The 142,470-nt window shown below is 44.7% G+C and overlaps 8 protein-coding genes across 40 annotated transcripts in view; 3 read left to right on the forward strand and 5 right to left on the reverse strand.

The window, feature by feature from the left end:
• The first annotated feature begins 15,989 nt into the window (after positions 1–15,989).
• On the forward strand, positions 15,990–19,092 carry LOC114894207 (olfactory receptor 1F12-like). Its single transcript, XM_029220698.1, is given in 2 exon segments — positions 15,990–18,020; positions 18,022–19,092. Coding segments are annotated over 2 exon segments (846 nt in total). The 5' UTR covers positions 15,990–17,507; the 3' UTR covers positions 18,355–19,092.
• A 518-nt stretch (positions 19,093–19,610) lies between these two features.
• ZSCAN25 (zinc finger and SCAN domain containing 25) lies at positions 19,611–52,740 on the reverse strand. Of its 17 annotated transcripts, none has more exons than XR_003793153.1 (11): positions 52,690–52,734; positions 38,453–38,577; positions 36,720–37,136; positions 35,371–35,572; positions 34,668–34,759; positions 33,195–33,321; positions 27,432–28,966; positions 26,045–26,942; positions 20,435–23,692; positions 20,235–20,304; positions 19,611–19,995 (listed from the first exon to the last, which is right to left on the reverse strand). XR_003793153.1 is itself a non-coding variant. In XM_029220673.1 (7 exons), exons 3-7 carry the CDS (start codon positions 37,104–37,106, stop codon positions 28,134–28,136), a joined length of 1,641 nt encoding a protein of 546 aa, XP_029076506.1. In that variant the 5' UTR covers positions 37,107–37,136; positions 38,453–38,577; positions 52,690–52,734; the 3' UTR covers positions 25,118–28,133. The 17 variants fall into 17 exon arrangements, 3 of the variants coding, with proteins under 3 accessions (XP_029076506.1, XP_029076507.1, XP_029076508.1); XR_003793156.1 differs by having other exon boundaries at positions 26,045–26,588; positions 26,775–28,966; XR_003793157.1 differs by having other exon boundaries at positions 26,045–26,236; positions 26,472–28,966.
• Positions 45,937–75,343, reverse strand: TMEM225B (transmembrane protein 225B). The gene is given in 9 exon segments (XM_029220697.1): positions 45,937–46,231; positions 46,233–46,329; positions 52,690–52,827; positions 53,594–53,740; positions 54,659–54,869; positions 57,128–57,205; positions 58,573–58,744; positions 74,917–75,078; positions 75,318–75,343. Coding segments are annotated over 7 exon segments (858 nt in total). The 5' UTR covers positions 58,687–58,744; positions 74,917–75,078; positions 75,318–75,343; the 3' UTR covers positions 45,937–46,158.
• Positions 63,946–75,073, reverse strand: LOC114894204 (zinc finger protein 239-like). Its single transcript, XM_029220696.1, has 2 exons — positions 74,917–75,073; positions 63,946–66,196 (listed from the first exon to the last, which is right to left on the reverse strand). Exons 1-2 carry the CDS (start codon positions 74,990–74,992, stop codon positions 65,265–65,267), a joined length of 1,008 nt encoding a protein of 335 aa, XP_029076529.1. The 5' UTR covers positions 74,993–75,073; the 3' UTR covers positions 63,946–65,264.
• A 721-nt stretch (positions 75,344–76,064) lies between the features above and the next one.
• On the reverse strand, positions 76,065–92,031 carry ZNF655 (zinc finger protein 655). 8 transcript variants are annotated; one of them, XM_029220680.1, is made up of 5 exons: positions 91,928–92,031; positions 90,808–90,970; positions 89,503–89,588; positions 88,984–89,110; positions 85,864–87,990 (listed from the first exon to the last, which is right to left on the reverse strand). In XM_029220680.1, the coding sequence occupies exons 2-5, from the start codon at positions 90,941–90,943 to the stop codon at positions 87,794–87,796; spliced, it is 546 nt and encodes a 181-aa protein (XP_029076513.1). In that variant the 5' UTR covers positions 90,944–90,970; positions 91,928–92,031; the 3' UTR covers positions 85,864–87,793. The 8 variants fall into 8 exon arrangements, with proteins under 8 accessions (XP_029076509.1, XP_029076510.1, XP_029076511.1 ...); XM_029220681.1 differs by lacking the exon at positions 91,928–92,031 and adding an exon at positions 91,720–91,920; XM_029220676.1 differs by lacking the exons at positions 85,864–87,990; positions 88,984–89,110; positions 89,503–89,588 and adding exons at positions 76,065–82,409; positions 82,915–83,019 and having other exon boundaries at positions 91,928–92,029.
• Positions 92,032–96,850: 4,819 nt separating this feature from the next.
• On the forward strand, positions 96,851–101,342 carry FAM200A (family with sequence similarity 200 member A). The gene is made up of 2 exons (XM_029220685.1): positions 96,851–96,956; positions 99,427–101,342. Exon 2 carries the CDS (start codon positions 99,761–99,763, stop codon positions 101,255–101,257), a length of 1,497 nt encoding a protein of 498 aa, XP_029076518.1. The 5' UTR covers positions 96,851–96,956; positions 99,427–99,760; the 3' UTR covers positions 101,258–101,342.
• A 7,700-nt stretch (positions 101,343–109,042) lies between these two features.
• Positions 109,043–120,358, forward strand: ZNF789 (zinc finger protein 789). 5 transcript variants are annotated; one of them, XM_029220689.1, is made up of 7 exons: positions 109,043–109,719; positions 110,663–110,774; positions 111,371–111,448; positions 115,305–115,431; positions 117,998–118,111; positions 118,246–118,317; positions 119,216–120,329. In XM_029220689.1, the coding sequence occupies exons 3-7, from the start codon at positions 111,380–111,382 to the stop codon at positions 120,223–120,225; spliced, it is 1,392 nt and encodes a 463-aa protein (XP_029076522.1). In that variant the 5' UTR covers positions 109,043–109,719; positions 110,663–110,774; positions 111,371–111,379; the 3' UTR covers positions 120,226–120,329. The 5 variants fall into 5 exon arrangements, with proteins under 5 accessions (XP_029076522.1, XP_029076524.1, XP_029076526.1 ...); XM_029220690.1 differs by having other exon boundaries at positions 109,057–109,214; XM_029220691.1 differs by lacking the exon at positions 110,663–110,774.
• Positions 120,359–129,847: 9,489 nt separating this feature from the next.
• Positions 129,848–142,470, reverse strand: part of ZKSCAN5 (zinc finger with KRAB and SCAN domains 5) — a 19,047-nt gene continuing 6,424 nt past the window's right edge. For 4 of the 6 annotated variants that reach the window (XM_029220665.1, XM_029220664.1, XM_029220666.1 and 1 more), the window contains exons 4-7: positions 139,279–139,361; positions 138,870–139,005; positions 134,297–134,905; positions 129,848–131,520 (exon numbers count right to left, since the gene is read on the reverse strand). In XM_029220665.1, the coding sequence (XP_029076498.1) occupies positions 130,394–131,520; positions 134,297–134,905; positions 138,870–139,005; positions 139,279–139,361 (1,955 nt within the window). In that variant the 3' untranslated portion in view covers positions 129,848–130,393. The remainder of the gene's footprint in view (positions 131,521–134,296; positions 134,906–138,869; positions 139,006–139,278; positions 139,362–142,470) is intronic. The other 2 variants (XM_029220667.1, XM_029220668.1) reach the window with 2 other exon arrangements.

Consider the following 142,470-nt stretch of genomic DNA (forward strand, 5'->3'; position numbering starts at 1 on the left):
GGAGAAACCAAAGGTGAGGTCAGCATCCTGATTAACAAGTCATATTAGCAAAACCGGGGAAGAGGAAGGAAGGCAGGGGAAGAGGAAACCCTGGAAGAGCCTGAGGGTATGGGACTTTCAAGAAGAGTCATTCATTCAACAAGCATTTCTCAGCACATGCTCTTGCCTAATAGCCTTCAGAACTTTCAGATAGAAAAATCATGGGAAAAAGTCTTCCTTTACAAGAACTCAAAATCTAGTTTAAAAAATATGAATACTTTAACTTGATTAATGGTCATTTAAAGCTAGAAGAGATATTAGAAATTAGCCTATGGTGGTCCAGATTCCTTCATTCAGCAAAAAGCGTTTATTATTCATGACTATTCTTTGCCATCCTCTGTTCCTGGCATTTGAGATACAACATGATCAACAAAATCTCCACCCTCAAAGAATTTATATTCTAGAGGAGAAGGTAGACGATACACAAACAAGAAAACAGATGGCAAAGAGCAATGATGACACAAACCAAGGCAAAACGGTAAGAAGTGATGAGGGTAGTTCAGGATGGTCGGTTGGCAAAAGCCTCTAAGGAAGTCGTGTTTGTGCTGGGTCTTGAATGACAAGGAAGAGCTATGAAAGTGTGCAGTAAAGGATTAACTCAGCAGACCTGAGTTGTCCAAACCCTGCACATTCCAAAGAAAGGTCTGATCCTGTCCAGCTCCAGGGAGATAACCTTTAAATATGTAAATGAGATTTAGGCCAAGAACAACCAAGGGGTCTGCCCAAGGTCACACATTGATGTGGAGGAGAACTGAACCCAGAGCTTAGGTCTGCTGACCCTGACGCAGGGGGTTTTCCCTGAAACAGTAGAAATGGTAGAAATGGGACAGGCTTAGGAGTCACACAGACATAGTTCCAAACACTGGTTCTACCCTCATTAGCTATGTGACCCTGGGGAATCTTTTAACCTCTCTAAACCTCAGCATCCTCATCTCTAAAAAGGATTCGATGTATATTCCATGGCTTGTGTGAAAAGTATATAAGAAAATGGACGTAAAACCCCAGGTACGGGCTTCCCTGGTGGCGCAGTGGTTGAGAGTCTGCCTGCTGATGCAGGGGACACGGGTTCGTGCCCTGGTCCGGGAAGATCCCACATGCCGCGGAGCGGCTGGGCCCGTGAGCCATGGCCGCTGAGCCTGCGCGTCTGGAGCCTGTGCTCTGCAACAGGAGAGGCCACAACAGTGAGAGGCCCGGGTACCACAAAAAAAACAAAACAAAACCAGGTACATAATAGGGCTCTTAGTTTTAACTTCCCCCAAACAGACCCTGAGATAAATACTTGGATATAAATAGTTAATTTAGAGGGTGATCCCAAGAAGTATTTTGAGAGGATAAAGAATTGACTCAAGGAAGGTAGGAATGCAAATACAGTGTAGTCATACCTTGGAGATATTGCAGGTTCGGTGCCTGACCACTGCCGTAAAGTGAATATCGCAGTAAAGCAAGTCACACAAATTTTTTGTTTTCCCAGTGCATATAAGTTATGTTTACAATCTGTTGTAGTCTACTAAATGTGCAATAGATTACGTCTTTAAAAAAATAACAACAATGTACATACCTTACTTTCAAAATACTTTACTGCTGAAAATTGCTAAACACCATCTGAGCCTTCTGCAGGTCATAATCTTTTGCTGGTGGAAGGTTTGAAATGTTGTGAGAATTACCAAAACATGACAGAGACACGAAGTTGAGCACATGCTGTTGGAAAAAAATGGTGCTCATAGACTTGCTCCATGCAGGGAAGTAAGTTTGCTTTTATTTCTCCACCATCAAGCACCATGCCTGGCAAGAGAGCTTAGGAAAACATGCTTATCTAACTGAATGACAGTGAGGGCCTTTTGAGGCCCAGCCTTTCCCTCCTGCCCTGCCAACTGCTGACGCTGGCCCTACCTCCTGTTCCAGAGCCTTCTACAAGCCACTCTCAAGTGCCTACAGCTCTCCCCATGGAGCCCGGCACAGCCCTGGAAGGCAAAGTCTCTGCAGGGAGACAACACACAGAATTGCTGGGTTGGAACAAAGGACATGTCTAAGAGATGAAAGATGGAGCAGAAAGGAACAGGGCAGCAGCTTAAGTGAGCACTGCAAGATCAGCCAAAGGGTCAAGTCTGACCCTCTGGATCAGCTCTTTTCAAGCAAGGACCACCCCTAAAGGTGGGAAACAGATGTCAGAAGATGATGATGCTAAGTGGACAAGGCCCAGGCCTCCCATCAGCTTCACCCAGAACAGCTTTGTAAACTGAGGCTAAGCATTCCTTCTAAGAATGTAGTCAAGGGCCAGAGAGGGTCTCTGAGGCACAGAGTGACCTATGGAAGGGAGCATTGGAGAAGGCAGGGAGTGGAAAGCAGGAACCAGCTGGATCTGACCAGACATGAGATTACAGAAGAAATGAAGGAATAACCGGAACAGTGTTGTTGGGAGGACGTCATCGTGAGAGTCCAGACCCCAAGGTCCCACTCCAATCTGTCGTTCACTCACTTGATGGACAAGACCCTTGCACTCTCAGCTCCCTATCTGTCACGTATGGAGGTTGTACAGCATGTTCTCAGTGCCAGGTACTAGGATTCCATGAGCTAAGTTCAAAACTTCCAAGGTTAGAGACCTAGAAGACAGAGATATAAGGCAAGGGTGGTGGCTGAGATCATTAACCAGGTGGAATATGTTGCAACGCAAATCAAGTCACAGCAGTGCCAACACTTACCTGATGTTTTCCTGCAGCACTACTTTGCTGGCATAATCCTTGTTGAATATTAAACAACGACCTCAATGTGGCACATGAACTTTATGAAGTTCAGATTATAATCAGACTAGTTTACGAAAGTTGAGAATATGCATTCAGCTCACCCCAGGAACACACTATTATGGGGCAACTCTGGTGCCAGCCACTAAAAGTCAAGATTTCTTTGACAGTTTCAATTCTCTAAGAATATGTACATTGAAAGGCAACCTAAAAGTTTGTTACCTGCATGCCCAGAAATTATATTCACCCCCAAAAAAGGCCTTATATATATTGCCTGAAATATTATAGGCTCATACCCATTAAATTATTAATTAAATTATTAACTTATTTAATTAATAAGTCAATGCTTATGAAGTTACTTTAGAAGTAACAGAAGCCAGAAATTTTCAAATACCTCTCAAGAAGGAGGCCCTTAGTCTCTGATAGGCTGGTAGAAATGGAGTCACATTTTTTTTTCTACACAGTAACTCAAAACCATACAAAAATATATAGATCTACAGTAAAGGTAAATATATGGCCAAATATAAATACCTGTGTTATTGTAACTTTGATTTCTAACTCCACTTTTTATTCTACTATAGGATTTAGAAGACAAATGCATAAAAAATAATTATACCTCTATATTAATGGGTACACAACATATAAAGATATAATTTATGACATCAATAACATAAAGTGGGAAGGTGCAGAGCTGTAAAGAGGTAGAGTTTTATGTAAGTGAATTTGAAAATAGGTTGTTATGGGACTTCCCTGGTGGCACAGTGGTTAAGAATCCACCTGCCCTCAATATCAAAAAAACAAACAACCCAATGCAAAATGGGCAGAAGACCTAAATAGACATTTCTCCAAAGAAGATATACAGATTGCCAACAAACACCTGAAAGGATGTTCAATATCACTAATAATTAGAGAAATGCAAGTCAAAACTACAATGAGGTATCACCTCACACCAGTCAGAATGGCCATCATCAGAAAATCTACAAAAATAAATACTGGAGAGGGTGTGGAGAAAAGGGAACACTCTTGCACTGTTGGTGTGAATGTAAATTGATACAGCCACTATGGAGAACAGTATGGAGGTTCCTTAAAAAACTAAAAATAGAACTACCATATGACCCAGCAATCCCACTACTGGGCATATACCCTGAGAAAACCATAATTCAAAAAGAGTCATGTACCACAGTGTTCACTGCAACTCTATTTACAATAACCAGGACATGGAATCAACCTAAGTGTCCATCGACAGATGAATGGATAAAGAAGATGTGGCACGTATATACAATGGAATATTACTCAGCCATAAAAAGAAATGAAATTGAGTTATTTGTGGTAAGGCAGATAGACCTAGAGTCTGTCATACAGAGTGAAGTAAATCAACCTAGGGGCAGGACAGGAATAAAGACGCATATGTAGAGAATGGACTTGAGGACACGGGGGGGGGAAGGGTAAGCTGGGATAAAGTGAGAGATTGGCATTGACATATGTACACTACCAAATGTAAAATAGATAGTTAGTGGGAAGCAGCCGCATAGCACAGGGAGATCAGCTCCATGCTTTGTGACCACCTAGAGGGGTGGGATAGGGAGGGTGGGAGGGAGACACAAGAGGGAGGGGATATGGGGATATATGTATACATATACCTGATTCATTTTGTTATACAGCAGAAACTAACACAACATTGTAAAGCAATTATACTCCAATAAAGATGTTAAAAAAAAAAAAAGAATCCACCTGCAAATGCAGGGGACACGGGTTCAGGAAGGTCCCACATGCCATGGAGCAACTAAGCCCATGCACCACAACTACTGAGCCTGCACTCTACAGCCCGTGAGCCACACCACTGAGCCCACATACCGCAGCTACCGAAGCCCACGCACCTAGGGTCTGTGCTCTGCAACAAGAGAAGCCACCAAAATGAGAAGCCCACGCACTGTAACAAAGAGTAGCCCCTGCTCACCACAACTAGAGAAAGCACGCGCGCAGCAACGAAGACCCAACAAAGCCAAAAATAAAATAAATAAATATTTTAAAAACAGGTTGTTATAATTTTAGGATGTTTTATGTAACCCCCATGGTAACCATAAAGAAAATATCTATAGAATACACACAATAGGAATAAGAAGGAAATCAAAACATGTCACTAGAAAAAAAATCAACCAAACACAAAGGAAGGCAGTAAGGGAGGAAATGAGGGTCCAAAAAAGCTATAAGACATACAGAAGACAAATATCAGAATGGTAATAGCAAGTCCTTCTCTATTAGTAATTACTTTAAACATAAATATAAATGGATTAAACTACCCAATCAAAAGACAGAGATTGTCAGAATGGGTAAAACAAACAGAGTCCAATGATACTGTGTCTATAAGAGATTTGTTTTAGATCTAATGACATACATGGGTTGAAAGTGAAAGGTTAGAAAAAGATATTCAGTGTAAATTATAACCAAAAGAGAGTAGGGATGGCTATTCTAATATCAGACAAAGTAGACTCTAATTCAAAAACTGCAGGCTCCCACAGATATCTCAGTGGAGGGTCACATAGTGTTCATCAGCATGGATCCCAATGACCTGCTTTGCAGAGGACACAGGTAGCCTTTGCGACTACAGACTACTTGAAGAGGGAGACACCACTCCACACCCCTCCCAAGAAGGAGTTGCTGTTGCACCACTTCAGGATGAGGGCTGTCAGCCCTCCTTAACCTTGTGAATGTCCCAGGCCCCAGAGCCATGGCTGCTCTGCCTGCACCCACACTTCAGACCCTGACTCCATTACCACTCTGCATGCACAGAGTAGCTGAATGGATTAAAAAATAAGACCCCTCCCGTGAGCTATGGCTGCTGGGCCTGCACGTCCGGAGCCTGTGCTCCACGACGGGAGGGGCCACGGCAGTGAGAGGGCCGGGTACCGCAAAATAAATAAATAAATAAATAAGACCCATTCTATGCTGCTGATATGAGACTCACTTTAGCTTTAACGACACCCATAGGCTGAAAGTAAAGGAATAGAAAAAATATATTCCATGCAAATGGAAACCAAAAAAGAGCAAAGGAGTTATACTTGTATCAGACAAAATAGAGTTTAAGTCAAAAACTGTAATAAGAGACAAAAAAGGTCATTATATAATGATAAAGGGGTCATTTACTCAAGAAGATCTAACAAGTGTAAATATACATGCACCCAACCTTGGATTACCTATATATATTAAACAAATATTAACATATCTCAAAGCATATATTGATATACCCCACTTTCAACAATGGGTAGGTCATCCAAACAGAAAATCAATATGGAAGTATTGAACTTGAATTACATTTTAGACCAAATAGACCTAGCAGACATATACAGAACATTCCGTCCAACAGCAGTAGAATAGACATTCTTCTCAAGTGCACACAAAACATTCTCCAGAATAGATCATATGTTAGGCCACAAAAAAAGTATTAACCAACATAAGAAGACTGAAGTTATATCAAGCAACTTTTGTGACCACAATGGCATGTAACTAGAAATCAATAACAGGAGGAAACTTGGAAAATTCACTAATATGTGGAAATTAAATGACACATTCCTGAGAGTAGCATTGACATATATACACCACCGAATGTAAAATAGTTGGCTGGTGGGAAGCAGCAGCATAGCTTGGTGCTTTGCAATGACCTAGAAGGGTGGGATAGGGAGGATGGGAGGGAGGTTCCAGAGGGAGGGGATATGGGGACATGTGTATGCATACAGATGATTCACTTTGTTGTGCAACAGAAACTAACACAGTATTGTGAAGCAATTATATTCCAATAAAGATCTATTTTAAAAAATTGGAAGAAGTCAATGACACATTTCTGAACAATCAATGGGTCAAAGAAGAAATCATAGGGAAATCAAAAAATACCTTGAGACCAACGTAAATGGAAACACAACATACCAAAACTTAGGGGATGCAGCAAAAGCAATTCTAAGACAGAAGTTTATAGCAGTAAATGCCTACATTAAAAAGAAAAAAGAACAATCGCAAATAGACAACCTAAATTTACACCTCAAGGAACTAGAAAAATAACAAGCTAAGCCCAAAGTTAGGAGAAGGAAGTAAAGAACAAAGACCGTAGCAGAAATAAATAGGGACTAAGAGGACAATAGAGAAAAATCAATAAAACTGATTTTTTGAAAAAATAAAATTGACAAATCTTTAGGAAGACTAAGAAAACGAAAGAAAAGAAATAAATTAAATAAAATCAGAAATGAAAGAGGAGACATCACAACTGACACTGCAGAAATGCACAGGTTTATAAGAGACTACTATGAACAGCTGTACATCAAAAACTTGGCTAACCTAGAAGAAATGGATAAACTCCTGGAAACATACAGCCTACCAAGACTGAATCATGAAGAAACTGAAAGTCTGAACAGACCTATTACTAGTAAAGAGATTGAATCAGTAATCAAAAATATCTCAGAAAAGAAAACTCCAGGACCAGATGGCTCCACGGTGAACTCCACCAAACATTTTTAAAACTTAATGCCAATCTTTTTCAAACTCTTCCAAAAAATCAAAGAGGAAGGAAGACTTCCAAACTCACTTTTATGATACCAGCATTACCCTGATACCAAAGCCATGCAAAGACACTACAAGAAAGAAAACTATAGACCAATACACCTAATGAATATTGATGCAAAAATTCTCAACAAAATACTAGCAAACAGAATTCAAAAGAACATTATAAGACTCATACACCATGACCAAATAGGATTTATTCCTGGAATGTAAGGATGGTTCAACACACAAAAGTCAATCAGTGTAATAAAACATATTAACAGAATGAAGGGGGAAAAAAATCACTTAATCATCTCAATTGATACAGAAGAATTATTTTACAAAATTCAACATCCTTTCATGATAAAAACACTTAACAAATTAGAAATAGGAGGAAACTACCTCAACGTAATAAAGGCCATATATGAAAAGCTCACAGCTAACATCATACTTAATGGTCAAGAGTTAAATGCTTTACCTCTAAGATCAGAAACAAGACAAGGGCCTTCACCACTTCTGTTCAACATAATACTAGAAATCCAAGCCAGAACAATTAGTCAAGAAAAAGAAATAAAAGGCATCCAAATCGGAAAGAAAGAATTAAAATTATCTCTGTTCACAGATGAAAGGATCTTATATGTTGTAAACCCTGAAGATTCCACACACACAAAATGTTAAAAATAATAAACAAATTTGGCAAAGTTGCAGGATATAAAATCAACATACAGGGACTCCCCTGGTGGCACAGTGGTTAAGAATCCTCCTGCCAATGCAGGGGACACAGGTCCGAGCCCTGGTCCGGGAAGATCCCACATGCCACAGAGCAACTAAGCCCACAACTACTGAGCCTGCGCTCTAGAGCCTGTGAGCCACAACTACTGAGCCCGCATGCCACAACTACTGAAGACCTCACACCTAGAGCCCATGCTCCACAACAAGAGAAGCCACTGCAATGAGAAGCCCTCACACCACAACGAAGAGTAGCCCCCGCTCACTGAAACTAGAAAAAGCCCACACCCATGCAGAGCAACAAAGACCCAACACAGCTAAAAATAAATAAATAAATATATTTTTTAAATTACAAAATACAAAAATCAGTTGTGTTTCTATACATTAACAATGAAGAGTATGAAAAGGAAATCTGAAAAACAAGTCCATTTACAATAGCAGCCAAAAGAATAAAATACCTAGAATTAAATTTAACCAAGGAGGCAGAAGACCTGTACCCTGAAAGCTATAAAAATTTGCTGAAAGAAATTAAAGACACCAATAAATGGAAAGACATCCCATGGTCATGAATGGAAGAATTAATGTTGTTAAGATGTCAATGCTACCCAAAGCAATCTACAGGTTTAATTTAATTTCTATCAAATCCCAAACAGCAGGGTTTTTTTCCCTAGAAATAGAAAAACCCATCCTTAAATTCATATGGAATCTCAAGGGACCCTGAGTAGACAAAACAATCTTGAAGAACAAAGTTGGAGGTCTCACACTTCCAGATTTTGAAACTTACTACAAAGCTACAGTAATCAAAACAGTGTGGTACTGGTATAAAGACAGACAATATAGACTAATGGAACAGAATAGAGAGCCCAGGGGTAAACCCTCATAAAAATGGCTAGGTGATTTTTGACAATAGTGCCAAGACCATTCAGTGGGGAAATAATAGTCCTTTCAACAAATGGTGCTGGGAAATGTGAATATCCACATGCAAAAGAATGAAGTGGGACCCTTACCTTATACCACATACAAAAATGAACTAAACATGGATAAAAGCCCTAAATGTAATATCTAAAACTATAAAACACTTAGAAGAAAACATAGGGATAAAAATTCATAACATTGGATTTGGGAATAATTTCTTGGATATGACACCAAAAGCACAGAAAACAAAAGAAAAAATAGATAATCTTGATCATCAAAATTAAAAATATCTGTGCATCAAAGGACACAATTAACAGAGTGAAAAAGCAACCTATGAAATGGGAGAAAATATTACATATCATATATCTTATAAGGGGTTAATATCCAGAATACATAAAGAACTCCTACTACTTAACAACAAAGAAAAAAATTTGATTTAAAAATTGGAAAAGGATTTGAATAGACATTTCTCCAAATATATACAAATGGCTAAGCCATTTGTTTATTCAAACATGAAAAAAATCTTCAACAGCACTAATCATTAAGGAAGTACAAATCAAAACCACAGTAAGGTACCACCTCGCACTCATTAGGATGGCTACTATTATATATATATCTATTTTATATATATATATGTATACACACACACACAAGCATACCTCAGCGATATTACACTGCATGTTTGGTATCAGAGCACCAAAATAAAGCAAGTCACACAAATTTTTTGGTTTCCCAGTGCACATAAGAGTTATTTTACACTATACTATATTCTATTAAGTAAGCAATAGCATTGTTTATTCATATATATATATATATCACTTTGCTGTATACCTGAAACTAACACAACATTGTAAATCAACTATACTTCAACTTAAAAAAATCACAATTTTAAAAAAATGACCATCAACATGAACATTGGAGTTCTGATCTGATTGAATAAACAAGATGAGTTCCCTGGACTGAAGATTAAAAGAAACTATTAAGATATCCCCTGTAGACAAAAGTTACAAATTAAACCATTAAAGCAATAACTTTCCAGTAGAAAAACCCTAAGGAGACGATGTGGAGCCCAGGAGAACTGGGCCCAGCCAGACCCAAGGTAATCACTGCACATTTATTTTCAACACTGCCCACTGGGTACTGCTCCCTAGAGGCCACGAGTAGCTCTGCAAGTAATCCAAGTGTGAGGCCCACACACCTCTCTGAGGCCCAAGAATCAGGGACTGGAGCCTCCTTGCTCACCCTGCATTCCAAGCACAGATGCACTCCTCGCCCTGCTTTCCATGGGGCCAGAGGTTGTGTCTCTGGCTGTAGGCTGCTTCTGAGCTGTCTGCCCCTCCTTAGGAAGAGAAGTAAGTCAGGAGGAGGCCGATTCCTTGGGTGGGGTTGGCAGAAATCAGAAGAACTGGACAGGACAGTGCCAGTGTAGGGACGAGAGGAGACACTCCTCTCCCAATGCCCCCAAAACATATAAGCACAAAGGCATCTCCTCCACTTCTCAAAGATAGGCAGGACCAGAGACCAGCCCGGGACCTTGGAAACCAGCTAGGACTCCAACCCCATCACTTTATAGAGAAGAAATCAGAGCACAAACTTCCTAAAATCACACAGGATTCAATTCCAGGACAACCTCACTCAGTCCCTGCCCTCATTCCCAACTATGGAGGCCTATCCAGTAATTCCACCCACTTCTAATGCTTATCCCTGGTAGATACAATTGATAATGTTTGCTGACATTAAGACCGGCTCAGAAGCAGAGCAAGTGACTGCCCACCATGGCCTATTTCACATCACGTTGAATGTAAGCAACTTGGCAAGGAAAGAACTAGTGGAAATTAAACCTCAAACTGTTCCCATTACCCTCCAAATTAACATCTTATTTTTGTTGGCGGATGTACATTCTGAAATAGATGTCATCTGTATGTACATGCTATCTTATGTTCTGCTTTCAAAGTCTGTATCATAGACAAATAGCCACATATTGACACATTCTTTTGTTTTGTTTGTTTTGTGGTACGCGGGCCTCTCACTGCTGCGGCCTTTCCCGTTGCGGAGTACAGGCTCGGGACGCGCAGGCTCAGCGGCCATGGCCCACGGGCCCGGCCGCTCCGTGGCACGCGGGATCCTCCCGGACCGGTGCACTAACCTGTGTCCCCTGCATCGGCAGGCGGACTCTCAACCACTGCGCCACCAGGGAAGCCCAGCATTCTTTTGTTTTTAATATCTGTATAGTATGCAACTGCATTGATACATCATAGCTGCAAAGCTATTCTCTTACTATTTTGAGCATTTGGTTGTTCCAATTTTTTTTAAATTTAGGAAGGAATAATGTTTCAACAAATATCTGAACAAATTACCTTATTTTTCCATAGGATTTGTTTCCTGCTGTACAGTCCCTAATGTAAAATTCCTACATTTATTACATTTACTTAACTTGTAAACCTCTGTAAGTTAGATAATAGTACCTATCTGTTGAGTCTGGGGTAGAATTTAAAAGCTAATATTTAAGCACTTAGTACAGTGCCTCCTGTATATATTTATTATTAATTTATTACTAATAATAAAATATCTATATACTTACTTGGAAAGCATGATCACCTAAATATACCTAAACCTTTCAATTAAAATCTATTTATATCATATATATACCTTTATCCATTACAACTTTCTTTGAACAAATATTTCATTTTTAAGTTGAATTAAAATCCAAATAATCTATTTTATCATTAGTGGGATTTTTCAGTGCTTTTTTTGTGGTTTTATTATTGATATATCAGTAACCAATTTACTGATTTTTGTGTGACATTACAGCCTACAACTTTACTCAACTAACTTTATTTTTAGCAATGACTTCATTTCTATTAAGACTTTCGTTATAAGAGATATTGTGTAAAAAAGTTATGTTTTTATCTCTTTAAGATAACCATCACCAGCATTTCTAGTGAAATAGTATATAAGGAATAATAACAGAGAACATCCATTTCTTGTTCTTTTGCGGGAAAAGGTTTAAGTCTTCAGTAAACAAGACGTTGAATCTTGTTTTTAAATACACAGCTTATTATATTAAGAAAAAACTCTCCTAATGTTTTCAGAGCTTTAATCTATAAGGCAATGATACATTTATCTGGATGCTTTGTCCAGGTCTAATTACATTATTTTTATATTTTGTTCATGGTGAACGAGGTTACTGGATTTCCTTGAGTTTAACAGTTAATTCTTTTAATGTGTTATTTTCTTTGCAGATATTTTACTTGGGGCATTTATATCTGTATCTATGATCAAAATTGGTCTAAAATATTCCTTTCATTGTCTTTGTTTAGCTTGAGTTTAAAATATTTGCCTCTAAAAGTGAACTGAATAATAATTGTAATAGCCTGGTTAACTGCTTACTATGTGCAATGCACTGTCCTATACAAGTTATGGGAATTTTCTCATTTAATCCTCACAACAGCCCCTTTAAGCAAATATTATTACTCTATCCAGTTTACAGATTATTAATATGCTATAATTTTCTATATTTAAAAAATTTTTATTACTGAATGAATTATTGGTTCTTAGAAGATTTTGAAGACATTGGAATCAGATGCCCCTTTAGAAACTGTTTAATAACTTTATGTTTCTTTCTCTATTATCATTATATTTATGTTCTCTAATTCATTTTTGCATCTTTGGGGATATTCCATACATTTGTAAGTAGCCATCTATTTTTCATTTGATAAGATGTAATAGCCCACAATTGAAAAGAATATTCAACTTAAATATAAATCTTTTGTATTAAGTATGTTTTCCAAATCCTGACTTCATTTTAATTTTCATTCTCATTATCAAAATTGATATTGTTTATCAATTGTTTTTCAAATAATCAATTATCAGATTTCTGCTTTAATTATTTTTCTTCTATGTGGTTTGTTTCCATTTTTTGTTTTATTATCTATATTTTGCTAGCACCTTTAATTTGTTGTTTCCCCCTCTAAATTATTTAAACAGAGTTAATTATGGCTCAATGATTGGAGAAAATTAAACATGAGAACCTCGAAGTCAAAGACAAGTATTTTTCTCCACCCCTTGGGCTTTCATAAAATAGGTCCAGTGCTCAGGCTGACACAAACCCCAGAGCTGCAGTGGTCACAAGAGAGAGATGCAACTGCCGATGACGCAAGAAAACAAAGTCAACCCATGTGCTGGCTGCCCAAGGATCAGGAACAGAAATGAAACCTGAACAAACAGGTGTCCAAGTCCAGGCATGTATGGGTTAGTGCAGTGTTGCCCACAGTGTGAAGCCCGTACCTACAGGGGTCTGAAAGTTGGCATTAGGTGGTTTACAGAGATGGAGACAAATAGCACCAAATAGCCTGGTGAGAAAGTGATTCCCTTTTGAGTTCTTTCTACTTCTCCTCCAACCCTTCTGACCACCTCTCAGAAAAACACTCAGGTTGGTGCTATTTCCCTAACTCCTCTCTACAACTTTGCATTCTCCTTTTTTAACCAAGTAAACGTGGGTTTCAGACTCAGAACTCTCTGCAGGTAATGGTGTTGGCTAAAATTCAATAAGCGATACTACTTTCTTATGTTATAATGGTGTACAAACTTTCTTTTCTAATAAATGAATTTCAATTAACAAAATTAGTGAATTAAATAACTATTAAGGAAACAAAAATACAGGTGATAAGTAAATATGATTGACATTTGGAAGACACTATGTTGATACCAGGTGAAGGAGGACTATCTTTAAGGTCTCACCCAATCTCAAAGGCATGAGGTCACAAAGGGGGACATTAAGAACAGCTACCCATTCGTTCAACAACACTGATGTCTCCTATAGTCCAGACACGGTCCTAGAAACTGGGAATATGGTAATACATAAAAATAAAGTTCCTGCTCTCATTCTCATGAGTGTTCTCTAGAACACTAGAGACTAGTGTTCTCTAGAACATTCTCATGTTCTAGAGAAACACAGTGATGATAGATAGATAGACAGATAGATAATAGATGATTAGATAGATAATACAGATGATAAGAGAGAGAGAGATGGTGCTGAGAATAAAAACAAAGCAAAAATAAGAAAGAAGACAGATTCAGGGGTACTATTTTAGATAGCTGGTGGGGGAACCCTGAACAGAGGTGACATTTTAGCAGAAATCAAACTGAAGTAAATCATAATGGAGCAGAATTCTCGGCAGTGGGATAACAAGTACAAAGACCCTAATGTAGGAATGTGCTTGATGTGTCCAGGTAGAGTGAGGAGGCCATCGTGGCTGGCCTGCCAAAAGTGAGGGACAATAAAGGAGGTGAGATCAGGGAGAGGGCAGAGGCCCAGGTCATGCGTAGCCCTGTGGGATTTGGCAAGAACTCTAGGTTTCGTTCTGAGTGAAATGGGAAGCCACTGGAGGATTCTGAGCAGAGAAGTAACATGATCTGACTTACATTTCTTAACATTCAACCCTGGATGCTGTGTAGAAACAGACTGCTGAGGCTTTAGGGAGCCCGGTTAAGAGACGATTGTAGGGCTTCCCTGGTGGCACAGTGGTTAAGAACCCGCCTGCCAATGCAGGGGACACGGGTTCGAGCCCTGGTCAGGGAAGATCCCACATGCCGCGGAGCAACTAAGCCCGTGTGCCACAACTACTGAGCCTGCGCTCTAGAGCCCACAAGGCCATAACTACTGAGCCCGCGAGCCACAACTACTGAAGCCAGTGCATCTAGAGCCCATGCTCCACAACAAGAGAAGCCACCGCAATGAGTAGCCCTCGCACGACAACGAAGAGTAGCCCCTGCTCGCTGCAACTAGAGGAAGCCCACGCGCAGCAACGAAGACCCAATGCAGCCAAAGATAAAAATAAATATAAATAAATTTTTAAAAAATAAAGAAATAAGTAATGAAATCACTTTACATATTTAAAAAAAGAAGAAGGGGAAAGTGACCAGCAGTGCTGGCTCCAGCTTGTTGGGTTTCTGTTGGGTTTCGGGAGATGGAGCCTGAGGAGACGAGCAATGGTGGCCTTAAGGAGGGAAGTTCCAGGAACTGGTGGGGAGGCCTGAAAAGGGGGCTACGTGAGAGAACAGGAAGGGGGAACTGGAGAATGAGTACTGACCACATTTTGAGGACTTTTGCGGAAAAGGGGAGTAGACGAATGAGCTGATGGCCGGAGGGGAATGTGAGGTCAAGGGTGGATTTTTCAAACTGGGGGATGTCTGCATGCTGACAGGAATGGTCCAGATGCTATGGGGGTGGTGATCCTTTCTGTTTGAAGCTAGACATTTTGAGCTTTGGTGTTCTTAAAATAGGAGTACTAGGAAAGACTATCTTCCTAACCAGTGGGACATAGTAACAAGGACATTTTCTTCTCCCATACCTCTGGGGAAGTGGGAGGATGGGCAGGAAAAGAGAGGATGGAGACACCCTGGTTCAAAAGGAACATTAGTCAAGAAAGAGACAGAGCTTTTGTCACTGCACCACACGTGTCAGTCTCGGCACCTATGCTGCAGCCACACGAACAAGCCCTCTCTCCCTAGTACAGGCGACCCTCTTCCACCATGTCCCTGCCCTATCCAACCTGCTCCACACTCCCCTCCTCCTGCCCCTGTGCTGGTCACTGCAGGATTCCCTGATCCATTTACACTGATGCCCCAAGTTTAAGTTTACCCAGTAGTACTTCCTTGGTCTTTTTGAGAAAATCAAAGTACTGCTTTGAAATCAGACCAACCTGGAATCAAATCCTGATGTCTTCCGGGGAAATTATTCAAACCCTCTAGGTGTCAGTTTACTCATCTGTAAAATAAGAATAATAACACCTACCTTATATACGTTGTGAGGATTAAATTAAATACATGCACATACATGCACACGCCTAGTCCTGTATATGACACGCAGTAGGTGCTCAATGTCAGCTCCCTAGGCTAAGGAGTTACCTTTCCATTCAAGAACAAGAACCATTTCCTTCATTGTTTTCTCATCTCTCACATCACCCAGTTTTAGAGCTGTTTTAACCAGTACTGATCAAATGAGGATTTAACCCATATTAAATACATGTTTCCCTTCATTCTTACTTTTCACCAAACAGATTTCTCTTAGCCTCCTGCATTTATATCTTATGGTTGTCCTTTACCAAAGATTCTTGCCTTTGGGTCACCAAATACTCAAATTCTTTTTAAAAAAATCACATCAGTAAAACATTCATTCAAAACGAGCCATTTATTTTCCATACTAAGGCATAGCTCAACAGAGGCCAAGAGCTCAGCTGGGTCCTGCTGCAGAGCTGAAATCTCCATCCCTGCTGTACGTTGCCCAATTGAGCCGGTAAGCTCCTTTGCTCCAAGCAAAATGGCGGCACAGACAAAGCCTTCCAAGACCGTTTACCCCTTTCACTGCCTGCACAGTTCCCAGGTGGGCCATACCGATTCCCATAGCTTTTCCAGACTGATTTCCCCCGTCAGCTGTTCCCCATCCCCAAGCAGCACAGTAACTCCAGTTGCTTCTTTCTCCCCCTCCCTCTTGATGATTTACATTCTATAGGACCCAAATCCCAACTAACTATGTCTTGTGAAGCACTGAAAAATCATTTCTATCTAGTGAAACTTCAGCTGAGCTCGCACTGAACTGTTACGAACTCCAGCTTTGAGGGACCCCTATGCTGCCCTGCTGCCCACTCTGTTACTCTGGGCAACGTTACACCTTCAGTTTCTCTTTGTAATCTGCAGGGGCAACTCTTTCCCTCCAGAGGTGAGGCCCTTCCTGGATCAGCCCCAGCAGAAGGGTTGGCTGAGCTGTCCCAGTCAGCAGGCTCTTCTGTCCACGTTTGCTCTGGCCAACTCCATCCCACAGCATCATCACCAGGACCAAGGTGGCCCAGGGTCGGTGACGAGTGGCAGCCGGAGCATCTTGATCCCTGGGCTCCATGTGGGTGGAAGAACATGGGAGATAAAATACTGGTGGGGAAGGAGGTTTGTGCGGAAGGAGGATGTTTACGAATATTACCCTCAGGTTCCATGTATGTGCCATTGTGGTTCCAGAATTCTGTATAGCAAGGGCCTTCGGGTGGCAATCCTATTGGGAGTAGGAGGAAATTACATTCCTATAGCTCTTTACTTATAACATCACAACAGAGGGTATGATAGAATTTTGGGGGGCTAAGACACCCTAAGTACCCCCCTTGTTGCCACCACTGAGTACCGGGCCGTATGTCACAAGGATTCTCCTTGGAGAGATGGCACATGGGGTTTTGTGGGGCTCAGGTGCAGTAGTATTTTGGTGGCAAAACCATTAAAATCCTGACTTTGGGATCTGTTGAGGCCACAGGACTCCCTGGTTGATAGGTAGAGAGACTTCTTTTGGGTTTCTACCAAATGAACACAGAGATGTGAGCTGAGGGATTATATGAGGGAAGGAGGGAGGCATGGGCGCCTCCATCTTCTCTAAAGTCTGCTCCTGGTCTGGATCTCCTAGCAGGACCAGCCAACCATGGAGAGGTGAAACCACACACAAGCGCTTCTGAGTTCATCCTCCTAGGGCTCTCAAGCCAGCTCGAGAGGCAGGAGCTGATCTTCGGGCTCTTCCTTGTCATGTACCTGGTCGGGGCAGCAGGGAACTTGCTCATCATCCTGGCTATTGGCTCAGACTCCCACCTCCACATGCCCAAGGACTTCTTCCTCAGCGACCTCTCCCTGGTAGATTTCTGCTTCATCTCTGCCACAGTCCCCAAGATGCTGGTGAACATCCAGACACAGACTCAGTCCATTTCCTATGGCTGCTGCCTAGCCCAGATCTACTTCTGCATTTTGCTTGTCAACATGGACAACTTCCTCCTGATGGCCATGGCTTATGACCTCTACACAGCGACCTGCCAGCCCTTGCACTACTCCATGGTGATGAGTATGCCAGTCTGTGCCCTGATGCTGGGGAGCTCCTGGCCCCTCGCCAACTTCCACTCCCTGCTACCCACCCTCCTCATGGCCCGGCTGGAGTTCTGTGCCAGCAACGTCATCCCTTACTCCTTCTGTGACCTTGCTCCCCTGATCCAGCTCTCCTGCCCCAACACCCAACTCAACCAACTCATGATTCTGCTGGAAGGGGGACCTGGCGGTCCTCATCCCCTTCCTTGGCATTCTCGTCTCCTACATCCACATTGTGTCTGCTGTGCTACAGGTGCCATCTGCCCGGGGCAAACCAAAGGCCTTTTCCACCTGTGGCTCCCACCTTGCTGTGGTCATTCTCTTCTATGGGACCATCACAGGGGTCTACCTGAGTCCCTCATCCTCCCACGCAGCTGACAAGGATTCTCTGGCTTCAGTAATGTAGATGGTGGTCACCCCCATGCTGAATCCCTTTATCTACTGCCTGAGGAACAAGGACATGAAGGGAGCTCTAAGGAAACTTGTCAACCTGAAGGCTTTACCCCATGGGCTGTGACAGCAGAGCTCTCCTTCAGGGCCTCTGTGCTAGGAAGAGGATGAACCCCAGGGACAGGCTCCACACAGAGAGGGTGGGAGGAGCACAGACCTCATTGTCCTGGGTTGTCACCATGGCCAGGGAAGCCTCTCATTGCTCCATAAGTAATCTGCAAGTCCCAAACTTCTTGGCCCCTGCACTGACTGCCTAGACTACCAAAGGGGAATAAACTCTCCCGTAAAGACAGGACCACATAAACAGGTATAAACTAGCTCTATCTGCAGACCTTCTGGAGGGGGTTCATGTGAAGGGTGAGCTCATAGGAATCTGTGACCTATGCTGACAGCCTGTGCCAAAGAGATGCCCTCTGAGTGCCCCCATGCACCCCACAGAGCCTCAGACCCTTAACCCTCAAGCATCCCAGTTTCCAAACTCCTCCAGTTCTTCCACCACCACCCCACACTCTGGGTTGAACCTAGCTTTGGAGACAGGCTTCACGGTCCTCCTCAAAGCTGCCCCACTCTCGGCCTTGGGTTCTGCCGGGTGGAGCTCCACAGCTCTACCTACTTGTATCAGGAATGCCTATAATGACTGTCTCAGCTGAACACCTACGCAGGCCCCATACTGTCCCACTTATGTGCTTTTCTTAGGAAAGAGAGGTCTGCTGGCCACACGGTAAAGAGAGAAGAGAGGCTAGACTTAGAGCTGGTTCTCTGGGTGTGAAGCACATAAAAGGCATGAGCCACAATAATCCTTATGAAGGTGCTTCTCTACAGGAAGGACCTGGAGAAGGAGACAAAGGGGAAAGGCCTCATGTAACAAGTTTATGGCTGAAGAAGTTGTATGTGGCCTCCTGAGCAACAGGATAATATCCTAGGCTGCAAGGGGTATGGCAGAGCTGGGAGAGCATTACCCAGAAAGTCAGCACAACTGGCATCCAGTCCTGGCCCCTCCGATTACCAGCCATTTGACTCCAGTCCCTCTGAAATTGACCATTCTACCAAACACACCGTGCATTTTTGCCCTCTCATGCTATTCCAGCCATCCCATTTTGCTCATTTCTATCAAAACTCTCACTGTCCTTCAAGCTCGCATAAAACACCACGCCCTTCGTGAAGCCACCTCGAGTCTCCCCAGTCAAAAGGAAGTATTTTTTTCTCCTCTGGAACTCCATATAATTTGAATTCTATTATAGCCCCTTTCATGCTCTGCTTTGCATTCTTCCACTTTGCAGAGTTCACCTCAACTCTACCCCAAACAGGATCGTTGGAGTCGAGTTTAAAGATATTTTTAAATTTTAATGTTTTGATTTAAATTGACAGCAGACATGGAAAAGGAACACTTATGGCCTTTCTCCCCATGATTTTGCCTTAACCAATACTTTTATATTTCCCCAACACCAGACAAGGAAAAAGAGTTTACCAAGCTGGTTGATCAGAGCCCAAGGAGTTCTCTGGTCCATATTTTATGAAGGGCAGTGTGCCCTAAAGGGTCATCATCCAGGCATGAAGCTCCCTTCCTTCCAGCCTGGCCCCCGACTGCTCATCTTCTATCCGTATGTCTGGTTGGAGTCTCCACTTAGGTCCAGTCACTTCTCTCGCTCTCTGTCTCTCTCTCTCCCCACCATGCCTGAGCACACAGGTCCTCAATTCAGATCTGGGGCTGAGAGTGGGAAGCAAGGGAGGCCAAAGCTACTTTTCAGCCCACCTTTTACCAGTGAGCCCGTGATGGAGGTTACTGGGTATAACTCAGATACTAACAGAGTTGTACTTTGGCTCAAAGTTTGCTATTGTTCCTTGAACATATTGTTTCCTTGGGATCTCTCAGGAGTTGGGACTATTGGATTTCAGCTCTCCTGGGTCTCTAATCATAAAACTACAATAATAGCCATAAAATCTCACCTCAAACCCATGAAAGTGATGTGAAGAAAAGCTGACGTCAGCATGGAGAAGAGGTCTTCGTATGCATTTACTATAATGGTGAATAATACAATGGTTTGGCCTCAAGGTAAAAAAAAAAAAAAAAAGAACAAGAAAAAGATTAAAAAAAAAAAGTTGGGGGGGAGGCAGCAACAAATAAATTTGAAAGACCTTCAACTGACCTTGCTCATCCATGGGTTGTGAGGACACTGCCTGCTCTGATGCCTACTTTTCCAAGGAAGGGCGTAGGATAAGATAACCCTTCTCTTACAGCAAACACCTTTTCAGCCTGGTTCAAGTCCTGGTCTGGAGGCTGCTTGCTACAGGGTAAATAAGAAGGAATGACCTGCACACAGGTCAATTATAAAAAGTTCAGAAGCTCAGCCACTCTTATAGACTTGATAACATAAACCCAATCGTGTGAAGATACCAAAATGTTAACTTCTATTTAAAAATAAAATGTTCAAGAAGAAAGGGTAGGGGACTTCCCTAGTGGTCCAGCAGTTAAGACTCCAGCTCTCAATGCAGGGGGCCCGGGTACGATCCCTGGTAGGGGAACTGAGATCCCACAGACCACAACTAAGCCCGCGTGCCGCAATGAAGAGCCCACGCGCCACAAAGAAGACCCAGTGCGGCCAAAATAAATAATAAATTAAAATAAATTTTTTAAAAAAAGAAGGGGAAAAAATAGTTCCATTATCTACGTTTTTTAAATAGCTTGTTTTTGTTTTTGCAGCACGCTGGCCTCTCACTGTTGTGGCCTCTCCCGTTGCGGAGCACAGGCTCCGGATGCGCAGGCTCAGCGGCCATGGCTCACGGGCCCAGCCGCTCCGCAGCATGTGGGATCTTCCCAGACCGGGGCACAAACCCGTGTCCCCTGCATTGGCAGGCGGACTCTCAACCACTGCGCCACCAGGGAAGCCCCCCCAGTTACATTTTAAACAAGCTCCCCAGGTGATTTTGATGTAAGTGGTCTTCAGATGACACTGAGAATCTCTGTTGAAAAGCATTGTTAAAAGATAAACTGAGGCATAGTAAAAATTTTAAGAGTTTACCTGAGCAAAAATCATTCCAGCCACAGGATGTAGGGGCAAGACATTCACAGAGAAGACAAGAAGGCAAAGGGAGGAAATTATTTGAGTGGCTATAGCTTAGGCTGCCTTATACAGGAAAGTCAAGTTGGCTGTTTGTGATTGGTCGTCCTTAGGTTTCGATTTTTTTTAACCTTGAGGCATTTACAGGCTGAGGTTTTGGTTTGCTTATATAGGCTGCCAAGGCTTAAGAATCACCTCTAACGGTCTCCTTGTTTAATTAATTTAACAGCATGACCAGTGATTTGAGATACCATCTTTATTATAAGTTAAATTTCCATATAGAGCTGGGTCTATTTCTGAACCCTGTATTCCACTCCATCCCTCCATTTGTGCTACCACCATGCTGTTTAAACTCTTGGTTTTTCCACCTCTTATTTTCCATTCTTTCCATTAGCACCTTAGAATGCTTAGAACTGAAGACTGGGAAAACCTAATGGGAACACTGGTTCTCAACGATAAACTGCTTATCGTTCACTCTGTTCTTCCAGTTCACAGCACATGCTGAGCCCTTCCACAGGAGTCAGCGAAATGTCTAGATGATAGAGACCGGATTTTCTCAAATTCTTCACAGACGTGGAGATGGTGTAAGACTCACACAGCTTCTGCAGGTGGGACTCAAGAAGGCAAATACAGACTTCTACCACCACTTTTTCCCAGTCTCTCTAAAAGCTAATATACCACCTTCTCAATAAAACACATTTTTTAACTAGGAAGGGAAAACATGAAGCAAGCTCTTACGTCTGCCCTATTTCCTGGTCTCTGGCCACTTAGACGGTGGTGCACGTGGCAGCGATGGCAGACCTTTTACTGGAACCTCTCCGCTCTTCCAAACTGCTTCTCTTAAGTCCCTCTGCTTCTCAGGGCCCAACATCTGCATCACCCACACCCCCCCCTTCCATCCTCACTCTCCCAGCAGTTTAAATTCCCAGCGACAAACACAAGGAAGACAATTGCCTGCCTTCCCCACTTTATAACAAATGTTTCCTGAAATTTTTTATTGAAACAGGTCAGTCCTGGGAATGGGCTGGATAAGACCAATCTCTAGAAATATGCCCTTCACTGAAGATAATAAAGAAAAATAAGGCAAGATAGGAATATGAAATTGTAAGAAGCCCAAGTGAATTTCTTTGACTTGTAGAATTTCTAAGTGAATTCAACATAACTGCAATTGGCAGGACAGCAGCTACAGATGACTGCCAGATCGGGGGCGCTGGGGGGCAACTTGCTGCAGGGTTCTTCCCTCCTAAGGCACCCGCAAGAGAGCCTTCTAGCTACGAAAAAGGTAGAAATCCAGGTCTTTCATCCATTCAAGTATTTATGACTACTGTGGGCCTTAGGAGACCTTATCATGGAGGCAAAATGTTGGAACTGGCTGCACTGTGCTTCACTGGCTCTCACTACGCATGCGTTCACTGACGATGGTGAACCTAGCCCCAGGCAAAAGCTCGCTGCTGTGTGGAGAAGTGCAGCAGGTGCTTGCCTGAAAGGAACCCAAAGCAACCACCCAGGCTGCCTGTGATAGACCCCAGCACCCCATCCTGAGATTCCACTCCAAAAGCTCTTGGCTCTGCTTGGCAACACTACATTTAACCCACGTGATCTCTAGTAACTCCTTTGTTTTCTAGAAATTAGGCCAGGGCTCTTTAAGGTTAGCAGGAAATAGCTCCAGGCCTTGGAAGCCCAGTCCTTTCAATAGCTAAACCATCTAAGTCTTTTCAGCTCTTACCCTGAACCCCAAGGGCAGGGGTTCTCGGCCAGGGTCAGTTTTGCCCCCAGGGGACATTTAGCTAGGCCTGGAAACATCTTTAGTTGTCATCAAGTAGATTGAGGCCAAGGATACTGCTAAACAGCCTACCATGCACAAAAAAGCCAGGGCAGCCTCCAAGACAAAGAATTTCCTGACACAAAGGGAGAATAGTGGAGAGGCTGAGAAACTTGGGCAGAGTTTAAAAGAACAAGTAGACTCTAGAGAAACGTGTTCTGCCAGTTCCTTTCCCTGTCTCAGAAGTAGACTTGAAACCAGCTTATTTTTTAAGAAACAAAGGTTCTCATACTTTTCCCTAGGCCGGGATAAAACAGGTACGGAAAGTATTTTTAGCACACTTAATCAGCCTGCAGACAACATTCACCCTGGCATACACTTTGAGAGGCAATTTTTTAATGCGTTAGCTCCCCAGGACACACCTTGGGCAGAAAGTTACCTGGCTCTGTTAACACCCAGGGGATAAAATGGGGTTTCTCTTACAAAGGTCACACCCCTTGGGAGTGGCACCTTACCTGTCACAGCAGCATGGCCCACGACGCGCAGCCAGGCCCTGAAGTGCACGTTAGCCCTGTGTGAGGGAACTGCAGACACCCAATCATACACAGTGAAGGCTAAATATAAAGTGACCAAATATCCCTGTTTGTCCTGGAGTCCCATTTACACCACTGTCCTGACATAATTAATAGCACTTCCCTTCACTCTCAAAAGGGGCAGGAAATGCACAAGATGATCTTGTAACAACCTGTCACACCAGACAGCAAAGAAGCTATCAAAGATGATTAGGGTTATGTCCATTTAGGAGCCAATGTGAAGAGGTTCCCACTGGCCAAAAGCGAAATGATTTGAGGATCAATAAGAATAACAACTGTGGTGGATTGGTTTGAATTCATTAATGCATTTTGATTAAAAAATAATAATAACTGATCACTTTTATAAGAAGCAAAGCCACCAGATCATTATTATTGTGAAGACAGGTAAATAAAGGGAAGGAAGAGTCAAGCATTTCCTTTCCTCTAGGAACTGTATCTAATAGTGAGGGGAAATTTCTTTTTTTTTTTTTGAGGGGAAATTTCTTACAGAAGCTTTCCAGCTAATAAACGAAGAATCTTTTATAATCTTTTATAGAATTAATGAAATAAATGCATTTAGGCTCCCAACATCATATGAGAAACAACCAGACATGCCACCATCTGCAATGTGTTCTTGCCAAAGTGTGAAATACAAATCTGGCTACACCTCTACACCTAAGTTTTTAGTTAATCAGATGGCAGAGAGCTATATTAAATTATGCCATGAGTATGCAAACAATAAAATTCAGAGTGTGAGAAACTCCACAGGATAAATAATTCAGTTGTTTCAATAAATGAATTTCAAGGGGAGGGGAATTTCCCTGGCAGTTCAGTGGTTAGGGCTCCACGCTTCTATTGCAGGGGGTGTGGGTTCGATCCCTGGTCGGGGAACTAAGATCCCACAAGCCATGCAGCGCGGCCAAATAAAAAATTACAATTAAAAAAAAAAATTCTTTTCAAGGGGAAAAAGGGATAGGAACTATAGATTATTAGCCTTAGAAGACAAAGCAATAAATTAAAATTTACGGATCTTACTTTTTTTTTTTTTTTTTTGGCTGCATTGGGTCTTCGTTGCTGCGCACGGGTTTTCTCTAGTTTTGGCGAGCGGGAGGTACTCTTTGTTGCAGTGTGCGGGCTTCTCATTGCGGTGGCTTCTCTTGTTGTGGAGCACGGCCTCTAGGTGCACTGGCTTCAGTAGTTGTGGCACGCAGGCTCAGTAGTTGTGGCACGCGGGCTCAGTAGTTGTGGCACGCGGGCTCTAGGGTGCAGGCTCAGTAGTTGTAGTGCACGGGCTTAGTTACTCCGTGGCATGTGGGATCTTCCCAGACCAGGGCTCGAACCCGTGTCCCCTGCATTGGCAGGCGGATTCTTAAACCACTGCGCCACCAGGGAAGTCTTCTTACTTTGATCTTAAAGAAGGTTTTTTTTAAATTGTGGTTTTTTTTTTTTTAATATTAATTTGGAATTAAGCAACTGCTCAGTTTCTTAGGTATGATAATAGTATTGTGGGGTTTTGGGTTTTTTTTTAAGAATCCTTACCATTTAGAGGTATACACTGAAATATCTATAAACAACATTTGGGATTTGCTTTAAAATAGTTCAACTGGGGAGGAAGATGAGGAGGAGGATGGGGTAGAGATAAAACAAGATTGGTTATGAGTATATATTAAAGTTGAATGGGCTTCCCTGGTGGCGCAGTGGTTGAGAGTCTGCCTGCCGATGCAGGGGACACAGGTTCGTGCCCCGGTCTGGGAAGATCCCACATGCCGCGGAGCGGCTGGGCCCATGAGCCATGGCTGCTGAGCCTGCGCATCCGGAGCCTGTGCTCCGCAACAGGAGAGGCCACAACAGTGAGAGGCCCATGTACCGCAAATAAATAAATAAATAAATAAAGTTGAATGATGAATACATGAGGATTCATTTACCTATGTTTGAAATTTTCTGTTATGAAAAATTCCTAAATAGAAAAATACAGAAAACAATATTTGACATTTGAATAGATACCAAAAATAAGGCTACTACAACTCCATGGGGAAAGATTTCTTCTGAGACTCTTTTGAGGAACTGTCCATGAGCTTTGGTCTCAAAGCGGACAGGGGAGCCCACGTGGGAAAGACAGCAAGGCCTCTTACAGAAGCTCCCTCAAGAGATCTCAACTGACTGGAAACCCAGTGTATGATCAGAGAATCTACCACTTAATTCAGGTAAACAGAAGCCCACTGATGAGCAACTCGGAGGCCACGCTGGCCCCAAACTCCCCGCCTAGCTCTGGAATACAGACCTTCCAGAAAAGGCCAAACTCAGGTCAGGTCAGCCCCCACATCACACAGACTACAGGCCAGAGGCTTAGGAAAAGGCTCTTACTGGGTTTGGCCTCCAGGTGGCTGTAAGCCTTGCCTGGCTTGTCTGGGGCATGGGGAAGAAAAGAGCTGACTCTGCATCTGGACCTCGATGTTGCTGAGAAGTAGCAGCCCAGCATCTCAGAGAATGGACATCTCACAGCGCCCTGGTCAGCGCAGCCTCATGGGGACAACTGAAGGGCCAGGAGATCATTCGCTAAATCAAAAGTGAACACCACAGTTATCTGCCAAGAAATGAGTGATAAAATAATGTTTTTCAAGGTGGACTGAGTAATGTAACTCTCTGTATTAAAGTCATTACCATTTACCTTATTTACAATGGAAAATGGGGGGAAAAAAAATCCCAGTGAAAGAATATAATATCAAGAGGCACCATGAGACAAATCACATCTTGCAATTACAGGACACAGTCCAAAGACAGACTAACTTACAGTCCCGTCAGAAAACTAATCACTCAGCAGTCGGCGTCCAAAGGCACAGCATTACAACACTGCAGCACGGTCCAGGCTAGTTAGGCGGTTTCCAGAATGTCCAAGAGAAAGGAAAACCTTTAACGACGGCAAAATAATATAAGAAAGCTTAAACACATTTACAAACACTGCATCTTCTCATTTTTTTAAAAAATGTGTTTTTTTGATGCCTACAAACATCTTTGTCTTTCGTTAATTGGCACTCATGCAAAACAGACTGCTACCGTCTCATCATCTCCAGGTGGCCCTGAGGACCCCAAGTACCTCTCAGATGACAAGGACAGAGATGCACTGAGGACGGAGATGATTCAGGAACAAGAGGTAGGTGGTGGCGAATGCATTTCAGGGCCAGCTGACAGGACTGAGGCACAGGCTCAGATGCCAGGTCCAAAGGGTCCCGGGGAACAGCCACGGGTTCCACTTTGGGTGGTTCTGAAGATCAAATACATTGACCAACACGTAAGCTCCACGAGGACAGGGATTTCCCACCCCACCTCCACACCCTGCCTATTTTATTCATTGATGTACTTCAAGCACCTAGAAGAGTTCCTGGCACACTGTCGGGCCTCAATAAATATTTGTGGAACGAGTCAAGTGAGAAAACAGGGAAGCAGCACATTTTATATACTGTAAAGTGCCATCAAATACAGGGTATTAATACTAGTTCATCTTTCGGCCCCATTTAATTAGAATTTTATACAGACCTGGATGTTTGTTTAAAATACTCTCATGTTTATACACTGATCAAAAGCAAAATATTAATTTCCTAACAGATGTGTGGACAGTTGTTATTGTTCAAGGAATAATGGAATGGGGAAACCACCAACGAGTAGACTGTCACAGAGACAAAGGGGGCCGCAAATAAAGTAAAATAAAGGAGGCTGCCTGAGCGACCCCAGCTGGGAGGAAAAGATCAGGCACCTGGAGGGGCAGGGCAGAAGGAGCGCAGAATGAGCCTGAGAGGACTTCCTCTCTCTCGGCACTGGCTGTGAAGGGAACTGAGGGTGCTCTGCGTCATTAACGAGTCTGCTTCCAGGGCCCAATCACAAGCTCCAGGGGAATGAGGTCTCATCTGTCTTGTTCACGGCACTCCCAGAACCAGGCGCACAGTAGGTGTTATTTAGCAAATAAATATCTGTTAAATGGAAAAGAGAATTGGGGGAAGGAAGGGAGACAGAGCTAATGTTCTTGAAGGGGCACAGCCCTCAGAAAAACGAGGTTCAAGCTGCCGACACGGGACAAGATTTCACCTTGACAACCAGACTCGCTCAGGAGGTGGACGTGAACATCCACTGAAGGACCTGAACTGAAACTCCGGATACTGCTTCCTCAAAAAGGGTAAAAGAAAGTACGAGCACCACTTGGGTAGGAGACGTGAGATGCTGTGCCCTCTGGCCTCTCAAATAAACCAGGCCTCTCCCTTCCCCTATGTGTAAGACGAGTGGAAAGAAAATGGGTGAAAGCGCCTCTCTGCCCCCAACGTCCCTCGACGCCCCCAACCCTTCAGTGAGTAAAGGGGGGCGCATCCTCCAATGAGGTCTCCCTCCGCCTGGTGGTTCCAGAAGGCCCCACCTTCTCCGGCACCTTCTGTGAGCAAAAGACGGGCATTTCGGCCGGGCGCCCTCACTGCCCTGGGGTCTCCTGGCGATGCTGTGTCTTCTGGTGCCGGTTGAGGATGGACCGCTGGTTGAAGCTCCGGCCGCAGGCAGGGCAGCAATAGGGCTTCTCCCCAGTGTGGATCCTCTGGTGCCTGACCAGGCGCTCCCCCTTGCTGAACCGCTTCCCGCACACCTGGCAGCCGTAGGGCTTCTCCCCGGTGTGGGCCCGCCGGTGCACGGCCAGGTTGGCGTTCCTGCTGAAGCGCTTGCCGCACTCGCAGGTGTAGGGCTTCTCCCCGGTGTGCGTCCGCCGGTGCACCTGCAGGTGCTGCCGGCGGCTGAAGCTCTTCCAGCAGTCCCCGCACTGGAAGGGCTTCTCGCCCGTGTGGCTCCTCTGGTGGACCTCCAGGTGGTGCCGCTGGCTGAAGGTCTTCCAGCACTCGCCGCACGCGTATGGCCGCCTGCCCAGGTGGGTCCGCTGGTGCTTCAGGAGGTACTCACGCAGCGCGAAGCCTTTCCCGCACTCCCCGCAGCCGTAGGACTTGTCTTCTTCGTGGGTCCGCTGGTGTCTGACCAGATTTGAGCTCCGACTGAAGCCTTTTCCGCACTCGGGGCACTGGAAAGGCTTCCAGAAGGAGCTGTGGGTCTTGAGGTCATCAGGCAGGGGGGCAATGCCGCGCTGGGGAGGGGGCAGCCCGGGCGCGTTCCCCACCGAGCTCCCGGCCTCCTGCTCACAGGTTCTTCCGAACTCCGGGACCTGGAGAGAGGCTTCCCCAAACCTCTCTGCCGGCCCCCGAGCAAGCGGCCCCTTGGGGTCTGCCGGCTGGGTCTTCGCCTCCTTTTCCTTGCTCCCCAGGCCTACAGGACAAGGGAGATACAGACCGATATTGAAACAGATCTGAAGGTAAACTTCCATGTTAGAACCTGGCTTCTAAGGGTGTCCCACTAACAATTCCTTCTTTTTTCCTTTAACCAACAACCTCAGTACATTTGACGTTCTCTGACTCTAAAACCAGACATTCCTTTACTTCTTTCCATCTGTTACGGACTGTTTGTGTTCCCTCCTAAATTCACAGGTTGAAGCTCTAAGCCCCCAGGTGCTGCTATTAGGAGGTGAGGCCTCTGGGCACTAATTAGCTGAGGGCATGAGGGTGGAGCCCCCAGGATGGGATTATGTCCTCTAAGAAGAGAAGCCAGAGCTGGCTCTCTGCACACACAGAGGTCATGTGAGCATGATCCTTCATGATGGGATTAAGGTCCTTATAAAAAAAGGAAGAGACACAAGATGTCTCTCTCCCTCAGCCACGTGATGACAAGGCAAGAAGGTGACCACCCATGAACCAGGAAGAGAGGCCCTCACCAGACAACAAATATGCCAGCAACTGGATCCTGGACTTCCCAGCTTCCAGAACTGTGAGATATAAATGTCTCTTGTCTAAGCCGCCCATTCTCTGGTATTTTGTTACAGCAGCCCAAGCTCAGACAATCTCCATGCCCTTTTACAGAACAGTCTGCTAAATTTTAATGCCCTCCCTCTTAACTTCCTACTAAGTCAGACTTTGCTTTCCTTCAAAATCTAACTCAATGGTTTCCTCTAAGGAACTTGCCCAGATTACTGCCCCATCCTGGGTCTCATCAACACATATACTCAATTAGCACCGTTTATTCCACACTTACTTATGACTAACCTTGTTGCACATGCTATTCTACGGTCATCTGAGATGTTCAGCTTCCCCAGGATCACAGACCTGTTCCAGCAATGGGGAGCTCCCGGCACTGCATGTCCTCCCTCAGCTCACTATCCCTGCTCGCACTGTGCCCTCCACCTCACCCTGTTTTATTAACCTGGGTCTCTGGGAGCCTGGCACAGGGACTGACTCAGGGGAGACGCTTCATGACTGCCGGATGAGTGAATGAACCCAGTCTGTACCAGACTACCTCTACATCGGCGTATTTATTAGGACTGAAACGCCCTTCTACAAGTCCTTCCTGTGATCCCTCTTATACCCTCTCTAAATTAATAGTTGTTTATAGAAGATCAAGAGGAAGGGAAGGAGAAGAGAGAAAAGAGGTACTAGGGAGCAAAGAAGCCAAAAAGAAAAGAAGAGGGAAATGACAGGTGATGCTTAAACGGGAAAGGGTCGTTTCAGGCAAGCCCATTAAAAGGTAAAGGGAGGGACTTCCCTGGTGGCACAGTGGTTAAGAATCGTCCTGCCAGGGGACTTCTCTGGTGGCGCAGTGGTTAAGAATCCACCTGCCAATGCAGGGGACATGGGTTCAACCCCTGGTCCAGGAAGATCCCACATGCCACGGAGCAACTAAGCCCATGCGCCACAACTGCTGAGCCTGTGCTCTGGAGCCCGCGAGCCACAACTACTGAGCCCATGTGCCACAACTACTGAAGCCCGCGCGCCTAGAGCCTGTGCTCTGCAACAAGAGAGGCCACCGCAATGAGAAGCCTGCGCACCACAACTAAGAGTAGCCCCCTCTCTCCGCAACTAGAGAAAGCCCATGCTCAGCAACAAAGACCCAATACAGCCAAAAATAGTAAATAAATTTCTTAAAAAAAAAAAAAAAAAAAAAAAAAGAATCTGCCTGCCAATGCAGGGGACACGGGTTTAAGCCCTGCTCTGGGAAGATCCCACATGCTGCGGAGCAACTAAGTCTGTGCGCCACAACTACTGAGCCTGCGCTCTAGAGCGCACGAGCCACAACTACTGAAGCCCACACACCTAGAGCCCATACTCCACAACAAGAGAAGCCACCGCAATGAGAAGCCCGCTCACCACAACAAAGAGTAGCCCCCCGCTCGCCGCAACTAGAGAAAGCCCGAGCCCAGCAATGAAGACCCAACGCAGCCAAAAATAAATTAATTTTTTAAAAAAAAGATAAAGGGAAAAAGAACGTTTCATGCCTCGTGATGTGATAAAATATGAAGGACACAGCTCTCACTTCTGATGTATTCTTTTATTTTGCACCTTTCACAAAAGTAAGTGTGCAAAACATAAAGAGCTGAAAGAATTTTCATAATGAAGATGACCATTAAATAGCAGCCACTTCAAGAAACAACATCACCAGCACCCAGAAGCCCCTCCCGTCCCCTCCGGAGACTGGTGACACCATCCTGCCCCCAGGGTAATGTGTTATCCAGGCTTTATGGTGATAAAGTTCCCAAGCTTTACATATTTGATTCACACATTGTGTCTGCTTCTTCTGCTCAATATTACGCCTGTGTGATTCACCTGTATCGTGGTGTAGCTGTAGCTGCACTACATTCCCTCTCATCAGTGTACGATGTTATACTGTAAGAGTATGTGACACTCTCCTTATTAATCTGGCTGATATTCATCTGGGTAGTTTCCAGGTTTGAGGTGTTACGTACAGCAAAATTAAAATAAATGCAATGCATGAACCTAACTGGACGTGGGGAAATGTGAGTACGAGCTAGATATTATGTATCATGGAATTTATGTTTATTTTCTCAGGCCCAATCCTAGACAGTTGTCAGTGCAAGAGCTGCTCACATGGGAAGAACTCTCAGGAAGACTCAAGGTTGAGACGGCTAGAGGATGCTATGCTTGGGAAGCAGACCTCCGGCTCACCCAGTCTCAGCGTAAACGTTAGGGAAGTACGTGGGTTGTTTTGAAACAGTGAGCGGATAAGAGGACAAGCATAAAGCCAGAGTCTCTAGAACAGTCAGAATGGCCAGGAGGGTGTAAAAACTTGCTAGGAACACAGTGGCGGCCTTGGCAGAGGCCCGTCCCCAGCGCCAGGATGAAAGCGCTAGGATGCTGGCACCTCCATGGGTGCACCACGCACGGCTCCTGCGCTCTGCATTTACCTCGGAGGGGTTCCACGTCCTTTGCCATCACAGAAATCGCACATCTCTTCATCATGGGTGACAGCCTTGTACTGGACCCAGGCCTCCCAGTATACTGCCACTGACACTACTCTGTGATGACCGCTAGTCAAAAATCCACATTTAACTTTACAGTAGCCCTCCGTATCCAAGCTTCCTCATCCGCAGATTCAACCAGCAGCAGATCATGCGGGACTGTAGTACGTGTTCATTGAAAAAACTCCACGTGTAAGTGGACCCACACAGATCAAACCTCTGTTGTTAATGGGTCGACTGTATGACACGTTTGCATGTTTTAAGATGAAACATGTTTTAACATGTTTTAAGATGAAAAAAGACCAGGAGACGTCAGTACAGGTGAGTGGTCAGCACATGACTTACAAAGAAGTGATGAGAGGAGGAAAGAGAGAATCAGAGGAAACAAAGGAGGGGGCCCTTCGCAGCCACGGTTCCCCTCTCCCCACCGCCCACCCCATCCAAGCCACGGGGCTGTCACCCCTCGTCCCTAGCCCTCCGCAGTGTTCACCGGCTGTCCCTGGTGGGCCCTCGGTGTGCACTTTCCAGGCTCACCCTTCCCTCCTACCTTCTCCTGCTGCTTCTCCCCCACAAGCACCTTTCCTCCCAGATCTGACCCCAGGTAAAATCCGGCTGCCACCTGAGACGCCCGGCCAGGGCCCTGCTTGCTCTGCAACACCAGCCCACACCAGCCCCATCCACTGCTGAGATCCCACTGCAGCCCCGTGCCCTCCTGCACCCACACACTGTGGGCTCCGAGGTTTCATGAACGTCAGTCCTGCCCCAACACAGAACTGCTAACGTGGGGCCTGCACACAAGGGAGCGCTCCATAAACACAGGCTGGTGAAAGAGATCAGAGGATCCCCCTTTCGCTGCTTTTCTCTTGCTCTCAAGCCCTCAGTCCCCTTCAACTACACAGTAGGAGTTCGTTCAGGGCATCCTAACAACCGACCTGTCGCATTTCAGCCAGAATAACTACCTGGTGTTTTCTTGCTCCTTGTCTGCTCCTCTCCTGACCCAGGAAAGCACCTCGCCAGCTCCGATGTGCCTTGGTCCACGCGCTTTCCACAGACCCATTTACTCATCTGCCGTGATATTCCCTTCCTTTATCAGTAGCATCAGGTTCTGAAATCTGGGGCAAGGACAACAACCCTGACCTACAGCTTTCACAACTCCTCAGTTTCTTACCTCCGGGATGGAAACAGTCTTACCTGGAGGTGAGACCCCGCAGTCCTGGGGCTCCACGTACTCCCCAAGGCAGTCTATCTGGGCTGGGGTCACGTGCCTCCACTCCTCCTCGGGGAAAGCCAGGGCCATGTCTTTAAATGGGCCCAACCCCTGAAACAGCACAGGAGATGGCTATGGATAAAGAAATAATCCCGAGGCAGGAGCAGTGGAAAAGCAGAGAGACACAGGGGACAACATTCCAGGGGAGAACAGAGCAGGAAGACAGAAGGAATGCAGGTCCCTAGATGGTTCCGAGTGGGGTCAGAAGGGCCTCCCTCTCGACAGTTCAATGGCAGAGAACGATGGACTTGTCTGAGCCACTGTATTTTTGAGCCTCTGCTGCAGCCACTTGGCTGGTACCCAACAACTGCGGCCTCTAACTTCCACCGTTCGATCACCTGCACTCGATCCTCATGTTTGATGGAGACTGGGGGCTGCTGTTTAGCCCCTCAACCAGAACTGACTTTCCCTCAGAGATAAGTAAAAACTCGGGCTGGCCCTGCCTCAGGAACAACGCTGTGTTGAAATCAATGTGTCGTCGTCATGACACCGTGAAGAACTACTGTGGTAGAAGGAGAGGCTCTGACCAAATTCAAAAACTTTGATGTCCTTTCTTCATCTCCTCTAAACAATATGCTTGGAAAACAGAAGCAGCAAACAGCACAGGCATCAACCCTTGCCCAAATACGGCTTTAGTGAGCTCAAACTTGAGTCACTTCTGGGAATTCCCACAGGAGGGGTCAGAGAGACCACTCGGCTCAGGGCTCCTGGGAGCGCCCACCCGAGTCGCTTCCCTCCTGCTGACGTGGGGGGAGGATGGGGTCCAGAGGAAGAGCAGCGGCAGAAGTATCCATAAAGCACATCCACAAAGGGCTACTGACCTCCTGGCCATCCACCACACCCTAGATCACGCCTCTGGGATTTCCACCACTAATGTCTTCCTCCTCACAATTACAAGAGTAATACTGAGTCGATGGAGGAAAAAAAAGAAAAAAAAAAAAACAAAGAGTAATCCAAATGAGTGAACTGAGCCTCATGCCTAGACCCTAAGGCAGGGGTCCCCAACCCCCAGGCTGGTACCGGACCGCGGCCTGTTAGGAACCAGGCCGCACAGCAGGAGGTGAGCGGTGAGCGAGTGAAGCTTCCTCTGCCGCCCCCATCGCTCCCCATCGCTCGAATTACTGCCTGAACCATCCCCCCACAGCCATCCGTGGAAAACTTGTCCTCCACGAAACCAGTCCCTGATGCCAAAAAGGTTGAGGACCGCTGGCATAAGGCTCAATTCAAATTAATAACTGAGGATGTAGTGGAGAAAACGAAGCCGTCACATCTATCAGAACAAGAAAGGTAGAATAATTCAACTCTGCGGACGGTGCTCTGCTGTGAGGAGAAATCTTGGGGAAGGTGAGCCTCATTCAAAGCGACATCAGGATCCCTGAAGAGCAGTCACAGCTCACCTGGGATCCAGCTGTAAGGAACCCCACTGCCATCTCTTGGTCTCTGGTGCTCACTGCAGGGAGGCCAGGACCAGCCGGAAGAACTGGCAGAGCTGAGCAGGGAAATAAACCAGGAGCAGGATTAGCGCTGTCCTGCAGCAGCTCGTCCACACGCGTCTAGTGCCTGACACAGAACCCCAGGAACCATAAGGAGACTCCAGACAGGTAGGTGTGGGTGTACCCTACCCTGTTCTAACCCTGTTCTCAGCTAGGAAAAAGGGCCCGACCCAATATGCGCTGCCCTTCAGGGCTGTTCACGCTCCCAAGTCACGCTACAGCAATAACCCGCCTTGAGATTCAGCAACACAATAAGTCACATGTCACTTTTAGGGATTCAGTTTATATGCCCACTTAAAGAAAATATCCCTACATGTCAGCTACATACTTCCTGGCAGTTTCTAGAAGGGATGTGAGGGAAAGGAGAAGGAACGATAAGAGAGCATGATACCAGATATCCCCCGCAGAAATCAGGAGATCGAGCTATAGAAAACAATTTCACTTCATCTGTTTCCTACTGAAGTCCAGGAAGTAGCCAGGAAAACCCAGAACTGCACGCTACAGGTAACTTAGTTTATCAACTGCAGGGTTTGTAAAGGAAAGGGGGGGGGGCAGGGCACGAAGCACCCTTTTCTGTGCCCTTTCTTCCTCACTGCTTGCAGCTTACCCTGCTCCTGGAAGGCCTGTGTCCCCTCTCCAGGATCCTGGTTGAGCTGCTCCTCAGTGCCTTGGTCGAGGCCTTGAATTCCTTCCCCATGGGGCAGCCCCCACTCGGGCTTGACCTCCACGGGTCCCAGGTGGACACTTGGCTCCCAAGGACCTCTGCAAAGTGCTGTCTCCTCCTGCTCTCCCTGCACACGGCACGGAACCTAAGAACAGGCCCCAACACCTATTAGAATGAGGCCTGCATAAGGCTGTTATGAAAGGGGTTGAATTAAAACCTAAAAAAGAGACCCACTGCAGCTGCAGGGGAGACAAGGGACAAGCCGGCTCAGCTCTTCCCCAGGACATGAGTTGAGAAGGTGAAAAGGAGGCTAAACTGTCTTTATCAGGCACTGAGCAACTTCTATGCATCCATGCCATTTTACAAGGGTCCCTTCTGCCCACATCAATACTGATCAAATTCCACCATGAACAGTATCACAGAGAGATGTTATTATTATTCCAATGAGAACTTTAGCCCAAAACACTCACTATTAGAAAAAAGATTCCCCAATTACAGATGCTGAAAGTAAAAAATACAAAGCCTAGACTGTGCGGTGAATCAGTGAGAAAAAAACTGCTCTAGGAATAGCAAGGAAAACCAGAACTCACAAGAACAGGCCTTTACTGGTCCACTTTTAAGCTCCTTGGTAGGGAGTAAAAAAACAAAACAACTCTCTTAGGACTATACAGGAAGTCAGGGGTGACTGCGGTGGGAAAAGGGAGAACAAAATGAAGACAGATTGTTACCTGCAAGCAAGACAGTAACGTTCAGTCCTGCCCTCTGTTTCCCAGACGGCAATCGGGAAACTACCAGAGAGGGACAGACACATGGCCAGAGTCCCAAGGGAGCATCTGAGATGCAAAGTCACTCACTACGTGAGCCGTCTCAGCCAACATCCCAGACATGGAAACGGCACTGTTCCAGACAATGCTTCTCAGGAAGAATACTCACCAAGTGGAATTCCGGAATTCCCTGCATCACCACATGCATCTCTGCCCAAAGAGGAATGAGTCTACCAGGGCCCTTGAAATAGATCACAACTGCCTTCTTTGGACCCGAGGCTCACAAGGGAAATATGGCCAGGCCTCTGCCCTGATGACCAAAAAAGGAGCTGACAGCCCTTCCACCGGCCCTGCGTCTTCCCTGGGAATGGCTTTCCTTGATGAAAACTCCTCTGTCCTCCAAAATGTACCCCAGATGGTCGGGGAGCAGAGGAGGGAGATTCTGCACCTCATCCACTCCCACTGCTTCCTCAAACCTCTCGCTTCCCGCACCAACAGAACGAGACCCAGATCCCCCTTCTCACCCACCGCCTTGGCCTCCAGGGCTCCCTCCGTGAAGCCCTCCACCACGGCCACAAGGGCTTTGCCGCTCTCCGGGCTGTGCTCCCGAATCCAGGCGTAGAACTCCCGGGGCAGGATGGTCAGGAACTGCTCCAGCACGAGCAGCTCCAGGATCTGCTCCTTGGTGTGCAGCTCGGGGCGCAGCCACTGGCGACAGAGCTCCTGGAGCTCCCTGAGGGCCTCCTGGGGACCAGCCGCCTCCTGGTAGCGGAACTGCCGAAACCTCAGGCGAAAAGTCTCCGGGCTGGGGCCTTCCCTCGCCCTGCCCCACGGCAACTCTTTCTCCAGTTTTACCACAGGGACACCCATTTGCTGCTGACGATCTTCTGCCATCCCTGGACACTCTTTAAGCATCTTCACACTCCCTCCCAGAAGACTGAGGGTCTGTTGGGAAGACCAGACAGACAATGAGAACAGCATAAATAAGACACAGGGAAGGTCAGGTCATCCCAGTTCTGTTCTCTATGTCAATGAAATTAGGACTTAGCTTATACCCACAAATAGCTTAAAATCTCAAGAGAGAGACAACACTACAATCATAGAAAAATATAAGATGGGTTATAACTAGGTTAGTCACCAGGGCCCACTCTTCCAACACTAAATATACATTCGACATGTATCTATGCCTGACCCACAGAAACCAGAAAATACAACAGAGAACAAGATAGACAAGGTGCTTGCCCTATGAAACTCACATACTGGTACAGCAGACAGGAAAAAAAAAAAAAAATTAGGGAATTCCCTGGTGGTCCAGTGGTTAGGATTCCGCACTTTCACTGCTGAGGGAACAGGTTCAGTACCTGGTGGGGGAAACTAAGATCCCCGCAAGTCCCACGCGCTCGGCCAAAAAAAATGAAACAAATAAATTTAAATTATAAATGGGGATAAGTTCTAAAAAGGAAGTAAGGAGGGTGTTAATGGGGACAATCAACTTAGAGATGTGGGGACTTCCCTGGTGGTCCAGTGTCCGAGGCTCCTCGCTCCCAGTGCAGGGGGCCTGGTTTTGATCTCTGGTCGGGGAACTAGATCCCATGTGCCACAACTAAAGATCCCCCACATGGCAACCAAGATCCCGCGTGCCACAGCTAAGACCCTGTGCAGCCAAATAAATAAATATTTTAAAAATACAAAAAACCTTGGGCTTCCCTCGTGGCGCAGTGGTTGAGAGTCCGCCTGCTGATGCAGGGGACACGGGTTCGTGCCCCGGTCCGGGAAGATCCCACATGCCGCGGAGCGGCTGGGCCCGTGAGCCATGGCCGCTGAGCCTGCGCGTCCGGAGCCTGTGCTCCGCAACGGGAGAGGCCACAGCAGTGAGAGGCCCACGTACCGCAAAAAAAAAAAAAAAAAAAACTTGGAGAAGGCTTTTCTGAATAAATAGTGCTTAGGCTAAGACCCAACGAATGAATGAGATGAGCCAATCATTGAAAGAGCATTCCAGGCAAAAGCCTTGGGGCTAGAAATTACTCTGCAGTCTGAGAACACGCCCCAGTGCAGTGTGGCTTCAGCAGGGTGAGGAAGGGAAAGAGCTCAGAGGCAGGCGGAAACCACATTACCGAGGGCCTGGGCACACACTAAGAATTATGGGCTTTACTCTTATTCCTTATTTTAGTGGGGAGATACATGTTCTTCAAAGGTCACTCTGCCTGGGAAGTGTCAATAGAGAATAGATAAAAAGGGTCAAGAAGGGAAACTGCGCTTACCGTGGTCCAAGCGGGAGATAAGAGACTTAGATCAATGTGGTGACAGAGAAGCAGACAAAGTCAAGACATCTGGGAGGTAAAACCAATAGACATGCTGGTGGCTAGGATGTGACGGTGTACTCAACCTAGAGAAAACAACAGAACAATATATATATATCATTACTTTAATTGATCAGAAGATTTCTAACTTGTGTAGGCTTTACCATTCAGAAAGCATGTGAGCACATACTCTCATTTAATACTTCAAGTGTCTGCTTAACATTCTATTGGAAGTTTCTGTATCTACCTATCTACCTAGGTATCTACCTACCTACCTACCTACCTATCTTAAATCTATTTACATTTTCAGTCTATTCATTTTCTCTGCTGCATCAATTGAGATTTCTCTTTCCTGGCTTTCTAGCTATTGCATTTGTTCATGGTTGCATTTACCGCATTATAGCACGAATGTTTACCCCCGTGTCTCCCTCCGTCTGCCAGATTCCCTTTAGTCAGGAAAGGTCCTCACTCATCTTTTACCCCTAGCACTCGACAAACAGGCTTCCCATGGTTTCTTTAAATGAGCGTCTGGTTCTAGAACGACCACTCTCACTCTTCACAGTGTTCCGCTTTGGTTCAAGAGATCAGGGTCGTGGACACCCCTCCGTTAAGGCAACCCTGGCCGGGCGGGATCAGCCTGGCTCCTACCTGAGCCCAGCGCAGTGCGGCCCCCAGGGTCCCGACCCGCAAAGACTCGGTGCCGCGGGAGTCGGCTCCGGGGAGACGCGCCGCCCGCGGCGACAGCCTCGCAGCTGCCGAGGCCCGCAGCAGGCCCTCAGCCCGGCCCCGGAACCCCGGCCACTTCCGCCCCGCAGCCCCGCACCTGTGCCGGGCTCGCCCAGGCCCGCGGCGGATCGGAAGTGGGCGACGGACGCCGTCAGACAGGTGCGTCAAGGAAGGGCCCCTTCCGTTTCCCCTCTAGGACTCTCGGAGGCCGGTGCGTCTCGATGGTCGCTCGTCCCCGGGAACCGTTCGGGAGCGCGCGCTGGACCACCAGGGGCTCCTACCCCGCCTACCTACTCCCCTGGAGGCTCGCGGTCGCCAGGCCCCTTTGCGCCTCCGTGCCTTTGCACCTGCGTTCCCCCGGTGGGAAGGACCCTCCGGACGCACCGCCGGGTACCGCGCCTCCCTCAAAGACTTTAGAGACCCGTCGGCCAACAAGTGTTTATTGCAGCCTCCGGCGCTTTTTGCGAGGGTTAGGGGCGGAGGGTGATGGAGGGTAGCACCGAGTATTGTGGGTCCACTTAAGGGGCCTCCACCCTGGGTAGTGTTGGGGGGCGTAGGCGTAGGCGCTAGTCAGGGAAGCCTTCCTGGAGGAACAGACGCCTGAGCACAGATTTGATGGATGGACCCAATAGTGAGGTCAGGTGCCCCCAGCGGAGGGAGCACGACGAGCCCAGCAAATGGTGGGGACTGGTGGCTTTCCCGCACCCTCAGAGCCGCTAGAGCAGGCGGCTGAGCTAGGTAACCTGGAGGCAATGGGAAGCCGCGGAAAGATTTGAAGGCGGGAAGGGACCGATTTTAGAAAGATACTACAGAGAAACCTGCAAGAAAGACTGAGTAAGAGGCGAGGGAGGTGGGGAGATGAGAAGACTGACTGTGGGTTAAACGAAGCTAAATAATGCAGTCCCCGAGAGAAAGGATGAGAGACAGGACCGGGGAATTCGTGAGACTAGAGATCGCAAGGAGAGTTTGGATATCAAACATATTGGGAAAGTAAAATTGGCAAAGTTTAGGAATTGATTGGATCTGGAGGATGAGAGAGAATGTGGAATCATTTAGTAAATGACAAAGGCTACATCTCATATCAATAAGAGTGGACCTTTAGAAAGCAGACAACTGGTTGGTCATCTGGAAGAAGGTAACGTTGGGTCCATTCCTTATACCACATGCCAGGGCAAAGTCCAGCCCTGCTCACAGGGTCTCCCATCCTTTTGTATTACAAATTTCGTTATCAACCCATCTTGGAAATATTGTTGGCTAGCCTCCTCATTCGCTAACATGCCCTCACATCCAAGAAGGACAAGGCTGAACCTTGTCATCGAGGACCAAGAGAAACAGCCTGATGGACTTAGTCTGTCTTGGAAAACTGAACTATACCTAGCGACTTCAAAAACCATCGTTCAGCTTGCCATGGAGAAGACACAAGGAAGAAAGCATTCTGGAAGAGGCAAAGAGAGATTGGATCAGATCACAGGTTTCCAGGTCAGCCTTGGAGAAGAGAAAGGGGTTCATCTGAACGGGGAAGAAAAGAATCAAAGATGGGTTATGGTCTAGGTTAGGGCTCAGCAAACTTTTTCTATGAAGGGCCAGATGGTAACTATCCTAGACAGAACACATAGTGTGTCGCCTGCTCTTCATTTTTACAATCCTTTAAAACTGTAAAAACCATTCTTAGCTCACAGCCAGGGCTGGATTTGACACAAGGGCTGTAGTTTGCTTACCCCTGAAATAGATTATTTTAAAATTATTCTAGAGAAGTGTGTAAGGAGCTCATTCTTAACCTCTTTTCTCAGTGATGTTACCTGCTGAGGGTGCAGGGGACAATGGTAGGTTGGAGCCTAAATAATGGAGTGAAGATTAGAATATCTGTTGTGAGGAATGATGTAGTAGGAAAAAAATCATAGAATGAATGAAAAGATTGTCAAGCAACACTGAACGACTGATATTGAAAACAAAACAAAATAAGTGACAGAATCAATCCACACAATTGTCTATGCAGTCTGGGGGCTAAGAAAACAGCTGGATTAATCCAATAGTAGGATTGGCCATAAGGATGATTATGAAAGAATGCCAAGGGCGTGGGGGGAATGAGGGCTCTAGTGGGAGAAGGTTGTACTGAGTGACCATGGAGTCCAAGCTGAGTGGGGGAGGGACTGAAACCAACAAGAAAAACACGGAGACCTGAGGAATCAGAGGTTAGGATGAGGCCATGAAGCAGGTTTCAGGAATTTTTTCGGAAATGTTATAGGCAAACTAAGCATAAAACGCATTATCCTGTTTGTTTTCCATAAACAGAATCATACTATATTCTGTTCTGCTCTTTGCTTTTATTCAGTAAACAACATATCTTTCCACATCTATGCATACTGATCTACCCCACTCTACCAGCTCTACAGTATTCCACTGTATGTTCTGTGTTCCCCATGATTTATAAAGCTTATTAGTGGACATTTAGGCGGTTTCCAGCATTCGGATTTACCAGAAACCTGGATGAACATCGTCATACAGAATTCCTTGTGCACTTTTTGGCAAATAAATCTAAAGGATGAGTTCCCATAAATGGAATTACGGGATCTAAAAGTCACATGCATTTTAAATTTTGTCAGCTATTGCCAAATTATCCTGCAAAGAGTCTGCACCAATTTCCACTCTCACCAACAGTGGGGGATAGCGTTCATTTTCCCACAATCTCATGAACACTGGATGTCATCAAACTTTTTCATCTTTGCCAATCTGATGAGTGAAATCAGTGATGCCCACATTTTTGTTTGGACTTCTTAATTATAAGTGAAGTCGTTTTTCCTACCTTCATTAGCTACTTGTATTTCCTTTTCTGCAAACTGGCTGTTTTTACCCTTTCCTCTGTTTCTGTTGGGTTTGTTTATCTCTTTCTTACTGATATATGAGTTTTTTGAAAATTAAGGAAAATAACCCTTTTTCAAATGTTTTGCAAATATTTTCCAATTTGCATTTTGTCTTTCTTAATGGAACTCTGTGCACTGCAAAATATTATATGTTTTACATATTCAAATTAATCCTTCCTTTTTCTTTAAATCTTCTCCATTTTGTGCCTTCCATCCTCCAAGATGATTTTTTAAATCCCCTGTACGCACTTCTAAGACATTTATTGTTAGGTTAAATCTGAGGTCTGTCGGAAATGCATTCTGATCAAAGGAAAAAAAAAAAAAAAGAAAATCCAGCCAGCCTTTTTTTTTTTTCCAAATGGCTAGCAAGTTTTCCTCAACCATTTATTGAAGGATCAGTAACCCTTCCTGGGCTTCCCTGGTGGCACAGTGGTTGAGAGTCCGCCTGCCGATGCAGGGGACACGGGTTCGTGCCCCGGTCCAGGAATGATCCTACATGCCACGGAGCGGCTAGGCCCGTGAGCCATGGCCACTGAGCCTGCGCGTCCGGAGCCTGTGCTCCGCAACGGGAGAGGCCACAAGAGTGAGAGGCCCGCGTACCGCAAAAATAATAATAATAATAATCCTTCCTGATTTAAAAGGTTAATTTTATCAAATATTATATTCCTCTATAAAGTAGGCTTTATATTAGTACTCTTATTCTGTTCTGTAATCTATCTGTATCCTGTGTCAGGACCTGCCAAACTGTTTTAATTACTGCAGTTTTATGTTGTGCTTTTGCACCTGGAAGAGATTTTCTATATCACTGACCGTAATTTCCCATGGTTTAAAGAAGAGATTGTTGGAGAAAAATTAAGAATGTTACCCTGAAAACTGCAAAAGAAACCAGATAAATTCTGACCTCATGCTCCTGGCCCTGAGAGACCAGACTAGAACTAAGGATTGCTAGGGAAGTGGCATTGTCAGAAAGAAGGCAGATTTCAGGAAGATGAGCAAATGAAGCCTTTTTTTTTTTTGGCAAAGAACATGGTACTGAATGAATTGAGAGCGTGGGGGCAGGGCAAGAAAGAAGGGAAAAAGGGAGGAAGGGAAGGAGAAAGGGACAGATGCAGAGGGAGAGAGGAAGAAAATTATCTGACAAGAGACAGAAGAGATGAGGTTACGTGGTGAAATACAGAAAGCCGGGAGAAGTTGTCATGACCATAAAGAGGAAACAGGTTAAGAGGCAGCAGAGTTTACTTTAAAATTTTAAAAACCTGTACTGAACATCAGAGGGCTTCACCTCTCTGGTTCTTTAATAAGCAAATGGGTGGAATCATAGATGGCCTGTCTTTAGCAGGACAGAGTGAAATGGCAGATGTGAACGTTGTTTTAGCATTAACTATAGAAATGAAGGTTATAGGAGTTCAGAGTGCTGGTATGGACAGTGTTGGATATTTGACTTATATTACCCAACTTACCCTTTAAGATTTAATATGAATTTTTGAATAGGTAATACATGTACATGATTCAAGAGCCAAACTCATATAAGAAGTTACACACAGAAGTATTACTCCTCCCTCTGCCCACTCCACCCACCCCATTTTTTTAAATATAAATTTATTTATTTATTTTTGGCTGTGTTGTGTCTTCATTGCTGTACACGGGCTTTCTCTAATTGCGGCGAGCGGGGGCTACTCTTCGTTGCGGTGCGCGGGCTTCTCATTGCAGTGGCTTCTCTTTTTTTTTTTTTTTTTTTTTTTTTGCGGTACGCGGACCTCTCATTGTTGTGGCCTCTCCCATTGCGGAGCAGAGGCTCCGGACGCGCAGGCTCAGCGGCCATGGCTCACGGGCCCAGCCGCTCCGCGGTATGTGGGATCTTCCCGGACCGGGGCACGAACCCGTGTCCCCTGCATCGGCAGGCGGACTCTCACCCACTGCGCCACCAGGGAAGCCCGCAGTGGCTTCTCTTGTTGCAGAGCACGGGCTCTAGGCGCACGGACTTCAGTAGTTGCAGCACGTGGGCTCAGTAGTTGTGGCTCGCAGGCTCTAGAGCGCAGGCTCAGTAGTTGTGGCGCACGGGCACACAGGCTCTACGGCATGTGGATCTTCCTGGACCAGGGCTCGAACCCATGTCCCCTGCATTGGCAGGCGGATTCTCAACCACTGTGCCACCAGGGAAGCCTCCACCCCCTTTCTTAATCTACCCCCATCTCTAAAGATTCATTCATTTATTATACGGTCTTCAAGTGTTTATTTATTTGCAAACACTAATATTCACATATGTCCCTACCTTCTCCCCTTTTCTTACATGAAAGGAAATATACTAGATACCTTGCTTTTTATCATGAATATGTCCTATCATGAAAACATTCCATATCAGTACTTAGAGACCTTTCTCATTCTTTTTTTTTTAAGCTGGTGTGGATGTAACATAATTTATTTAAAGTGTCCCCTGTTGATGAGCATTTGAGTTGCTCCTAATCATTTGTTACTGTAAAAGCTGCAGCACTTAATCGCCCTGCACCTATGTCATTCTTAAAGATGTGTGCAGGTATACCTGTTGGATAAATCCTTAAATTGAGACTTTGGTTTGGGTTAAAGCATTACTGCTTCTGCGGTTTTGTAGGTATTGCCAGATTCCCCTCAGGAGGGCTGTATCATTTTGCACTTCCATCTGCCATGCATGATGGTGCCTATTTCCCCACAGGTTAGCCAACACAACGTGTTGCATCAAACTTTTGATTCTTGCAAATCTCACGGGGAGAAATGGAATTCCGGTAGAGTGTTCTCCATTTTTTGAAATTTTTGCACTTTTAAAAATTTCTTTAACACATTAATAATAGCTTAATAATAGTTATTTTAAAGTGTGTATCTGCGAAATCCAATATTTGGATCATTCTGTCATCTGCTTCTATTGGTTGTTTATTCTCTTGTCGGTCACATTTCTTCATGTCTAGTAATTTTGCATAGTATGCCAGTATTTGTGCATAAAGGAAGAGGCTCTAGGCCTTCCACAATGGGGCCATGCTTTGTTCCAGAGTGTCTATTCCAGTAAATAATAATAATAATAATAAAGCATTGCCCCATGATGGAAGAGGTTGATCATCTCGTATCAGTTTTCCTAAGCAGATGTTACTCCTTCCAATAGATTCCTTTTCAATAGAAAGGAACTTTATTTCAGTAAAGTTTTCTGAATTTTAGTTTTAAATACTTGTTCTGTTCCTTTATTTCCATTTTCTTCCTCAGGGACTCCGATTTTACCTATGTTGGACATACACACCTGAAGAACAGGCACTAGGTGTTTTAGTTAGATTGTTTTTAGTTTTTTATTACATTTCTCTCCAAAAGGTATCTTGGGAGTTTCTTTCTTATAGGGAGATGATGACAGCCTAGTTCCAGTCTTTTCACTTTTCCACCTCACAAAACCCTATAGGAACAATATAGAAGTAGGCATAGAGAAAATCTACAAACTCTCAAATATGTAACGGTGGGCCAGACCACCCTAAACCAGCAGAATGAGTATGGAAAGCCACAACTGGGAGATCAGCATGGCTGGAACAGTGGGGTGGTCATACTCTGTTCAGTTTTTATTTTACAAAACTCATGTCACTTGATCATTTCCTAATATTCCTCCCTCCCTTCCTGCCCTCTAGGCTGCAGGCTGGTGTTTTGTTGTGTTTTGTTTGTTCATTTGTTTGTTTTTTGGCCATGCTGTGTGGCATGTGGGATCTTAGTTCCCCAACCAGGGATCGAACCTGTGCCTCCTGCACTGGAAGCTCAGAGTCTTAACCACTGGACCGCCAGGGAAGTCCCCTGTTTGTTTTTTGAGGCATGGATTAACAGACAGTAGTCATCGTTTTATTGAAAACACTTGTCCAAAAAAATCACTCAGAAAGCTCAGAAGAATTCAGAAAACTTTTAACAAATTTCAAACACACGCAAGATAGAATCACTTTGAGTAGGGGAAGTGGAGGGTTGATTTGACACTCAAGAGCCTCATCAAAAGTAGCAGAGACTGGTGGAGGTGGGGGAGCCAAACACAGTGACACGTGTGCACTCACACAGCTTGACAAAGGGCAGGGCACAGACTATCTTGGTCTAGATAACTGTTTCCTCCTTCAGCAGCATCTCCTTCTGTATGGAGCTCAGCTCTCCTCCCAAACTCTCCACTTTCCAGATGCGAGATCTCTTGGGTCTCCTCAGTACTCTGGGAAATGGGCAACAAATGACAGCTAAGGCAGGCTGTTTCTTGAACGAGGCAGATGGCACCTGGGTGACAGCAAAAGTTTGGGTCAGGTGAGAGAGAGTGTCAAGCTCAGTGCCTGCCCTAGAGGTCGGAAACTCCCTCCTCTGACCTGATTCCCTCTGGTCTGCACCTGCCCTCCTAGTTCTCCCCTCCAATAAAAGGACAAGGCATACAAATAGATGGATAAACTCATGGAACCGTGGCCAGTGCTGGAAGGTAGCAATTGTCTAACCATTAATAGGTAAGAAAACAAGGTTTCAGAGAGGAAGGTCAAACACAAAGCCCAGGCCTCTTCATGGCCACCTCACTCAAGACCCTCAGTAAGTGAAAGGAAGGAAGAAGAGAATCAATGTTCATAAGAACAAACGGAGATATCTTGAGTGGATAATAAATGCTGTATTACGGCTAAGACAAAGATAAAAGACAACTATTTTCAGCTTTATAGCAGACTAGCTACTCTCCCACTAAACACAACAAAAATTCTAAATATTTCTTCAAAAACCTATTATTTATAAATGAATCATCGAGCTGACATCAGAGTAAGATATTCTTAGACGCCAAAACCATAGTGATAACAGGAATCTGAAGGGTTAGGCAACCACACAATTAGCCTTCACCTTGGAGACACGCTCAACCCAGGTGACCCTGAGTTTCCATTCTGCTGGGCTTTCGGGACACGGAAAAATAACAGGAAAGCCCAGGTCCTGCTTACAGTGGGGAAATCTAATAAGAGTCGGCCACATGAAACTGGAACTGCAAAGTTACCTGCATTGACTGAGATTTCACAAACACAGGCTAGCTCTTATGTGGGTCTGCAGCTAAACTAACAATACCTAAGTATTTTGGTTGTGATCCTAGGGTAGTTCTGCACCCAAGCACCGGGCAAATGCAAATCCTTTTCTGAGGAAACAATTTAAATATAGGCCTCAAATAATTTCCAACAATGACAACAAAAAAATTTTCCAAGGAAAATGAGTTCACAGTCAAAATCCACAGACCATACCAAGAAACAAGGTACCACAGCAAGAGCCTATAGAAACAGCTGTAGAAACAGCAGCAAATAATTCAGTTGTTAAACTTATAAGACACAGAATATAAAATAAGTATGTTTAACATGTATAATAAAAATATATTCAGAGGGCTTCCCTGGTGGCGCAGTGGTTGGGAGTCCACCTGCCAATGCAGGGGACACGGGTTCGTGCCCCGGTCCAGGAGGATCCCGTGTGCCGCGGAGCGGCTGGGCCAGTGAGCCATGGCCGTTGGGCCTGTGCGTCCGGAGCCTGTGCTCCACGGCGGGAGGGGCCACAACAGTGAGAGGCCCACGTACCCCAAAAAAAAAAAAAAAATATATATATATATATATATATATTCAGAGAACATATTTTAAATATGAGGAAAAAAGCATAAAAGTAACAAGATTTACAGGAAAATACAACTTCTAGTTATAAAATAGATTAACTGAAATAAAAATTTAATGGCTAGGTTAAATAGACCATACACAGCTAAAAAGTGAATGGGTAGGGACTTCCCTGGTGGTCCAGTGGTAAAGAATCCACCTTGCAATGCAGGGGACGTGGGTTTGATCCCTGCTCAGGGAACTAAGATCCCACATGCCGTGGGGCAACCAAGCCTGCATGCCACAACTACTGAGCTCGCGTGCCTCAACTAGAGCCCACGTGCAGCAAACCACAGAGCCCACGGCTCTGGAACCGGTGCACTACAACTATAGAGCCCACACGCCCTGGAGCCTGTGCGCCACAACTAGAGAAGAGAAAACCCACATGCCACAACTAGAGAGAAGCCTGCGTGCCACAACTAAGACCCAATGCAGCCAAAAATACATTTAAAAAATAATGATAATAATAAATAAATCTTCTTTAAAAAAGTGAATGGGTAAACTTGAAGATACATCTATATAAGGTATTCACAATGCAGCCCAGAAAGACAAAGACAGAAAATATGAAAGAGAAATTAAGACATGCAGGATACAGTAACAAGGTCTAACAGAAATCTTCCTGGAGTTCCAAAAAGGACAAAAAGAAAGGGAAAGAAAATGGAGAGGAGATAAAAATTTTTACAAATGCTGAAAGATATCACTCCTCAGCTTCAGTTCACACATCAAATCATAACACAAACATCCGTACTCTGCAAAATACCAAAAAAAGTCTCAGAGAAAAAAAAGTTGCCTCAAAAAGAATGATATTTTTAAAGAGAGCCAACTTCTCAACAATAAGAATAGAAGTGGGAAAGTAATAGAATAATATCTTGAATGCTGAGAGAATAACTGTTAACTTCAAAATGTATATTCAGCAAAACTAACTTTAATAAACAAAAATGAAAGATAATTTCATACAAACAAAATATGAGACAGTGTATCTCTAACTGACCCTCAAGGCAAAAAAGGGCTTCCCTGGTGGCGCAGTGGTTGGGGGTCCGCCTGCCAATGCAGGGGACACGGGTTCGGGCCCCAGTCTGGGAAGATCCCACACGCCGCGGAGCGGCTGGGCCCGTGAGCCATGGCCGCTAAGCCTGCGCATCCGGAGCCTGTGCTCCGCAACGGGAGAGGCCACAGCAGTGAGAGGCCCGCGTACCGAAAAAAAGATAAAAAGGCAAAAAGAAAAAAATGAGGGCTTCCCTGGTGGCACAGTGGTTGAGAATCTGCCTGCTAATGCAGGGGATACGGGTTCAAGCCCTGGTCTGGGAAGATCCCACATGCCGCGGAGCAACTAGGCCCGTGAGCCGCAACTACTGAGCCTGCGCGTCTGGAGCCTGTGCTCCTCAACAAGAGAGGCCGTGGTAGTGAGAGGCCCGCGCATCCCAATGAAGAGTGGCCCCTGCTTGCTGCAACTAGAGAAAGCCCTCACACAGAAACGAAGACCCAACACAGCCATAAATAAATAAATAAATAAATAAAATACATTAATTGTCAAAAGTAGAGTCATCATCATTATCATTATTAAAAAAATGATATAAATGAACTTATTTACAAAACAGAAACAGACTCACAGACTTAGAGAACAAACTTATGGTTACCAGGAGGGAAGGGTTGAGGGAGGGATAGTTAGGGAGTTTAGGATTGACAGGTACACACTGCTATATCTAAAATGGATAACCAACAAGGACCTACTGTATAGTACAGGGAACTCTGCTCAATATTATGTAACAATCTAAATGGGAAAAGAATTTGAAAAAGAATAGATACATGTATAAATGAATCACTTTGCTGTACACCTGAAACACAACATTGTTAATCAACTATACTCCAATATAAAATAAAAAGTTATAAAAAAATCATTATAAAGGATGTACTTCAGGATAATGATCTTAGATAGAAGGTCTGAGGTTTGATGAGCAGCTAAATTGGTAAATACGTGGGTAAATTTAAACAAGTATTAAATGCATAAAATAATAATAATAATGTATAGAATATTTTTAAAAAACAGAAGAAACCAAAACACTGGACAAAATACCATATAAGTTGGGGGGGGAGGGGCCTTGAATTATTTATGAAGAGAATAAATATGCTGATTAACTAAGCATGTTAAAATGGCAAGAGTAACTATGACACAAATGAAAACAGACCGTATAATTTCCAAACTAACGAGGGAGGAAATGTAATGAGAATTATATACATAAAATTCAATCAACCCAAAGCAAGGTAAGTGAGGTAGAGGGTGGGGAGCAGAAAAAACTGAAAGCACAAACTAAGGTGGTCGAAAAAATACAAATATATCAGTAGTCACAATAAACGTAAATCAACTAAATGCTCCAGACAAAGGTTATAATAAGACTAGATGAAAAAACTCCAGTCATAAGCTATCTATAAGAGACATCCAAAACGTGAAGACAGAGACAGGTTTAAAGTAAAAGACGTAACAGGCAAATAATAACCTAAAGAATGTAGAGGTAGTTATAGTAATATCAGATAAAACAGACTTTACAACAAAAAGCATTATAAGAAATAAAAAGTATCACAGCATGATGATAAAAAGTTCAATCCACTAGTAAAATATAGCAATTCTAAATCAAGGTTTAAACAAGATAATAAAAAAGCTTGATGTAATGTTTATAGATAAAAGGTTGCATTCACCATGAGACATGAAAACGGACCTCAGACTAGGCTATAAAGCAAGTCAATAAATCTGAAAATATTAGGACTATATAAACCATGATCTCTCATCAAATTGAAACTAAGTTAAAATCATTATCACTAAGATACAATAAAAATTCTATGCTTAGAAATTTAAAAGTATATTTTTAAATAATTCACAGATCAAAGAAAAAATCATAAGGGGAACAAGAAAATATCTGAAATCGAACAACAACAAAAGATATTACACATCAAAATGAGAGCTGCAAATAAAGATGCAATTCTTAGAGGGCAGCTGAAGCTTTAAATGCCTACTTAGAAAAGAAGAAATAATCAATGAGCTTAGATCCTGATTTAGGAAGCTGAAAAAGGAACAGCAGAATAAATACACAAAAAAGTAGTAGGGAGGGAAGTTCAAAATAAGAAGCAAAAAGTAATTAAATAGAAAACAAACAAGGTTTGTTTTCAAGAAAGCTAAGAAGCTGGTTTTTTGAAAACACTAAAAAAAACCTGATAAACCTCTAACAAACATAGTAATGAAAAAAGAGAAAATTAGGTGTGAAAAAAGTACATAACTACAGCGACTTCCCTGGTGGCGCAGTGGTTAAGAATCCACCTGCCAGTGCAGGGGACACGGTTCGATCCCTGGTCCGGGAGGATCCCACATGCCACTGAGCAACTAAGCCCATGCGCCACAACTACTGAGCCTGCGCACTAGAGTCCGCGAGCCCCAACTACTGAAGCCCCCGTGCTGCAACTACTGAAGCTCGCGCACCTAGACCCCATGCTCCACAACAAAAGAAGCCACCGCAATGAGAAGCCCGCGCACCACAACGAAGGGTAGCCCCCTCTCACCACAACTAGAGAAAGCCCGCGCGCAGCAATGAAGATGCAACGCAGCCAAAAAAAATTTTTTTAAGTACATAACTACAGATACAGCACAAATTAAAAGTTACAACAGAAAACATTTGAGTAATTTTATGTCAATAAAATTTAAAACTTAGAAAAACTGTATAAACTTAGAGAAATATATAAATTACCAAAACTGACTCAAGAAGAAATAAAATATCTGAATAGTCCTATAATCATGAAAGAAACTCAGTCATAAACTTAAAATTCTCCCATAGAGAAATGCCATGCTTCTATAGGAAAGCTTAGTTATACAATTAAATACTCAAGGTGGTAAAAATGAATGAAGCTTAGTTCCTCATATTAACATGGAGGAATCTCAAGATTATGCTGATCAAACATAGCAAACTCCAGAAGAAAAAATATAGTTTGATTATATTCATATAAAGTTTTAAAGCATGCAAAACTAAATAATACATTGTTTAAGGATATATATGTGTAGTAAACATGATTGGCATAAATTTCTGAAGAATTGAATCCAGAGGGGAAAGAAGAGGAAGTGACCAGGAACAGCCACATGGCAGAGGGGGGAAGACTTCAAAGATATTGAATACTTAATGTTCTAATATGTTTCGTTAATTTTGACAAACCCATTTTTTTTCACATTTTAAAATCTCTGAAATGAGGATGTACCTTACAAGCTCTAGCACCTTAGAATTATACTTGGTATCAATTTTTCTTTCTCAGTGGTACATAAAATAAGGGTGTAACTTAAAAACGATGGATTCAACAAAACGTGGCTAGTTCTTAAGCTATATGGTGGAAATATGGGTGTACAGTTTATTTATAATTATTTGTATCTTACAGATATACTATAAACATTCTTTGTTATATATTCAATGTATAATAAAATCAAGTTAAAATAGGTTCTGATCATGGATCAGGTTAAAATAGTGGGAAGATTAGGAGTAGGGACAAAATTAGATGGGGTTAAGAATTTCGATGATGACGGTTGGTAAAGAAAAAGCGACTGAGGAATAAGATCACAGATTTCAAGATAAAGAGACAGGAATAGAAAGCCTTAGGAACTGGGATGGTGGTAAGGGAGAGTATGAAAGTGTGCAAGTTTGGTTCTAAAGTCAAGGAGCATAAGAATGGGGAGGACGAGGGTGGCAGACATGGCTGAGGCCCTAGAGCAGTGCTGTCCAGTAGAAACTTCTGCATCCGCACCGTCCAATGTGGAAGCCACTAGGCACATAATAATGTGGTTTTTGAACATGTGAAGTGTGGCTGGCGTGACTGAGGAACTCAATTTCTTACGTGATTTCATTTTAATTAAATAGCCACAAGTGAATACGGTTTTGAACAGCACAGCTCTAGAGCGTCCACAGCTCCTGAATCCAGACAGAGGGCAGGGAGAGGGCACCAGCCCTGGGACACTCACCAGCCACTAGGAACAGAAGGATGCTAAAGCCCAGGACGTAGTAAGGCCACTGCACAAAGAACTGCGGGGGGCTGGGCTTCATCCGCAGACTCCGGATCTCCAGGGCATGCAGCAACAAGGCCAGGAAGGCACAGGCCCCTGTGGGTCACAGGGCGGCAGCCTTGCTCTCCTCCTGTGGCTCCCACCTCCACTCCAGCCTTCCTACACCTGTGTGGCTCCTGCCCGCACCCTTGCCCCTTCAGAGCCAATAACCTCCACCCCACATGCCTGTCTCGCCCTCCTTCCCAACTCATCTCAAAGCCCGTGTGCCTCACCTCCCAGGGGCCCCATGATCAGAAATCCCCTTCCCGGGTACCCTCTGTGCCTGTGCTCTTGGCTGACTCCCGATGGGGCCCCCTGGGTGTGACGCTTTGGACGAAACTCAACCTGATTTTCCCACTGTGAGCGTTCCACCTCCTCCATCTGATGGGAGCCTCCCAGGGTAGGGCCTTGGTCAGCCTTTTAAAGTCAAAAGGTTCCAGAGGGCAGAGATGATCTCTTCCATTCATTCATCCAAGAAACATTTGTATTTCATTTATATTCTATATTTCAATTCTATTATAACCCTGTACCAGATACTATGACAGTTGCTGGGACAGAGATTATGGGGAAAAGACCCCCAGACAGATGACACCAAGCCAAGGCTGTGAGGACAGTGTCCGCTGGGAGTGCAGTTAGGATGAGCCCCAAAGCAGGGGGATCACAAACCCTGAGGGGGCGGGTTGGGGTGGGCTACTTCATTGAGAGGGCAGTGGAGGAGAGGGGCCCTAAAAATCCCCTCTCCAGAGACCACCCGCCCCCCCATCTCCGGCCGTCTCCCCAGATCCCCCACCCACAAGGCTGGGGCCCGCCTGCTGCTCCCCACCTGTGAGGAAGCTGATGAAGGCTGACACGAGATTGTGCTTCCGGGTCCTCGGAAAGAGCCGAGATGCAAAGGACACCATGACGACAGTGGTGAGGAAAGACAAGATGACGGCGGACAGCAGGAAAACACGGCCCACGATGATGTAAACTGCAGGGGAGGGAGGGAGAGCTGGCTGGCGCCGGGCACCCTGGCCCAGAGGGCAGAGCCCTGCAGAGCCTGGGCAGGGGTGGCCCCAGAGCCGGGTCACCATCAGGTCCCAAAGCGTGGCCTGGGACCAAGGCTCCGACCCGACTGCTTTGCCCCCAAGCATGACCTGGGCCCACCATCTTGTTCCTCATGACATGAAAAAAAAGTTAGATGGGCAATTTCAGACACTGAAATTATTAACCAATTCTTAACAAATACTGTTACATGAATCTGGTTGTATCAAAGCGTAGGGGAAAACCATGTATTGTTTGGGAAAAAATGGTGGCTTTAATAAACAACATAAAATGAAACTGTCGTGATAAAATTTGTTGCATGTGGAAATGTGAAGAATTGCATCCACATTGGTCACACTGAAATAGTCACTGGTGGAAAATCAGAACTCTGTGAGGTCAGGATATTCTGAACTCTGCAAGGGAGCCCCTATTTAATTATCCACATTAACAGGAGTAGTGAAACAGACCGAGGATCGAGGGGAATTCATTCTCCTAGTATTGGCATGATTCAGACCTTGTTAAGGTGAGTCTGTATGACCTCCTGAGCGTGCAGAGGTGAGCGGCTGGGGGAGGGACAAAGAGACAAAGGTGTTGAAGACCCAGATATTCTAGAACCTACCCTGGGGTTAAACCAGGGGTTCTCTAGTAAGGGCAGTACTGCCCCCACAGGGGATGTCTGGCAATCCCAGGAGGTAACGGTGGGCATCACAACTAGCGGGGGGGGGGCACTAATGGACTCTAGTGAGGAGAAGGCAGGGGCGAATTCAGTTCTGTCCTAGCTGCCCCCACCAGTCCTCTGTCACCCCCCAATGCCCACGCTGGTCCCGTCTCCCAAGCCCCCATCCCCGCCTCCATCCCCCCGTACCGGGTAAGGGTCGTGGCTTCCAGCACTTGATATGGAAGCAGTTCTCAAAGAGGCCACTGAAAAACACTTCCTGGGACTCCTCGTTCACCAGACGAACCCAGAAGGGGAAGATGGAGACCAGCAGTATAAGCAGGTAGCCCAGGGAGGTCAAGGCAGGGGCTATGGCCCAGGTGAACCCCTTCATGTCTTTGTCCTCTAATGTCAGCATCACCTGTGGAGGGGAACAATGAAGCGGGGGGGTCCTCACGCAGCACGGGGTGAAGGAGATGATGCCCATGGACATGTTAGCACACGTGAGGCTCGAGAAATGTTGATTTCTTTGCCTTGATTAAACTTACAGCCTTACAGACCTCTTCAGTAGGCCTAAACAATGCATAAAACATTATCTTCCACTAATTCACTAGGCAATCTTGAGCGTGTGGGGTCCCTTCTTTGAGCCTCAATTTCCACCTCTCCCAGCTCTAAAGTTCTAACCTCTCAGTTCTGTTGACACCCACCCACTAGCCACAGAAGAACCTCTCCAGTCAGCTGTCAGCTACTATGTGCCTTTTGAGATTTCAGAATGAGGACCAGGGCAGAGATTAAAACCAGGGCCTGAAGTGCCTTTACTCAGTGACTGGCCTTTTCTCAGGACCTGGGGTATAGACGGACAGGGGTCCACCTGGCCTGGAGGAGCCCTCTGCTGAAAAATGAGCAGAAAATATGCTCACAGAAAGTTTTAAAAATAGTTTTAGAGTTTCAAGACCCTCCTGAAGCCCTAGGTACCCTCTAGGCCTGGAGGTCAAGACCCTCAGTTAAGGATCCCTCATAACTTCTCCATCACCACCAGCTGTCATTAAGGATGTCTTCTTGGAAGGAGCACCTGGGATGTGGAAGCTAAGTGCCAACAGCTGGATTTGGTTCTGGACGCCCGTGACTGTGTCCCAGCTTTATCACTTGCTGGCTGGGTAACCTCGGGGAACTGGCTAAAACTCTCAGGATCTTGGGTCCCCATTTGGAAAAAAGAGGAAATAACACCTGCCTAGTAAGGTCCTTGCCAGGGCCAAGTGAAATGCTGCCAAAGACATGTCAAGCACAGTGCTTAGGGCCCAGGCGTTTGGTTAAAGTTGGAGGGTGAGGGGCCGCCAACTTCTCCTAAAATGCAAACATTCCTGAGGGAAATTCACATCCACCACCCAAGGGCAAATGTATTCAACTAGTCTGCTTTCCTCTCCAGGCTGGCAGGGGAAGGAGAGGGGCGGTTGGAAGCCTGGGTGCAGCAGGCAGGGCGGGCCGTGTCCGGGTGGCCCCCAATGACCCTGGCCACATGGCAGTGCAGAATGGCGACATCAGGGGGTGAGAGACAGGACATGGGAGTTGGTGGACACCCCAAGACAACAGCCCTTCTTTCCAAGTCATGCCCAGAGCCAGGCCTGGAGGCTCCTGCCTAAGCAGACAGCCTGGCAGCACCAAGCTTCGCAGCTGCGCACTGCTGTGCACAAGACAAGGCCCTCGGAGTGAGGGGTTTCCCTCTCCTCTCCGCCCCTGTGTGTGCCCACGCACTGGGGCCGCTCCACGCTCCCCATGCGGATGCCCCTCTCACTGCAGCCGGGGGCAAGGAGTGTCTGAGGCTTTGAGATCTGCTGATCACCACAGCAGAACAAGCCTGATGGTAGAGGGCAGAGGAAATCTGCTGTCTATAAAAGGGTTAACAGCTGTTAACCTCCGACTGCTGTCAGAGTGCTTGGAAACTTTCTAAAGCACTCTCTCCTCTTTCTGTTGTTCATTACTTCCTTTTCTTCAGGTCTTCCCCCCTGAAAAATTTATCCTGCCGTCTCTGCAAAGCTTCCCTTTCGATCTTCCCTCCACCCTCTGGCCAGTACTGGTGAGTCACCTGAACTTCAGGGCCTCGGTGTCCTCTACTCTAAGAGGATGAAGACCAGAGAGCCTTGAGTCCTGGCTCTAAAGCTCTCCAGGTAGGAGTCATGGCGGCATCTTGACCCCCATCCTCTGGATGGAATGGAGAACCCTGGACATTTTCCGTTGATGGTCTGAGCCCCTTCCTGCCCCCCCCGCCCCCCCAATGAACCTCAACGTGTCTAAAGCTGAGCTCGGTGTCTTCCCTATTTTAGTCACCCTCTCCTTCCCCCACGCTCTAGCCTGGAGCTCCTGCCGGCTTCTCCATTTCTCCCACACTTCCACCTCCTCAGCATTCCTCACCTTCTCAGCTTTTCTTTCATAAGGTTTCCCACGCACCCAGCCTCTTGCCTCCACACCCGCCATGTCTCCCTCCATTCCCAGAACACCATAGTCACCCCAAGCACCTCCAGCCTTTCCCGGGGGGAGGGGGGTGCGGTGCCCTCACTTCACCTCTAGACCTTTTAAATCCCACGACTTCTGCAAAGCTCACCTTGGTCCTGTCCACTCCATGGACCCTCCCAGCCACCAGCCATTAACCATTCATTCCACAAAAGTGAACTGTGTACTTACTGGGCGCCCCATGCCCAGCTTAGGCCAATGGGGAGAATCAGGGATGAAAAAAGACAGGAACTCGCAGGCTCTTGGTAACTACTGGGGAGAAGAGACACATAAACTTGTCACGCGGGACAGCGTTTTCCCTCCCCCCCCTCCCCCCCCTGGGGTGACTGAGAGGCCAGGCGCCACCTCCTAGCTGTCTGTCCCCTTGCCCACCCCAGGCTGCTCTCCAGTGAGGGGGACCTTGTGGGCCTTTCTCCGGGGATAGGCCAGCGTCCTGCATGGAGCAGCCCTCAGTGCTGGATCTGGACGACTGTGCACCAGGGATATACAATTCGGGGACACACTGATATGAGCCAGACTCAAAGGACCATAGACATGTTCATGTAAAGGGGGATTTGGAGAACCCTTTGTACTGATGGGGAAACAGCTGGAAAGAAGAATGGACTGGTCCAGGATCCCAGGCTCAGTCAGAGTGGAGGCAGGGACCACAGTCCTGCACAGCTGCCCCTCCCTCCTCACCTCTTCACCAGTCGCCACTGGCCAGCAGTTCAGTTCGGGATTCCCAAAAGTGGGGGTCAGGGAGAGAGAATGGGGGGAACAGAAAACTACCAACTTTTTACTTTGCCAAGGGCATTCAAAACAAAGCAAAACTACTGCCATCTACTATCACCAATTGTTTTCATTATTATTTTGAAAAGGACCTATGGCACTGTAAAGTAGAAGAGCTGCATGCTCCGTGGGGCCTGGGTGTCCGCTGTCAAGGTCTCCCTGAGCCATCGCGCCGCAGCCCGAGGGCAGCCCTGTCACCGGCCCAGGCCCTGCGCATGCCAGGGACAGCTGAGGACTACACAGGGCGAAGAACGAGAGGAGCAACATAGAGCGCATCTCAGGCTGGACCGGGAAGAGACCAGGAGAGAACCGTCTGGGCCGCGAGGAGCCTCACTCCCCACTTTTCCCGCCAGTAATTTGAGGCTACTTGGGCTGCAGACTAGCTTAGGTTCCGTCAGAGGTTCCTTCCTGCTGACCACCCTCCACCCTTCCGTGGCCCCAAAGCCCCAGTGACATTTTCCAGACCCAAAGATGGGTGCTGACCTGGCCATCAGCCCCCAGATCCAGCCCCGCGGGTCCCAACAGCCGGCCGGTAATGTTTGGGGTTTGGGGGGCCTCTTCCTCTTCCTCGCCCTCCCCCTCCCAACCCGTGACTCCACCTCCGCTCGCCACCGCCCCGCCCCCCCACTGTTTCCCGTCCCTCTGCCGAGGCACCGTTGGGGTCTCCCAGTCTCCCGGTCTCCCGGGCGGGGCTTCCCTCCAGGCGGCCCGCGGTCCGGACCTTCCGTTGGCCCCCGAGGCCCGGCGAGGGTCTGCTCCGTCTCCCGGCAGAGCCCACCGAGCCCTCGGGGCCCTGCAGGGGAGGGCGGGGGTTCTCACCTCTCGGCCCGCCGCCGCCCGCCGCTCACCTGGCCCTCGGCTGGGGGAACCTGGCCTCCGGGGTGGTCCGCAGTCCCGGAACAGAGTGGGGGCTGGAGCAACCTTAAGTCCGCGGATCTGAATTCGGATTCCAGCTCTGCCATCACCAGCAGGATGACCTTGGGTGAGTTACTTCTCCTTCCTGGGTATCAGTTTTCTCATCTGTGAAACGGGAAAGATAATAGTAACTCCCCCCGTGAGATGGCTGGAAGTGCCTGGAAGACACTTCGCTGTGGACTCCGCAGAGAGGCAGCGCTACACAAACAGCAGCCTGGACCGCGAGCCTGGAAGAAGCCAGAGTTTCCTGACTACCCAAGGCCCTGCCAGTTCGCTCCCCTTCCCCAAGACCCTCGCTCAGCCCCCTCCCCCACTCCCAGGCCCTCCCTCGCCCTTGCCCTGCGCATGCGTTCTGATCGCCTTCAGCCCCCCCCCCCCCTCCGCCCCTGGCCCTCACATTCCTCCGCTCTTCTCTGCCCTCGCGTCTTAAGGCTGACTGCACCTCTCACCACGTGGGCTGGTTTTAAACTTTTAAACTTAGGCTCTTCCAAGAGAGGCACTCTGGCTCCTGGCCCTGGGGGTGGGGCTGGGGGGGCCGGTTCGAGTGGCAAGAGCGGCCACACTTGGAGCCGGATAAGTCACCAGCCCCCCCTTGCTTTGAGTCTACGCCCACCAAGGAAACGCATTTGTAACTCCTAAGATTTTAAAAAGCCAGGACCATGTCTGCCACCTCCTCACACCTCTTCACTAGGGCCAGCACATATTCAAAGACAACAGGAAGGGCTGAGACTTGATGAACCACTAAGTTATTGAATCACCTATCATGGGAGAGGCATAGCAAAGGCCCTTTTACTAGTCAGGATTCTATCTGTCCTAAGGTTCAGACCCAGATTTGTAAGCGCTCAGGCAAGACAGGGTCTTTATTGGCTTAGCTGGGGCAGGGCAGAGTACAGCTGGGGAGGCCTGGAGCCAGGCCAGGGAGACCCCCACTGCCCTGATCTCAGAGGCTTTGATCCCCTCCACCCCATAGGCTATCATCCTCCAGGCGGCAGGGGACATCAACTTCCAGACTCACATCCTCACATTTAGCCACCTGAGGGAAAAAGAATATCTTCTTCACCGTATTCCCACCCCTACTTGGTTGGAAATTTCCCAGGGAAGCATTCTGATTGGCTCAGCTCTGGTCAAAAGCTCATTCCACTCTGGCCAAAGAAGATGACTCAGCTGTGCCCCACAGAGGCCAGGCAGGTAGGATCATCTAAGAAGCCGGCGATTTGGACCACTTATCTGGAGCAGCGTACAAACTTTCTAAAAGGAAGTGAACACCTTTAGAACACCTTTCTAAAAGGTGTCCTCAGAAGAAGGGAGAAGTTATGGCAGACCGTGACAGCATCGTCATACTTTTTTACACATCAAATCCAAATCATGGGCATTATTATGCCCAGGCTGCAGATGAAAAAACTGAGTCTCAAGTTAAGAACATGCCCAAACTATCACGTGGATGGTTGCTAAAGGATCATGGATGATTACTAAAAACATTAGGCTGTAGAGGAACAGATTCTTCACATGGTGCTGGAGTTTATCGTCCTCACAAATTACTAACTGCAAAAGGAAAACATATCTTTACATAGGAGAAATCTAGCAGTCACTACCTTAAACAAGTGAACAAACAGCACTACTTGGGGTGGAATAATCTGACATCATGTGCCTCTTGAGGTGATAGCAGTATGAAGGAGACATCACCTGTGAGGTATTCTTGCCAAAAATGTGTCATCAGGCCTCTAAACCTCTTTTCAGTTAAGAGGAAATACAGGGGGGTGAGAAGGAAGCTAAATACAACCGGAGTAAAACAAGGAAATCAATTTTGTAGAAAATTATAAAGGATAACTCTTCTTGACTCCTCCAAAAGTCACTGTCATTAAAAAAAAAAAAAGTGGAACTATTCTAGATTAAAAGAAACTAAAGAGATATAAAGCCAAATGTAATGTGACCCTTGATTTTTTTTCTGATTTGAAATAATCTAACTATAAAACACATTCTTGGGGCAACTAGGGAAAATCTAAATACAGAGTCCATTTTAGATGGTATTATGGAATTAAATTATTTTTCTTAGGTATGTTAATAGTGTTGCGATTATGTAGGAGAATGACCTTACTCTTAGGAGACACATGCCATAGTATTTAGGGTGAAGGTTATATCTGAGCTTACTTTCAAATGATTCAGAAAAAAAGCATATAGATAGAAAGCAAATATGGAAAAATGTTAATACTGTCCATCTAAGTGGACGATATATAGGGTGTTCATTATTCTATTCTTTCAAGTTTTCTGTATATAAATCAGACAAAAAAATCAGAAAAAATAAAAGAGACCTTGTCTAAGAACACAAAGAGCTGGAACCTGAACCCGGGTTTATCACTCAGCCACTCAACACAAGTGCTTTCTCTAATGACAGAGGCCAGGATAGGTGAACATGGTCCCTGCCCTCATCGAGCTTGCAGCAAGCGCAGAAGACAGGCAACTGAATAAATCATTTTTTTAAAGTGTGCTCGGTGCACAAAAAGTATAGCATGCTACGGCAATTGCAGAGCGCGAATAATTCAGTCCAAAGGAAGACCTGCCAAGAAGGCCCTTCTAGACAGAATCTTACTCCCAAAAAGGGATTGCAATGTGCAAAGACTTTTACCTGCTCTACAGCAAGAAATACTGTACATTATACTTTGCACACATGCTCCCTTGTGCACAAACAGAACAAAAGTCTGACTTACCTTTGTGATGGATGTTTTCTACTCCGTTCTAGTTCTGCCTACTTTTTCCTTTTACCCTTTGCTACTCTCAACTCATTACAATAAATTAATTTTAAGACCCCCTAGTGGCTCTTGACCTACATTTGAAAAATACTGTGTTCAAGGACCCAGTGAATTTCAGAATGACTGGGAGAAGGGGAGGCCACAGAGGGCTGGAGAAGTCAGTGGGCAGAGCTGGGATTTGAAGGTCTTGTTGATTTCATTCTGAGGGCCATGACGGGCCTTTGGTGGGATTAAAGCAGTCCGTGTGGGTGCCACTGCCAAAATTCAACTTCCTCCTCCTCCTGTCTCCCTGAGAAATGGACTATTTCCTGCCATATCAATAAACAAAGGATTGTCACAGTTGTCAACGACTGCAGCCCTCCAACGTGAGCTGAGGAAACTCAGGGCTGAAAAGAACACCTGCCACCTAGCAGCCATCAGACTGCAGCCACTCCCTGTGGTGAACCCTGAGGAAACCCAGGATGTGTCAGGCTACTGGCCCCAGATAACTGAGGTGCACAGCAAATGAATGATTTCAGTGAGCCAAGACTCTTGCATCTTCCCATACATAGAAGAGCGCTAAATTCCTTGAGATATCTGGTTTTCTTTAACAATAATCTTTTGATGTCCTGACAGCCTGTCCTTTGTTGCCAAACTCCTATATATCCTGGCTCCCCCTCCCCTCCTCGGAGCAATTTCTCAGAGTTATCTGAAACGCTGTCCCCCCGGGGCTGCAGTCCTTATTTTGCCCCAAATAAAACTTAACTAGCAGCTCTCACGTTGTACTTTTTTTTTTTTTAAGTCAAGATCCCCATTGCCCAAAGACTCCTACCCCCTCAACCAGAGCATAGGAAATGCCTCTCACCCAGGGGGCCCAAGGCTGTGTTCAAAGTATGGCTTGGGACTGCCAGACCAGCCCCTCCCAGGACTGAATATTTTAGAAAGTGTGTATAAGTTTAGGTCATAGTCTCCTCTGGAAGCATTTTCATGTTTTCCCGGGTCTAGGGTAGGGGGACAGGCAAGGGAAGAGGGAACTGTCTGCTGGAAAAGTAGGTAGAGAGCCCATGAGCTGGGGCTGGAGTCCAGAGTTCTGACTCCCCCAGGCTCTGTGCTTTCCTTGGTCCCAAGCTCCAAAGGGAAAATCCAAAGTTACCCAAACCAGAGCTTTACTGCACAGGACAGAACCAGAACCCGGCAATGAGCAGGCCCTGAGGGCTCCCACCCAATAGCTGGCTCCACCCCCAGCACAACAGTCCCTCCCACCGCTCTTTCCACCTGGCCTGGGACACCCAGTCTGTCTCCTCTCACACAGGCCCCGGAGTCTCCATACTCCCAGCCCAGCCCTCTTGCCAGCCCTCAGTGCCTAAGCCACCAGATCCTGTGTGATCTCTTTGTGTCCTCTTAGCACCTGTGAAGCATTGATAACTTCTACTGTATAGATTTTCAACTTTGGTTGCACATTAGAATTACTTGGGAGCTTACAAAACACCAAAGTCCAGGCCATACCCCATACCAAATGTACACAACCTCAGAGACTGAGGCTCCAGTGCTTTGAAAGCTCCCCAGGTGATTCCAGTAGGCAACCCAAGCTAAGAATCTCTGCTCTACTGGGTCCTGCTGCAGCTAGGAGCCATTGGGGTGGGGGGGGGCGGAATGAGGTCACGATGGGTTCGGGTGATCCACCCTCCTGGTTTGCGGAGGACTGAGCATTTTACTGGATGTGGGACGTCCGATGTTAAGGCTGGGAAAGTCCTGGCAAACTGGATGAGCTGGTCACCCTCGTGTTCACCTGAGCTCTAACGGCTTGATGAACTACTCTGTCCACTAGTAATATTTGTGCCTAAAGAATCAGAGCCCCGCTTGAGTGCTTTTGATACTGCTAGGCAAACTCTTTTCTCCCCTCTCCTGGCCTCCAGGGACACCTCCGCTCTTGCAGCCTGGCACGTGACCCCACACACTTACCTTGTCCTGGGGTGCCCTTCTCGGCCAGTCAGAATCCGACCTGGCCTTCAGACCCCACTCATCAAGCCCTGCCTTATTCCAGAAGCTTCTCAGACCCCATAGAAGGAAAGGGCCCTTTCTGTGGTATAAGGGGGTGGAAGGGACTCGAAGAGGGTTACATGCCAGATGGAGTAAGTGGGCCCACTGGCTGAGGGCTCAGACCTGGCCTCACAGAGTCTACTCAGGGTGTCCAGATGGCAAGGTGACCCTTGTGTAGTGTGATAATCACCTACAGGAACAGGGGAGGAAGGTGGGGGAGTGCAGAGAAGCGTGGAGACAAACAGGAAGACTTTGGCTTCCAGTAAACAGATTCACTCCACAGCCACTGAACACCTGTGTGCATAGCACCAGACCAGGCAGGGAAAGGTATACAAGACAGAGGCAACTTTCAATTTCAAGAGTCTACAACATAAGTATAGTTTTCACTGATATTTTAGATAATCACTAATCCAGGCTAACAGGAGGAAAAATAATCTGATTTTTTGTAATCAAAACATAAACGTTTACAACAAAGTAGATATTTCTCTCAGATGCCTAGAATAAATCTAAAATATACTGCCTACTAGAGGTACTTTGGGAATCTCCTTTAATGATTAAAATATTCATGATAAATTGGTGCTCAAATTCTTGATTTTTAAAAATTTTATCAGTCGATCATGTATCACACTATTCAACTACTTTGCAAACTTTTCTCTCCATAATTACACGGTAGTGAAGCTCTGCCTCAGGTTATGATGGAAGTTTTGTTATAAAGGAGTCTGAACAGTAGCTTTCCTGATAGGAAATCTTGAAGCTTATTATTGAGATTCTTTTTTAAAAACAGCCAGAAGCTAACCATTTCTCTCTACCTAAACTTGAAATAAATGTGTACTTCTCATAGGATAGTAAGCATGTGTCTGACTAGGATTCAATCAGAGAAGGAAAACCACGGCCCAGTAAAGGCAAAAAAGAATCCTGGGGAAGGTACACTAGTTTCATGTCCAGTGCCAGTGAGGTGAGTCAGCAGATCAGTGACATGTGTGAGCTACAAAATTACTGCTGCTTCTGTTCTACCCTCCAGCTCTCCCAAGAATCTCCCTTGTAGACCACACAAACCGAAAAATACAAGAAAGGGAAATCTGACAAATGCACTTCAGCCTACCGGAGTTGACACACAACAAAGCCCATGACATGTTATACTGAGAAATTACTGGGCTTAGAAAATTTTCCCATTTATTAAAAGCATCTATGAAATATAAAACAAAAAGAGATTCAGTAGTCTGCAGGACATTGAGGAGGGAAAATGCTGGTCCAAGAAGACCCAAGAGCCACTTCCATGTATAGTTACAACCAACAGGACAGATGAGATACAAGGAAAGCTATTGGATTCAAAGGTCACACTGCAGCTTTCCTGATCTATGAGTCTGAATCCAGAATGCCCTGATTCTTTCTTCCCTGGAATGGACCTAACCCATTCCATTTCTGGCGGAAGATTATGGAGATGTGAAGAAAAAACCATTGAATCTCCCTCTGATGTAGATCCTCAAAATCAAATAAAAAGTAGTGCTAACTTAAGCTTCCACTTTAGTCATTCCTTCTGTAGTGTCAGATGACGCCCCTTTCGTGCTCCTCTCTGACACATAGCAAGGCTCTCCCCATACCCATCATTCCCCCAAAGCAAACTGGCTAATGCTGAGTAAGGCGGGAACTCTGTCTAAAGGTACTTATGCACTGAACACATCCATGAGATCTGTCCACTGTGTGGATTTTCAGGTCTTGGTAAGAGTTGAGCTAGGACTGAAGGCTGTCTGCACTCACTACAGCCAGAGGTTTTCTCCCCAGCACGAGTTCTCTGATGTTCGCTAAGAGCTGAACTCCAAACAAAGGCTTTACCACCTTCACTTCATTCACAGTTTCTCTCATGAATGGATTCCCAGGTGATCAATAAGGTATGAACTGTACTTGAAGGTTTTCCCACATTCTTTACATTCAGAAGGTTTTACCCCACTGTGAGTCTTCTGGTGCTGAATAAGGTGGGAGTTCCGACTAAAGGCCTTCCCGCATTCACTACACTCATAGGGTCTTTCTCCAGTGTGAATTCTATGATGTTTGATAAGGAGTGAACTCCTACTGAAAGATTTCCCACATTCATTACAGTCATAAGGAGTCTCCCCTGTATGGACTCTCTGATGTTCGATGAGGTGTGAGTTACGACTGTAAGCTTTCCCACAGTCGCAGCATTCGTATGGTCTCTCTCTGGTGTGAACTCGCCTATGTTCTGTTAGATTTGAGCTCTGGCTGAAGGCCTTCCCACATTCGGTACATTCATAGGGCTTCTCCATAGTGTGGATTCTCTGATGTCGAAGGAGACTTGAGCTCTGACCGAAAGCTTTTCCGCACTCATTACACATGTAAGGCATCTCCCCCGTGTGGATGATCTGATGCTGGATGAGGTGTGAGCTGCGCCGGAAGACCTTCCCACACTCACCGCATTCGTAGGGTTTCTCCTCGGTGTGGATTCTTTGATGCTGAATGAGATTTGAACTATGGCCAAAGGCTTTTCCACATTCATGACACTCATAAGGCTTCTCCTGTGTGTGGATTTTTTCATGCTGAATACGGTATGTGTTCCATCTGAATAGCTTGCCACAAGTGTTGCACATTTGAGATTTCTCTTCCATAAGAATGTGTGGCTGTCGGATAAAGTCTGAGATATGACCAAAATTCTGTCCATACCCATAGGGTCCTGCATGTTTGTTTCGTTCACATTCCTCTCCTTCATGTGGCTGTGTCCCTACTTCAAGAGTTTTCTGCTTTATAATTAATTGATCCTCAGTCCAGGTCTCACCATCTGACGGAAAATACAAAAAAAGTATATGTAACAATAAAAACTCCCTGTGGGAAACAGGATGATCAAAGTATTCCAGGGTATCTGGTTCAAAAAAGTACGAAAAATGGCCTCACAATAGGAGGAAAAGGTGGATACAAGCTGAGCAGATTTGGAGAAAGTGGTGGGGAAACTAAAGTGAGGATTTATATATGAAGTCCCTGACCAGACAGATATACTGGAATTAGCAGAATAGGAAAGCAGAGTTTGAGGGAAGTGGGATTATCTCAGAACACAGGAAGAGTGATGCTGGGGGCTCTGTGTGGGGAGGGGCAGGGACTGAGCAGATAAATAAAAGAACCTCACGCAGAGGTTCTGTCCACACGGTACCCTGGTCACATGCGTTGTCACTGTGGTAACAGGGAAGGCTCCCTTCCTGTAATCACACACCAGCACCTTCCTCACTCCTGTTGAGAGCCTCTCTCTACACACAGATGCTCACATGCTCATTCATGAACATGACATACTCGGACCTTAGATGCATCTTTTAGAAATGGTACAAACTGGGAGGATTTGCAAGAGGAAGGGAGGGGAGAATAGGGGGGAAAGTTGTTTAAAATGTGAAGCACGGGGTAGTGAGAAATACTTCCAAATCTATTTCAACTCTAAGAGAACATACAAAAACCAATTCTGGGGACTTCCCCGACAGTCCAGTGGTTAAGACTCTACCTTCCAATGCAGGGGGCGCAGGTTCAATCCATGGTCAGAGAACTAAGACCCAAGATCCCACATGCCACGCGGTGTGGCCAAAAATTTAAAAACAAACAAACAAAAAATTCTGCACCCTAGCTGTATTTAAGGGAGACCTTAGAAAAACATCTCCTGTTTACTATAATACATTTCTCCTCTTAAGTTTTACTTATTAAATATGGCTTACTGAAGTGTAGTGGTATTACAGAAAGAAGGCCCTCTGCTTAGGGGGATCTTTCTGGAAGAAGGGGGTGCTGAGGAATATCCAATGTAGTATCATTTCCATCAGCAGTGAAAGTCTAAAACATATGCAACCCTGATTTTAGTAGGGAATGGTCATTGTCTTTAAGGAATTTAAGAAGTATCTGGTCTCACAGAGCCATATTTACACTTGTTCTCCACCTCCAGATATGCCCTCATCTTCTGTACATTCAATTTGGATACTGGTTTTCTTACAAATTTTTTTGTGATGAGAACTTTTAAGATCTACTCTCTAAGCAACTTTCAAATATACTACATGGTGTTATTAACTATAGCTGTACCTTACATCCCTGGGACTTATTCACCTTATAACTGTAAGTTTGTACTTTTGGACCCCCTTCATCCAGTTCTTCCACTCCCCACCCCCCGCCTCTGGCAACCACCAATCTGTTCTCTGTTATCTATGAGTTTGGATTTTTCAGATTTCACATACAAGTCAGGTCATACAGTGTTTGTCCTTCTCTGACTTATTTCACTTAGCATAATGTCCTCGAAGTCCAACCGTGCTGTTGCGATGGCAGGAATTTCGTGTTTTTTATGGCTGGATAATGTTCCATTGTGTGTACAGATAGCACATTTTCATCCATTCATCCGTCGATGGACACTTAGGTTGTTTCCATGTCTTGGCTATTGTAAGTAATGCTGCAATGAACCTGTGGGTGCAGATATCTTTTCGAGAGAATGGCTTATTTTCCTTTGAATAAATACCCAGAAGTGCTGGATCACATAGTAGTTCCATTTATAATTTTTTGAGGAAGCTCCATACCATTTTCATAATGGCTGCACCAATTTACATTCCCACCAACAATGCATGAGGGTTCCCTTTTCTCCACATCCTCATCAACACTTTTTATTTCTTATCTTTTCGATGTTAGTTATTCTACCAGGTGTGAATGGATTGCTGGTTTAATGTTTTTACGTCCCCTTGCACGTGTGTTTACCTTACTTGTCAGACAGATTGCAAGCTCCTGAGGAGCAGGGACTAGGGTTTCTTCTCTACCGCCCTGACCTGGCCCCCATCTGTCTTTCCAGCCTCATTCTGATCTTCTCCCTACACAAAGCCTCTTTACTATCTGTTGAACCACTCTACTCATAATATGTGAAGGCTGGGATGTTGTAGAGGATGTGCCTTTTATTTGGCCCACTGCCCGAGATTTGACAGCCTGCCCAACGTAGTCAAGGATGTCAATCTCACTGCTCTCAGGCCCTGTTCAATATCACCTTCTCCATGAAGGTGAAGGTGATCCTTTTCCTACAGCTCTTGAAATACTCATCTTTAAGTCATGTAACAGTCAGTACGTTTTATTGATCACTAACAACATGCCAGGTATAGTTCCAGACTCTGAGATACATCAGTAAGCAAAACACAAAAATCCTCAAAGACCTTTCATTTTACTAAGGGAGATGGATAGTAAACTATGTCAATTACATACTGTTAAAAGGTCATAAAAAGGCTTCCCTGGTGGCGCAGTGGTTGAGAGTCCGCCTGCCGATTCAGGGGACGCGGGTTCGTGCCCCGGTCCGGGAGGATCCCACATGCCGCGGAGCGGCTGGGCCCGTGAGCCACGGCCGCTGAGCTAGCGCGTCCGGAGCCTGTGTTCCACAACGGGAGAGGCCACAACAGTGAGAGGCCCGCGTACAGAAAAAAAAAAAAAAAAAAAAAAAAGGTCATAAAAGTGTTATAGAGGAAAAAAGCAAGGAACAAGGATTAGAGTGCCAGGGGGCAGTGGGCAAAAGGGTTGCAATTTTAAATATCACAGTAAAAGGAGGACTAAGAAAATGACATTTAAGCCAAGACTTGAAGGAGATAAGGATATGTGGGAAAGAGCATTACACATAGAAGAAATAGCAAGTGCGAGACCCTGGGTGTTCAAAGAGGCAAGTGTGACTGGAGCAGAATGAGCAAGGGGGAGAGGAGTAAGAACTGAGGTCAGAGACACAGAAGGGGGATCAGAGAACACAGGACCCTGTAGGCTACAGGTCTGTAAGAGGTTTATTTCAGAGTGAGATGGGGAGCCACTGGAGGGTTCTGACCAGAGGAAGACAAGAGCTGACACTTTACCAGGATCACACTGGCTGCCATGCTGGGTAGAGGCTGGAGGGAGGTAACTGCAGAGGCAGGACAACCAACCAGGCTGCTGCGATAATCCAGGGGAGAAATGATGGCGACCTGAACCAAGACGGTGACAGAGGAGGTACTAAGAAGCACTTGGATTCTGGAAAGAAACGTTGACAGTCACATGGACAGGATTACTGGCTGACAGATATGGATACGAGAGAAACCAAAGTTTCTCTCTGGGTTGTGTAGCAGGAGGGATGGTGTTCCCATCTACTGGGACGGGGGATATTCGTAGACCAGCTACAGCATCTCCAATAATCGAAAAAGACATTTCCACACGACAGCTCTCATACCAGTTTCCTGAGATCAACCTATCCCAAACCTGCACATACACTTCTGGTGTGTGAGTACTTGGTACGATAGCCTTGCAACTCTCCTGTAGCTTTAACATTTTTCAAAATAAAAGGGAGGGTGGTGCGGTAAATAATGACCAGTGACTCTCTTCCCTGTCCCCATATCCACTCAGTAAACAAAAGTACTATTGCTTCTATCTACAACGTAGCAATACTTTTTTTCCCCTGCCTTCCTGTTATCACTGCTAATATCCTAAAGTCAGATCCTAATCACCTCTCACACTAAACAAACTAGAATCTCTTCCTTGATTTGCAATGTTCATCTGCTAGCCTCCTGTTAAGCAAAGCTCACATACTTCAATTTCTGCCAAGCAAATTTAAATTCTTTGGCGTGGCATTCATTTTCCACACTCGTGCTCCGCTCTGCCTTTAGTCTCATCCTCTATCAATCTACTCTATGCTCCAGTTACTCTGAAATGTTTCCTGAACATTTAGCTCCCCACGCAATTCCTTCTCTGCTCGACCTTCTTCCTCCACCTGGATCAGCCTCCCTTCCAACTCCAACAATCAAAATCCTATCCACCCTGCAAGAACCCAGATCAAAGGCAGCCTCCTTCCCCAAACTTAACCCTGCTCCAAACCCCGGCTGGAAGTGATTGTTCCTTTGAATCTCTAAAGCATACAGTTCCTGCCCCCTCCTCATGGCATTTAACCACATCGACTTTGGGCCTCTCCTTAGAAATATGTTTAGTTTTTTGTATGTGTGTATTCCCTTCAATTTATTTTGAAAGTACCTCTAGAATAAGAGGTGTCTTCCATTTCTTTTCCTCCAATAATGCTCCTGATTATTTCCTAGCAATCCATTATAAGGAAGTTCTACTCCATCAAGAGAAGAATCTATGAATCATGGAGGGCCCCACGTTGACCATTTATAAAGTCTTCAGGACTGAAACTCAAATAGAATTCAGAGAGGGTTTGAGCCTCATGGGTTTGAGCCACTTATATAAGAAATATCAAAAACTTGGATCCAAACTCTGATGGATGGCAGGACCCTCTGGAATACCTCTGCAGACAGTGGCCAGTCTGAGACAGAGCTAGAGAAGCCCAAGAAGAGAGCAGTTGCCCTCTGGAATAACAGGCTCATCAAATGTGTCCCTATGGGGCTTCCCGGGTGGCGCAGTGGTTGAGAGTCCGCCGCCGATGCAGGGGACACGGGTTCGTGCCCTGGTCTGGGAAGATCCCACATGCCGCAGAGCGGCTAGGCCCATGAGCCATGGCCGCTGAGCCTGCACGTCCGGAGCCTGTGCTCTGCAACGGGAGAGGCCACAACAGTGAGAGGCCCGCGTACCGCAAAAAGAAAAAAAAAAAAAAAAATGTGTCCCTGTGGATGAAGGTCTAAAGAAACATTTCTAGACTGATTTGCTTCTAATTTAAAGGGAGGGGGAAATCTACACAGCTCTTCAAGCAGCTTAACTACAAAGCTGTGTGATCCCAAGTACATTTACTTCTAACAGCAAAAGAAATGAGCAACGCTTCCTGTACTGGGTCAAACAGAGCCCTCACCCCCAAATTTATGTATACCTCAGAATGTGACCTTATTTGGAAATAGGGTCCTTGCAGAGGTAATTAGTTAAGATGAGATCATAATGGATTAGGGTGCACCCTAAATCCAATGACTGGAATCTTTATTAAGAGAAAGGAGAGGAAGATTCAGACACAGAAACGCATGGGAAAGAAGGCCATGTGACAATGGAGGCAAGATTGCAGTGATACAGCTACAAGTGAAGGAATGCGGAGGATGGCTGGAAGCCACGAGAAGCTACGAGCAGTCAAAGAAGGATTCTTCCCTAGAGCCTTCAGAGCAAGCCTGGCCCTCTTGGATTTCTAGCTTCCAGACCTATGAGAAAATACAGTTGTTTTAAGCCATGCAGTTGCAGTAATTTGTCATAGCAGTCGTAGGAAACTAATATACTTCCTGTTTGATTTAATCACTCAACAAACATATGTACCACGCTGACTATGTGCAAGATTCTGGTAAAGAGATTATAATGCTGTTTCAAAGCACAATTAGGAATGACAACCCCTCCCTAGGTGAACTGCGGACGACATCCTCAAAGAATGACGTTAAGCTGCATCTTGAACTATGATCGGGATCAACAAGGGAAAGAGAACTGCAGGCAAAAGCAACAGCATATGTTAAGGCTCAGAAACATAAAAGGGAATACTAAGTTTAAGGAGTAGTGATCAAAAATTCAATGAGATGTATGCTCCGTGTGGGCAGGAAGTAGGACATAGAGCAGAAAAAATAAGAGTAGAGCCAGATAATGAAAAGACAAAAAAACAATAATAAAGTCACTCTGAACAATTTTTTTTGAAAAACATAATGAAGAGACATATACGCCACACTCAGGATTTGAGACTTTATTCTATAGGCAGAGAATAATATGGGCAGCTGAGAGTGGGGGAAATTACCAACAGCACAGGGATGTGTCAATACTCCAAGGAAATAAAATGGGCCTAAAATGAGGAGGTGGTGGTGACAGGCAACAGAGTCAGGCCTTTCTGAAGAAAAACTGACAGGATTTGGTGGCCAAATGAATACAGAGGGAAGGAGAATGTAGAGGATGATCCAAGTTTTCTGGTTTGGGAAAAGCACCTACTAAAATTAGTCAAGGGAGTCACTGGAAGGTAGGGAGGTGGGGGATGGCAGAAAAGAATGAGTCCAGAAGTACACTTACAGATGTCTGGTTCAGCACAGAGTGCAACCTGAAGTCTCAGAAGGGGACAGGGTCACCCACGAGGGTGAAAGAGAAGAGGGCTGAGAACTGCTTTGGGGAAAATCAGTGTTTAAGAAATGGGTGGAGGGAATTCCCTGGCGGTTCAGTGGTTAGGACTCTGCGCTTTCACTGCAGTGGCCCGGGGTTCAATCCCTGGTCAGGGAACTGAGATCCCGCAAAGCACATGGTGCAGTGAAGAAAGAAGGGAGGGAGGGAGGGAGGGAGGGAGGGAGGGAGGGAGGGAGGGAGGAAGGAAGGAAGGAAGGAAGGAAGGAAGGAAGGAAGGAAGGAAGGAAGGGAGCAGAGAAACAGGAATGGGAAAGACCCTGAGAAGGCAAGTGGCAGGACCAGGAGAAAACGGTGCTTCCAAAACCAAAGAACAAGAGTTTCAAGGAACAGTGATCACATCAACAGAAATACTAAAGGGTCAAAAAAAATTAGGGATGGGACTTCCCCGGTGGCGCAGTGGTTAAGAATCTGCCTGCCAATGCAGGGGGACCCGGGTTCGAGCCCTGGTCCAGGAAGATCCCACATGCCGCGGAGCAACTAAGCCTGTGCACCACAACTACTGAACCTGCGCTCTACAGCCCGCGAGCCACAACTACTGAGCCAGCACGCCATGACTACTGAAGCCCACACACCCTAGAGCACGCACGCCGCAACTACTGAGTCCATGCACCGCAACTACTGAAGGCCGCGCGCTCTGGGGCCCGTGTGCCGCAACTACTGAGCCCGCAGGCCTTGAGCCCGTGCTCCACAACAAGAGAAGTCACCACAATGAGAAGCCCGTGCACTGCAAAAAAGAGTAGCCCCTGGTCGCCGCAACTAGAGAGAAAAGCCCACAGGCAGCAATGAAGACCCAACGCAGACCAAAAAAAAAAAATTTTTTAATTAAAAAACTATATTAAAATTAAAATTAGGGATAAAAAAAAATATGTCCAGTGGATTCATTAGTTAAGCCACTGGCAACCTGGATATAATCAGTTTCGATGGAGCAGAAGCAGTGCCCTGCACCAAGTGAATGGCAGTTACAAAATTAACAGCAACTGGTGAAGATTTTTAAGAGGTATGATAGCAAAGGGAACAAAGGTGATTACACCCAACTTCCCTCTATTACTTAGTCAACCACCAAGTCCTACAGGTTTCCACATCTCTAGCATGTGTCTGTTTCCTTCCTGGCAGCCACCAGTCTGCTTCAGAAACCTGATGGAGGAGGCTGCCCTGCACTGAGGTTTCAAGCATGGGACACTGGGATGTGTGGGGTTTGGGTAGGCAGAGAATGTAGGGGACAGCGACGCAAAAAAAGGACACAAAGGCACAATGGTGGATAGTGCAAAGTGTTTTCGGCATTACCTTGTGCAGACACACGAGTCTTGCAGGGTCTGTCTGGGGGAACACTGAGATAAAGACTTTAAAGTTGGGTTGAAACCCCACCGCAGAGGACCCTGAATGCCAGGTTACAGAGAATGAACTGAATGCAGTGGGCACTGTGAACTAACACAAATAAATATTTTAGGATGGCAACTAAGGCACTTGGCCTTAGAAAGACTAGCAGTGAGGAGCCTGTGATAAGGGCCTATTCCCTCTTACCTAAACTCTGATTCTTTTCTTACTCTAAATTCTTTCAAGGCCAAATATATGATTTTCTAAGGCCTCCTGGGCCAATACCCAGTTGATAGGTGAACGTCCACATTGTTTATTGTCCTGTAGTCTCTCACAGATAACTATTCCAACTCAACTCTAAGCTGGTGTGTGGTGGTGGGGGGGGCCAACAGAGGTACGTTTTCTTTCAACTTAGTCTCAGCACCTTATAATAATAACTCAATAGAATATCTGAGTTAAAAATCAGCCTAAAACAGAATTAGAAAGCTAAATATGTGAAAGAAAAATCCTCCAAACCTTAGCCATCTCAAAATCTATGATGTGGATTATCTAAGCCTTTGTCCCTCAATTAAATAATCCAAATCCACCTTTTTTTAAAGGCCAAGCATATATGAGATAATGGTGGGATGGTAGATTGAAATTTAAATGTTGATGTTTACAGTTTAACCTCATTTTCCATCAGCAGGTGTCTGGCCTGTCTACTGTACTCCACAGGCAAGGTACCCTCTCGAAGTTTACATCCTGGGTGGAAAATGTATCTTCCCTAATGAAGAAAGGCAGGTTCGGGGGAGAAGCCCACTCTTTTCCTGGTACTTGGGGTATAGGACACACTTGGCTGGGTTCATTCATTCTTTTATTCACACAACGTTTACTGGGCCTCTCAAAGGACAAGCAAGTTAACACGTGCTGGAATAACAGATCCTCAAAACTTAGTGCTATGGACAGTGCTGCTGCAGGTCTGTCTGCTCCACACATGAAGAGAGGAAACATTAGTGATAGGCTTTATTTACATGTAATAGAGTTTTAGGTTAAAAAAAAAAAAATCAGTGTCTTGCACCAGGGTAATTCTAAGCGCACGGTTAATCGTGTCCATCTGATCTGAGGCCGCGGTGGGAAGGACAAAGTTTAGACAAAGAAAGCAGCTAGGTCAGCTCTCCTCACCCTTGCTCTTTCGAGGCTCCTGCTCGAGGGACGGACACGGGGACTCCGGGGACGTCTGCTCAGGCAGCTTCTCCATGGGCCGGGTCCAGTCCCCGGTGCCGCTCCAAGGCCAGGATCTTCTCTAAAAGGTCTTCAGAACCCGACCCAAGGAACGGGCAGTCACTTCAGGACAGAGAGCGAAAAGAGGACAGATGTAGGGAAAGCTGCCCGTGCCGTAGGTGCCGCTTCCTGAGAGGTTCCCGGCCTGGGGGCGGTCGGGGGAGCCTCGTCTTCCCTGCAGGCAGACTGGACCCTGCCGCGGGGAGCGCCCGGCCAGCCGGCAGCGCGCCCCACCCCGACCCCACGGGACCCCCGCTGCCTGACCCTCTCCCGCCGCCCCAGCGGCGAAAAGCAACACTCACTCGCTCAGCCGGCCGCTCGTTCCGGCGGCGTCGGCGACCTCGGCCTCCAGGGGGACTAGAAACGCCTGCTCCTCGGCGCGCACTTCCGGGGCCCGTCTAGGCAGCTCGGAGGTCTAATCTCGATCGCGGGTTCCCTAGGGGCCGCTGGGGAGCTGGGTCCAGAGCGGAGTCGGGTGAGGGGCTTCCTTGGGCGTTTGTCCTCTTTCCCAAGAAGGGATTTTAGGAGGACAGAAAAGATTTCTCTATTTGCCCTTCATCGCCCAAGTGGACTTAGGATCTAAATTGGTTGTCTCTTCTTTCTCATCCCCAGTGTCCCGTGTGCACCCCATTTGCCTCCTCCGCTCTGCTCCACCCATCTCCACATGCCTTCTTCAAGATCACAGGCGACGCTGACCCTGCTGGGCCAAAACCTGTTATCTACGCCCTCTGTCCAGCCTGTCCTCCTCTCCCTTTGTCGCTTCAACTCAGCTTCCCAGTTATGCCTGGAGCATATAAACAAAGAGGAGGAACGTACTGGTACTAAAGGGCTGAAAGAGGAAGAAAAGCCGTAGACATAGGATCAAGATCCAAACAACTACTGCACCTGGAGTACAGGTTTGCAGAGGCGTATCTGATATGCTGAAGCAGGAAAAAAGGATAAGGAAACGAGCTGTTCATGATAGAGGATTTTCCTGCTAAACTCAAACATAACAGCTACCAGTTATGGGGCACTGAAACTGAACATTATCTCATTAACCCTCACAACAATCCCACAAAGTTTATACTTTTTACTATCTTACACGCCAGAAGCTGCACAGCTAGTGAGCAATCTAGAGGCAGGATTTCAACCCTGGCCCGTTCAAACCAGAGCCTGGAGGCTAACCACACTCCGGAGAGACAGTGGAGGAAGACGGGGGAAATGCTGTCTGCGGGACATAAGCGACTGCGGGAAAGACGTTCGTAATTACGTCCAAGTTGTAAATTTATTAACATGGATGAAATACAAATATAAAAGGGTAACCATTTTCTTAAAGAGAGTGGGATGAGGCAGCAAAGTAATTCCAAAATCAATATTTTCTTGTTGATTTGTACAGAACACCATCTATTTGAAACCATTCTTAAGTCTTGGATTTAACATCGGTTCCTTCATGCACTCATATTTTGAAGGGAGAGTTAAGACTTGATGCCGCATGATAACGAATATTAGAGGCGTGTCAGTTTGCCAACTCCAGCAGGAAGTGCCTGTCAGGAGGCAGTTCCTACCACACAGACCACAAATGCCTAGTGATTTCTCTAGTCATATTTTAAGTTCTCCTACCTCAGGGTGTCCCTCCCTGAACAATGCCAGTCCTGCACTGGTAAACGCTTGCTCGTTGATTTCCTCTTTTTTAGATTTTATGCTAAGTATCTCTCCTCTGTTGTAGCGTTTTTTATATTAGTATTTACATTAAAAACTTCTGGGCATTTAGTATATGACCAGTAGCTTTTACATTACCTCATTTAATTTTCATGCTATTAATAACCACACTGTATACACAAGAAAACTAGAAAGGCTAATTAAGTAAAATGTCCAAAGTCATATAGCTAGTAAAGTTCAAACATATGTCTCATTCCAAAGTCATCGCTTTGACTCATCTGTCTTCTTTACTCAATGGATTGTTTAATGCATTTGATTAGGTTAACTGTATCCACCGGCTTCCACTAAATATTGCCTGCCAACTGTATTACTGAATGAATAAAAGGACATAAGATGTTACATACTTGGATGTGAGAAATTCCATCGTTTCTGAGACAACACCCTATGGGCTTCCTTTGAACTTTGTTCTCAAATCCTCAGTTACCCACGTACTATTTCCTAAGGTGAGGCATTCTCCAAAGAGCTCATTTATTAGACTTGAAAATGCCATACTCTTTCCTCTGCAGGCCTTCTGACATGCTCTTTTTTGCCCGAAATACTCTCCCTGCTCCACTCTCAGCACTCTCCATCTCTAGTCTACCGATCCACTCTTGCTCAAGCCGAAAACCTAGGAATCAAACTTGATTTTCCCATTCCCCACTTTGCTCCACCACTATAATATGGTCAGAGGTGATAGTAAACCTTGGTAAGGATATGTATCCATTAGTAAGTCCTAGTTGGCAGAAAAATTAAGAATGCATGTGGGTCATTGAGAAATGGAAATATAAATCTAGTGATGGCAGTGGGGGTGTCTTGGCAGAAGATGGGAATTCAGATTTGACCTGTAGCCTGTCGTCAAAATTGTCAAGCCCGTTTCAAAGGGTGGGGCAGGGGGGTTCTAACTAGCTCCCAAAAGATACTGTGATATTTTCTCCCAGCTTCCCAGAGAGCTCTGGGAGCATTTAGGATCAGCTGCAAACTAATGGTGAATCACTGGGTGTGTAACAGGGAACAAAGAACTATCAAAGAAAACGTCTCTTCTCTAGGTTCTGGGATGTGTCCGATACCAACATCACGATGATGGAAAGCTGTGGAGTCAAACAGCCCTGACTTTGAGCTTACTGTGTGACCCTACAGGTTTTTCAACCTCTCTACACCTCAGTTCCTCTGTAAAACGGAGCTGGTTCCCTTGCAGAGTTGTTGTGAGGACTGTTTGAATATGTGCATATATATATACATGTGTACGTAGGTAGGTGGACAGATAGATAAAATTAGGTGTCCCAACTATTAGATTTCTTCTCTTCCCTCCCCTGTCTTCAAGGCTAAAAAGACTAAGAACACAAACTATACTGGACCAATTAAATATCAGCAAGTTTAAAGAGACAAGTTACTTGCCCTCAAGGATTATTTTGGTTTCTCATTTTTTAAAATGTGTTTTATTTAAAAAACACATTCTGCCCAGCTCTACTGAAACCTCAAACTATTTACCCTTAATGTGCCAACAACATCCCAACCGAATAACCCTTTAAATTGTAAACATTGACTTTATTGCAGAGGTCTGTGGAAGAGCAAGCTTTGTACCTGTACGAAGGAGAGTGATTTATTCCCGCTGTGAAGCAGGTTTCTAGAAGGAACTGAGTTGCAGCCAGGAAGGTGATTCTAAGATTCCCAAATGCTTCTGGCTGAGGACTTCAGATTTTATTTGAAACAGATTCTCAGAGTACCAAACACACCTTTATTCAAGTGGAAGTACAAAAGCACATTCCTAAACCAAATGAATACATGTGATTTTTACATTTTCTGCTATTTAGAGATTACTTAATCCTGTTTCATAATCACTGGAAGTGATTACCCGTGTTCTCTATCCGTAGGGTATATATGGTCATAGACAGGAAAACGAAAACATGCATTTTTCATATGCTTTTACATTTAGATCAATTCATTTAGGTCTCTACCGTGCCCTGATGAGATCCTATGCTTGCTGATGGCTAAGAGGTAAAATACTGTGGTAGAACTACCCTAGAGGTTATTAGCCATAAGAGGCTTACAGAGTAAGCAATGAATTTTTATATATTTGTTAAGGATCCCTAGAGAATATTTTAACATATGAATTATGAAAGCCTCAATCGCCGGAACGACAACTAGAATTTTAAATAACACTGTCTTAGTCACAAAATATGTTGACGCTTAAGATGGAAAAATACAATAGAATGCTTTGACATCATCTAAAGAATCATGAACTCTTGCTAGGTGTTATGACAGTGACACTGAACTCTGGAGCCAACATCTGTGCTCAGTTTCATCAATCAAAAAAAAATGTTATTTTATATGGCCTGTAGACTCTAGTAAAATACAAAAAATATGATGTGTAAACAATTAAAAACAGGTAGTGTAAACAATTAAAAACGGGTAATGGAAAATCTGTAATGGTTAGATTTTACAGGCATATCTGCCATTCTTGAAATATACTCTAAAGATATTACACAAGAACAGCAATACCTTTGATGGAAGGCAGCATTCCCTTACGAAGATCTCTGATTTTAGTATATGTTCTTTACGTTTTACCCTATCAAAAGCAGACTTGAGCATTCTGCTGGCCTTCAATGGACATATATAAAATAATTCTGAACTTAGACATGCAGAATAGGCGCTGAATATAGCTAGGCTACCACCAGTCTTGTTGGCTTCCTAAGGTCTTTTTCACCTCTTTTAGAAGGCTGTGAATGCTAACACAGCTAAGAATTTGGGTGTCACTTGAAAATGTTTAGCTGCCTGCCACAAACTCAGGGGAAACAGAATCCTTCATACTCATGGATGGACAGGGTGTGTAAATCCATTTCTTTTAAAGGAAGATAATTTGAATTAGGACAGAAGACACCAAAAAAGCAAGTAGGGGTGGCATACCTGCTGGTGTAAAGCTTAAAACTAGGAAACCATCATTGAAGGTGCTTAAGAGAATGGAGAAATCAACAGGAATCCAAACGTTACGGCTGGAAAGAAATAGGGTCCTCAGAAAACAGCAGGCCTAAGAGTCTGTTTTGGAGAGAACTTTGACTGAGAACAGTAGAAAAAGCTAAATGAGAAACTTTCCAGAAGTTGACATGTTTTAACATTGGTGTATCAATTTATCTTAGGGAAGCTGTGAACAATAAGAACCAACTTCAGGAAAAATAAAAATGTTTATAGGCCACATTAAAATAAAAATAGCTTAGGGGCTTCCCTGGTGGCACAGTGGTTGAGAGTCCGCCTGCCGATGCAGGGGATACAGGTTCGTGCCCCAGTCCAGGAAGATCCCACATGCCGCAGAGTGGCTGGGCCCATGAGCCATGGCTGCTGAGCCTGTGCGTCCGGAGCCTGTGCTCCACAACGGGAGAGGCCACAACAGTGAGAGGCCCGCGTACCACAAAAAAAAATAAAAATAAAAATAAAAATAGCTTAAATGAGTTCCATAAATAAAGCATACCTACTTATAACACCTATTAAATAAAAGAATGCCATGAGAAAACAGAACTGCATTCACCAAGTCACTCCTCTGACTAGATTCTTCTGCAATGAAAAAGACTGGGGCTATATATTAACGATTTCATATGCAAATAATAATTTTCCCTTCAATATTTTGATGTTGAATAAAGCCTGAAATACGGTGTTAAATGTTTCCACTTGCATTATATCAAATTCCTGTCTGGTATGGATATTCTGATGATGAAAGAAGACTTGAACTCCTAGACTTGTCATTTACTATATACCCAAATGACTTCTCTTGGGTATGAATTCTTTGCTGAATGAGGGTTGGAATATGGCTGAATCCTCCCACACATACACATTTATTACATTCATAGGTATTCGGCATGAAATGAATTTGATGCTCACCATGTAGTTTCTTTGACTGAAGCTTTTTCACGTTTATAGGGTTTCTCTCTAGTGTGTATTCTTTTATGTCGACTAAGACTTGAATTCTGACTGAATTCTTTACATATGTAGAGTTTCTCTCTAGTATGAATTCTCTGATGTCTAGAAAGGGCTGAGCTCTGATGGAAGATATTCTCACATGCATCACATTTATAGAATTTTATTCCAGTATGAATTCTCCAATGGTGACTAAGGTATGAAAATAGCATGAAGCATCTACCACCTTCAATGTATTTGTAGGTTTTCTCATTGGTATGGGTTCGCAGGTGTAAAAAGTTTAACACGGACTAATAGCTTTCCAACGTTCGTCACATTCAGAAGGTTTCTCTCTGGGGTGAATTCCCCAATGATGAATAAAGGTTGAGCTGGGACCGAATCCTTTACCACATTCAGGACATGAACTGGTGTGAACTCTCAGATGCTGAATGAGGCCTGAACTTGACTAAATGTCTCCCCACGTTCATTACATTCACAAGGTTTCTCTTTGGTATGAATTCCTTGATGGTCGACGAGGTGTGCTCTCTGACTGAGGTTCTTTTCCCACACATCACAATCAAAGGCTTTTTCTCTGGTGAGGACTTCCTGTTGCAGGACAAGATCTGAGCTATGGTTGAAATTATCCTGATAATCATTACACTCATAGGATTTCTCTTTCCTATGAATTTTGTGATGCTGAATAAGGCATGAGGTTTGACTGAAAGCTTTTCCACATTCATTACATTCATGTGGTTTCTCTCCTGTGTGAATTCTTTGATGCTGAATTAGATGGGAATTCAATCTGAAGTCTTTTCCACATTCATTACATGTATAGGGCTTTTCTCCGAGACGAATTCCTTGATGCTTAATAAAGGTCAACCCACATTCGTTGTATTCATAGGACTTCTCTTCACAATGGACCTTCTGATGTTCAGCTAAGTGTGAGGTATGACAGAAGTCACTGCCACACACAGTACACTTACAAGGCATCTCTCTGTGAACTCTCTGATGTTGAGTGAGGTGTACACTACGACTGAAGACTCTTTCACAACTGCTACATTTATAAGATTTTGCTCTAGTGTGAATCCTCTTATGCTGAATTATGTCTGAGCTCTGACTACAGGATTTGTCAGACGCCTCACAGGATTTATCAGATGCTTCACATTTATAGGGTTTCTCTCTAGCGTGTATTCTTTTATGTCGACTAAGACTTGAACTCTGACTGAAAGATTTTTCACATTCTTTACATTTGTAGGGTTTCTCCCTAGTATGAATTCTCTGATGTCTAGAAAGGGCTGAGCTCTGATGGAAGATTTTCTCACATGCATCACATTTATAGGATTTCTCAGTGGCAGGAATGCTCTCCCATTTATTAAGGTGGGAGAGTTCCATTAAACTTTCCTTATACTCATTACTCTGAAAATCCTGTGTTAGATTTATTTGCTCATGTTTACCAGCTAAATTCTGGTTGAGGCTCATGTCATACTTATCAATGTCATCAACATTCTGTATTCTAAGAACTCTCTGATCTGCATCAAGAGTTGAGTCCAGACTGAAGCTTTTTTCAGGTTCATTACATTCACTGTTGTTCTCACTGGTGAAGGTTTTCTTACTGATTGTTATTTGCCTAAACTCTCTCTCCAGGAAGAGAAATTTCCTTAAGATTTCCTGAAGCCTTTCTAACCTGTCCTCAGTCTTATACACTTCTCTAGTCTCAGGAACTTGGGCAATATCCTTTTTGAGTCTTCCTACTCTCACTTTGTATGAATGTACTTCTTCTGGAATTTTCTGCTTAGGAATCAACAGCTTGTTTTCTTCTCTGGTCTCTCCATCTGATTCAATATATAAATAGAAAATGCAAATGTAATCTGTACCCTGTGCTTAGAAAAACAAAACTTAGAGAAGAGAAAACTAAATAATCTACAATCTACCAGGGTAAGAGAAGTTTATTTACTCTGAAACACAGGAACAAAATCTCAACAGCAGATGTAAGGGCATGAATAGGAGCAGTGAGGTAGGATCCAAGCGGTCCAAGGTGTGGGAGAAATAGAGGGCAGGTTCAGCAGAGTAAGAAGATAACCAATTAAGTTGTTTCAATGGAGATAACAGGGAACTAGTTCAACAGAATCATAGATAAGCAACTTGAATAGGGACCTAGTACAACTTACGGATAAGGGACAAAGTAAGAGTTCATCAAAACTGAACGGAAAAGGAAAGAGCTCTCCATTCTGGGATACAGACAGAGCTCTTCATTGACTGCCAAAGCAACTACAGCTTGGCTCAACAACTGGACTTTACTTCCCTACTAATTTATCTGATTGATTCTGCCTTACTCACCTGAGCAGTCATCTCTTAAGACTTCTCTATTCTTAGTTTCCAGATCAAAGACCTGTAGATCTTGTTCCAGCTGGGAGATCCCATCAGGCTTGGAAATTGGAAATCCTGCTCACAGAGAAGGAAATGGGATGTGGCAATTTATCCCCAGATACTACACCAGCCACTTTTTCTCTTAATAATGGCTAATGGAGAAATTAGAAGACATTAGGAAGGCCTGGAGAGTGAGAAGGCCAAAGACCTTCTACGAGGAGTTCATATTTGTGCTCTAGAAAGAGGTATGCTAAGGGGCAAGTTGATGACTTTTGGGAGCATAAGTATTCATTTACACACACTCAGGGAATGTGGCATGAGTGTGTACCTGTCTTCACAGAAATTATCATTATCACTCCTCATCTGTTGCCTACAGATTACTCTTTGTATTAGACCTGGCCTACAAGTATTAGACCTGGTCAAAATGGAGGTCATCAAAATATAACTCTGCTGGACTGGAGAAAGGTGAATTCTCAAGCACCTGTTGTGCGGTGAGCTAAACTGTAGCAATAGAATCAGTGAAGGCTGAAAAAATATTCCAAGGACCAATCTCAAGAAACAATTCATTTCAGGGCACATGAGGAAACAAATAATAATATGACACATCCTTACCCCTTAGGAGCTTATACTCTTGTTTATTCAACAAACATTTATGGAGTGCCTCCTATATGCAAAGTATGTAGGAGATAAAGAGCCCAAGCAGATAAGGTCCATCCCCTCAAGGACCTTACACTCTAACTGCAGAGACAGATATAAATAACTTACACTAATATGATACAGTGAGGAAGATGCAATAAAAGTGCATTTTCACACAAAATGGTCTTTCTCTGGCTTGCATAATGGACTGCTAGGATCTCATCTCTTTTATTTTTTTATTATTATTATTTTTTTATCTCATCTCTTTTAAAGCAAAAGCAAGAGGCAGTCTGCTTCTGAGGTGGGGCAGAACTATTACAGTATCAAAGGGGCAGTTTTTACACGTATTCAGCCCATAAAGCTTCTAGTAGCACACATACAAGGTCTAGCTCAAGCCCCTCATCTCCAAAAGCCTTTCTCTGCACTTACTGAATGTCTACAAACTGTATTATGTGTTCTTCTTATCCTGACATGTCTCTATATAATGAAGTTTACAGATTTTTTAAAATTGTTTTCAGGTATTATCATCCCTACCTGATTTATAAACTCTTTGATAGCAGGGACCATGTACCTTTTATCTTGCACTTCTTTTCATTCATTTATTTAAAAGCTACTCATTGAGTGCCAATTTTGTGCCCAAGTGTCAACAGATAATCAATGTTTTAAAAAGGGCTCTGGGCCTGAAAAGTATGATAAACCAATAGTTGTCCTATGGGATTCCACATGACAGCTTAAGAGCAGGGAGATCAGAACAGATATAAAAAAGACATTTACTGTGTTTCTGAATTCCTGTTGGGCATAGAGTCAATCCTCTTTTTGGACACATTTTAGTTAAGGTGCTCCATGTCAAATGCAATAGTTTTGCAAGTTTAAAAAAAGTTAGTATGGCATGACACAGCAACTACGCTGCTCAGAATTCTGATAACATAATTCGCAACTTTTGACAGATATTTATTAAGGTGTTTCTAGGTATTTGAAAACTGAAATTAATTTTGGTTACTCTATATCTACACTTAAATCACTTACACACAACAAAAAAGATCATCTTCTTGTTGGATTAGGGGTTTGATTTTAGACACATGTTTAAGGTAATGTAGGAAGGTATAGAAAATGCCTAGCAGGCAGTTAGAGATACAAGACTGCAGTTTAGAAGAGAGAAAGGGATTCAAGATACAGACTTAAAGTCACTTGTATTATCAAAATATTAAGCTAAGATTCGCTAAGCATTTGGTAGGTGCAAAGTACCACACCAAGAGCTTTATAAGCTTTTACTCACTTAATACTCACCATACCTTCATGAGATAGGAATTATTACTGTACCAATTTTACAAATAGGAAAACTAAGATTCAGAGAGGTTAAGAACGTTGCCCAAGGTCATGTTAACTGGTGAAGCTGGGGCTCAAACAGACAGTCTTATTTCAGAAACCGGCTTTTAAATAATCTACTAGTAAAAAATAATGATTGTGAATGAAATCCATCCCTTCCTCTAAATATGTACAGAAAGAGAACAGAAGACCAACATAGTGACAATGGAGCAAAAGGTGAAAATAATAAAAAGAACAGAGAAACAGTAATTAGAACAATACACGGAGAGACAGGATCCAACAGATTTAGAATCATGACGTTTAATTAAAAGGGACCTGAGAGAACATTTAGTGTCAAAGGAATGAAAATCTCTTCGTAATAGGCACAGCCTGAGCAACATTCAATCTGAGAAAATTCCATTATGAACAAACAATTTGAACACTCTCCTGAAATCTTTGTCTGTATTAAGAAATCTGGTCCATAGCTCCCACCACTTGCTGCCCCTTCAGAAAGAACATGTGCTGGTAAGTAACCAGCACAAGCCAGGTGCTTACGCACATAACCTGATTTAAGCCTTGACACAACCCAGGAAGCAGACATTATTTTTTGTTTTATAGATGGAAACGTCATTATAATCGGTTTAAATATCTGCTCAGTCACAGATGGTAAATGGAACCCACAGTTCACATTCTTTCCAATCTATACTAAGGGTCACAGAAAGCATTAAAGCAGGTTTTCTCACCACTGGCCTGAATGCCTTTTTCCTAGATTTAAGTCAAAAATCTACGCTTTCAAAATATGCATTTTTCCTATCGAAATTTGAAATTTTTCCTATCTAATTTTTTATTAAAACATTTTGATTTTTAAAATTGAAACCCTGACAGTTTTCTAATTAGATTTATTTTTAACTTAATCTGATCTTTAAAAATAACATTTAAAATTTACCTCATTGTTTGTTGCCTATACCAGTGCTGTGCTAAGATTTTAGCCATCTGAAAGCTGCATGCTTTTCTTCCTGGTCCTTAATAAACACACAAATAAAATCTCTCCTTAGCTATATTGTTCCTGTGTAGATACCTATTATAATGGAATGTATCCTCTAACAATTTTACTTTTTCTTGAATGCATGCCCTTTCTGCTCCCAAACTGTATTACCTCATACCTGTCTGTCCAATTTATTGTGGCCATTTTAAATTACCATCATAGTACAGAGCCATAAAAATATAAAAAAACACTATATGTGGTTGGACTAACTGTCCTAAGGCACAAAACAGTGAAAAAGCGTGGGCTTCAGAGTCAGATCAGAGTCCATAGCCTAGCTTTGTCCCTGGATGGGTCACTTAACTCCTCTTAGCCTCGGGTATAAAACAGAATAATACCTGCTCACAGGGTTATGGTAAGGATTAAATGAGATATGTTAAGTACTTAGTAACATACTGGTTGCTCAGTAGTGAACAACTGTGGTAGTGAAAGACATTCTATACAAAATCATTTTTGCCCTCACGACATCAACTTCAAAAAGCAAGGGGTATGTGCCAAACATTCCTGATTTATCAGCTCACTCACCATCCAGTAGAGTTCTGGGAAGCAGCTTTCTAATGCTGTCACCTAACAGGGCACCTGCCACACTGCCCCATGTGAATTGTAATCCAAGCTTTTTTCCCAGTCTTATTAATCTCCAGCACTAAGTCACAGACGACTTCCCTTTGGGTATGACCCCCAAGCCAGTAATTCGCTCACTGGCAACAGTATATGCTTCTTTTTAGATTTGGTAATGAAAATTTTTACCTACTTTTTTATTCTTTTACTCTGTTTATACTCTGTATATTTATTATTGTGTAGTGGAAGCACTTAACCAAAAGACCAAAGTTCTGATATCTGTGACAAATACAACTCAGAGCTACTATCATGGGAAAAAGGTATGAACTGGAAAACAGGGCTGCTAAATCAGAGACTGAATTATAAAGTCCTTATTTTACAACACAAAACATTAAGCTAAGTTAACTAAGTGTATAAACTTCAAGTGGAGTTTGCTGAACCCCCAAATATGAAAATTACTTCCTGAAGATTGTAAAAAATAATTACTAAGGAGAGGCTGCTGACTTGGTCACAAAAACAAGTTGAGTAGGAGGGCTTCTTTTACATAATTGTGCCCAGCATGTGTGAGTGTGCATACGTGTCCTGTGTATGTGCAGAGATGACAGAGGAAATGGGATAAAATTCAGTCTAACAGTATGCTGTGCTGTTAGGCTGATTGAACTAAGAAGTTTCTTTACTCCAAAAAGTAGACAGGTTAACTGTTGGAAATTATGTAATTATTAGATATTAACAGTAATTTACAATTACATATCACTTTACAATTTACAAGTTGTTGAATATACATTCAATTTGACAGCCTGAAGGAAAGACAGCCTTTCCGTTCCATTGAGGAAAGGCTAAGGAACACTTGACCAGGAAAGGTCATATAAACGCATCAATCTGTACAGCCCCACAAAGAATAAACGGGACGAAGGCAGGACCCTGGAGGGGGCCACAGGGATTTAAAAGAAGCAAAAGACTAGAACGTTAGAAAGGCCCAGGGGTCTCAGGAGATTTAGGCAACAGAAGGGGCAGGTCATGTTCACTACAGAAAAGGAGGGGCACACAGTGTATGTTCCACAGTCTAAAATAACATGAAAAGATCATAACCGAAGAGCTGGAGTCGAACTTTGTGGTTTCTGAGAACACAAGTCGATGACCACCAACCATGGCTTCTGATTGAGCTCAGAATTCAGGGTTCAAAATTCTGGTTGCAACGGAGGGCTTCCTTGGCCCTTTGAAATTTATCAAAGGTCATCTGAGGAGCTGCAATTTTACATAGTGGTGGCATCCTGAGAAGCATCTACTCCATCAATCAAGTGTAATATCTCATAACCGTGGAAAAGGAGTTTCCGAGCGGGGACGAGCACTATCGATGGGAAGCCGATACCTGGGCCATCTCCGGGAGATTCCTGCTGAAAGGACTGCAAGTGTTTCTCCAGAGAAAGCACTTGCCTGGGTATGACTCAGGGCCGGGCAGGAATTCACACTATGAATCCGAGTGGTGGGAAGGCGGAGAAGTATGCCTACGAAGATCAAAGAGCCAGGAATGGAAAACATACTAAAAACCTTCCCAGTGGGCAGGCTGCCTCCCCACAGATAAGAAGACCTCTTTAATCCTGAGTGTAATCAAGGAGACAAAACAACACCCTGGATGCCACCAGCACAGGCAAAGCAAAAAAGAGTTAAAAAAAAAAAAAGAGAGAGAGGGAGAAAGAGAAAAGAAAAAGTATGATTAAGTACATACATACATAACAAAGAAAAGAGCAGCAGAGACAGGCAAAAAAAGAAAGAGGAGCAATGCTCACACTGAGGGGGATGCCGACAACTCCCACCGATCCTTCTCTACAACACCACAGGTTGTCTAATCTCAGCTGCCAACTGCACCATCCAAATGACAAAGGAGAGACTCGGTCTAAGTCTGAGACTTCTGCAGCTCGGGTGAGGTTACGCAGGATTACCTTCTGGGTGACTCACTGAAATGTACTCGCAGTGAGTCATGCCTTGAAATCAAGTCTCTCAAATTCTGCCTACTTGCAGATGAATTTAGGGATCTTAAGAGGTGAGGGATTATTCAACAAAGACGTTAGCCTATCTTAAAAAAAAAAAAGGCATTTCTTCTTCTGAGAAAAATGGGAAACTCTCAGATACAGGGGCACTGAATTACCAGGAAGGAAAGTGTCTGGTTGTGGGTTGGGAGGCCCTAGAGTCTCTCTCATAAAAAAGGAAAAGATAGGTAAAGTGAGAACTTGCAAAGCACCAGCAAGTTTCCCTTTTCTAACAGGGAACAGATGCCCCACAAAAGCAAGAAACATTAACTGAGGTTAAGGAGTAGAATGTCTCCTCCTGAAACCCCCAAAGGAAACCCACTCCCAGAGGAGACGACCTTAAAGAAGGAGGAATCGGAGGTTCTACGACCGGGGATCTGAGCCACACTCAGAGACCTCACACCTACTCAAAAACAAGGAAGTAAAGAAATCGTAAGCGGTAAACTGAATAATAAGAAAGGCAATCCTTACCCAGTGAGACCAGGTTCCCATAATTCTCTAACATCACTTCTCTGTAGAGAGCCCTCTGAACAGGGTCCAGGCATCCCCATTCCTCTCGAGTAAGGTGCACAGCCACATCCTCGAATGTCACAAACTCCTGAAATAACACAGCCTGGCTGCTCTGGGGAAGGAGGCCACCACAGCATCATGGCCAGAGAATGAAGGAGATGATACAGAGGGTCTGCAGGGTGCATTTATGTTGGAAAGGAGGGAGAACAGAGTAGAATCTAGGGAATAGGTTCCACAACCCTTTAACATCTAATAAGCGCCCATGACAGCACCAAGGATAAAGGAAGTGTTTGCTGGTGGTATTGGGGAGATGGAAAGGTGGTTTCTGTGAAGTCCAGGTCTCTGAAGATGATCAGCACCCAACCTGGGGTCTATTAAAAAAAAAAAATTCAGGAAAGGTTTATGGATGGGATGAGGAAAGGACCACACTCAATCAGCAGCAATAGTCCCTGAGGAAAAGCAGAGGGTTCCTCAGCTCACCTGGTACCTGGCTGTTAGGAGCGCAGCTGCCTGGTCTCCTGGGCTTCCCTCGTGGGGAAGAGCAGGCACCTGGGGGACAGGTGGAGCTGAGGGAGGAGAAAGGAGCCAAGAGTGAGAGCAGCCCTTCCCCAGGGCTCCCTTACGAAAGAGAGAGTCAGTGGGACCCTTCCTCACATCAACATTACGGCAAAACCAACGAACGTGTATCGGGTATTGACCATGTTCTGCACCTTCTCAGCACCTGCATGCCCTCCTTACACATGCTTAGACCCGTGATACAAGATTTTATTATGAAATCTCATATTGTACATTATTCCATGACATGACATACCTCTAACAGAAGGGTAAGCACTGTTACCTGTTTTGCAAATGGGCAAAGCAAAGCATAAAGATTTGCAGTGGCTCATCCAGAGCCACAGTTATTTAGTAGACTTTTGACCCTCTCCCAGACACTGTTCTGTAAACTTCATTAAGCCTTTCTTTTGAGACTGGGCACTGTCTCTGCAACCAGTGTGTAAGGCCCTCTAGAATAAGGAGTGGTCATCTGTTTCCTCATAATCCTTTCCACACTCTCACAATGCTCCACAGCACTCTACGCACCATGGCACTCAGCTGGTGTTCCTGACACACAAGTTATTTCAGGCACTGCAGTCGGCACAAGTAATCTCATACAAACTTCATACAAGACAAAGGCAGTACAAGACAGATCAACCTCTCTCTATAATACATAAAAATGTTACTTTGTGGTCAATATGTGATATGTATACATTGTTATTTTACGGTCAATATGTGATATGTATACATTGGGCTCAACCAAGGAATTAGATGGTTGTTTCCTTGATCAAAGTTAGATTAGTCACGAACACTGCAGTTGCAACAGAATGGCAGCTGGCAAAGCACAAAAGGTCAAGGAGGGAAGAAACTAAGTTAAGGGAAACTAAGTTAAGGGAACGTGACAGGCCCTAAATCTAAGAGGAAGTGAAAGCAAGGCAAGGGCGGTGAGGTGCGGCAAAAGCAGCATTTCTTAGAAATTATTCTGAATGTGGTAACTGGGATGAAGTGAAAGTTGCATGAAGGAGAAACAGCCAGAGCAGAGTGAGCGAAGACCACTTGGCCTATTAAAGGACAGGCTGACCTCAACAGAGGGGCCCAGATCAGGACTGGACTGAGTCGCGCCTGTGCCTCCCGTCAAGACCTCCCTCTAGGGAGCAATCTCTCATTGAAATCCCTGGCCTCTCTCATACCAGGCCCAGGAGCCCCTCTGCACTCCCATTCTCCCGGATGGAAGTGCTCTCTCTGCCTTACCCCCAGTGAGTCCCTGTTCCATGTCGGTGTCCTGCACGAACTGAGGCTCTGGGGACAGACCCTCAGAGTGGGTCTCCAAAGGCTGAAACTGGACCCTTGGAGATCCTGCTGCTTCCTGGGCCGATATTTCCTCCATCCCTGTTCTGGAGGACGATGACCATCACTGCGGGGTGAGATTAGGAGAAATTATTGTAACAAGTTAAAACAACCCATCATTTTACATTCTCAGGACTTAGCAAAGTATCTTGCACACTGTAGACACAATGAAAATAGTTAATGACGATTAACCACCTAAAATAAACAGCAGGAAGAAAAATGGACATTATTTGCTTTCAGATATTTAAGAACCAAGTCATATGGTCCAAGTATGCAGTTTATTTGAACTCCACTAATCCAGAATTTGTGGAATTTTTTTTACTCAAGGAAACACAATTTAATAGCCTAAAATTTTCTGTGTAAATTGAAAATACTTGACATTTACAAACTTCTTTCAAGGTTCAGGTACGCACCCAGAGAAACACACTAGTTCCGATACTCGTAATTTTTTAAAAGCAGGCCCCTACGAATTTTTTGGTAAACACTGGCAGCCCACTCTGAATTACTGAATGGCCTTAACTGATAACCAAGTTGCACTCTGGAGGGTCAGACCCTTCGATAACTCAGACTAGGTAGCAAGGCCTTTCCCACAATCCTGACAGTAAGCCAGGGAAGGGCTGCGACTCTAACAGGTCTGACTGGTTGTCCTTCACACCCAAGGACGCGGCAGCGCTCCGTCTCCTTTCCACACCCTCAGAAAGGGCCCTCGCGCCCGGCCCTCAGAAGGCCTCGCCCGGCGCTGCCCTCCTCCCACTTCCCTGCTAGGTCAAGACACGGTCCCAAAAGGGCGAAGCGGGCCCCAGAAACCCAGCTCACAGCAGGGAACGGTCACCGGCTCCTGACGGCGGGGCCCTCCGTCCGCGGGGTGTCGGGGCGAACCCTGACTGAAGAGACACGGGCCCTCGCACCCCGGCCCCGCGCGGACGGGAACCGCAGTCAGCCGGGGACGGGAGACTCCTCCTCCCCGGGAGGCTAAACAAGTGGCCAACCAACCGCGACCCCAGAACGCCTTCCGGGGACTCACCAAGCGGAGGGGCGGGCCGGTCGGCCGTCCGGTAGCGGACACCCTCGCTCACGGGACCACCACAGCCTTTCGGGGGTCGCTCTAGGCTGCTCGGAGGCCGGCGCGTCTCTGTGGTACTTCCGGAGGCGGAGTCCGATGGGTGGGGGCAGGGCGGGCCCCGGATGAGGGCCCCGGATGCGGAACCCGGATAAGCGGGTGCAAGTCGCTGAGGCTTGTTTGTGAGGCTTTTCCATCCACGTCCTTCTGCCGGTCTCACCCTCCCTGCTGATCCCCGCTGGCCGCTCTGTAGCCAGTACATCGGTAGTGACCGCGACAGCCCCGGACTTGGGAAGGCGGCCCCGCTCTCCCTTCCCTGGCTGCAGCCAACCTTCGAGACTCCCCGCGGGGTGGTGGCTCTTCCGCGGGGGTGCGTGTCGGGGATGAGGACGAAATGTCCAACCTAGTGGTCCGACCTCCATGAGTCAACCGTTCGGGAACTAGCACAGGGGTACAAAATACGCTTACAGCCAGGGTTGAAGGCGCTTCGGTTATATGAGAACCTCAGAAAATCACAGTATCGAAACATAATACGGTTCTTGGGGGAAGGTGGGGGCATTGAGCAAGTTGGAGTGGAAGAGAGACTGGGAAAGAGCTGTGTTCCTGGTGGAAAGACGGGACTCTGCAGAAGGAGGGATGGGTAAAGCACGGTGCACGTGGACAGGCAGGCCCAGGGCTAGCACAGAAGCCCCTAGGGCATTAGGACCTCCTGCATCCTTAGAGAATGTGATGTCTTGTGGTGGGACTAGGTCCGCCAGGGACTGGCAAGTCGACTAAAGAATCAAAATAGTGATTTGGAAGGGACTTTAGGTACTACTCCTTTTTTTAAGCTCACAAATCAGATATTTACCCTTTAATGATATTTGACATTTACAGTTAAATATAAGAAAAATCAAGTGTGACATTCTCCATGCTTTTTCAAATTACATGAGCCTCTGGGAGATTCTGATATGCCTTCCCTTTCTCTCCTTGAATATCTCATGAATCTACAGCAACTTCCTACTATGACACAATCTCTCTAGTCTATAGTATCTCTGTCACAATGAAGTCAGCATCACGGATAGGAAATGCACTGCTTAAAAAAAAAAAAATGCACTGCTTGGTCAATTGCTTGTTGGACAGCTCCAGTTAGAAAGTTTTTTTGTGTGTTGAACAGAACTATACCTCCTGGTGATGTCCATTGTTCCTGTTGCAATCCCTGGGACAACAGATGACACATTACTTCCTGCTTGTCATTAACAACTTTTTATGAACCAGGTTCGTTTGCCCAATGGGCAGCAAGCCAAACACTGAGAGACTGAGGTTTGCAGCAGAGTTTATTAACACGGAAGCCAAGTGAGGAGATAGGAGAACAAATCTCAGATCCACCTCCCTGAAGGTGAGGGGCTTGAGATTTTTATTGGATAAAGAAGCAGGTTGGTCTTAAGTGTGGGGTAAGGTGATAGGAGGTTGGGGAAAGGTGAGGTAATCAGTGTTCTGCAAAGGCATATCTGAGTTACAGGCTTCTTAATGGGATGCATGTTCAAAAATGCAGGCACTTAGCATGATCTGAGCTTCGAGTTTTTGGCCCTCTGATGTCAAAAGTTCATTCATCAGACACCTGCACAGGCTGAGTTTTAGGATCAGTGGTCCCAACCAGTCTTAGCCAGCTTGAACTGGACAAGAGCTGACTCCAAGTTTCTGAAAAACAGCTTTAGTCCCTGTTACTATAGCCACTCATATGACAGAGGTGTTATCTATAGGGGTAGTTGAGGAATCTCGTGGTATATTATCTAGGCTACATGAAGCTTGGAGGGTGTGTAACTTGAAAAAAATAATTTAAGCGAGCTTGTTCAGTGAAGGCAGAGGGTTTTTTATTTTATTTTATTTATTTATTTTTTTTTTTGCGGTACGCGGGCCTCTCACTGTTGTGGCCTCTCCCATTGCGGAGCACAGCCTCCGGATGCGCAGCCTCAGCGGCCATGGCTTACGGGCCCAGCCGCTCCGCAGCATGTGGGATCTTCCCGGACCAGGGCACGAACCCGCGTCCCCTGAATGGGCAGGCGGACTCTCAACCACTGCGCCACCAGGGGAGCCCAGCAGAGGGTTTTTTAAACAAGTTGTTCCTTTACCTGCTGTTCTGTAAAACAAGCTCAAGAATTGGGCACCATTTCAAGCTCTTCTAATGTTCTAGGATAGCTATAAGTTTGAGGTTCTTTCCTGAGTTGCCATTTCCCCTCAGGTTGTAGCTCTCAGCAGAGTGTTGCATTTCTACAGCAGAGGTGAACAAACTATGACAGTGGTGCATCTGTGTCTAAGTTTTGCCCGACTCGGGCAGTTTTCTCCAGCGAGAGGTCCTCAGGAGGCACCCATTTAAGAGTCCATGTCCCACCAATAGGCACCAATCCCTAACAAAGGATGGTAAGAAACAGTAGCTACTGTTTTGCTCTTGAGCACAATTTTCTTTCAACCGTTATTCAGATGATGCAGGTGGAAACAACGAACTCACAAAATCTATGATTTTTAACTTAAACTATATTGCTTTAAAGAAAATGTAGGAGCCACTATTCCCAAGGGGCTGAACCCTTCACTACTCCTTCCCACATGCCCACCATTGCACTAGGCATGGATAGACACAAAAGAAGGGAACTATCACACCAGCATCGATACATGCTCTGAATATGAGTTTGTCTTCCCTGACTGCTTTGCCTCCATCCGCACCGTCATCTGAGGGCTTATAGGATGCCTTATCCACTGGATATACCTTAAACCAAGGAACCCATTTTATAGTCAAGGAGGTGTGACAATGAGCTTGTAACCACAGAATTCACAGCGTTTACTCATCAGCCAGAAACAACTAGCACGATGGAACTGTGGAATGGCACGTTGAAGACTCAGCTAAATTGCTGATACAAGATACAGCACCTTGTGAAGCTGGGGAGCTGTCCTCCAAGATACAGTATATGCATTGAACCAATAACATATATATGGTATTGTGTCTCCAACAGAAAGACTACATGGATACAGGAACCAAGGAGTCAAAACAGGAGTGGCCCCTATTAACCATCATAACCAGCAACCTATGTGTGGAATTTGTGCTTCCTGTCTCCCCAGTCTAGAGTCTGTTGGGTATGATCCTGATTCTCAAGAAGAGCATTTCTTCTAGGAGATACCTTGAGTGTTCCACTGAACTGGAAACTGAAAATGCCACCAGGCCACTTCAGTTCCTTGTGCCATTATATCAGCAGGCAAAGAATGGAGTTATTACAAAGGCTTCCTACAGTCCCTTCGACACACAATACATAAATACAAAAACATACCCAGCTGGCTGCACTCAACAACCTACCTTCCTAGATCCTTTAGGCGCTTTAAAGTACGAACAGGGGTGGGAGGATAGGGGAGAAGGCAGATTTAGGCAAAGAAGGAAAACACAACGTACAACAATGTAATGGCTCTTAGAGATGACTTGCAACACTGGAAGGAAATAGGAGGAAGAATCTGGAAGCAGAAGTTCTGGGAATATGTCTTCAAGGAGGACCGTAGGTCAGGGAGCCAGCCAGTGATAAAGGAGCAAAAACCTACTCAAGTGGATTACTGAAGAGTCACAGGGAAGTAGAAGGAGGAAACAATGGCAACCACAGCAAGGTCAAACCTCACTGGGAATGGAACATTACTCAGGGCTTGGAAGATTATTCAGAATATCACCTAGTCATTGGTAGCCTCTGTAGTAGGTGGCTGTTCCTTTTGGGCTTTCCATTTTTGCCCTCAAATTTGTCTTGGAACTTAAGAGCCATGTCACAATCATTCAAGATCTCTTTTACTTTTTTATAAAAAGTGAAGTAATAGCAAATGCTGTAATTACTGTGATAACATTTTGACAGCAAAAATGCCTCAAATTCGAATTACTATAGTAATTCCATTACTATCACACTCAAAACTCCCTGGAAACATTAGCCAAGCTCAGAATCTTGTAATCTAGTATTGGAAAGAATATCTGTTGCCTATTGAACAAATATTTGAAAATACTGTCGACTGAAAAAAAAAAAGCACAACCTAAAACTTGAGAATTATGTTTTATTTGGCAGACAAAATTGAGGACTTAAGCTGGGAAGACAGCCTCTCAGCTCTAACGGGCTGCTCCGAAGAGGTAAGGGAGAAGCCAGGATATGTAGGAGTTTTGCAGCAAAAACCTCATAGCCAGAACATCAAAAGATTACTCTTAATTAAAGAAAACCAGACATTTCAAGTTAATGATTTTAGAGCTTTTCTATATATGGGAAGATGCAAGAGTCTGGGCTCACTGAAATCATTCCTTTGACATGCACCTCAGCTGTCTGGGGCCAGTACCCTGCTCTTCTCCATCCTGAATCCCCTCAGGGTACACAGTTGGGGGCGGCTGTAGTGACTGCTGGCTTGAAGGCCGCAGTTTACGGGTATGGCAGGCAACATTTTTCCTCCCCAGGTCCGTTCAAGTGGCAATACGCAATCAGGGTCCCCGGAGAAGCAACCACTTTGGTTTCGTGAAATCATCCATCCTTGACTTCACTTTGCTCTACTGTCCACATTTTTGTTTCAGTTCCTCTGCCACAGACACACAATCACCTTATTGTTTGATAATAACTAGAATTATTACGATTACTGCCATCAATAAGAAAAAGTAGGAGAATTGTATAAGTATCTGAGCAGGAGGGTACCGAGGGAAACTTAACCCCCGTTTTCCCGGACGGGAAAAGGGGAGCTAAGTCATCCCCAAAGCCCGACCCACGAGTTGGGGAACAAGAACCAAAGACCTCCCGCTTTCCTAGAGAGGACCACCCCCCCCCCCCGCCGCCACACACACACACACCCCAAAAGCGCAGCGCAGGCCCGGAAAGCAGATGTTGACGCACTTCCGGCTTTTGTGACACTCTGGGTTCTGGCGAGAGGAGCGCCTGGGTCCAAGTCCACTGTCCTTTGGTCCCCAGAGTCACCTCCCTTTTCTATCCCAGCACCCCAGGCTTCTCCGGGGTTCACGGTGAGACGGGGGTCCAGCCGGGGAGGATGGGCGGGGACGCAGGTGGATGTGTACGGCCGTGTTCCGCGATCCCCCTCGCCACGACCGTCCCCAGACGGGGTGGAGGGTCCGTGTCCCTGTCCTTCGTCCCAGCCTTGGCAGTAGGAAGCGCCGTCTCCCTGCAGATACAGCCTTGGATCCCTGGTTTCTGGACTGGGATGAGATACCTCTGGGACCGGGAGGAGGCAGCCTGCGTGCCCCACCTACAACGCCTCGTCCTCGGTTTTCACCCCAGATGACCCTAGTCTAATTTCTGTGCTCCCCGATCGTCCCCCTTTGCTTTCCTTCTGGTGAAAGCTTGTATCCTGGGTTCCTAGGGACCTCAAGGTGTAAAATGAGAAAGACCCTAGAGGCTACCAAGCTCCACGGTTTTGTTTTTGATTTTTTTAGTGAAGAAGTTTAAGACTCATAAGTGTTTGCAGATCATCCGCTCACCCCCAAATTCACCACCATTAATGGCAGTGATTAAAGAATGTTTGAAGCTTAGTGAATAAAGTGAGTTGAATGCAGGAGGAAAAGGTTACATGCACTTCACCCTCTTCTTTTCAGTTTCCGAGCTTCCTGAGAGCTTTTTTACAGGAGTAATTTGAGACACCAGGTGAATTTTTCAGTTGTGGGAGCCAACTGTGCTTGACTCAGAGGGCTGAGTAGTGAGGGGCGTCTGCCGTGGTGCGGCGGCAAGAGCAGATCGCTGGGCCACTTGCCCATTGGTCACTGGCACCCTCTCTGCCACTGATTAGCAGGATGCTCTTAGACAAAACGCTAAGTCTCAAATTTATCCTAAGTAAGGTAAACTAGACTGCATATCTCAGAGGGCCCTTCCAACTTGGACATTCATTGATAGAGGGAAATTAACTGAAAAATGCAGCTAGGCCAAACTTAATGCCCCATCTCCATTTCCTGAAGTGCCACCAGTATACACAAAGACGCTGTCATTATTGAGAGAGGCTGTTAAGTGGCAGAGGACCAAAGAAAACACTTATACAGGACTGTGCTACACAGATCATTTGCAATCAATAAATAAGTTGCGGAGAATACCTTGTAAGCAGATCAATGAAACCTCCTCACTATTTGCTGGAGAAATAGGTTGGTTACATAGTGTAATGGGAGACGTAGGTAACTTACCCATGGACACATTATTTACTTATGTATTTTAAACCTGTGCTGCTATAGTATTCCTCCCATCTTACTCAGATGCTTCATAAGTAACCTGACAGTTGCAATAGAGTAGCATCTCTTAATTTCTAAATGACATGCCCTTCCAAGTATTGACATACCCGGCCTATAATAAATTTGTTGAACTTTCTCCAAATGGGCAAAAAATGTTGACATTGCATTCATTCAAACAAATGTTTTTTAAAATATCTCCTGGTTGCAACGAACTATGTCATGTGACTTAAGGGCCACAAAGTAAAAGACAGTCTTTATTCTTGAGGAGTAGTCTAGTTGAAATAAGGCATGAAAGCATTAAAAATTAAATTTCAGGGTAAGAACTATCAAAATATTGCATACCAAACTGGAGACAGCTAGTGAGCTTGAAGTCAAGTGATGACTGAGTGCTGGAATCATTCAAGAAATGCAAAATAAAACCCAGTCTTTCTACTGCTACTTGCCTAGAACATGAGCAGGAAAACACTCCAGAAGGGCCTGTCCATGTCCTGACCTCAGCCCCGTATCTTTGAGTTTCACTCCCTTGGAGTCACTTCATTTTGATTCATACTGCCAGTGGTAGGGAAGGCCTCTAGGAATGTGTTATTCCCCATACCCCACCTTTAAATCTTTGATGAGATATCAAAAACCAAGATTCCTTTTCCTTGATCTTAAAATACCTGAGAAAGAATGAGATTTTCAGACAATATATCACTAAAAATGAAGGGAAATGAGCAAAGAAAATAAAATAGTTGGAAGATGAAAATAAGAACGGCAACACAAATGATGACAGAATATAAATGCTATAAGATAGCTATCAGGAAAGCTTAAATGGGTTTCAGTGTTTTTAAAAAATAAATACAAGTTTTAATTGTTTTCCCCTGTGCCCCAATGGATGGTCTTGTACACCGTACTTTGGTGATCACTTTTTAAGAGTATCTAGATGGCAGTGTAGCAGCATAGTTAGGACCCTGGACTTCAGACTTGGGTTTGAGTACTGGATCCACTACACTATGTTGTTAGACACATTATTTAATCTTTCTCAGCTTTTAAAATAGGAATGATAATTGTGTACTTCATTAGGCTTCCATGAGACTTAAATGAGCTGTGTATGTAATGTACCGAATCTGCCTGGTACACAGCTAACATGAATGGCAGTCACTCAGCATTTACTATGTCACATCATTGGATTTAGTGACTTATCTTCATGGATGAGGTGTAAGCAGCATAGCAACACTGTGTTAACCTTTTAATACTGCTATTAAATTTTTCTACCCTGCAGGACAGCAAAAACTGATCTCATAAAACATCTAGGACAAAAAGGAAAGTCCTGCAGACAGACCCTGTTTGGATCAAGTGAGCCAGTTCTTTGAACCTGAACAATGACTGCTGAATCAGGCAATGCTACAGATTTGTCTCCCCAGGCTACCCAGGAGATGGAAGGCGCAGTGATAGTGAAAGCGGAGGAGGAAGAGGAAGAAGATGAGGAAGACCGTTTTCAAACAGAAAGAAATAGCCTAGAGTTATCACCCCAATTTCTTAGTCGTTCCACAACTATGAATGAGAGAGCCTTAATATCATCATAGTTAGTGGCGTATCGAGTGGCAAAAGAGAAAATGGCTCACACGGCTGCTGAAAAAATTATTCTCCCAGCGTGTATGGATATGGTACGTACCATCTTTGATGGTACATCAGCTGATAAATTAAGAACTATACCTCTTAGTGATAATACAATATCTCGTCGAATCTGTACTATTGCAAAACATTTAGAAGCAATGCTTATGACACGGCTACAGTCTGGTATAGATTTTGCAATCCAACTTGATGAGAGCACTGATATTGCAAGTTGTCCCACACTCTTGGTATATGTCAGGTATGTGCGGCAAGATGATTTTACAGAAGATCTGTTGTGTTGTTTAAATTTAAATTCACATATAACTGGATTAGATTTATTCACTGAATTAGAAAAGTGCATTGTTGGTCAACATAAATTAAGCTGGAAAAATTGTAAAGGAATTTCAAGTGATGGAGCAGCAAATATGACTGAGAAACATAGCAGAGTTATTGAAAAATTGTTAGAAGCCACCCATAACAACTGTCTTTGGAATCATTGTTTTATTCACCGAGAAGCTTTGGTATCTAAAGAAATTCCACCGAGCCTAATGGATGTATTGAAAGATGCAGTGAAAATTGTTAATTTTATTAAAGGAAGCTCATCGAATAGCCGACTTCTTGAAATATTGTGTTCAGAGATTGGAGTGAACCATACCCACTTATTGTTTCATACAGAAGTTCGTTGGTTGTCTCAAGGAAAAGTATTGAGCAGAGTATACGAACTCAGGAATGAGATTTACATTTTTCTCATTGAAAAGCAATCGCATTTGGCAAATATTTTTGAAGATGACATTTGGGTAACAAAATTGGCGTATTTAAGTGACATTTTTGGCATTTTAAATGAATTAAATTCGAAGCTACAAGGGAAAAACAATGATATATTTCAATATCTTGAACACGTTCAAGGATTCCAAAAGGCATTATTGTTAAGGCAGGTAAGACTTAAAAGTAATCGCCCCAGCTACTACATGTTCCCAACGCTGTTGCAACACATTGAAGAGAACGTTATTCATGAAGACTGCTTAAGAGAAATAAAATTAGAGATATTAGTACATCTCACTTCTTTGTCTCAAACCTTCAATCGTTACTTTCCAGAAGAGAAATTTGCATTGTTAAAGGAAGCTGTTTGGATGAAAGATCCATTTGCTTATCAAACCCCAGAATCAATAATTGAGTTACACTTGGTGCCTGAAGAAGAGAATGAATTACTGCAGCTCAGTTCGTCATTCACACTGAGGAATTATTATAGGACATTAAGTTTATCAGCATTTTGGATTAAGATGAAAGATGAATTTCCACTGCTAAGTAGAAAGAGTATATCGCTATTATTACCATTCACATCTACCTATTTGTGTGAACTAGGATTTTTGATCTTGACACGATTAAAAACAAAGAAAAGAAATCAGCTCAACAGTGCACCTGACACGCGTGTTGCCTTATCTTCATGTGTGCCTGACTGGAACGAACTCATGAACAGACGAGCACACCCACCACATTAATCGTAACAATCGTTAGGAAATTTTGTTTTTGTACGTTCTTAGGCACTTTTTGTATATTGTATTTAAATATTAATAAAATTATGGTTGGGATTTACTAGGTTCCATTTTCTTGTATAGTAAGTATTGTCTCGTGAAACTTGTTTGTTACCTGAATATGTGTGTATGTGTATGCAGAGTAATGATGTAAAATATATTTCTATGAATTGCTGTCAATTTGGGAAAATGGTGCTCTTAACACTCTTAGTTTTATACTCAAATCTGTCGCCTTGTCCACTGCTGCTGCCTTGCTTCTTTCAGGCAGAGCCCCATTCAGATTCAGTTTCTCACCATTTATGTGCCTATGTGCTCTTCCTTGTCTGTTTTCTTTTCTTTTGTTTGTTTTTTGCCACACCACGCGGCTTGGGGGATCTTAGTTCCCCGACCAGGGATTGAACCCAGGCCCCCTGCAGTGGAAGCACAGAGTCCTAACCATGGGACCACCAGGGAATTTCTGTCTGTTCTAATTCCAGGAAGTGAATCTTGATGCTGATCATGGTCTAACACCATCCTCGTCCCTGGGTTTATTTATGCATGGGCACGTGTTATAATTCTAGCGAAGGATATATGTAGGGCAGTCTATCAGGATATCTTTGTGAAGGTTTCCCTTGCTCTCAAGAAAGGACACAAGAGAAGGTAGTGACGATAGTGCCATAGTTTTTGTATCTCCCCAAATCCCCCCTAAAAAACACGCAGAGCACCATATGATCCTGCAATCCCACTCCTGGGCATGTATCTGGAGAAAACTCTAATTCAAAACTATACGTGTACCCCAATGTTCACAGCAGCACTATTTACAATAGCCAAGACATGGAAGCAACCCAGTGTCCATCGACAGATGAATGGATAAAGAAGGTGTGGTAGTTACAGTCACTGGAATGATTACCCATAAAAAAGAATGAAATTATGCCATTTGCAGCAACATGGAGGGACCTAGAGATTATCATATTAAGTGGAGTAAACCAAAGACAAGTATCATATGATATCACCTATATGTAGAATCTTAAAAAATGATATAAATGAACTTATTTACAAAACAGAAATAGACTCACAGACACAAAAACAAACTTACCAAAAGGGGATGGTGGTGGGGGCAGGGGAGAGATAAATCAAAAGTTTCAGATTAACAGATACACACTACTATGTATAAAATAGGTAAACAACAAGGACCTACTGTATCGCACAGGCAACTATACTCAATATCTTGTAGTATCCTACAATAATGGGAAAGAGTCTGAAAAAGAATATGTGTAGATAGATAGATGTATGTATAACTGAAAAAAAAAAAAACAACAGAGCAACTAGGATTGCAAAGCTGAAACCCATGGACATCTACAACAAACCCAGGTGGTGGAATCACCAACAGTTACAAAACTAGCATGGTCTCAAGCCATTCTGTAAAAGGAAGCAGAAGCAACAAGCATCTGACAGATTAAAGAACTGCAAATAGTCAACAGGTATTCCTGCAATATTTCAGTGAGCTATATTAAGAACAGCAGCTGAAACCAGGAGTTTGCCCATTTCAATAGAGAGCAAGTGTTGGGAATTGGTGGTAAAGTCTGGGAGCAGTGTAGGCTCTGTGAAATAGAATCCAAATTGACCAAGATGGGGACAAGAGAGACCAAGACTTATCTCTGTGTCCTTGAGGCTTACTTTGCCCAGAATCAAGATCTGTTTGGCTCCTGTTAGTGAAAATTGGCCTTTGGCCAAGTACCAGGTTTGTACAAGCACCATCCTGTGGACCATGGCAGTTTTTGTGGGGTCTTTTCTATCTAAAATCTTGCTTCTTCTTAGTCAAATACCTGCTTTCTTCATGTTTTCTCACTGTAAATTAAGAAGTATGTATAGCTCACCAGCACAGTTTTTCACCAGGGACAATTTGAAATCACAATGGCCACTTTCAGGGAACTTGACGTGAACAAGGTTGTTCATTTGAGAAGTGCCTTAAACAAAAAGGGAAGAAACTATCACGAGAGTTTTTGTCTGTCTGAAAGAGACCATTTTGCTTAATATGGGACATATACCATCCTTTGTCATTTCTGTATTTTAGGGTTTAATAGGTGCTGGCATCTTAATTGTATGGCTGTTTATCTAAAGCTGGTTCTGAGGGTTTTTTTCCCCTTTTCCAGCTCATTTTCCCTTTAGGGAAAATTTTAAAGATTAATTGACAAGGGAAAACCAGATTGTCACTTTGTACACTCTAAAACTACTATTCTAGTCAAAAATAACTAAAAGAAAGGAAAGGTATTAATATATTTATTTTGCTTTAAGAAAATTTATATTTTTCTGATTACTAGTGAGAGTGAACTTTTTTTAAAATAAATTTATTTATTTATGGCTGCACTGGGTCTTCGTTGCTGGGCACGGGCTTTTCTCTAGTTGCAGCGAGGGGGGCTACTCTTTGTTGCAGTGCGCGGGCTCCCCATTGCAGGGCTTCTCCTGCTGTGGAGCACGGGCTCTAGGCGTGTGGGCTTCAGTAGATGTGGCGTGCAGGCTCAGTAGTTGTGGCTCGCGGGCTCTAGAGCGCAGGCTCAGTAGTTGTGGCGCACAGGCTTAGTTGCTCTGCGGCATGTGGGATCTTCCCAGACCAGGGCTCGAACCTGTGTCCCCTGCATTGGCAGGCGGATTCTTAACCACTGCGCCACCAGGGAAGTCCTGAGAGTGAACAATTTTATATGTATATGACCCATTTGCATTTTGTATGAATTATTAGTTCATATCCTTTTTCCATTTTTAATCTTTTTCTTATTAATGTGTATGAGCTCCCTCTTTAGAATAGATCTTAATCTCTTGCCTACTGAATATTGTGCAAACATTTTCTGTAACTGAAGTATAGTTGATTTACAATGTTGTGTTAGTTTCAGGTGTACAGCAAAGTGATTCAGTTTATATATATGTGTGTGTGTGTGTGTGTGTGTGTGTGCATGTGTGTGTGTGTATATACACACATTCGTTTTTCAGATTCTTTTCCCTTATAGGTTATTACAAAATATTGAGTATAGTTCCCTGTGCTATACAGTAGGTTCTTGTTGTTTACCAGTTTTATATATAGTAGTGTGTATATGTTAATCCCCAACTCCTAATTTATTCCTCCCTCCCTTTCCCCTTTGGTAACTATAAGTGTGTTTTCTATGTCTATGTGTTTATTTCTGTTTTGTATATAAGTTCATTTATATCATTTTTTAGATTCTACACATAAGCGTTATCATATGATATTTACCTTTCTCTGGCTTACTTCTCTTAGTGTGATCATCTCTAGGTCCATCCGTGTTGCTGCAAATGGCATTATTTCATTCTTTTTATGGCTGAGTAGTAATCCATTGTCTATATGTACCACATCTTCTTTATCTATTCATCTGTCTATGGACATTTAGGTTGGCTGTCCTGGCTGTTGTAAATAGTGCTTGTGCAAACATTTTCTTCATGTCTATTTTAACTTTGTTTATCTTACTTTTCCCATAGAGAAGTCTTACATTTTTATATAGTGAACTATGTCAATCTTTTCCTTTATGACTTTGGGGTTTTGTGTCATAATAGGAAGGACCAAATGTACTAGTCAGAGGAGGCTAAAGTGCTACCATAGGCCCAACATGTAATGGCCCAAACAAAATAGAAGTTTTCTGTATTCAAATGCAGTCATTCAGAGACCCAGACTGACACTAGCTCTGTCATCTTCAACATATGGTTTTCAAAGTCACTCTGGCCATGGAGAAATGTTTGTGGAAGGTTTTATGGGCTAGAACTGTGAGATGCAAACAAACTTCTGCTTACCTTCCTTTGGAGGGAACTTAATCATAGGACCACATTTAACTGCAAGGGAGGCTGAGAAATGTAATAAAGCTGGATACATGAAAGAAGGGAGAATGCGTTAGAGAAATCTAGTATTCTCTGCCACAGTTCTTCCCATCTGTCCCATGCATGAAATAGGTTTACTTCTTCCCCAAGAGAGAACCCAGAGTCCAATCCAATTCCTACATTCGGCACAAAGTCCAGGATCTCTGGATGATGGACAGTCATCTCCAGCAGGTCTGGATGGGATTCCTTTGGGTCCAACAAACTATGAACTAAAAAACAGGTTATCTGCTCCCCTTTCCTTACCCCTAGCACATACTCAATTTACAACAGTGGAACAGGGACAGAATAACTGCAATTAAAAACTCCCATTCTTAAAGGATGAGAGGGCTTCCCTGGGGGTGCAAGTTTAGGAGTCCGCCTGCCAGTGCAGGGGACATAGGTTCGTACCCTAGCCTGGGAAGATCCCACATGCTGCGGAGCAACCAAGCCCATGCGCCACAGCTACTGAGCTTGCGCTCTAGAGCCCGTGAGCCACAACTACTGAAGCCCGCGCGCCTAGAGCCCGTGCTCTGCAACAAGAGAAGCCACGACAATGAGAAGCCCCAAACTTCAAGTGCACTCATATTAAAAGAAACACACATTAAAACTATACTGAGTTTCCTCTTCTGGCCGTGATGCAGTTTCTAGGACTGGACTGACTTATTGGATTCACTGTAAAAACTATCAAACTAGACAGAATATATGACAAAATGTTCTCAGACCTTGGACAACAGGCAGGGCAGACCCGTGATCCCTGGGAAAGAGGAAATACATCAGGTGAGGCCTATATGGCCCTGACTTTCTAACTGGAGGCACTTTCCAGGCCCCAGTGCAGGGGAGGAGGCACCCAAACAGACCACAGCAGGCTCTCAGATGAGGACACAGAGATTTGAGTTCAAGGAGGCAGAGGGAGCTGGGATTTGGGTAGCAGAAGCCTAGAAAGCCAGAAGCTGCACAGAGAAAAAGCTCTAGAAATCTCCATAACGGGTCCTCCTGAGTTTGTTCCTGGCAGAATCAAGCCAGGCAAAGAACAAGTAGGAAGCTGTAAGCTGAGTAATTCCCAGAGCTCACACAGAGCTAGGAGACGTTCATGTCCTGGCCAGCTATAATGGAATCCTCACTGAACACCTGAGGCAGCCAGTAGAGATCCTACAAGGATAATGCCTTAATAAAAGGACTGAACCAGGCCTGGAGTACTTCAAGATTAGCTCAAGCTTTCAAGCCAAGATCACACTCTTCCAGGCGGTGATACACCCATACCAAGCTTCAAAATAAGCCTTGAAAGAATCCAGGTGATATAAAAGTATTTGAACTGTTGGCCAGGGGGAAATTTTTTATTATGGTAAAATACATGTAAAATGAAATTTACCGGGCTTCCCTGATGGCGCAGTGGTTGAGAGTCCGCCTGCCGATGCAGGAGACACGGGTTCGTGCCCCGGTCCGGGAAGATCCCACATGCCGCGGAGCGGCTGGGCCCGTGAGCCATGGCCGCTGAGTCTGCGCATCCGGAGCCTGTGCTCCGCAACGGGAGAGGCCACAGCAGTGAGAGAACCGCGTACAGCAAAAAAAAAATGAAATTTACCTTTTTAATAATTTTTAAGTGTACAGTTCAGTGGCATTAAGAGTGTTCACATTGTTGTGCAACCACCAACACAGTCCATCTCCAGAACTTTCTTCATCTTCACAAACTGAATCTCTGCACCCATTAAACACCAGCTCTCCACTTCCCCCTCCACTCAGTCCCTGGCAACCACCTTTCCACTTTCTGTCTCTATGAATTTGACTATTCTAGGTACCTCATATAGGTGGAATCATACAATATTTGTCCTTTTATGTCTGGCCTATTTCATTTAGCATAACATCCTCAAGGTTCATCCACGTTATAGCATTTGTCAGAATTTCCTTCCTATTTAGTGCTGAACAATATTCCATTGTATGTAGACTACCATTTGTTTATCTATTCATCTGTCCAGGTCACTTGTTTTCACCTTTTGGTTACTGTGAATAATGCTACGATGAACATGGGTGTACAAATATCTGTTGGAGTTGCTGCTTTCAATTCTTTGTGGAACTTACCCAGAGGTGGAATTTCTGGACTGTATGGTTCTAATGATTTTTAAAGGGAGACAACAAACTCTAACATGCAATGTAAACTTCATAATGTCTAGCATCCAATCAAAAATTAATAGATATGTAAAGAAGCAGGAAAATGTAATCCAAAACCAGGAAAATAATCAGTCAGTAGAAACAGATTCAGAAAGAACAGAAATTATGGGGTTTGGAGACAAGGACCTTAAAATAATTATTATGGATATGCTGCTCAAGGATTTAAAATAAAGCATAAACGTAATGAACAGAAAAATACAACATAATAAAAAGAAATAAATGGAGCTTGTAGAGATTTAAAAAAGCACCAATATCTGAAAGGATCAGCAAGCTTAAAGAGTAGCAACAGGAACTATTGCTTATAAGACTTACAATTATTGATCTCCTCTCCATAGTGGTCTTTATTTCATAAACACTGGGAGACTGGAAAATTCCTCTCTTCCTTGTCCAATATTCTAGTATAGCTCTTTAGCCTTCTATTCCATGTAGCTTCAGATATCAGTAAATATTTTGATAGGGAAACTATCCCTGAGTTTGAGGCCCCCAGGTCTCCAATGTCGTCAACTTAGCACAGCATGATTGTCAAAAGCTCAACTGTGTGAGCACTTTTCTGTCTGAGTTCAGCAGCTTTTTGCCTGGACCAAGCCTTAAGTGCTTTGAGTAACATTTAAATGTGTAATATTTAAAATCTAACAGTGCCTGGCACATTCTAGGCACTCAATAAACATTAATCGAATTAATAAATTTCATTGTATTTCCTGATTTTTTTAATTCTCCTATGGAAGTTCAAACTGCTACAACACTGAGTCAATGAATGTCTGTATTCATCTAAAGATGTTTGGAAAACTGAAGGTTTTCACTCTAATACTTGAGGAACATTTACTGTGCCAGGCATTGTTTTAAGCACTTCACACATATTAACTCATTTAATACTCATAACTCTATGAAATTCATAGTACTGGTATCCTCATTTTACATCTATGGAAAATAAGGTACAGAGGAGCTAAGTAATTTGTCCTAGGTCAAACAACTAGTATGATACTGGAGATATATATATATGTATATCCCGTGGAAATCAGGACTTAAACGGAGATTTCACACAATAGCTCAGAAGGCTTTTTTTTTTTTAATCTGCAGTCTCTCTTACTTCTTTACTAAACATATGGAACCATATAAAAGATGAATTAGTCCTACTATCAATTACAATTAATTGTCACTAAGTCCTCTGTTGCTTTAAATAACAGCGTTCATGTCACAGAAAAGTAAACAATTCTGAATAACATAATTTCAGATAAGTATCTATTTTTACGTTTTTATCTTAATAACATATATGTGTATTATAATTCATTATACTAACATATTTTTTTTGCCTGGTAGGGCTGTATCCAGGGTCGGCTCTCTAAAAAGTTGGTCACTCTACATTAGACTACCAGGAGGAGCTTTTAAAAATACCCAACTGCACGAGGGCTCACTCCTAGAGATTTTGCTACAATCGGTGCGAAGGGGAAGGACTTCGTATTAGCATTTTTAAAGCCCCTAGCCGCCAGACCTCCAGGGTAGGCTGGAACGGGCTGGGGCGGGGCCTGGAAGTCACGTGGCCTAGTCAACGCCCTCTGCGGCAGTTGATTGGCTCCGGCCAGGAGCGGAGGTTGCGAGACATGAGTGCCCCGCCCCCTTACTCGCACACTCCCCCCACCCCCGCCCCACCCGTTACCCCCTATCAGAGAGTTGCGAAGCCTCCGTCGTTCCTAGAAGGTACTCGGGGGGGGGGACGCTCTGCTTGGCGTGCGCCAGTGATCCGGCTGACAGGCACAGGGACCTTCCGCGTCGCGCCCTCAGGTGCGGTTTAGCTCAGAGGCTTGGACCTGATTCCGGGTCCAGCCCAACACCTCGAGAGGGGATCGCAGCCCCCATGGCAGCCGCAGGTGCATCCTGAGGACTTCCTGGAGGAGGCGACGCGGCTGGAGTCGGAGGCCGCGAGGTTTGGGGAGAAAGGAGCTAGTGTGATGGGAGGATTGGGTGCCGCGGGGAAGCCTTGGTGGCCCCGCCATAGAAGGTGTGAGGGCTGGAGAGAGCCCCCCCCGTATCCTCCCCCCCAATCCCACCCCGATCTTCAGGGCACTGTATTGTTATAGATTAACAAATTGGATTATGGGTTCTGACTTCCAAATGCACAATGCGCACAGAAAATAATCTAGTTTAGATAATGAAAGGGTTGAGGTCCCTTCCCCTGATCAAGACCGTCTGGGGGGTGCCTTCTTGCTTAAGAGGCAGGAGCGCTTAGGAGCAGTGTTTTTAGGGAACGTGAACGGTGTGTGAGGGACTTTCTTAAAGATGTACTTACATAAAGCAAGGTTCGCCGGTAGCCAGAGAAGCACAATTAAAAAACGAAGATCCTCGGTATCCCATCATTTGTGTATTCCCTGAGAGAAACAACACCGAATTTACTATATTGAAAAAGAAGCAAAGCGGAGGCCACAGTTTGGGTATGTCCCCTGGCCAACCACCCATAGCTGCGGAACCAAAACTTAAAAGCTGTCCTAGTTTCCCCCAAATACTGGCTCTGTCCTTAACGGAAACAAGCTTTCTTCATATCAGGGTGACCTTGCAGCTTCCTAGCCAATCAGCTACAAACAAGTAAACTTGTCCGGTGCTACTCTTCTAAAAGGAATGTCAGTTTCTAGTAACCAGTCCCAATAGAAAACAATGTACTTCCTCATTCATGTGTATGGGAGGAAAATAATTTTCTCTCTACCCTTCTGAGTACTTAGTTGAGACCCCCGCAATAAAAGATGAAAATAAACAAGTTTCTTAACATGTATACCTCATGTAAACATGGGAGATACCCAAGGAAAAATGACTAACCCCTGAGATGGCGTAGAATTCAGGCCTAAATACTATCTTCATAGGGAAAGCGGAGGGAGGTTCTACTCCTGGAAGAGGCTGAAATGGCAGTTAGGTTAAGTATTAAGTGTTGGTTTGCTGACATGGGGCTTAGCATGAGTGAGTCCACATAGCTTTCAGGGTCATAGTTCCCCAACTAGGGTTGGAACCCGGGCCCCGGCAGTGAAAGCCCCGAGTCCTAACCACTGGACTGCCAGGAAGTTCCACTGTTGCTTCTTTTTTAAACAGCCGTTTTTAAGTCCCACAGCTCAGTATTCCAAAGTGGTATATTTTGGGGTGGCTTATTCTGCCACCCCTTCACAGGCTTTATAAACTGAGCGGTAACTGCTGAGAGCCCAAGACTTTCAGTTTTGAAGTCTCCTTGTTCACAGTTTGGGTTTTGCTCCCTAAAATGTTCATATCAAGTAAAGTCTTCTGAATTTTCTTTTGACCACAATTAACTCTTTGTATATCATATGTAGCCTAAAATCTCTAACTGCCCTAAAATCATTTTTACACTATCTGAGCTGATTCTGTGTGATGTAGAAATACATGAAGACCACCCAAAAGAGAACAAGCAAAGGCTCTTCATTCCCTTCATGGCCAAGGGAGTTGGCCACCATCACGTGTGTGTGGCAGAGGCTCAAAGGCAAAAAGGGTAAGTTTTATAGTGGAAAAGAGGGAAGACTCAAATATGCTGAGTTTGGAGCTGATTGGCTTGGAAAAACTGGAGGCAGGTTAAATAAAAGAAGTGGAACATCCTACATGATTGGGTATGGGAGCATATTCGGCTTTTCCTGTCGGCCCTAGATGGAGGACAGGGGTACATATTAGAGATAAGCTGGCACTTGTAGACCAAGTCCTGATGTAGGGCCTATTGCTGCATTGCTTGTGGTTTGGGTTCCAGGCGGGTTGCTGCAGGTTGCAGGTCAGAGTTCTGTTTTTTCCTACAGTCTGGTCCCTTGGCGTATTGAGTCTCTCAACGAGGTGCTGCTAAATATACTCTAGGGAGGAGGTGAGGGCAGAGCCACAGGTTTCCTTGGATAAAGATTGGAAATTGATTTAGCTTCAGAAATTCCTAACAAGACTATTCTAGCAGTTGCTTTCATTTTATCACATATTCCAACACCAAACACAGTGACTTTGTGCTAGCTGAGGTTCGTTGGCCCCATTGGAACTCCCTGTCCAGGGCTGCCTGGTGAGAGAGCTTCAAATCGGAGCTGGCCTTACGTGTGCTCTTTTCCTCTCCTTCAGCTCAGCCTGATGGCCGGGAGGTTGCACCACCTCAGAGGCCAGGCCATGGAAGCCGTGTTCCTGCCAGCCCTGTGGAAGGTGAGCAGGGTTCCTCCTCCCCTACCTTGGTGGAGTCTCACCGCCGGGCGATGGCGTTCACGTGGCTTTAACTCCTCTGTTCAGGTGGAGCCATCTTTATCAGCTGGGGGTTTTTCCTTCTTGGAAGGTAGGATGTAAAGAGCTTGAACTTTGGGGCCAGACGGGTTCAAATCCAGGCTCTGTTTTAGATGTGTTACCTGATCTCTCACAGTTTCCTTATCTGGAAAATGGGATAATGATAGTAGCTGTCAAAGAGTTGCAAGGATTCAATGAAATGGGGCACGTGGCGTATCGGCAGGGTATCTAGTGACACGTGGAGCGCTCTGTAAGTTTTAGCTGTTGTCACCACAGTTGCTCCTTGTTTCTGTCAGTGAGCATTATTGTGTACCTACTGTATACCAGATAGTACTGCCTTTGTGCTGGGAGAGAAGCTCTTGCCTAAGGCGCTTACAAGCCATTTGGAGACGGAGCTGTGGAAACAAACTCCCACAACACAGGATAAATTCTGATCTGTTGGCGTCAAAGGGTACACTGGAAGCTTAGTTACTGAACTCGTAACATGATGGAGGGTGATTGTGAGAGGCTGAGTAGAAAAGTGAGGAGACACGTGAGGAACCCTCGCGACCATTTGGAAAGAACAGTCTTGGACGGGAGGGAGGCAAGAGGGAGTTGGAGGGGCAGCGCTTTGACCCGTTGGCCCAGCGTGTCCGCATTTGCTGAGGGATCACAGAGCTCTGTCTGCCCTTCTGGTGGCATCTCCCGCCTTCCCTGACGGCCAGAGGACCCGCCCGCAGAGACGTGGACTCCCTTCTGTCCCCCGGCCTGTGTGCATCCTGTTCTCCCTGTCCACAGGCAACCCACCTCTGCATATGCTGAGACTCAGCTCAAAAATCCTCTCTGTGAAATCTCTCTGAGGTCCTGCATTAACCCCATGACTCTCCCTTGTGTTCCCACGTGGGCAGAGGGCTGGGCTCCAGGAGGACAGCTGCAGAAGAGCCACTGGGTGGGTGTGGGGTGACTGGAGGTGAGTGTGTAGGGTTTTCTTTACAGAAAAGGCCCAGTAAGGGAAGGAGAGAGGGCAGAAGCGAGAGGGAGCAAGGCGCCAGGAGCATCTTTGTAAAGGCAGGAGAGGCGGCAGCATCCTGCGGGCTACGGGCAGGAGTGATAGTCTGGGAAGGAACGCGGCTGTGTTGCTCTGCTTCATGACGCCTCACTTCTGACCGTTCTGACACCAGCTGGGTGCCCGCCATTTAACTCATTCTGACACTGTCACCCTGGAGTTAGCATCGGACCCACAGGGTAAGGGCTCAGTCCCCGCAAGACCGCCCCCCGCCCCGAACTCAGACGCCAATCACAAGTGCGGGCTGTCACCTGTGCTTCTGACCCACCGGCTCTAAATTGGGGTTCCCACGACCCACTCCGCGGGTGCCATTGATCTGGTAGAGTGGCTCACGGAACTCTGAAAACAGTTTACTGAGCAGATCCTGGTTCATGTAAAACGCTACAATGTAGGATCAGCCCAATGGAAGAGAGGCACAGGGCAGGGGGAGTGGGGGAGGGGTGCAGGGCTTTCCTTTCCAGGCAGACACCCCCCAGCACCTCTGTTTCTGCGCTTTTATGGGGGTTCATTACGTAGGCGGGATGGGTCGAGTCACTGACCTTTGGTGACTGACTGAACCCCAGCCTCTCCCCGCCCCTCAGGTGCTAGGGGTGAAGGTTCTAACCCTCTCATCACATGCTTGTTCCCCTGACATCCAGCCCCATCCTTAGGAGTTTTCCGCATTAACATGAACTCAGGTGGGGTTGAGGGATTTGTTATGAGTAACACGACGTTCCTCTCACCTGTATGGCCCTGGAGCTATTTCAGAAACCGAGGACAAAAGCCCAAATATTAAAAGATGCTCCTCTGTTCTTATCCCTTAGGAAAATCCAAGGTTTTTAGGAACTCTGTGCCAGAAGTAGGGAGGAAGACCAAATATATATTCCTTATTTAAATCACAGTATCACAAAGGGAAAAAGGGCACACACAGGAGAGTCGTGGTCATTGGATTAAGACCCTGGAGGAGACAGGAGAGAATGGAATCGGCCCGAGGAGGAGGCGTCACCAGGAGGGAGAAGTGGGGGGTGGTGAGGCCCGATGCAGGGGATGTCTGGGAGCCGGTGGGGAGGCGGGAGGAGGTGAGGGCCGTGTGCCCCGGGGGCTGCTTTCTGGGAAGTGACTGGCAGTGCCTCCTGAGAGGAGGGGGTGGGGCGAGCCCTGTCCTCACAGCCCCCGTCGCCCCCCGTGGACCCCTGGATCGTCACCGTGTTGACTTCTCCCGCTTCCCCACTGGACCCTTCACTCCCTGAAGCGGGGCTGGGGCTCCGTGGGTCGCACAGGCTGTGCACTTAGCAGCTGTGGGGGCCCCGTTGTCACAGCTGCCATGTGAACAGTGTCCCCTAGAGTCGAGCAGTGCACAGCCCGAGGGGCTGGTCCTGTGGGCCCGGCAGGAGCTGTCACCTCTGTGCGTTTACTGTCACTGGCGTGTGGCACACAGGCCGGCGACTTCCTGGTGTTCAGTAAATGCTTCCTGAAGGAGCGGGAGTGATAAAGGGGAAGAAGACCCCTGGTGAGGACCTTGAGGGCAAGAACTGTGGAGCCACACGAAGGGCCCAGCTAGGAAACCCCACGCACACAGATAACTCTGGGGCTTTGAACTGTTGTATCCCAGCGCCTGGGAGCCTCCACGCAGGTGCAGTGAAGGCGGCTGGCGGGTGGGGCAGGTGAGGGCCTCTGCAGGCAGCTCTGGGGACGGAGGATATTCGGGATCAGGGGAGGGGGCTTGAGACCCTAACCCTGGGCCAGGTGTGGGCAGGAGGAAAGACAGGCCTGTCGTTTGCGAGACTCAGGGTCTGTCTGCAGAGGGGAGCAGCGTGAAGCATCTCGGGTGGAGCTGGTGTTCCTATTGCTGAAGCCCTTCCGCAGGAACACCCCCTGAACCACGGCGAGTGTGGGGGGCAGACGCCAGGCCTCTCGGCCCCCGGGAGCTGGATACACAGTTGCAGATGGAAACTTCTGCCGTGGGCACGGTGCTCAGCGGTCTGTGTTTGGCCCGTGGAGACACTCTCCACCGTTCCCCACTTTGTCTGCGCCCTGGGAGGCTGGCCTTTATATTCTCCATCCACGGGCTCCCTTGCTCTTGCTTCGCGTTGGCTTCTGGCAAGGAGATGGGGTGGGGACCAGAGGCCTGGAGGGGATCGCTGTTGAGGGTTTATCCCTCAGTCCCTCCCTGCTGGGCTGCCCCCCGCTCTGGTCTTGCTTCTCCAACAACTTTTTGGATCCCAGTGTCCCCTCCCGTCCTCCCCCTTCACACCTAGTGGGTAGCGGTGCCCAGGACAGCCAGCCCCGCGAGCTCCAGCCTGCCTGGTTTTTTCCCATTAGCCTGTCCATCCCTGTGTCCCATTAGCCTGTCCGTCCCTGTGTCCCATTAGCCTGTCCATCCCTGTGTCCCATTAGCCTGTCCATCCCTGTGTGAATGGCCCTCATGCTGCCCCGTCCTCAGTGACCTCATGGGAATGAGCCATCTCTTTCCTGAGAGATCCGGGCAGAAGAAATACAGGATGTGGAAAGTAGGGTTGTACAGAGCAGGGTCGGCAAACTTACCTGGAGCCGGGAGTAGTTCTATTGGGTCACAGCCACACCCGTTTGCTCTCGTGTTGTCTGTGCTGTGTCTGTGCTACCAGAGCAGAGATGAGTGACTGCAGCAGAGATCAAACGGCCAGAGAAGCCTCAAATATTGACCATCTGTAATAATAATACTGTAGCTCACAAAGTTATTGTAAGAATTGCAGCTGCAGTCAGTCGCTGTGTTTCCAGGGGTTGCTGTCCTTTGAGGACGTGGCTCTGTACTTCACCAGGGAAGAGTGGGACACACTGGACTGGGCTCAGAAGGACCTCTACAGAGACGTGATGCTGGACAACTACAGAAACGTGCTCTCCTTGGGTAATGAGTCAGCTTAACATTTCACTTTGAGTGTCTGCACATCTCCTCAGTCTCTTATCTGCAATTCCAGAAGCAGAAAAAGCTCTGAAAACTAGACGTTTTTTCATAACTCATTTGGCTATAAGACCCAACCTTAAGTCATCAGGTGGTTAAATCTGATTTTTATCGTACAGGAAGCTATTTATCATCCTTTTTCTCATTTGGTCTTTGTATATATATATATATGGCATCAGAAATATCAGTGTGTTTAAGGTTTCAGCTCCAACCCCTGTTGGGGGTGGTGCATAAGAGAAAATATACCCACCAAGGCATCTTTCTGAAATCTGGAAAAATTCTGAGTCACGAAACACATCTGGCCTCAAAGTTTTCAAATGAGGGATTGTGGACAATTAATAGTTCCCTTTTGTTTTAGAGTTCAGAGATGATTAGCCCATTCCCCACCCCGACCTGAATCCTCCACACCTGTTAAGACTCCTAGGCGCTGACGACTGTGGCCGCTGCAGATTCCAAGTCTAGCATCTTGCTCCCTTGAAGTCTTTTCCTTCTGTCTGAAAATGGTTTCCCTTCTTGTTTACAACATCACTGGGTGCCCAGGAAATGATTCTTCACTGACTTCACTTCTGAACCTTCACAGCTTCCATCTTCCCAGGAGCCTGCCTTTGGGTTAGTCCGATGCAGAGTCTCCCTAGGGTGGGAGGTTCCTGGATGACTTTTTCTTTCTGGGGAGTGTTGGCTCCCATGCGGACACTCTTGGCACAGAGTCTTGCCCACCTCTTGTGAGACTGTCCACCCAGCACTGGATGTTTTACTGTTTGTTTTTGTTCTAAAAGCATTCCAAGAGCATACTTGAATATATGGAAGATAGAGGAAAGCATAAACGGAAGGGGAAAACATTCAGGGCTAACACTTAATATTTTGGAATATTTCCTTCCTGTTTTTTTTTCCTGTGCTGTTTTTTTAAAAAAAAAAAAAAGCTAGCTGAGCATAGTCTATGTATAATTCTGTAATCCCTTTAAAACTTACCATTATAGTATCAGCATTTTCCCTGTTATTAAAAACCCTCATAAAGCAGAAAATTAAAATCATCTACATGCCCACTGCCCAGCATTAACCCTGTTAACACTTCGGTTTACTTTTATGTATGTATACAGACAGTCCTATTTACGATGGTTCAGCTTAAGATGTTTTCAACTTTACAATGGTGTGAAAGCAATACGCATTCAGTGGAAAGCGCACTTCGAATTTTTATCTTTTCCTCGGGTAGCGATATGCAGGACCGTTCTCTCTGGTGACGCTGGGCTCAGAGCCGCAGCTCCCACACAGCTATGTGATAATGTCGTCACAAGGGCAGCCAACCAGTATACTTGAAACCATTCTGTTTCTCACTTTCAGTACAGTATTCAGTAAGTTACAACAGCTTTTCACCACTTTATAATAAAGTAGGTTTTGTGTTAGATGATCTTGCCAACTGTGGCATAATATAAGTGTTCTTTGCGTGGTTAAGGTCGGTGAGGCTAAGCTATGATGTTCGGGAGGTCAGGTGTAATAAATGCATTTCTGACTTAGCATATTTTCAGTTTAGATTGGGTTTACCAGGAAGTTACCCTTTTGTAAGTAGAGGAAGATCTGTACACACACACACGCACAGACACACACGTAGTTTTTAAAAACAAAATTTGGATCATAATTTACATGAGTTTTGTATTCTGCTTTAAAATATCTAGGGAGCATTTTCCTATTTTAAGAAACATTCTTTGAAAAATGTATCAGATGCACTGGGGGGAAAAAGAAATATTCTTTTTTTTTTTAATATGAAACTTCTTTCAGTTTTTTTTTTAAATGTATTTTATTTCTTTCTTTATTTTGGCTGTATTGGGTCTTTGTTGCTGTGCGCAGGCTTTCTTTAGTTGTGGCGAGCGGGGGCTACTCTTGCGGTGCGTGGGCTCCTCATTGCAGTGGCTTCTCTGGTTGTGGAGCATAGGCTCTAGGTGCACGGGCTTCAGTAGTTGTGGCTCGCGGGCTCTAGAGCATAGGCTTGGTAGTTGTGGCTCACGGGCTTAGTTGCTCTGCGGCATGTGGGACCTTCCCAGACCGGGGCTCGAACCCGTGTCCCCTGCATTGGCAGGCAGATTCTTAACCACTGCGCCACCAGGGAAGCCCAAAAGAAATATTCTTTGAATACATGGATTTTCAGTATCTGCCGAATACTTTTGCCTTTGTTGTATTCATGTGCTACACTTTAACCATTCCCCTATTGACATTTAGTTTATTTCCAGTTTGCACTGTTTGTTAGAACTCTGCTGAACATCTCTGGTTCATTAACCTTTGTCCTAATTTTCCTTAGGCTATATTTCTAAGAGTGAAATTACCACATCCCAGAGTGTGAATATTGTTCAGGCTTTCAATAAAGATTGCACCAAGTCCTCTCCTCACCAGCCCTGTTCACTACTGTCCTGATCTCTGCTTGTCGCTGTCCCCCCACCGCTTAGACCCCAAGGGGTAAAATGAGCTCTGGGACATCTGCTGCTCACTAACCAGCACATCCCATTTACTTCCCCACGAGTAGGAGTTCAGTTTCCCAAACCTGAGGTGATCTGTCAGCTGGAGCAGTGGGAAGAGCCGTGGATCCTGGATCTACCAAGAGCTGGGACTAGGAAGGCTTCCGGTAGTGCTTGCCCAGGTGGGTGAGGAGAAGACCCGGCCCTGTGGGGGTCACGCAGAGGGAGGGACCCCATTCACCAGGCCCCTCCTGTGCCGATACCGAGCCGGGTGTCTGGTGTCTCTCCTGCTCATTATGCCTTCTGCCCCCTGCAGGTGGTGGGTGTGGTCATCAGCCCCATTCCCAGGTGAAGAAACTAAGGGACTGCGATGTCTGTCACACGGCTAGTAGGTTGATAGTTGGGATTTGACATCAAGTCTGCAAAGCTCATCCTCTTTCTACTGCAGTTCAAGTGCTTCTCTGAAGCAGCCGGTCTGGTGTTTTCTGACAGCTCTCGTGCCATCCTAGATACTCCTTTTTTCTACCCTCATCACTTACCCTTTCTCTATACTTGCTCTTGTTCCCTTGCTCTCATTTTGTTTTCCAAATTCTCTCGGTGTTTACTGATGTTCGTTTTTCCTACGTACTATGTCCTGATTGCTGCTTCTACCCTTTTTCACATCCCTCCCTCCACGGTTTCACAGCCTCAGCACCGTTGACATTTTAGGCTGTTTAATTCTTTGCGGTGAGGGCTGTCCTGGGCCTCGTAGGATGTTTAGCAGCATCCTTGGCCTCCACCCACTAGGTTCCAGCAACACCATCCCTGGTTGAAAAAGCACTGCTCTAGTCCATTGGTTTTGTACTTATTTCTCTCTGTTTCCTTTTCTATTCTATCTTACACACTTTCTCCATTTTTAAGAAGTTGTTTCTCCCAGAATTATTAAAAACATGCTTATCTAGAAAGTACAAAATGCTACCTCTCTCCTAGTTATGTGACACTGCTGGTACTGAGAGTAAGTTGTTATCCCACTAATGGTGATGGATTTATTCAATTCTCACATTCTCTGACATATACTCTTGTGCACATTTTAGCTGGTTAGCTGATGTCAAGAGCTCTTTCTGATATGAAAGCTGTGGGTCCTATGGAAGGAAATCAGAATACTGGCCTCTGTAGTATGATGGTTTAACTAGGTGAGCACTTCTTAGCCTCGTTTGAGTCTCGTATCACAAACTTCCTGACTTCTTTCCTTTTTTTTCCTTCTATGGCAGTCAGGTCATTTATATACTTTTTTTTTTTTTGGCTAGGTCCTGAAGCCAGATTCAAGATGAAAGAGCTAACTCCAAAGCAGAACATTTCTGAAGATCTAGAGTCATGTCAGATGTCACTGGTAAAGCAGAAAATGGCCAGGAAACCCTTAGAAAAGTTACTTGAATGTAACGAATTTGTGGACATTTACCGACTTTCACTCCCTACTGTTGGTGATGAATGCTGTAAGGACTTCCTTCAAAACCTTAACCTCATTCAAGATCTGAAAGCTCAGGCAAGGACAAAGCAGGGCAAATATGAGTATGGAAAACCCTTCCATCAGAGATCACTGCTTTTGAGGCATAAGCAAATTCTTACAAATGCAAAATCTTATGAATGCAGCGAATGTGGAAGAGCCTTTCAGCGTCAGGCAAATTTTGTTCGACATCAAAGAATTCACAGTTCAGAGGATCCCTTTGAGTGCGACATATGTGGGCAGGCCTTCAAACAGAAGTCTGCTCTGATTGTCCACAAACAGTGTCACTCACAAAAAAAGCCATATAAATGTCATGACTGTGGAAAGTGTTTCCGTCAGATGGCGTATCTTGTTGAACACAGGAGGATCCATACCAAAGAAAAACCCTATAAATGTAGTGAATGTGAAAGAACATTTAGTCAGAATTCAACCCTTATTCGACATCAGTTAATCCACAGTGGAGAGAAACCCCATAAATGCATTGAATGTGGAAAAGCCTTTGGCCGGCATTCAACCCTTATGAGCCATCGACAAATTCACAATAAACAGAACACTCATAAATGCAGTGAATGTGGTGAATCCTTTGGTCGGAATGTAGATCTCATTCAGCATCAGAGAATCCATACCAAGGAGGAATTCTTTGAATGTAGCGAATGTGGGAAAACTTTTAGTTTTAAGGCAAATCTTCATCGACATGAGGTCATTCATACTGGAGAGAGACCCTACAGATGTGACAAATGTGGAAAATCTTTCAGTTGGCGCACAAGCTTTATTAAGCATCAGGGTACTCACAGAGAGCAGATACCTATGTGATAGTAACCAGAAAAGCTACCATTTAAAGACCAGAACCTAACCACTCTTGCAAATATGTGTAACTCAATTGTTTTATGAAAATTAATAAACAGGAACTGAAATGATTTTTCTGTGGGGACCCTCTGTTCGTAGCTAACCTTCTTGCTACAGTCAAGAATTACTTAATAGAGGACTTCCCTGGCGGTCCAGTGATTAGGACTCTGCACTTCCAACACAGGGGGCATGGGCTCGGTCCCTGGTCAGGGAAGTAAGATCCCACATGCTCTGCAGCACAGCCAAAAAACAAAACAATAAAACTGGATTTAAATTTAAAAAAAAAAAAAGAGTTACTTAATAGAAATGTCATAGGTTGTTGTGTCCAGTCTCCCTGGGTCCCCTTTACCTTCATTTCCCCGAGTTAAGTCAAGGCAGATGGAAGGCATAGAAGTTTTATTCTGTGGTCCCCCAGGCCGGAGACCATCTTCTGGATCATGAACGATTTAAGAATGCCTTTCTTGGTTTCATACTGAAAAATCACCTGAGATTATATAGACGTTTTAAAAATAAAGTAAGGGCTACCCACTAGTACTACTGAGATATTAAGAATTACCGAAATTTACCCAGAAACTAAAATTAGTGTGCTACTAGGTTCTACTGAGAGTTCAAAGTCAATGTTCAGAGCAGATGCTGTTACTGCCCTGCCCCCGCTGCCCCCCGCCTTGCCCCTGCCGTGTGCTTCATCCGACTTGCACCATCTGTGTCTCTTGGGCTGCGGGCTTTTTCGAAAACCACGAAAGACCACTGCTCTGGGGGCAGCCCTCAACCACGCTTGATGGGATTTTGACGAATACCAGGTCTCCCTCTCCCCTAGGGTGGAACATCTGTGAAGCATGTGTTTCACACTGTTTTCAGAGTCTTTCCGTAGGATGACGCACGTTCACTCTCCGTGGTAGCTGCTTTATTAGCTGCCTGCCCTTCTCTGTGTCCCTTCTAACTCCCCTACCAGTATTTCAACACCTCTTCTCCTCACGAGTAAACTGCTGCTGTTAGACCCTCTCATGTTAATCAAATCCCTTGATTTTATTATTTTCTTGTCCTTACCAGTTCCATGATTACTTACCCAGCACATAAAAACAAAGTTCTATTGGGAATGAGAAGAAAGCAAGTGGCACCCCATAAAATAAAGGAAACTTCAGCTTTGCAGCAGGAAAATAATAAGTGTTAGATTATATACTGGGTTCGGTATCAGTACTTGTGTACCAAGTGGCAGGAACTGGCTGGAAGGAAAGGCTGCCAAACTCTTATTTCCCCGAACAAAATTAAGAAGTCGAGGCCTCTGACAAGAGGAAATAAGCCAATGAGAGAGAATTCTTGCTCACAACCACCTCTGGAGTTGGGGACCTGTGAAAGCAGATCCAGGCTTGAGTACACAGTCTGGCTCAGACCACTGAATCTATGTTGTGTAGATGATGTACATGCTTCCACCTTTCCAGAAAGAGAGAGGGTACAGCTAAGGATCCAGAGGTAACATGGAAATGCCTACCTTCAGCCACATCTGTCCCAAGGAGGAGAAAAGAGCTGCACTCTTCAATATGGCAGCCACTAGCCATATGAGCCTATTTAAATTAAAATTTTAAAAAGTTAAAAAACTTCCTCAAATCAAAAGCCACATTTCAAGATCAGCACAATTATAGAACACTCCCATCATCCCAGGCTTGTTGGACAGCACTGCTGGAGAAACCCTAAGGACTTCTTATGGAGGAACAAGGGAGCTTGTATTTGGTGCCACTTCCTTCTCTACAACTAAATTAAATGGCCTTCCTTTCCCTTTATAAATGGCCCCTATAAAATGTTTTATTTGCTGAAAATATTTTTTTCAGTAGAATTCCTGGGACACAAAGGAGGGGAGGGGTGGGGCTGGTCTGGAAGCCTTGCTGAACTAATTTGCCTTGGGAGAAAGGGGTCCCCAGCTCAAGAGTGCCGGCGTGCAGGGCAGGCTTCCTGCCTTCCACAGAGGCTAGACGGTCACCAGGCCAGGAGCACAGATCAGCGATGTCATCGTCAGTGTATGGTCATGTTTGTCAATATTTAGCAGTAGGGCAGGAGCTCCAAACTAGCCCTCCAGGGAAGGTAATGGAGAAGAAACGCTCAAGTTTTGGCTTTTCTATTTAGCTAATGGGCTGGACCCGCTGTCCTCCATGCCTGGCCACACAGGGGAATCATTAGCTCATACTGCAAAGGTCAGAAGAGTCTAGAATACTCCACTGGACTAGAAAAGGTGCACCTTTTTTTGACAAGACCAGTGAAGCTTTTTACACCATATTTAAATCAAGGTGAAAAATAAATAATACAAACGTTATTTCCTTCTTTAGCTAATAATGCTAAACTATAAATGAAAAAACAGACTGTGTTAAAATTCAAATGACTAAAAATAAGATATAAAAATTGTTCAGTGCTTTCATTTTCTCCTTTTACACACTTGGATTACAGTTCACTAAAATGTCACATAACATGGTCATATGACTAGTATGCAGCTCACACCTTTGACAACACCTGTGTCGGTCTAGATCTTATTCCAAGTTCACACTCAACTGTAGCTTTTATCAAGGTGGCTTCTCTTTCTGCCAACATTTCTTAGCTGGTAGAAATGAGGAGGGGAAGCATAAAGGAAAATACTACATGAAATTCTACATTTTAGAATAAAATAGTAATACATGACTTCCTGTCAAAATATACATTTTCAGGTAAGTTCTTAGATTTTTTTCAAGTAAATCTATGGTCAGTTATTTGTGTCATTATCATAAATGGATACTTCCCCCACTTCCATTTCCAAGTGCATATTGCCAATATAAATGACTCAGTAGTGATACTGTTATTCTGAAATAATTTCCAAATTGCAAAAATAATACAGAGAATCCTTTACACCATCTACCCACATTTACCAAATTTAACATTCTTCCAAGTCTCTCTCGGGAACTAATTTACAGCAGTTTGAATAAACTGGATCTATTTATATACAGAAACATAAATCAATCTTAAAATGGCAAATCAAGTTCCAACATGACAGAATATAATATGTCTGCATAAAATTTTAAATCCTGCAACACTACATATATTGTTTATGGATACAAGATCTTGTGGTATAAAATGGGGAAAAGAAGGACACAATTTCAGTATAGTTATTCCTTCTGATGAGGGAAAGGAATGGGAGTCTTTACATATTATTTTATTTCTTAAAATGATATGAGGGATTTCCCTGGTGGTGCAGTGGATAAGACTCTGCACTCCCAATGCAGGGGGTACGGGTTCGATACCTGGTCAGGGAACTAGATCCCACATGCATGCCGCAACTAAGAGTTCACATGCCACAACTAAGGAGCCCGTGTGCTGCAACTAAGGAGCTGGCAAGCCGCAACTAAGAAGCCCGTGAGCCACAACTAAGGAGCCTGCCTGCCACAACTAAGACCCAGTGCAACCAAATAAATAAATATATATATATATTTTTTTTAGAAAGATATGAAGCAAATACGTTAAGAATTGATTAATCTGGTGCATATGTGAATGTTCTTTAAAATCAATCTCTATTGTCTATACTTGTCTGTATGTTAGCAATATTTTACAGTAAACTTGTCCATGTTTCTTGTGAAATAATATCATAATTCAAAAGTATCTGAGGATATATGACAGTAAATGATAATGAAAAGAACACCCATGCATCCTCATACTAGGTAAGAAATAGATCATTTTCAGAATCACAAAAGCCTCTTATATTCTGTCCAATCTCCTCTCCCTCCCTCTTCACCAAAGGTTAACAAATATTCTGAGTTTTATGTTAATCATTCCCTTGTATTATGTAGACGTACCACCTATCTATTTATGTCTGGATGATGTATTACTTAGTTCTGCTTTTTCAGAACTTTACATACATGGAGTCATACTCTTTCACTGCACATGTGTTTTGAGAATCATGCATCTTTCTGTGTAGCTGTGGTTCAACCACATTCACTGACAATAAGTATCCCACTGCAGGAATACAGCACAATTTATGAATCTATTCTTTTGTTGATGGGTTTTCAGGATGTTTCCAGTTTGGGGCTTTTATAAAGCAGCATGTCAACATGCCTCTTGGTTCCCTGTGAAAAAACCTAGAAATAAGATATATACATGTTCAACTTTAAGAAGTATGGCCAGGGACTTCCCTGGCATTCCAGTGGTTAAGACTCCACGCTTCCAATGCAGGGGGCACAGGTTCGATCCTTGGTTGGGGAACTAAGATCCCACATGCCATGTGGCATGGCTAAAAAAAAAGTATGGCGAACTGTTTCCCTAATAACTGTAACAACTTACACACGCAACAGCAGATGACAGTTTCCACTATTCTATATCTTTATCGGTACTTGATACTGACAGATTTTGAAAGATTTGATAATCTTTTGTGAAATCATATCCAATTGTGGTTTAATGTGCTTTTCTCTTATTACTAATGTAGTTGAGCATCTTTTCATCTTCCTGGGCTGTGCTTCCCATTTTGTTTGTCTTTTCCTAATATAGTGTAGTTGAATTTATCAATTTTCTACAGTTAGTAATTTTTGAGTCTTGTTGTAGATTGCTACCAGTTTATCAAAAATTTGTTTTTGTCCTTCCTGGACACACAGCTAGACTACACTCTGCAGCTTGTATTGTTAAATGCAGCTAGGTGACCGAGTTCTAACCAATGGACTATAGTGAAGATGATGTGTGCCACTTCTTGGCTTGGCCCATAAAGCCCTGTCACACATCCGCGTTCTCTTCTCCCAGTTGACTAGGTTAGAAAATCCCCAAGGAGGTCTCGGAAGCCACGTCTGAAGATGCCAGGGCCGCCATCAGATTGACTGCTCAGAGGAGAGCCTTCCTGTCACTCATGTATATCTGCCTTACACTTTTATAGGAGTAAAAAGTAAACTTATAGGGGCTTCCCTGGTGGTCCAGCGGTAAAGAATCCACTTTCCAACGCAGGGGACGCAGGTTCAAGCCCTGGTTGGGGAACTAAGATCCCACATGCCACGGAGCAACTAAGCCCACGCCACAGTGAAACAGCCCGCGTGCCGCAAACTACAGAGCCCATGCGCCCTGGAGACCTTGCGCCACAGCTAGAGAGAAGCCCGCACTACAATGAAAGATCCCACATGCCTCAACAAAGACCCCACAGGCCGCAACTAAGACCCGATGCAGCCCCAAAAATAAAATAGATAAATAAAATAAATAAATATTTTAAAAATTCATTAAAAAAAGAAAAACTGCCATTGTGTTTGAGCAGCTAGACCTTTGTAGGTCTATTTGTTAGAGCTGTTATCATTAAACTGACTTAGTACATGTTTAAGATATTCTTCATTAAATCTGAGATTAGAACAATACCTCCTGCATTTTCTTTTCCAAAAGAACTGAAGAATTTCAACAAAGAACTGGATGGATTATTGGGCTGTAACCAAAAGCTAAGCGATATAGTCTGGCAAGTGGGGCTCGGACAATTAAAAATCATTAAAATGGGGGGCCCAATTATGATAAGCCCTTTGTTCACCAGAAAGAATCCAGCGTGGGTTCTGAAGGGGACAGGATGCCAAGACAGATGTTCTAGTCCAATCATTCAAAGTGGCAATGCAATCTCTGCTCACCAAGATGAATAGCCACGGAGGCCCCCAAGCCATGCTGTGATCATCCAATGATCCTACATCCACTGTGACACCTGCTGGGGCAATACCGGTTACCGCAGACTGTTCAGAATCCTGCCAGAAGGTAAGCTTGTGAGAAGCAAGGGCTCACCCGCTCCACCTCGGCTGACTGCACCGCACCTGCCTGGTAGACAGCCCCACCCCGAACCCTCGCTAGGAACAGATGCTTGTTACACTGCTGGGGTTACTGGAAGGGCACAGACCCTGCCCCTGCAGTTCCCACCCCAGAGGCCCCAGGAGCTTCCCTTTTACCTCTGTGCCATTGTCCTGGAGACTGAAGTTCCAAGCAGGAACTAGGAACTTCCAGAATAGAGCTCAGAAATTTTATAAACAAAGATGAGCTAAGACAATAGATTTAAATGACTTTATAACTCCTCTCCCAGTTCCCATCAGGTGTTCTATCACTTTGTTAACAAAAACCTAGATTTACCATTTTGCAAGGCGCTGTGCTAGGTGCTATGGGAAAACACAGACAGTGACAAGATAGTTGCCAACTGTTCTGGGCTGAATTGTGTGCCCCTCGCAAAACCCATGCACTGGAAGCCCTAACCCCCAGTGTGGCTGTATTTGGAGACAGAGCACTTCAGGAGGTGATTAAGGTTAAATAAGGTCATAAGGGTGGGGTCTTCAAGGATAGGAATGGTGTCCTTATAAGAAGAGGAAAGAGACACCAGGAGTGCACAGGCACAGAGGAAAGTCCACAGTGAGAAGTCAGCCGTAGGCAAGCCCAGGAGAGGGCTCAGAGAAACCGACCCTGTGGACACCTCAGAAAACGCTAGTGTCTTGGTTTTGTCTTCAATTCCTTTCCTAATCGATCTCGTCACTTATGTTAAGTCAAAGCACAAAGCTGGGCTGGGAGTGAGTGAGGGAAACGTGGGAGAGGGGCATCTCCCCACATCCTGCCGGGGGTAGTAACTACGCATCTCTTGTCCCCTACGCTACCCGCAGCCAGAAACTCTGAGTCGCGGGGATGGTGCGGAAACGAAGAACCTGCAGACGACACAACAACCTGAAGCACAAATAGAACGAGTTCCGGAAAGCTTACCGGAACCCCGTCACGGTTCCGCCCCCCCGGAACTCCACCCCTATTGGTGTTCTCTAGGAATCCAGGAGGTCTCGCTGTCTCGGTGGTTCCTCTATAAATCTAGGGAATTTAGCCTCTTCCTCAGTTGAGGAAAAAGACCAAGATTTAGCGGCACGTCCTCACTAATGGGAAAGAAGTAAGGAATTGATGGGGAATCTAGCCTCCTGGGTGGAAGGTGCAGGTCAAAAGTTTTGAGAACTAGCACATGGGGTCTCTTTCTAATCGTTCCTTCTGCAGGGAAAGGACTCCAAGCTGATGACATTGACCTGGTCGCACTCAGATGGCTCTGATACTTTTGTGAAAACAACAACAAAAAATTGATAGAATCAATCACAGTCTTCCTCCCAGCCCCAATACCGTAGCAAACATTTCTGTAGAATTCAACCAACATGCTCCGGGCACGCATTTAGTGATGTGATTGGAATGCAGATTCTACTGTCCTGTTCCTTTTCTGCCTTTAGTCCTTTACAATATTTTAATGTTAAAAAACGATAACGAAACAGCGTCTTGAGCAAACAGATTTTGCTCCAACTTGCCGCAAAATTGAAGAAACAAAATACATGACCCTAACGTTTTGTTTCCCTTTCCTTTGAGAGGTTTAGAAGGTAAGGTGATGATGGATGTGATGACTGAAAGGCAGAAAAGAACTTCACAGTCGAATGTTCAAATCATAACACTCTTCTTTTTTCTGCAACCAGGAGATGTATGACCCCGGATCAGCATAGTTTTCAGCTCACTAAGAAGTTTCTAGCAATCAGAGCTGTTTTTAAATGGAAGAGGCTGCCCTGGGAAGCAATGAGCTCCCCATCAGTGGAAGGATTTCATGCAGAAACGGGATAATCAGATGCCAGGAAATGTTTTCTCCAGCTCAACAAAGTAATTATACACTTGGTGCCTGCACATACCTACAACTGAATGGCGATTCCTCCATTGGGTGGGAGGAATGATCGAACCCTTTACAATTCTAAGATTCTATTACTGTATGACTTTATCATATCTTGGATCAAAACTGTCACACAAACTGACAAGAACAGCATTTCATCACTTTGTAATGTTTGATGTTTAATCATCTAAGACATAGTAGATTTTGGTGCTTAAGAGCTTAGCTTTTGGAGACAAAGTGATCTTGGTTCAAATGCTCGTTCTGCCACTTATTGGCTGTGTGACCTCGGGCACGTGAATTAACTATTCTGAACCTCAAGTTTTTCCCAACTGTAAAATGAGGGCGCTAAGAAGTGAAACCACCTCATAATGTGAGGATTAAGTGAGGTGATCCACATAAAGCACTAAGCATGATGTTTAGAACACAGTAAATGCTCGACAGACATTAACACCAGGCTTCACTGAAGTTGTCATTCTCATTCAAGTCCTATACCACCTTTAAGTCTGTAATTCTGTTTGCAGGCAACAAGAGTCTCCTTGAGGGCCACCAACGAGGCCCTCTGACACTCACAGGTTGCATTAAGTGGGTGGATATTTGTCCTGAGTATGTTATTTTCTCTCTTCAATCAGTGGCTTTCAGCAAGAGCCACTCGATTCCATAATCCTTACATTATTTTCATTTTGTTCCCCAAACCTTACCCAAGTCAGTGCATCCGCTTCTACCTGAATTCCATCTCAGTTCACCAAAGTTAATGTCTCCCAATTGAATGGCCGCCACACGCCCGAAACTACCAGTGTGCCCTGCCCACCATCAGTGACGTGGTCCTCATTGCCTCATGGTGAGTGGCCAGCTCCACAGGGCATTCTTACAGGACTACTCATGGTGCCACACATCAGATCACGTTCCCTAAAGCAGAGCCTGAGACAAGGATTCAGAGCCATTGTTGAGGGCGTGGAGGGGATGAGGGGATGGTACAGGAGCATGGATATAGTCTAATAAAGTCTAGCCTCGGCCTGATCCACAATGGGTGGATCTGAAGCATAAACTGCACCAATTTCCCACCTTGAGGCACGTGAATCAGCCCTTTGTACCCCCATATCAATCCGTCATTGGCTAGGGGGTGGGGAGGACAGCTAACTCCTGGATGGGGCAGCTCTGATCACCTGAGGGCAATTCCCTCAGAGTCTCCAGAGAACAGGGTGAGCCGTGAGCACTTGGCAGACAAAACTCAAAGCAGCTGGGGGATGGGTATGGCAGCCTGGTAAAGGGGATCTGGACCAGGTACCAGTGTACAGCACACAAAATCAACAGGTATTTATTGGGTGTTTATTTGTAAGCCAGGCAGTCAGCAGAAGCAGGACTTCGGTGGCGCCCAGAAGCGCCTCTCCCTCTCTCTAGCAAACAGGCTCAAGTTTACCCTCTTTTCCATGTCATCATCCTTCCCCCACAACCCCTACCCAGACCTTCCCACAGGCAGGGCTCACCAGACCAGGACCTCCCTGCATCTACTAACGTTTACTTTCAAATCCAGCTGCAACTCAAGTTGAAACTCCTTCTCTATGCCATTATCCTATGGGGGAGATCTATCTCCCGGGCAACTGGGAGTTGGTACATCTACTGCTTGGACAATTCCTGATTCAACTTGGTCCAATTCCTTCTATGGATATAGCTGCCCTCATTCTTGTGGGTAACAGAATAACCAGTCCACAGTCTGGCCCGTCTTCTCTTCTCTATTCCCCTAAGGTCCTGCTCCCCTCTCCCCAGGCTGTGACTGACCAACAGTTTCTCCTGAATTTACAAACTTAACTTCTCTTTCTACTAGCTAACCATGATGCCAGGAGAATCAAGACAAAACAAAAAGGTAGAGTGTGTTTCATGGAGAAGTTGTAGGTTGAATAAGGCAGCGAGAACACATACCATCCAGCCTCTGAACCTCAATTTTGCCAAAATAGAAATACCTTAAGTCAATTTCTTTTGAAAAGGTTTAATACTCAAGATGAGAACGTTGCCTGGAGCATGCCAGTGGCTGGCATCACCACGTCTAGAAAAGGTTCATTGCTGAGGTACCCAAACCAAGATCATGCTGAAGGGTTCTTTCTTTCACTGTGCTCTTCCCTGAATAGATAAGCTGTCAAACAAGGCAGAAGCTACAAATGAAGCTTATTCCTACTGCATTTGTGAGGCTTTTCCCACTGTCAATGTTCTGAGAGTCGCATGAAGAATGAGTGCCATCTGAAGGCTTCCCTTCGTCCACTGTATCCTTAGGTTCTCTCCTGTCTAGACTCTCAAGCTTGAAGATGCAAACGAATGCATTTCTCAGTGGAAAAGCAGCTATCTATCTGCTGTGGATGCTCCAGTGTCCTAAGTTCTAACTGAAGGATCTCAACAGATCCATAGGTTTGATGGTTAAGTTGGAGGAGATGCTTGAAGTTATTACATTCGTTATAGGAGTAGGGTTTGTCTTCAGGAAGGCTTCTCTAAAATCGTGTAAGAGCTGTTCTACGATAGAAACCTCTATACACTTAAGGTATTTATGGGATCTGTCCTCTCGTGACTTCTCAGATGTTTAAAGAGGCTACAACTCCAACTGAAACTCATTCCGCATTCTTTACATTGAAAGGGTTTCTCACCAGTATGGATCCTCTGATGTTGATTAAGATGTGCCTTCAGAGCAAAGCCTCTGCCACATTCATTACATTGGTGGGCTTTCAGGTTGGAATAGCTTTTGGGATGTTGTTTTGTGTGGGAACACTGGCCAACGCTTTCTCTACACATATCCCATTTATAGGTTTTCTCTGCGGTATGAGTTCTGTAATGCTGAATGAGCTCTGAACTGTAATGAAAGGCTTTGCCACACACATCACACTTATAAGGCTGCTCTTGCAACTCAACCTTCTTATCCTCAATCACCGTTAAGTTCCAGCTGTACGCTTCCCCGCGGATGCTATTTTGTTCATTTTTCTGGCCCATGTGGAGCACCTGGTGTTCAATGAGGCTAACATACTGAAAAAAGATTTCTCCACATTCATGACACTGATGGGATTTCTCTCTCGAGTGGAGCCTGAGATGCCCAGCAAGGTGTGAACGTCTCCCAAAGCCTTTCCCGCACTCATTACACTTAAAGGGTCTCTCCCCACTGTGCACACTCTGGTGCTGAACAAGGTGGGACCTCACTCTAAATGCTTTCCCACACAAGGGACAGGTGTAGGGCTTCTCCCCAGTGTGGACCCGCTGATGCTGAGTTAGGTGTACACGCTGATTGTAGCTTTTCCCACACTCATCACACCTAAATGGTTTCTCCCCGGTGTGTATTCGCTGATGCTGGATAAGATGTGCACTCTGAATAAAGCTTTTCCCACATTCGTTACATTTATGCGGTCTCTCTCCGGTGGAGGACTTTTTGTGGACATATGTGACTTCGCTGAAATTCATCCTCTTTGAAGAGGGTTGTCCGAGTATCTCTTTCATGGGAATTCCCTGCTTTCTATCCAATTTGCCCTGATGTTCATGGCCTTCTCCAAAATCTTGAACCTGAGAAACATTTCTTGGGATTATTCCTGTTGGTTCCATGTCTGCTTCTGAAAACTCTGAAATTTTCTTCTTAACATTCAATTTTGTATTCTTACTTCTTTTATCATTGCCTGAAAAGATAAAGAGGAAACACAAATGTTATCAGTTCTTTTACAGAAGAAAAATAAACTATCAGGCAAAAGAGGATAATCAAATGAAACTACGATGTAATAGGAGTAACAAAGGCGGGGAGAAGGGTGCATGGATGTGCTTGATGCTAACAGAAAAGAACCTTTCAGTGCCTGTTCAGTGAAAAGAACAAAATGAAGAGAAAGCTTACTCGGGAGGGTGGTGAGAACGACTGAGGTTAGGCAATCACAGGGGAAAGCCAGACACTTTTATTACATAGAAAAGAGAGAAGGGAATTCTGAAATGGGAGAGGAGGTAGGAAATGTGGAGTCAGGGAGACAGAATGAGACAGAACAAAGATACACTGATCCCCTGTTTGGGGAACTAAGATCCTGCAAACTGCGTGGCAGCAGCCAAAACACAATTTTTTAATAAAAAATAAATTTAAAAAATGAAGATACACAAGTGAACAGTGAGAACTGATGAAAACTAGAAGAAAGGAGTATGAAGAGGATACAGAGTTGGAAGAATACCCGACTGGGAGCCAGGAAAAAAGAGAAATGAGCCAGTAGAAAATATTGTCAATACGATGGGTGACACATCAACCTCTGCTCTATGCCCTTAGCCAACACCCCAGCTTCCTTTTCCCTCCCAGGGCACCCGACACTTCTTTGGGAATGCTCCTGCCATCAGACCGTCAGCTCCACGAGGGCACGAACAGTGTCTGTTCTGCTTACTGCTGAATCCCAAGCACCTAGCACTGGAGGCGTTCCATAAATACAGCTGGATGAGCACACAAAGTATCCCTCCTTCGATCAAAAAAATGGGAGAAGTATTAACTAGGAAACTAGGCCGAAGAACAATTACAGGGAAGATATAAAAGATCCTATTTTAAAGCAGTTGCTTCCCAGGTTCGAAGTGCTATTGGATGGATTTCCCCCAAGAGGCAGTTGCCAAGGAGAAAGGGATCGAACTGGCTGAGGAGACAGCTGAGCTCGACCCAGGCCATAAAGACACCATGAGCTTCATAAGCTTCTATTCCATGTTGGAATAGGTGACAGCAGCTGTTAATGTGAATGACAAGTAGTTGGGCTTGGGGACACCAACGGCATAATTTAAAAATAAACACTTTGGCCAGTCTTCGAGTTTTCTGAAGAATATTAATAAAAGCCTTTAAGTTCACAGCACAGTTTACAGTGATCTTATCCTTACAGAAGTCATGTGAGCAGATAAAAAAATAAGTACCAGCAGGAAAATTACTCAGCCTGATTCATAACTAAATTACTGAAAATGAATACGGCAAAGAATTCTCTTCTGCTTACACAATTTGCTAACAAAAAAAAAGAAGTTTGATAGTCCTGGAAGAAATTTAGTACAACTGATACTCTCGTATGTGGTATAATTGTTTTAAAAAGCAATTTGGCCATATGTATCAAGAACCATAAAAATGTCCTTGACCTTTCATCCACTAGTCCCACTTCTGGGCATCTATTATAAGGAAATATTCCCAAGTAGCGAACAAGGCATAAGCACAGTTATCAGGACAAAAGAGAAAAAAAATTAGAATTTCAGCTGGGGAACAGTTGAGTAGACCATGATGTTTCTACACAATGCCAGGTTGTCAAAAATAACAAACAGGAGGGCCAAGCAACGCTGGAAAATGTGTGTGTCTAACATTTGATTGCACCCTATGAGTAGCCCTATATAAAAAAGGCTTATAAAAAAAAAATGGAGGCACACTATTAACAGTTCTACTAGTTAGGATGGTGGGATTATGGGTGATTTTTTTCCCCTCCCACTTTCTTTGCCCCGAACTTCCTATACAGTTGACCCTTGAACAACATGGGTTTGAACTGCAAAGGTCCGCTCATATGCAGGTATTTTTCAATAAATATGTACTACAGTCCTACACAACCCACAGTTGGTTGAATCTGAGGATGTGAAACAGCAATACGGAAGGCTGACTGTAAAGTTACATGTGGATTTTGGACTGCGAGGGGGTCAGCACCCCTAATCCCTCTGCTCTTCAAGGGTCAACCATACTATTATTACTTTAGCATTTTAAAGTAAGTGAAATGACTAAATTGGGAAAAGGGGGAAGAGGGAAGAAGCATGTAAGAGAGCCAAAGTCCTCACTTACGAAATAGAGAGTCAACAGATAATGTCTAAAATTCATGGGTCAAGCAACAGCCGTATTATTTTAAAAGGTGGAATTATCAGAAGAAACAGGTAAGATTGCTGAGAGCAGCACCTCTGGGGAAAGAGAAGTTGTGGGGATGGTGGGGAGGGCATAGAGTTTTGCCAACTAATCTGACAATTAATTAAAGTACAAGTGATACAGACATAGAGAACAGGCTGGTGGTTGCCAAGGTGGAGGGGGGTGGCGGAGGGAAGGACTGGGAGGTTGGGATCAGCAGATGCAAACTATTATGTAGAGAACGATAAACAACAAGGGCCTACTGTAGAGCACAGAGAATTATATTCAATATCCTATGATAAACCATAATGGAAAAGAATCTCAAAAAGAGAAGTATATGTATGTATAACTGAATCTCGGCTGCACAGCAGCCATTAACACAACACTGTAAATCAACTATCTTCAGTAAAAAAATAAAAATTTAAAAAACCCCATAAAGTACGTGATAATAAAATAGACGGTAACTCTTTGTCCCTTCCTGCCACTGCTGCCAGGATCACCACCCATCTGTCCGATAGTTCTAAGCTGATAAGGCAATTTCTGCCTCGTTTATGCTCCGAAGACAAACTGCTCACACCTACATCTTTGGGATTTCTCTCTGAAGTGGCGCTTGAGGTGCTCAATCAGGTGGGAGTGGCGCCCGAAGCTCTTCCCGCACTCGGGGCAGCCGTAGGGCCTCTCCCCGCTGTGCACGCTGTGATGCTGGACCAGGTGTGAGCTGACACGGAAGGCCTTCCCGCACACCTGGCACTTGTAAGGCTTCTCGCCGGTGTGCACACGCTGGTGCTGGGTGAGGTGCACGCGCTGGTTATAGCTTTTCCCACACTCCCCGCACTTAAACGGTTTCTCTCCCGTGTGGATTCGCCGGTGCTGGATGAAGTTGGAGGCCTGAAGGAAAAATTTCCCGCAGTCGTTACATCGGTGCCCTCTCTCGCCGTTGGTGTTTGGCTTCCGGTTCACGTCTGTGATAGCACCAAGGTCTCTTTTCTGGGAAGGGGTCTGCCTTGATTTCCCCATGGGGGGGTTGACCTGCCACCTTTCTACCACGCTGTGAGGGTCGCTAACTCCTCCAAACTCTTGACTCGGGGGGACATTTCTTTCAGGGCTTCCTGAGGTCATCCAGGGCGATTCGGCTTCATCAGAAATCTGCTTTACTATCAGTTCCACGTTGTCGTTCCTGGACTCGTAATCTGAGATAATAGAGGGAAAATGGAAACATTAGCTTATTCCCCGCATTCAGAAATAGCGGATAATTACATGAAACCAACACGTGCAAGCAAGGCGTGACTTTGTAAAGCCATCTGCAAAATGACTTCACAATACAGGGATGGGATGAAGAACACTGAAGCAGGAAACTGAGGCAGGTTAGGGAAGACAGAGCCAGCAAGAATGGTTCAAGGGGATGCGACTGGGAGAGCAGTCATTCCATTTAATGACAATCACATCCTCTGGGTACAGTACATCCGTACAGTACCTGTTTGGGAACACCTGTGCCATGTCAACTGTTCTCAGTAAAATCTGATACTGGGTGATGCAGCTAACCCAGTCCTCACCTTCCTCTTCTTGTTTATTCATAGCCTGGAGAAGAAAGAGGATCTTTCTAGCTTTTTCAATCCCCAAAGAATCTCAGTTTGGTGTGGATTAGTCTAAAGGGGAAAAGGCGTTCTTTCTGTACCCAGAGAAGTCCTACAACTGTCGAGAGCTAGCTCACCACTCAGTGGTCATTGATGAACAGAGACATTTAAGAGGCTGCAATCGGTTCCCTGTGTAACTGGATCAGCAGCATGTATTTCACTCAAAACACTGACATTTAATATAGTTTGCAAGGACAAACCTTCAGTAGTTAACAAAAAATAGGGAATGCTTTTTAAAGGATAGATAGATCATGGCCTACTGAGAACTTTCCAGTAAGGCTGTTTTGTAGAAAGAAGAGTAATTTTCAAACATTACATAAAAATGGTATTAAGCACTAATGTTTGCAGAGTGTGTACTATGGACCAGGCACTATGCCTTCAAGTGCTTTTCAGTTTTATGGCATTTAATCCTTACAATGACCCTTTGAGGGAGATACTATTACTATCCTTTTTTTGATATAGCGAGAAGTTGTAATTCTTGTACCATGAAGGCAACTTTAAATTTATTTTCTAACTATTTTTACTTAATTCTCTTCCTAAAAAGACATTTTAAGAGTGGAAACAAACATATAAACAAAAGAACTCTATCACAAAACCAAACTTTTTAGATGTTTTTTCCTCCTGCATTTAATTAGGCAAGTAATCTCAGCTATCACAATATTTCTTTTTCTTTTACTCTCATTTACTTATGTCCACACATTTTATTCTTATTAGAGTGCTCTCCCGTTCAGCAAGGCAAATAAGCTCGTGGCTTTCTTTTTCCAGGGGTGAATTTGAAAAAAATCACATGAGCTCCATGTATCTCTTTGGGACTATTCACAATCGCCCGTTTCCAGAGAAGGTGATGATACAGGTTGAGATACCAGTTGGCTTACAGGTTTGTTTTTTTCCTCTTTCCCCTCCCCTTCTCTGTTGATTCTCCTGATTTATGTGTATGTTTGACAGAGAGCTGTGTTCCTTGTTCAACACTAGGCCCGGCTGCTTAGTAATGCATTGGGGGCGGGGGGGTGAGGAGGGAGTTGGTTCCAAAACACCCAATCGGCAGATTCGGTGCTTTACAAATTCACGCTTTTCAACCTCACTGGTACCCCACACTGGCATCCTACATTTCTAAGGCTGGCTAGTTTCCCACTCATTCTTCTCAGCAGCTACATCAAAACGTCTTCATCGTGATCTCCAAGATAGATCACTGTATTTAAAAATAAAGGAGTGTTCTGGCACAAACTTGTCTACACACAGACTGTGTCTAGAGATGCAACCAGGAAGCTTAACTAACCATCACTGCCTCTGTGCGGGAAACGAAGGGACTGAGGGTCGGGAGATTCACTTCTCACTTTAAACCCACTTAAACTATTCGGATAATTTTTACCACGTGCGTGCGAACCAAAGTCCTCGCTGCACTCAAACCTCTGCTCCACCACCCACTCCATCACCTGCTCACTCGCAACAGGTGACTCTGTCTCCTATTCCAGGGAGAGTCTAAACTATCCAGTCAAGACCTCCTTGGACATCCTACAACCACAAGTGTCAGCGTGCTGGCAGCCTGATTCTCCCGTCCTCCCCTTGCCTCACAGCAGAAGAGCTGACCCTCCCCCTCACCGAGGTCAATCTTTCCTCCCGAAGGGGCCTCACCAGGCCATTCTGTTTTCCAGGGACTTCCTCACTCTAGCATTTCATACTCACTCCCCACCAGCCCTCGCCCAGTGACATTTCAGTGTGCTTAAAACTTCTCCCGTTAACAAAGACAACATACAAAAACCACCCATCCATCTACACCAGGTACGCTGTCAGTGACCAGCCCTCTTTTGCTTCGCCTTCACAGACAATGTTCTTGAAAGTTTATCTACAATAGCTTTCTCAAATTCTCTCCTGTGCAATCTTCCAAGAAACTGTCTCTTGTTCTCCAACTTCCCAGCCACTCCATTGAAATGGCTGTCTCCACGATTCATTCACTAATTTTTAAAAATCTCACTTCTAAATTTGATGGATACTTTAAAAATCGTGACCACCTCTGATGCTGTTAGGAACCCACAGGATGAAAATTCTCGAATGTGGTCTTCCCAGAGAAGCTGAAGAGGCAGAAACCACTGAACATGTTCTTAGTGTAGAAGAGTTTACTCAAGTTGTAAAGATATTGTAAGAAAAAGATGAATAATGAGAAAAAAAAAAATCATGACTTCCCTGGCGGTCCAGTGGTTAAGACTCCGCGCTTGCACGGCAGCGGGCGCGTGTTTGATCCCTGGGCTGGGAAGTTCTGCATGCCGCGCGGTGCGGCCAAAAAAAAAAATCAGAAAGTGACAATTCAAAACCCCTTGGAGAATGGTACAGAAAAACTGCGCCAAGTTCTGCAACTCTGAAACCCATTAAATACCTATAAAGTAATTGAAAAAGATAAAACAGTACTAATCAACTCAAATCAGACAAGAAAGGTATTTGAAATTAATTTTAAAAGAGAATGAAAAAAATTTGCATTAAATATGATAATATTTATACTACATAAATAATTCCTTGAGACCACCACTAAGATCCCAACAGATAAACAAGCAGAGGCCATATGCAAATAAATCAAAGAAAACACAAATATATATCAACAGTAATAAAGGAAATAGGAAAATTTGAGAGAGAAGTCAATTTTACTTTTTAAATAAAAGCCTGTGCGTGAACTAAACCCGTAACGATACAAACTGAGATAATGTTTTTCAAAAGAAATTTGGCTTTAGAGTATATGTATTCCATCTAAAGTCTACTTGATAGTGATCGATAGTGATCGATAGTGTGCTTGACAGTGGTTCCTCCAAAAGAATTCACTCAAAAGAAGATAAAATTCATAAGCTTCAAAATGTCTGCCACAGTGCTGAGATTTTTCACAATTGCTCCAGGCAGCACAATCAAATATTAGTTTCCAAGATCATAACTTAGAAATAGGTTCAAAATCTTATCTGGGGTGCAAAATTCAAGAAGGGATAAGACATGTAAAATGCAGATGCCAAAGCAAACATCATAAAACAAGTACCGGTGATGTGAGAATGGTAATAGAGTGAACAAGTTGCCACCCATGCGTGAGAGGAAAGGAAAAGAATGAATGCTATTGAGACACTGTAATAACTACTTCAATGAACGGTTATTCAGCAAAGTCTGAGATGCTTTCAGAAATGAGAATTATTCAGTTAACAATGATTCAGTTTGTCAAGGAACAGAGTACAATCACTACTACAACTCTGTTAAGATCCAATCCTGTAAGTCTTAAGCTAAATATAACATTTGCTGGATTGCAAATACTATCCCCAAAGCATTATCAGTCCTCAATCTTACTCTTATTATGATGGAGATAATCAGAATAAGCTGAATAAGAAAAAAAGAAAGAAAAAAAGAGAGAAGGGTGATTTACTCTTTCACAGACAAAAAAAAAATACGCAAAGTCACAGTGATTAAAACATACATGCTTTTACAGAATGTGCTATAAATATTCTTAATAACAAAATGAAGATGTCCTAATCCATGCAGATGAAATCATTCTTACCCATGGAAGTAATACTCCCATAATTCTCCTTCCTGTCATCCCTATAGAGGGACTTCTGGGACTGGTCCAAATGTCCCCATTCCTCCAGGATGAAGGATACAGCCACGTCAGCCACATCTTCAATTTTCACCAACTTCTGAAACACGAGATCTCCACTAAATTCCCATTCCCTAGGTTCAAATTTGGAGCGAGGGGAGGAACTGGGAGCCTTAAGGAAAGAAAAAGGGGAGGGACTGTGCTTCACAGAGGATGGGGGAGCAGAACAGAAAAAGACAGAAAAGCACAAACCCAAGATGGGCCCGGTCTCTGGTTAAAGAGACAGAACTCTGATAAAGACTCAGGCTTAAGGCAGCTACTTGTCCAAAATCAGACGTGGGTCCTCAATGTGGGCACAGGGACACCGGCTCACCTGGGACCCAGCTGAGAGAAGTGAGGCTGTCAGCTCCTGGCTGTCCTTCAGGGGAAGGGAGGGAACTTGGAGAGCAGGAAGGGCTGAGGGGGGGAGAAAAAGAGGTGTCAGTGAGAATCCCTCTACCCAGTTCCAATTGTCATCATGTTCTGCTTTTTGCTCAAGAATCCACAATGGCACCCTGTGGCATCAAGACCAAATTCTGCTCAGCCTTCAAGACACTCTACATTCTGGGCCCCCCACACCTACCCTATACTCATCCTTCCCCTGAGAAAAACTAGACTCCCTGTGTTGGTCAGGCGAATCCTGCTGCTGACTGGGGATGGTACCATTCTCCTATAAAGGATGGTCTCTGCTCTGCCCAGGTCAAACCTAGTCACCTCAAAGAACCTCCAAAGGCCCACTCTTCCGTGAAGCTGAAACGCTGCCTAGAGCCAGGGCTTCCCAAGCTCTAATGTGCAAACAAATCCCCTGGGGGTCTTGGTACAGGGCAGACTCTGCCTCAGGTGTTCCAGGGCAGCCCCCATGTTCTGCATTTCTAACAAGCTCGAAGGTGATGCTGGTGGTGCTGCAGCGCTTTGGACCTCACTTTGATCAGCAGGGCCTTATCACGTTCTCTCCCTTCAAAAAATGACTGCGGTTGATTTATAGTCAGCCAACTAGCTTGTATTAAGTCTACTCTGTGTGTTCTAAGAATAGGCAGATAAAACAATTCTTGCCTTCCAAAACCTCGCCATCTGATGGGGAGGGCAGACATGGAAGCTTTACTCCTGGCACAGGGTAAAGAGTATTATCCTCAAAGTTCACCCAAGTTCCTGCAGGAACACAGAGGCAGGGGCATCTACAGAGTGGAGAGCAGGAGGTGGGAGCACCCGGAAAGCCCTTCCACAGGAAGTGACTCTGGAAGCAGGAGTGGGGTGGGATGAGGCGGGATGAGGGTGCTTTCTGGGTAGAGTGAATCACATGTGCAAGGCCCGGAGGGTCTGGTCTCTAGATGCTAGTGAACATTTGACCCTCTGCTGTCACCTCTGCTCTCCTCTGTCCAAGATTCATGGTGCATCCGGATCTGTCTACATGCACCCTGACTTGGAGATCCACCTGGTATCAACCTTTAACACGACGATTTAGACCTTTCTATGGTGTCCCCGGTCCCAGAGATGTATGTGCATATGTAGCTTGCTTGTGTCCAAGGACTGGGAAGTAAGGAGCAAAGACCCAAAACAGAGGAGATCGTGGTTAGAAATGAAAGCCAAAAACAGACACAGGATCTGAACCCAGGAGTGTGGTTACAATCAAAGTAAGACGTGAAAGAGAGGGATGAACATAGTCTATACACAAACAGTAATTATGTTCCAGTCATAATTGGAATAATGAGAATAATTACATTCTAAATAATCCCACTTATTTTTTTTGAAGTTCCTGTGAAACCTGTTGTTTCTAACTTTTAAGTAAACAACTTTGGCCCTCTCAAGATCAAATGAGTCCCAGAGATGGAAAGCCAGCTCTCGGTGCCATCAAAGGCATGAAGGATGCAGCATCTTCCAGGGTGTAAAACAAACCAACCCAAACCAACCCTTTTGTTGGAATAAGGAAAGTGGCCAGGGTCTGGCTAACAGGGCAGAGAAGAGAAGCACCACTGAGGGAGCAAAGACGAGCAGCCTGATCCAATGAGACTCTGTGTGTGAAGGAAGATGACAGTGATCAGAATGGGACACGGTTCTGCGCTGGGAGAGCCTGGAGGTAAAGCAGGCAGCGCAGCTCAGTATGGGGTAAACGTGCAGACTTACAGCCAGACTGCCTGGGGTAACATCCCAGCTCTGCCGTGTAATAGCTTTGGGACTTTGAACAAATTATTTAACCTCTGAGGGCCTCAGCTTCTTAATTTCTAATATGAGAATAACAATAATACTTAGTCCATGGGGTTACTGTGGGCATTAACCCTTGGAATGCCAGCTAGGTCTACTAGGTACAATTCTGGGTTTGGGGGTTCTCTTTTTTTGGACAGTTTCAACTATTTTTAAAGACTGGAATGACATGACTTTTATTCTTTTAGAGGTCTTCTGAAGAACAAAAAGAATATGTTAGTATTATTAAAAAATAAAAGAAAACTCTTATTTTGTAATTTCCATACGGATCCATTGGACCTTTTTACAAATCTAGGATACATTTTGGGATCTGAATGATCTTCTGTCTCCTGTACCATGAAGCACTCTTCTAGTTCATCATCCTAGGAATTATTTCATTTTTACTAATTATTCATTAATGAGTCTTAATGTGAGCACGAAAAGACTAAAATTATAAGAAAATGGGAGAATAAAAGAAATATTCAGGATCAGGCAATAGTGAAATAAACCATTGTTCTTCACTGTTCTCAAAGTATTAAATACATTCCCCAGAGTTCTGCATCATCTTCAAGAAGGTTTAAGGCTGTTGACACCTGTTTTTAGCTTTCATTGACCACAGTCGAGAATTCAGAATTTCTCACTTTCCACCCACCCATATCGACAAAGAGAAGAAAATGTGCGTGGAAGACATTTCACTACTAGTAGGTGAATGAGAAGATGACACAGAGAGCAGTGTGCTAAAGACAGTATGAAACTGAAGGCATAGGAGAAAACTGACAGAGTCTGCCAATGACAATATCCTAGATGAATCTTCCCACACTCAAGAAACAATGATAAACACTACATTTCTAATTCCAAAAAGGAGCTATGACACCTTATCCGATCATTCAACAGGAAGGACTTCATCATGTAATATTTTGCAACAAGATTCTGGACCATCCCATCTTGCTAAAAGGACATATTCATTTTACTAAAGGGGTGGTATTGAGTGACAGTATTCTCTCATTTTTTTATGATTTTTATATTATCAAATCATACTTGACACAAAGGGGTTTAATTCTTACTAAAGTTCCTTTAAGATTTATTTTTCATTATCTTTTGATTCTTCTGTAAGTATTCATAAAATGACTTAAAAATATTAAAAAAAAAAAAATAGAAAGGACCCATTGGCCCCAGATGTTAAATGGTGAAGACTGTTTTTCCTGGTACTACACTGAGGGTTAAATGAGTTCATACACATAAAGCAGCTTAGAACAGCTCCTGACACATAGTAAACACCACATAAGTAAGTTACTGTTACCACAGTGAAAGAAAAGCTGGAAAAGCTTAGAGCAGTGAGACTTCAAGG

The sequence above is a fragment of the Monodon monoceros genome, unplaced genomic scaffold, assembly GCF_005190385.1.
Source record: "Monodon monoceros isolate NGI ecotype Baffin Bay Population unplaced genomic scaffold, NGI_Narwhal_1 Super_Scaffold_13, whole genome shotgun sequence".
Taxonomy (NCBI): domain Eukaryota; kingdom Metazoa; phylum Chordata; class Mammalia; order Artiodactyla; family Monodontidae; genus Monodon; species Monodon monoceros.

Bases quoted from the DNA above. Each gene is read 5' to 3' on its own strand.
- FAM200A (XM_029220685.1), top strand. From the start codon at position 99,761: ATGGCTCACACGGCTGCTGAAAAAATTATTCTCCCAGCGTGTATGGAT.
- ZSCAN25 (XM_029220673.1), bottom strand. From the start codon at position 37,106: ATGCTTAAAGAGTGTCCAGGGATGGCAGAAGATCGTCAGCAGCAAATG. The intron at 35,573-36,719 runs GTGGGTGAGAAG...GCCTGTTCTTAG, and splicing joins GAGCCCTGGAGGCCAAGGCG to GTTCCGTGCCGTGTGCAGGG. The intron at 28,967-33,194 runs GTAAGACTGTTT...CTTGTCCTGTAG, and splicing joins CTGCGGGGTCTCACCTCCAG to GCCTGGGGAGCAAGGAAAAG.
- ZNF789 (XM_029220689.1), top strand. From the start codon at position 111,380: ATGGCCGGGAGGTTGCACCACCTCAGAGGCCAGGCCATGGAAGCCGTG. The intron at 111,449-115,304 runs GTGAGCAGGGTT...CTGTGTTTCCAG, and splicing joins TCCTGCCAGCCCTGTGGAAG to GGGTTGCTGTCCTTTGAGGA. The intron at 118,112-118,245 runs GTGGGTGAGGAG...TGCCCCCTGCAG, and splicing joins TTCCGGTAGTGCTTGCCCAG to GTGGTGGGTGTGGTCATCAG.
- LOC114894204 (XM_029220696.1), bottom strand. From the start codon at position 74,992: ATGGAGAAGCTGCCTGAGCAGACGTCCCCGGAGTCCCCGTGTCCGTCC. The intron at 66,197-74,916 runs GTGAGGAGAGCT...ATTTTCCGTCAG, and splicing joins GGAGCCTCGAAAGAGCAAGG to ATGGTGAGACCTGGACTGAG.
- ZNF655 (XM_029220676.1), bottom strand. From the start codon at position 90,943: ATGGAGGAAATATCGGCCCAGGAAGCAGCAGGATCTCCAAGGGTCCAG. The intron at 83,020-90,807 runs GTAAGGCAGAGA...CTCTGTGAGCAG, and splicing joins GGAACAGGGACTCACTGGGG to GATTTCCAATTTCCAAGCCT. The intron at 82,410-82,914 runs GTGAGTAAGGCA...ATATTGAATCAG, and splicing joins CTTAAGAGATGACTGCTCAG to ATGGAGAGACCAGAGAAGAA.